The 144,179-nt window shown below is 36.7% G+C and overlaps 3 protein-coding genes across 3 annotated transcripts in view; all 3 read right to left on the bottom strand.

Moving 5' to 3' along the window:
• Nucleotides 1-25,322, bottom strand: part of HSPA4L (heat shock protein family A (Hsp70) member 4 like) — a 50,665-nt gene extending 25,343 nt beyond the window's left edge. Inside the window, exons 1-11 of the mRNA XM_029234928.1 lie at nt 25,201-25,322; nt 14,464-14,521; nt 12,361-12,501; nt 8,947-9,069; nt 6,058-6,157; nt 5,562-5,695; nt 3,541-3,785; nt 3,322-3,398; nt 2,535-2,686; nt 1,955-2,061; nt 602-735 (exon numbers count right to left, since the gene is read on the bottom strand). Of these exons, the coding sequence (XP_029090761.1) occupies nt 602-735; nt 1,955-2,061; nt 2,535-2,686; nt 3,322-3,398; nt 3,541-3,785; nt 5,562-5,695; nt 6,058-6,157; nt 8,947-9,069; nt 12,361-12,501; nt 14,464-14,521; nt 25,201-25,307 (1,378 nt within the window). The 5' untranslated portion in view covers nt 25,308-25,322. The remainder of the gene's footprint in view (nt 1-601; nt 736-1,954; nt 2,062-2,534; nt 2,687-3,321; nt 3,399-3,540; nt 3,786-5,561; nt 5,696-6,057; nt 6,158-8,946; nt 9,070-12,360; nt 12,502-14,463; nt 14,522-25,200) is intronic.
• A 7,253-nt stretch (nt 25,323-32,575) lies between these two features.
• On the bottom strand, nt 32,576-57,970 carry SLC25A31 (solute carrier family 25 member 31). Its single transcript, XM_029234927.1, is given in 6 exon segments — nt 32,576-32,776; nt 36,213-36,338; nt 38,011-38,165; nt 40,278-40,395; nt 49,105-49,232; nt 57,727-57,970. Coding segments are annotated over 6 exon segments (972 nt in total).
• A 3,867-nt stretch (nt 57,971-61,837) lies between these two features.
• INTU (inturned planar cell polarity protein) lies at nt 61,838-134,692 on the bottom strand. Its single transcript, XM_029235922.1, has 16 exons — nt 134,462-134,692; nt 120,977-121,515; nt 110,285-110,370; nt 101,349-101,552; nt 96,946-97,064; nt 93,682-93,771; nt 91,093-91,170; nt 87,231-87,420; nt 83,252-83,305; nt 76,770-76,832; nt 75,718-75,939; nt 74,645-75,100; nt 73,530-73,627; nt 69,572-69,761; nt 66,678-66,835; nt 61,838-64,186 (listed from the first exon to the last, which is right to left on the bottom strand). The coding sequence occupies exons 1-16, from the start codon at nt 134,605-134,607 to the stop codon at nt 64,075-64,077; spliced, it is 2,805 nt and encodes a 934-aa protein (XP_029091755.1). The 5' UTR covers nt 134,608-134,692; the 3' UTR covers nt 61,838-64,074.
• Between the last annotated feature and the right edge of the window lie 9,487 nt (nt 134,693-144,179).

Raw genomic sequence — 144,179 nt, 5'->3', positions numbered from 1 at the left:
ATTTTCAATAATGTACTTCTACTGCTTTAAATAATGTACATGAAAAATTAATATTGTCTCCTTTTTTAGTCTATCAATAAAAGTAGCACATACAGAAAATTTTTAAATTTAATATTCCTTCTCTTTTAAATGATGTAAATCATACTTTGTTTTATATCTTCTAAAAGATTACTCAGCTAAAATGGATATTACAGTCTCCTATTTCCACTTATGTATTAATCCAATGATTAACTGGCTTCTAGTTGTTGCCAGTGAACGTAAGTTTAAAATCAGAATATGTAGTCAGTCTGGCAGCACAATTTCAGTTTACCGATTAAAGAGTTCTTCCATTACAAAATAACCCTCACCCAAACTTTTCAGGTCCATTACAGAGCATTTTAAATATGCATTTCAAAATGAATTAAAAAGATTCAAACTTGCTGTTATTCCAGAAATAAACTCTGAGCACTAAAAAGAGCACATTTAGAAAAAAGTATGATTATTTTTCTTTAAAAATCCAGTGCTGGCTTAGCTGAAATGTTACTTTGTTTCCTTGATTCAAATATTAACATATTTGTAAGAGGCTAAAATTTATGAAAAAAAAGTTTTGGAGTTCTCTTACCAATTCTTGGATCTGGATAAGGCACTTCATGTAAATTAGTATAAAATGCTTCTAGTTCAAATGGTTCTTTCTTGTGGAAAGTAATGACTTTTGAGAATGGGGCAGGATGGTTCTTACAGAATACTTCACATTCCCTAAAATGGAGCGGGAAAACAGTTTAAAACAAATAGAAAGTTGCCTATGAACATAATTACAGAATCCATCTCATTTTTAATTCATGATAAGCAGCAATTTTAAAGACCTCTGTGCACAAATTTTAAGAAAAAGAATTACTGGTTTTGCTATAAATAAACATGCCTTTTGACAGGTTTAGGGCTCAAAGTTCTAGAACGTCTGACATAGTAACAGACAATTCTATCCTACTGAGAAAAATGATCTGAGAATAGGTATATTTTGTTTGTTTGTTTGTTTGTTTTGGCGGTACGTGGGCCTCTCACTGTTGTGGGCTCTCCCGTTGCGGAGCACAGGCTCCGGACGCGCAGGCTCATCGGCCATGGCTCACGGGCCCAGCCGCTCCGCGGTATGTGGGATCTTCCCGGACCAGGGCACGAACCCGTGTCCCCTGCATCGGCAGGCGGACTCTCAACCACTGCACCACCAGGGAAGCCCTGAGAATAGGTATATTTTAAGGCAATATATAAGGATGTTTTTGCTCACATCTGAGGACGAAATTCTATCGATATTTTTGAAATTTGTGCAAAAATTTCAATTTCTTGGGGGTGCAGATGTATAGAATACAGAACAAAATCTTAAAAGCAACTTCAAAACCTAAATACAGGTTTATTTTATTATACCAATTATACTTCTGAAAAGCAGTCAAATATAATATTTGAAATACAGATTTTTATTTTAGTAGGAAAGTAAACAATTTATATCCTGGGCAGTTCATGGAAAAGGAAATGTTAATGTCAAAGCATGAAAAGACTTGCAGCTCACAACAGTCAGAAATGCAAATTTAATAATAAAGTACGATTTAAAAGTGATGCTTTTATTTGGATATTCAAAGAAAATGACTGGATAGATATATACCCAGCTGTTAACAATAGTTAGTTACCTCAATAAAATGGGCTAAGGGAGTTGGGGTATGGCAAATGCAAATTTTTAAGTTTTTATATTTCTATACTGTGATTTTTATTTGAAAAGAGAATGTTTTAATTTTATAATAAAATACTAATTAAAAAATATGCCATAATGGTTTACAGATAATATATCATTTTCATATTCTCCTTGTTTCTAAGATAGTATTCTAAAGTGTTTGACAAGTTTAAGAAGTATAAATTCCTCTAATTTAGAATAGTAGGTTCAATTGATTATTTATGACAAGCTCTAACCAAGGCTTTAGAAGTAACTTACCCAGTCCCATCTTCAAAAGAGGTCTTCCATCTTAATGTGATTGAATAGGGAACAAGGTCTGTTATGGAAAATTCACGCACTTTAAATGCTGGTGAGAGAATCGCACACTGAAAATAAGATGTATACCATATTTAAATCAACAAACACCAAACATATCCTAGGTTACCATGATTGAACTGCTTAATAAAGTTCTTATAATAACATTGTTACATTTTAAAAATTTCTGGGTTTTTGGTAATAACTAGTTAAAATTTTAAAGTGTCAGAGCACTCTTTCTGTGACTTTACAAAAACTGATGTAAAATATGTTTAAATCTCAAAAAAAGAATTTTAAATTGGAATAATTATAAGAATTAATAAAATAAATGCTTTTTCGGTATAATTACAGACATACTGTCCTATGATAGTTTTAAAACAAATGGGACAGACACAACCCTTATATTTCAGGAATAATTTCAATTTAATTTTAGCTTATTGATAACTGGTTGGACAAGATAATATTAAAAAGTTCTTTGAGGCCTATCACCATATTTCTGGCAAAATATACATTCTAAAATTTAAAAAAAGACTAATAATCATACCTGTAATGCACACCCTCTTGCAACAGCTTCATCAGCATTTAATGTGGTACTTATGTCTTTAAGAAAGAATTTAGTGATTTGTTCCTTCACAGCAGGAATTCGTGTTGCTCCCCCTACAATTTCTATACTACTTATGTCTTCACATTGTAAGTCTGGAAAATGAAAGGTTTAATTGAGAAAAGTAAGACAGTCTTTATAAAAATGTGCACAGTAGACCCCAGAAAGTACTTTTTTTTAAAAATGTATTTTTTATTTGCTCAAAACAAGATAAAATGGAAAGAAGATAAAAATAAATTTTGGAAAAAAGCAAAATTTAATAGATATTAATTATCTACTTATCAGGCACTATACTTGGTCTAGATGATGAAGTGACCACAAGAACAGACATGCACCTCATGGACTTCAGAGTCCTTCAGTTTTAACTTCCACCTCACAAATTGCCACAGAAGGTAATTTTAATTGATTACAAAAAACTCTAACAAAAAGCAGTCATGTCCTCATTTCAACTTTCAATCAATCTTTAAAATCTTACATATAGACACCTTCAAATATAACTAGCATTAGTTTTATGATGTAAACAATATGAGTCAGAAGGAGTTCTCATAAACTTTGATTTCTAGTGGCCCTGCTCTTATGAACAAACAATGAGTTATAATCTCCTTCTCTAAAATAAGAAATATAAGTCTTCAAAAAGCACATGAAGTTTTTGTTGTTTTTACCATTTTCTACCCCATTCAAGTAACACCATGGTACAGTTTTGATGGTTAGTTCAGTAACTTCCACTTACTAGCTTGTTCCATTACTGCTTTTAATGGTGGGTCAACTCTGGCTAAGAGGGAAGCACATAATTGTTCAAACTGAGCCCTGTGGGAAAATGAAATAAAATTCATTATTTGGGGATATAAAAATTGAGCATATCTTCTAAAATAACAGAACGAAGAAAAATCAGACATGAACTAAACATAAAATAAGGAAACACTTTTCAAACTGAAAGCATGCGTGGTACCTGTTCATTTTACTAGAAACATCAAGGTCATTCATGAAACACTCAATGTTCAGTGGAAGGTCTGATGCATTTGCACTCATTAGCTTCTTTAGTTTTTCACATTCCTGATATAAGCGCAACAAGGCCCGAGAGTTTTCTTTTACATTTATCTTATATTTTGTCTTGAACTCATCACAGAAGTAGTCTACTAAAACCTCATCAAAGTTCCTGCCACCCAAATATGGATCAAAGGTAGTAGCCAAGACCTGTTTAATTGAAAAAACAGAACTGAATTTTCAGAAATATTAGATGTTTTCAGCACCCCCTCCAAAATACCTTTTAAAATTAAAATCAAAACCAAAGACCTTGACAAAAATCACAGGGGTACCAAATTTGGAACCAGTTATATTAATCATTACTTATATTTAGCCAACATATCTAACCACTCTGAATTATCTGCTTTAAGTTATAGATCTATATACCTACGTGAAAGAATAATTCTAGTTCTGAAATAACTGAGTTACAATGACTAAAACTTCATTATCTCACAACCCATGGTTCTATAACAACACTAAACAGGTGGGCCAAAAACCAAGTTTAAGAGAGCAAAGAAAGGGTCCTAAGTATGTAACCAAAAACAAAACAGCCAAGAAGAGCCAATCCAAAGATTAAATCTAAAATATTGTAATTGGTCAACTTACAAATCAGGAATTACTGCCCCCATCCCTCATAAATATATAGAAGGAAGAAAAAAGCACGCAAGGGAACAAAAAAGAAAACAAAAAAAATGAAGAGGAGAGACAAAAATTTAATAAGCTTGTTGAGCAATAGGCCCCAGTTAGCAGTCGAGTGGAAAAGGAATAGACGAGTCACAGCACTTCCAACAATATAGTTCTTGAAAACAGGACCAAGACATCTAGTCTCTCTCCCCGAGGTAGAGGGCAAAAATAACTACTTATAATAGTCATGACTAAAAAAGTAGAATCCCACTGTTGGTGTGGTTCATCAACTTCTTTTTCACAAGGATGGGTGGTGGAATAGTGGTAAACATCACAGTAGGATGTGAGCACAGACTGACTGGGATGTTATCCCAGATGAGCATGAAGAATCCATGGACAGACTTCTCATGAGGTCCAGTATTACCCAAAATTAGATGTAAAATTGTGTAGGTATGTGACTAGTGCAAATGTGCATCATTCTGAGAGAAGGGCCATAGCTTTTATCAAACTTCCAAAGGGGCCTGTGATCTAAAAAATTATAGCTCTATACTCTAGGGTATTCACTAAAAAGGAAGAAAGGAAAATGTTCTTTTTTAATTAAGTTAAAATTCAACACTAAATACCAAGGATTAAATCAATTTGCAAAAAACTATTCTATATTCACTATGAGTCATTTCCCTTTAATTTTCTGATTACAAGGATGTTAACATAGTACTATAAACGGCAAGACGAAAGGCTCTAAAAGGTGCTGGATAACCCAAAGCATTTACTCTTCTGAGCTAATCTATACATGTGTGTAATGGGGGGAGAGAGAGAGTGTGTGTTAAGTCTGGGTAAGATATCAATGTAGAAATGAATACAAAACCAAACAAAGGCTGTAAGAAGATAAGCATATAGAGGTAAATAATACCACACTGTAGAAAATTTTGATTAGGACTCCAGGATAGAAAGGTTTCTAAAGACAATGGGAATCATTTTAGAAATGTTTCCTATGTACATTTATAAATATGTAATTTATGCTCCCTGATAGGTGACTGAAAACCTCAACAATAGTAAAAATAGCTAACACATAATATCTGCTATATGGCATTCCAAGCATCTTATAATCATTAACTCATTTTATCCTCAAAAAGTCTATGAGGTACTTACTGATAATATCCTCAGGTGAGGAACCTGAGATTTGGGGAGGTTAAGTAACTTGCTCAAGGTCACAGTTTTTAAGTGGCAGAGCCAGGATTTAAACCCAAGCATTAGGGTTCTCTATATAGTCTCATATGCTCTTAGACATTAAAATTAAATATAGTAAATCATTTATTTACTTACTTTAAGTTTTCCTTTGTTAAAAGCACAAACTGAGATCTGGTAGGCAGAATGTCCCATATCAATAAATATTACATTTCTTGGTTTCTCATCTAACGGAGGAAGATCCTGTTTATAAATTCCATATGCCAGTGCAACTATGTAAGAACAAAGAATTAGGTTAATTCCAGCCTAGCAATCACTTGGAAAACAATAGGCAAGTCATGTTGATACTACATTTTAACACACAGTAGAGTAATACAAATTATTAGTTTCAAAGTAAATTCACTTTTCACAAATTGGTTAATGTTTTTTTCTCTACCCATCTATAACCCTATAATATTAATGACTCTTATAGCCAATGAAAGACATGTTTAAACTCTGCCATAATGTTGTGCTCCAAAATGACAAGCTTATATCAGTACATAATAGAGTTAAAAAATAAATGCTTTGTATTAATTAGAAAAATAACTATAATAATATTTTTCTGACAGTAATTTTCAAATTGCAAACTGCTCACCTGCAGTAGTTTCATTCATTAGCCTTAAACAATTTAAGCCTGCAACCTGGGCTGCAGCCATCACAGATCTTCTCTCAGCATCAGTGAAAAAGCTCGGAATCTGGTGTTGCAAAACAATAATTGTTATTAGTTCAATGTAACAGATTTTACTTAAACATTTCATCAATTGAAAAATGAACTTATGTACAGCTTAAGGCAAAGACTGGTGTTCTAATAAAATAAATGAGGAAAAAATACTAGTTTCTTTTTTAAGGTTGGCAATTTCTACATCATAAAGTTTTGACCTAAAGTATGAACACAAATTTAAAGCAATTAGTAAAACAGAATTAATATTGCAGGATTTCAAAAATATGTTAAATCCTTCTCATGTTGGTCTATAAAAATACTTATTTGTTAATCTTTAATAATGAAACATTAAAAACCCAAGAAGTCTATTAAAATGAGATTGGTTAAATATGTTATATCCACATAATGGAATCCTACATAGATGCTAGAATCAGATCGATCTGAATTGTCATGGAATAGTATCTTTATTACATTAAAAAAAGGGGGCATGTAGAGCATGATTTCATTTTTGTGTATGTATGTACTACTAGAAGAATATATTTCCAAATGTTTACAATGGTTGTATTTCAAAGGGAGGGGGAACTATATTGCAGGGGACTTATGATGAGCATGTGTTTCTTTATAAATCACGAAAAAACATTAAATATATTTCTATTAAAAAATAAACTCTTAATTTAAAACTAGTAATTAAGATTACATATACTTATTACTGTCAAACTAAGAAGCACTTTCATTTGGTCTACAGACAAATTTCTAAAAAGCTAATTAAGTATATCCATGTATAAAACTTGGGGCTCTTCCAATTTTAAGTAAGTAGTCTCCTCCAATCTTAGTGCTTTCTGAATTTAGAAATTTCATTTAATAGATAATAACACAAAAAGAACTTGAATTTTGATAAGTTTGTATATCCTGATTTTGGTATTACCCTTCAGACAAAAATCTAAATTATAAGGTATGGTTCACTTAATTTTCACTAAGCACTTATGTACCAGTACTTTTCTAGCCATTAGGGATATGACAGTGCATAGAGCAGAAAATACTTCCCTTTGTACAGCTCACATGGGTCTACTGCACTGATCACAAAGTTAATAATGCCCAAGAAGTTCACAATGCCATGTTCTGATACTAATTTCTGACATGAAAGTAAAATCAAGTATGGCTAAATAAATAGGGATGGATTTGAATTTAAGATACATTTTTAAAATGTGCACCATTCTGACATATACTTTCAAGTAGCAGTATAATGGAAGAGTTATGACCACAAGTTATTTAACTTCTCTGTGTCTCAGTTTTTTCATCTGTGAAATTGAGGTTAATAATATCCTACCTACAGAGTGGTTCTGAGGATTAAATGGGTTAATACATGTTAAATGCCTTTAATAGGGCCTGGACAATGGTAAACTCTATCATTTACTATAACAAAATGACTGGAAAACAAAATACTAAGCTAATATTTTTCTCTCATTTAAAAATTCTATATACACCTGACAGGGACTTCCCTGGTGGCACAGTGGTTAAGACTCCATGTTCCCAATGCAGGAGGCCCAGGTTCGATCCCTGGTCAAGGCTAGATCCCACATGCATGCCGGAACTAAGGAGCCCGCCTGTCGCAACTAAGACCCAGCACAACCAAATAAATAAATATTTAAAAAATAAATAAATACACCTGACAAATTTTAATTACTAAATTCATTGAAGAGTTCATAATACGATTCTATTTTTCTGATGACATGAGACTCCTGAACTTATGTAGTCAAGTTTAACAATACTAAGAATATATTCACATTTAGGTGACAACATATAACTTAAAAACTAGTTATCAATATATAATGGGATCTCAAGAGATAAAACAGGGGGTAAAAGATTAAACGCTTTGTTAAGAATCTTTAAAAGACAGATCTTTTCTTTCTGAAAAGTACTGCATGATCTCACCTATATGTGGAATCTAAAAAAGTCTAATTCATATGATAGAGTAGAATGGTGGTTAACAGGGGCAGGGAGTCGGGGAAATGGGGAGACAGTGGCCAAAGGGTACAAAATTTCAGTTACGTAGAATGAATAAGTTCTAGAGATCTAATGTACAGCATGGTGACTACACTTAACAATATTATATACTGGAAATGTGCTAAGAAAGTAGATCTCAGGTATTCTCACCACACAAACACAAAAAAAGTAACCACAGGAGATGGATATGTTAATTTGCTTGACTGTAGTGATCATTTCACTATGTATATCAAAGCATCATGTTGTTCGTCTTATATAAAAACAATTTTTATCTTAAAGGCTCAAGTGGATTTTGAGGGGTGATAAATGTGTTTATTATACTGATTGTGATGATGATGGTTTCACGGGTGTATGCGTATGTCAAAACTTCTGGAAGTATACACATTAAATACACCTAATTTATCATTTTAAAAAAAGGATCTTTTATTTCTGATACAGAATATACAGAATCTCAAATTCCCAACTGGGCATTTTCAACCTTTGACATAAATGTTACTAAGGTCAGTCCCTAGGGGTGGGATGTTAAGTGCTACCTGGAAAGATTCTTAGGGATAAGTGGCAGGTACAGCAGTCACCAACTAATCACATACATTAGTTTTTATTTTAAGATTCACTCATTATCACAGTTAACTTTATGGGAAACTCAATCCTGAACTTTATCAAATAAAATAATTTTTAACATAAAAGTAAAAATGGATTTAGGTTATTTACTGGATAAGGGCAGAAGGAATAAAGAGAAGGGAAGAAAAATATTTCAATACAACATTAATACACTGGAAAATATGATTCAAGAGTGTTCATTACTGAGGTAAAACTTACTGAAATCACACAGTCAGCCACTGGTTTCTTCAAAGCATTTTCTGAAGTCTCTTTAAGCTTAGCCAACAGCATTCCAGTAACTTGCTCGATTGCAAAAGGTCTCTCTTCTTCTAGGTATCGTGCCTAAAGCCAAAAGAGGAGATATTTATCAAGAGTCATTTATTCATCTAGTATTTTATGAGCACCTACCTTATACATGATCGATACACAACAGTGAAAGAGGCAAAGTCCTTGCTCAATGAAGTTATATACCAAAAGGATTGCTCTAGTATCATTATGTCTCATCTCTGAAGTTCCAGTGCCTTACACATAGTATTACAACCAAATAAATTATCAAGAGTGTCTTTACATGCTCCAGCTCCCCATCTCCCAGAAGAGCAAGTTTTATCATTCACTACTCTTATAAACAAATAAGGGGAAAAAGATCAAATAATCTTTCTTTTGGAAGTTAGAACTCTTCTTGGGTTTAAAATGAAAACTTTAGTAATACAGTTTTGTGAAAAGGAAATGAGAACACAGCCAAAAAAAAATTCCTTATTTAAAAAAAAGAAATTTAATATATATTACTGTATATAGATGTATACATGGAATTTTTAAATTATTTTTTAAAATAACTACTTCATCTCATACACAGGTTTAAGACTAGGTTGAATTTAAGCACCTAAAATGAAACTTTACAGTGCTTCTTGACCAAGGAATACTGTGCTTTATTCAAGTAATCAAACCCTTTCATAATGACAACCACAATATTTATAAGCAATACAAAGTTACCTTAGAACCCATATGATAACTACATCCAACTTACAGAAGAAAACGCTATGCCTTTTAACTTTGTACCCCAATGGAGTGAATACACTAAGCTTTGGAAGAGCTTTAAAGAACTTCTCAAGCAGCACAATGCATGTTTGTATATAAGTGTATACGTATGTATAAATAATTATATAAAATTTATTTTGAAACAGACTTAAAATTGATAGTCATTTGTTTCCATATCAATTTACAAGTAAGTTCAAAACCAAGGATTACATGAAATTACTGTCTTTAAACATGGGAAGAAATCAAGCACATTGAAACAAGGGAAAATGAATCAAGTACCCATGTGTCTTAGTCTGATTATAGGAGGCACAACAATACAGTATTTTTAAAAATAATATAAAAGTTAGATGAAATAAACATCAAAGTTTATTCAAACAAATGTCAGAAAAAATAAGTGGATAAAATGCTTGAGAAGTTGAATGCTAAAGATCTTCAGTCTTCAAAAGATGAAGAAACTTAGTTTGACACAGGACTGATTAACGTTTTCAAAGCCTCTTCAACTAGCTTACATGCACTCACTATGACTGTATAAAAATTGTATCACTTAAAAATTAGGTTTTGGCCTAGTGGTCCGGTAGTTAGGACTTGGCACTTTCACTGCTGTGGGCCTTGGTTCAATCCCTGATCGGGGAACTAAGATGCTGCAAGCTGCACAGCCTGGCCAAAAAAAAAAAAAAGACATACAAGGTGTTAAAACTTTACTCCGGACTTCTCTGGTGGCATAGTGGTTAAGAATCTGCCTGCCAATGCAGGGGACACGGGTTCGAGCCCTGGTCCGGGAAGATCCCACATGCCGTGGAGCAACTAAGCCCATGTGCCACAACTACTGAGGCTGCATGCCACAACTACTGAAGCCCACATGCCTAGAGTCTGTGCTCTGCAACAAGAGAAGACTTTACTTCTAGTGCATTCTTTCATAAGACATGGCCACCAAAACTAGAGGGCAAAAAAAGATAGAGAAAGTTATGGAGTAGATGGTAAAAGTTCTCATCACAGGGGAAAAAAATTGTGCAGTGATGGATGTTAACTAGACTTACTGTGATCATTCTGAATGTATACATATATTGAATCATTATGTTGTACACCTGAATTAATACAATGTTATATGTCAAAAAAAATTAGGTTTTGGCTTTCTGTAAAAATAATTTATTTTGTTTTTATCAAACTACTCACAAAGCATAATTTTTAATTTTCTTTTGAAAGAATAAAAGCAAAAGAATTTAAGTAGAACTGCTCCACAAAGAGTCATTAACCAGAAGTTATCATATCTAAAGGACATGTGAATATTATTCTTTATCTCATTTATTGCTATCATGACCCATCCAGCTTCCTAGTCAGAAACTCCTGATCCACAAATTTCACCTCCTGATCCACAAATTTCACCATTTTTCAACTTGTCTTTAATCTCTCATGGTGTCTTTTCTGAACTACTGTAAGTCTCATGTCTCCTTACTACAACTCATCATCCATCCTGTAGTCAGAACCCTCTTCTAAACATGGAAATATATATCAAGTTTAAAATCAGCTATTAAAATTTTTAACTTTGAGATATAATTCATATCACATAAAGTTTATCCTTCTGAAGTATATAATTCAGTGGTTTTTAGTCTATTCAAAGCTGTACACTGATTACCATTAACTGTAGTACATTTTCATCACCCTAAAAAGAGTGACCCATTAGCAGTAGTAGTAGTAGATTCACCCATTCCCCCTTACCCTTAACTCCTAGCAACCACACATCTGTTTTCCATGTCTATTGATTTGCCTGATTCTGGATAGCCATAAAAATGGAATCATACAATATGCGGCCTTTTATATCTGGCTTATTTCCAGTTAGCCTGTTTTCAAGGTTCATCCATGTTGTAGCACATATCAGTACTTCACTCCTTTTTATGGCCAAATAATATATTCCATTGAATAGCTATACCACATTTTGTTTATCCACTCATCAGCTGATGGACGCTTGGGTTGTTTCCACTTTCTGGCTATTATAAATAATGCTATTATGAACATTAGTGTACAAATTTTTGTGCGCACATATGGTTCAATTCTCTTGTGTATATACCTAAGAGTAGAATTGCTGAGCCATATAGTAACTCTGTGGTTTGGGGTATTCTGTTAGTTTTTGTTAACCAATCTATAACTTTCTGTCTCAGGATGTAGAAGTAAAAATCCAGAATCCATCTCTTACTTGGAAGAAGAGTTTGCTTTAATACTTCTGTAATATGTTATACGATTCTTCTAAATTAGAGAAAGCTCATTATAGAAATTAACATACTTTTGGGGTCTATTTTTCTAAATCACATCTGCCTTTATTCCTTAAAAGTGGTTCACCTCTGAAAGTTCTCCAAATAATAATCCTTTTTTCTTGACAATAAAAGTATTTGGATTAAAAAGATTATTATTCTAAATCAGATTCTTTTTTTGCATTCACTAAAGCATATTACGAAAACTGCCTGTATTTTTGGTATAAAGGTGCTGCATCCAGAAGAAAGGAGTTAAATTTAAAAATTTTTAAATATTTAAAAACAGGCAATATTATCATATTTGGTTTCTTTAATTTGAACATATGTTTGCATTCTGGGAATATAAGCTTACCTTAACTCCTGCACTTCCATTAGACATCTTCTGCAGCTCATAGGGAAGCCTGATCCTTTCAGTTTGCACAACAGGATCATCAAATGATCGCCCATGAAGCTTTTTGAAACCATGAATTGTATTTCTTACATTCGTGACTATCTGTTGGCAGTAAACACTTTTATTTATCAATTACTTAATTAATGCAAAATAAACACTATGCTAATACTTGAGAATCACCAAGTCTCCTTATCCTACATATCCAAGTTCAGAATCACACACAATCATTCATTCTTCCGGTTTCTAATTGATAGAAAAATTACACTATTGCCCCTCCAACTCTGCTCCTACCTCAGGAATGTTAGATTCAAAAAAGAAAACTTTAAAACTTTTCAAATAATACAATGAAAATCTATCTACAACTCATTTCTGGCTTTCTTCAACACTTTTGGGCTAATAAATTAGTATCCTTGATTTCTTTCTTTCCACTTTCATTTGTGTTTTTATTTAAACTATGTTTTTTATTGCCATGTTCTTCTTTTACTCTCAATATCTTATTCTTTGTGGTACTATGTTGCTTCCACTGCTGAAAACTGCTCCTAGGCTAGTAAATTAAAACTCCTTCCATGTAACATGATGCTAAGTTAAAGTGTCTTAATTTGTAAATAGCTTGTATTTTGGCAAAGTAATTTTTTTCTTTAACTAGAACATGTAGTTCAAACTATAGAATATTATTGAGATCCAGTTGTTGCCCTCTCAGTGATCTTTAAAGCCAAGTAGATCTTGATCTTCAATTATGAGATGAAAACTACTGGGATGCTGAATTACCATGTTGATCTCTTTAGCTTTTTTGGAGAAGTAACTCATAGTTTGCTTTCTTCAGAGAGTCTGAGGTCTACGATACACTTAGAACATCAGCCAGTGGACTTCCCTGGTGGTCCAGTGGTTAAAGAATCCGCCTTCCGATGCAGGGGACACGACTTCGATCCCTGGTCAGGAAACTAAGATCCCACATGCCGCGGGGCAGCTAAGCCTACACGCCACAACTGTTGAACTTGCGCGCCTCAACGAGAGAGCCCATGTGCTGCAAACTACAGAGCCCAGACGCTCTGGAGCCAGAGAGCCCATGCACCACAACTAGAGAGAGAAAGCTGGCATGCCACAACTAGAGAGAAGCCCGCAAGCTGCAACTAGAGAGAAGCCCGAGCACCGCAACGAAAAGATCCCGCATGCCTCATCGAAGATCCTGTGTGCCGCAACTAAGACCAAACGCAGCCCCCCAAAATAAGGAAAATTAGAAAGAAGAAGAAGAAGAAGATCAGCCAGAATATGAGATGTAAACTTTAGTGAAGGGGTCCTTTTGGCACAAACAACATTTGTTTATATGTAATATGAAAATGGAAAAGAAAGAAAAAAACACATTCATACACAGGCCAACTGTAAGACAATCTTGATAAAAAAAAGTCTTAAGCAAAAATTCGTGGATAAATGAGTCAATTGAATAATTGAGTACAAAAAGTCATGAGGAAAAATGCCCCATTAAACAGACTTATTTTGTAATAAAGACGACTCAGGTATATATTAAAATGTAAGAAATAATTGTTAAGGGTTTTGGTTCATGGTAATAAACAAAGTCCAAGGAAGATGAACCTATAGCATGGAATGTTAAAAGTGAATGTTTTATGCAAACGGATTTCAGAAGCCTAGAAATATAAATACTTTAACAGATTCCATGTAAAGTAGTAGTAAAATAGTAGCCACAGAGGATTACTCTGGATATTAGTTTCTCCATTTTTTCCCACCTTCTTTTACAAAGACATCATTCACTTGTTGTAGAAGTATATATTCTAAATAGGAGGATATCCTTCATAGAAAGTGACCATACAAGGAAAAACTGACGCCATTTGGTAGCATACTCTGACTTCACAACTAAGATTTTTTTAAAATAAAATTCAAGAAATATTTTACAACCCAAAGCAAAACATATCTAATAAGATACAAAGATATAAGGACCAGTCATCTTCTTTATTCTCTTTTTTCACTCTCAAGTACATAAAATGGGAGCTTAGTTACCAATATGAAGTTAACTGCCTGTAAGTCAAAACATCTACAGGAACAATTTACCTGGCTCTTAGCTGCATTTCCAATGGCTCGCGTTCTTGATCCCAAAGATATACAGGCTCTAAACAGGAAAAAAACAAAAAGTTTGTTCTCAAGGTATTTTTATACTAATGTGCTATTACTCTGCTTCTCTCTATATAAAAATGAATTAAAGGAATGAATATAATTATGTATTACTCAAAAAAATAGGTTACTGAAATCAGAATTTTACATATTTTTAAACTTTCTTAAGTAATAGAATAGTGGTCAGAATAAACGTTAGAATTTTTCTTAATGTGCTAATACTTGGCAACACTGTATTGGTCCCAAAATTGTTTTTCAAATTCTACTGGTCTATGACTTACTAAAAAGACGAACTGTATTTAGTAAGGCCAGGCTCCTTGGATCTAAATCCTGGCTCTGCCCATTAACAGCTGAGTAACCTTGTAGAAATTACCTAACCATTATTTGCCTCAGCTTCCCATCAAGAAGATAGTGTTGATAATAATACCTACTCACAGGGTTGTGTGAAGATTAAGTGAGTGAGTATAGGTAAATGCTTTGAACAATATGCAAATGTAATTCTGCTTATAAAAACAAGTGTAGAGTAACATTTTTATCAAAAAAACTTTCAAAAAAATTTCATGTTGTGATTCGAGAAAATGTTTCCATGGTTTCAGTTGTAATTACAGGTAATTATTCATTCAATCAAAAAATATTTACAGGCATTGTGTGTATACTAGCTACAATCACTGTGCTTGGAGACTATAGTCTATCAAAAGAAAATCAACATATAAAATAAAATTATGAATGATACTAGCAAAAAAAGAGAATAATCACTTCTAGATAATAAGGCTTAGGAAAAGCAGGTGGAAGATGTGATTTCTGAATTAAGACTTGAAAGAAAAGAAAGCATTTTAATATGTATCTGTTTCGTGGAAAAGGACATTCCCAGTATATGTCTATTCTCAATATGACAGCCTGAGTGATCCTCTTAAAGACAAACTCCTCTGCTAAAAACCCTTCAATGGTGTCCTATCTCCCCAACAGCCAATAAAGCCCTTCATGGTTTGGTTCTTAGCTGCTCAACTCTGGAACTTCAATCTAGGTACACAGGTCTCCTTGCTATTTCTGGAAGAGGGCAAGCACATTTCTGCATCAGGGGCTTTGTACACGCTGTTCTCTCTTTCTGGAACACATGCCATGAGCTCTCACTTCTTTCTTGTCTCTGGCTCAAATGTCAGCTTATCCAAGATACCTTCTCTATCTTATATAAATAACATTCTTGCTCCTCCCCAATACATACATCTCCTGTTTCCCCAATTTTATTCTTCTCCATAATGTATCACCATCTGATACAATTTATTTTTTTACTATCTCCACAGTAGGATGTGAACGCCATGTAGGTAGATAATGTATGTCCCATTGCCTTGATCTGCACTATCCAATATGATAGCCACTAGCCACATGTAGCTAGTAAAATTTAAATTGACTAAAATTAAAAATTCAGTTCCTCAGCATTAGTCACATTTCAAGGGCTCAAGAGCCAAGTGCTTAACAGCTACATATGGCTACTGGATATGCAGAGAACAGAAAATACATAGAACATACACTGTAGAATAGAAAGTTCTGGATAGCACTGGTCTAGACATCTGGTACATAACCAAGGTACTTGCTGAAAGAAAGGGAAGATGGCTCCTAAGGTTAATGCTCACTTGGAGACTAGGAAGAATACAACTTCACTAGTTTCATAGGACATTTTGGTAGATACATCAGAGAGCCAGATTATACAGTGTCTCAAATGATATATTATAAATTTGAAATATATTTCAGTAGGTTATGAGAGTTCATTAAAGGCTTTTGAATAATAGAATGAACACTCCATGCTTACATATAATACAAAGTGGAAAAAAAAAAAGATCCCAGAACAGTGCTTTTCAAGGGCTGAACAAGATATTGTTATACTGGGGACACAGGATTTTTCAGGGAAGGCAAGCAGTTAAGTTCATTCAGTCAATTTAACAGATGAATGCTGAGTAACTACTACATGCCTGGCACTCTGTTGGGTACTAAAGCTATAATAATAAGGGGAAAAGAGTCAGACATCGTTTTGGCTCCCTTGGAACTTATATTGCTATAGAGTCACAAGTGAAATTAAACTAGGTGGTACAAAAACGGGTACACATGGTGCAACAGCACGAATTGACCTAAAAGAGGATCAGGAATGGCTTATCGGAGAAAGTGATGAGATTTGAAGGAAGAGTAAATGATGATGGATTCAATTAGGGGAGTGTTTGGTGGAGATCATTTTTTTTTTTTTTGGGTTCGCAGGCCTCTCACTGTTGTGGCCTCTCCCGTTGCAGAGAACAGGCTCCGGACGCGCAGGCTCAGCGGCCATGGCTCACGGGCCCAGCCGCTCCGCGGCATGTGGGATCTTCCCAGACCAGGGCACGAACTCGTGTCCCCTGCATCGGCAGGCGGACTCTCAACCACTGTGCCACCAGGGAAGCCCTGGTGGAGATCATTTTGACTACAGGAATGGGAGGAGGGCTAGAAGTTATCAATAATCTCTATCAGTATAGTAGCAGCTGAGACAGAAGGAAAAGGAATTAAGAGATTTTAGGAGCTAAAACTCAAAGGACTTTGTGATGAACTAGGTCTTCGCGGTGCAATCCGGCAGCCACCAGACACACGTGGCTATCAGGCACATGAAACGCAGCTAGGCTGTATAAGTACCTCGCGCTAACCAACTGTGACACTGGAGCTCCAGCGCAGTTAATCTGAATTGGATGTATTTATTTTAAGTGTGAAATACACTCTGGATTTTGAAGATTTAAAATTTAAAAAGAAATGTTACAATATCTCATTAATTTTAAAACACTGATTACATGTTGAAATAAGATTTTGAATATAGTGATTTAATCAAGTATATTAAAACTTTGCCTGTTTCTTAGCTTTTTAATGTAACTACTAGAACATTTAAAATTATGTGTGTGGCTCACATACATTATATTTATTTTTATTGAACAGTGCTGGAATACATAATAGGAAGAGGTGTCAAGAATAATGTCTAGGTTTCCAGTTTGTGTAAGCGGGTAGATAGTGGTGCCATGCAATGGGGCAGAAAACACTGTAAGAGAGACACGTTTGGGGATGGACCGTCACAAGTTCTATTTTGGACATGTTGAGATTGAGGTACCTTTGAGACATCCAAGCAGATATATATGTAGGACTAAAATGTTAAATGTGATGAACAGATGAACGAAATGGAAGTTACTTTTAATTGTGATCTGGCCAAAACAGGATATAGTAAGAATCAGTGGTTCAGGTGACATCTTCATTTCTCTTGCAAATAACTCCTTGATTCAACACAGTCTTTGCCAGAGTAGATATCTGCATACCTGATATAGCAATCCACGCGGATGGTTGGCATTCCAACCTAAAACTCATCAGAGAAAACATGGATTTGCCATCTCTTAGCCTGTTTATAGTCCATCTTACTCTCAACTCCATTATTTGGATACACTTCTGAATACTTTTTTCAATACAAGGCTACCAACATTTCAATGCACAGAAAATCTTATTCTTAGGTTGATTCTCAAGAGTTTAACTTGTTAGAACACTTAGTTCCAAATAAGATTGATTCAACTATCATTTATTAAGTGCTGTATTCACTGAAATATGTTTTGCACCTGTATCACTTCACAAGGAAAGCTAAACAGTTATCATTATCAGATATTCTTTTAGGTTAAAAGCAGACAACTTTTAAAGTTTAAAAATTTAATGTTATAACTTGGAAATACCCAGTTTCAATAGAGAAAATTCTCCTCACATACTAAAGTTCTTCAAATTCCTTCCTTCAATTTTTTTTTTTCAAAAAGATTCTAGAACACAGCCATTAAATAAATACCTGCCAAGGATTCTCAGAAAAATCAAAATAAGTTAAATACCTATTCTCTTTCAACACTTTTACCTGACCTTTAGTAATACCAAGGAAATTACACACATATTAGGTTGATATAAAAGTTCTTATAGAAAAGGATATTCAACAGTTTATCCAACTATGTATCACATAATCCAATTATATTATACTTTTTATATATTATTTCAACTACTATTTAGAAATTCCATTTTATACCTAAAAGAAAAAAAAAAGGAGAGTTCACAATGCAGCTTAAATATATTATATCCAGTCTGATGTTGCCACCACAGTGGTAGTCCTAGATTCTCGAAGAATGCCACAAAACTCTAAACAAATAAGCAAAGCTTCTGAATGTCCTATATCACTTTTAGTAGAGGAGGGGCATAAAAATCAAATGACAGGATATTACTTTAAGAAAGATGTACTTGTATTTTCCCTTAAAATCTAAGATTAACTTTCTGTCTCTCTTATAAAGCCTATTTTTATAAAGCCAAGCATGGTTAGGTTGGAGAAAACACATACTGCCAACAGACTATGAAACTTCTCACCTAAGAGGGCAACACTGAATTTGTTTGCTTCTTTATAAAGCAAAGGATTCAAAACCTCTTGATCTTACCATTTACACTTTAAAAATAGCCCTATTTTTAGAAATCTCCACTTTCCCTTGCCAGTTCCATGAGACCATAATTACTATTTATAACCTCTTTGGCTATCATTGAGTAGATGCTAAGAAATACAATAGCTGAATTAATGATATGAGAGGACAATCAATTAGTTTAAATCAAAAGGTCTGCTCCTTGCATGGCCAATTTGGCTCTGAATCAAATTGTCAACCGCTGATATGGCTGCCAAGATGTCTATAGAGCAGGGTTTCTCAACCTTGGTACTGCTGACATTTTGGGCTAATTTTTTTTGAGGGAGTGGGGCTATTTTGTGCACTAGAGGATTTCAGGAGCATCTCTGGCCTCTACCTGCTGGAAGCCAGTAGCACTCCTCCTTTCCCCCTCCCCCTGTGACAACCAAAATATCTTCAGATATTGTCAGATACGCCCTAGGGGACAACATCTCCTCCAGCTGAGAACCACTGCATCATTTCCCAAACAGTGTTCTGTACAAAATGATTCCTTAGTGGTTCAAATAACTTGGAGACAACATTCTTAGAGTGTTTCAATGCCTATAAACAAATTAAGGGATCTGAGAGTTTGACAGTAAAGAAAACATCTAGTTATTATTTCTCAAAATTAACTATCTGGAAAAAAGTTGCCCTAGAAGGGGTGGGGGAGGAATGTTCTCAAAAGGACTGATTGTTGCCATTTCCTTTTTAGCTTGCTACTTAAAAGTATAAAACTTCTAGGCATATATGATTTAGTAATAATATAAACTTTCAAATCTTTCAATATGGACAATGCATAAAACATTTTAACAGATAAAAATAATAAAAATTCCTTTAATAGTTTCCAAACGCTTCTAGTAAGCATAATTCACAAATTAGTTTATAACTTGAACCCATTAACAGAAATCAGAGACATTTATATAGGTAGACACAATAATTAAAAAGCTGATTAGATACATTAAATGAGACATATTGTTTAAGTATTTAGATTAATTATTAGATTAGATACATTATTTTAAAAGATGACTATCTTACTTAAAATTCATCAGTTCAAAGACAAATATCCATGCACAGTAATTTTGAGTCTTTTGATTATGACTGCCTAGAACAGAGGTTTGCAAATTACCCCTTGCCACTTATTTTTGCAAATAAAGTTTTATTAGAATATGGCTATGGTCATTAATTTGTATTTTAGTGACCACATACTAAAAAGACTACCAATGACATGAAACACCTTCAACTCATAAGAGATATTATGTAATTTGTACCTATCATTCCTTGACTTCTAGAAACTTTTCAGAATTTTTCACCCACAAATTCAAGGCAATGACTGGAGATTCATTTTGTTTCGTGCATAATATTCATACTAAAAGATTTTATAGTTCTAGCTTTGGCCGTGCTTAAGTGTGAGATACCTGCCCACCCACTCCTTTAGGCACAATTTCATTTTTTAAAAAAAGAAGGGTGTGGGGAAGCTGTTCATTGAACTTTGTTTGTCAACAGCAAAATATTTTGAAATGTACACTAATGGTAGTGTATAGATAAACGGAATGCTGTACAACCATTAAAAAGATGAGATAAATTAGAGTCATATGAGCAAGTCTGAGATGTCCACAGTATATTTTGAAAAAAGCAATTGCAAAATATGTATAATGTAATTCTACGTTAAAAAAAAAATCCCAGTTATATACATATACTTGCAAATGTATAGAAACACACTAAAGTTTAGGAGGTGTCTGGGAAGAGAAAAAGGAGATTTACTTTATGTAATTCTTCAGTATTTAAAATATTTTAAATCAAAGTTAATGTAAGCTAATAGTAAAACATACAAACAAAACCATTTCATATAGTACAAAGAATATTTAATTAAAAAACTGTAAAAATATTCTCCTACTACAAACTGCTATTATCATAAAAAGTCCTCCTACCCAACTAGCCACTGTTAATGTCTGTAGTTTTGTCATTTTCTGTGTACAAAAATTTTTATTTTCAATACCCCAAGGTAAGTGATTTCTACTTTTGTGCACTGAAGAGGACATCTCACATATTTGAGGTGTAGTGTATAAATAATATTTTCGCATATTTTCAGATTATACATACACTGAAAAAGAAATAGGGAAAAAGTAATGAAGACAGAAAAACAGAGAATTGAACAGTAAGTCGGATCCTACAGAATGTTGATCACAAAACAAATACGTACACCTAACAAAAATGTCTTGAAATAATAGTTTGATTAAAAGATCCATTTTCCTTACTGTAAAATAAGTTCATAAAAATTCAAAACATTACAGACTATGTATTAAAAGCACACTCTATAATTCTACTGTCAAGAAATATCCATTGTTAATAGTTTATAGTCTTTCCACACTACTTTCCTCCATAGGTTTACACTAACTTATTTTGTGTACATATTTTTTAATGGATTTCTAAATTGAAACAAGATTTTTACATGTTCTTAAAATAACTTAAAAGCATATTAAAACATTTTAAAACAAGATAATACTTCTTAAAAAATAGCCAAAAATAGATGACTTGACTGATATTAAAGATCCTTCTCTCTACAGTAACTGCCCAATTTGTCCCATGACACCCCCATGAACCCAATATATAATAGATACCATCCATATGCCAATGGATAATGTAAGGACATTGGGGTTCAGGGGTCAAAGCAGCCTGAAACTGAATCCATTTCAATGCTTACTAGTTCTTGGCCAAGATACTTAACTTTGCTTAAGGCTTCTTATGGAAAAAGATAGCTAGTATTATCAAACTCATAGAACTGGTGTGATATGTGTGACAGCGCAAACACAATTTTTAGCCCCTAGACATCACTATTATCAATACAGGCAGGCAGCATGTTTTAGCTGACCACATGCTTTAATCTGATACTGAATGAGGATTTCTGGCTGCAGTTTTCTTTTCCCATGTGTGAAACTAATCACTTTGATATAACTGAGTCTAGCATGGAAATTCCAATCCCTACATCTATACTTAAGCAATACAAACATATCTAAGGCCTTAAGAATGTACACACTCAGTAATTCTACTTCTAGGAACTTATTTGAAGGAATTAAGGGTCAAAAATTTAGTCATAAAGATAGTTATTGCAACACTGCTTATAAAAAGAAAATATAAACAACCTGAATATCCAATAAGGGATGAATTAAATTAAGGAAACGATTATACAGACACTAAAACTAATAGTATAGAAATATATTTTATATATATAGAGGACACCAAACAGAATATAAAATATAATCTACCCTTGAAATACACACAGAGAAAACCATCTGGAAGTTTTATTTCTGGATGGAAAAATTTTCACTTTCATTTTCATCTTTTAACATGCCTATATTTCTACAATAAACATGTACTATTTGCATAATAATTTTAAATAAGAAAATATTCAGAAAAAATAAGTTAATATTTTATTCAATTTATGCATGTTAATTTCTTTCTTCCTCTTCAATTTATGCACAAGATAAGAGAGGCTAGTACAAGCACTCCCAACTTTACAGAAGGTGAATCTGAAAAACAGGTTTAACTACTTGCCCTTGGTCCCTTAATTGTACACCAAACTTAAGCAATTATCTTTTTCATTAAATTGTTCTTTGTTTATACGTGGGATTCTCCCATGAATCCATAATCAAGTTTGTTAAAGAATGAAACAAATGTGAAAAAGTATGGATGTTGAAACCAACTAAATCAAACATTTCCTACCTCTTTTCCACAGGACCTTTTTATCAATATTTTATCCTATTTTAATCTATTCTATTCGCCTCAGGTCACGTGGGATATTAGTTCCCTGACCAGGGATCGTACCCGTGCCCCCAGCAGTGGAAGCTCGGAGTCTTAAACACTGGCCTACCCAGGAAGTCCTCACAGGATCTTTTTATAATGTATTTGCATCTCAGAAATACCTGTGTCATATTACCTTGATGTCAGCAACTGGAATATGGAAAAAAAAATTTTTTTGAAATGCTAGTTTATGTGTATTATTAAACACTGTGGTGTATTAGAAAAGTTACAGGTCCTCTAATAGTTATGCTTTTTGCAAGACAGGCATTTAACGAATAAATGTCTAGGGATCAGAAAGGGCTATGTTTTCACTCAAAAATGTAAGCCCTGCAAAGCAAATATACAGTATAAGAACACTGGACTACAGTGAAGTATTAGTTCAGTAACAATAAAAGATATATTTCTGAGATAAATGACAGTACACAGCCACAGAAAGAAGGTAAGAGTTGCTGATACAAGCTAGGAATACAGTCCTTCCACCTTTAGAACTTTCTACTTTGGATTAGGCTCATTAAATCTAGATATTAGAAGTGACTCTCTTACAATCAGAAAGATCATTAACTCTCAGCCACACAGAATTTGCCAATGTGCTTAAGAATATTAACAAAGAGACTTTTAGAAGACTTAAATAAGCAGCCTAATATCTAAATAATTCTCTTTGAAAGTTTGGCCAGGCTCTTTAAATTTAAAGAGTCATGGGCCCACTACTAAGATTTCTGAGCCTGGAAATGCAGTATCTGTTTTACAATTCTGGTTTATGACCTTTTAGGATAAGGCTTTAAAGACAAGGGGAACATCCATCCTACCTCTCACTTTTTCTCCATAGGCTAAGTCCCTGAAGCCAAAGACTGCCCCCATTAACCTTTACTCTGCTGAAAGAGGAGAGTGGAATTTCCTAGTCCTTTTCTGGCAGAAGCCCATATCTGCTGTGGCTTAAAACAAAACGTTGTAGAGATGAAGTCATAAATAGTTCACAATTACTACTTCACCTTCTCATTGTGCATAAAAGCCAGAAAAAGATGTAAAAAGAAGAGTTCTAACAGTACTATGAAAATTAAATAACCTATGCTCACATTTGAGAATACAACGATCCAAAATTTCAGTAAAAGAAATGTAATGCATATAATCTAGAAAAACGTGGTATAAAACCTTATAGAATATTCTTGGAAAGAAACCAAAGTACAAAATGATTCAAGTAAGCTATCGTCAACATTTCCTTGACATAATTTAAATTACTCATAAAAGTGTAGTAATATAATTATTTAAAGGCTTACCTTAACACTGACAAGATTAGTCTTATATTTAAAGTACTGTATTTTGGACCATTCAGAAGGGTCAAACATGTTTAGTTGCCTCTCCATAGGAAATAAGATATGGACAGTTGGTTTCCTCATAAAATTACCGGTAACAGGAGTCTACAATAAGAAGCTAGTTTTTCATACCCTGTCTTACTTAATTCTATTCTTTGCTAACTTCCCAGATCAGAGAAACAATGGAACATATGGAAACATGTTTCCATGACATAATGCCACTCCTCCTAAGTGTTTCGTTAAGTGTTCGTAATGGAATCACTTCACAGTCATGCTTATACAGGGCAGCGGCCTCTGACTCTCCAACGGTTCATTCTGTAGAAATATGCTTTTGGTAGGTTCTAACTCCCCCACTTTCCTTTAATGGATGAACATTACCAATACTTGAGGCCAACGACTCCCATCCCTGATTCTCTCCCTATTAATGTACCATTAACCTACGCCCCTGGAAACCGATCCGATTACCTCGAATTCTCAAGGACACTGAGATAAAAACCTGAATATCTCAATCTCTTCTTTAAAAACAAACAAAAAAGGTTTTCTGGGTCAGATGAACTTGCAACTCATCTTCTGATATTTGCAGTCTAAGCTTTCATTTCCTACTTTTTTTGAGAGAAAGCTGTCACGCTGACAGATGGGGAAAGCAGGAAGGGAAAAAAGAATAAACAGTTTTTCTACTGAGCGAGCGGGGATGCCCGCCCGCGGCCAATAATCCCACACAAGCCCCACTAGAGGTAACCAAAGATCTTTCTCCAGTGTTCCGGACATCGTGGTGGTCCCACTCCGATCCCTTTCCCTAAAACTAAAGCAGGGCCGCCGGCGGACAGAGGCGTGGTGGGCGGCGTGGGGCGGGGGGAGAGAGGGGGCGTGGGTACAGAAAGGAGAGATGGGCCAGCTATCCGAGTTAAGTCCCTTGTCCTTGAAGGAAAAGCAGCTGTGCGGAGCGAGTACGTCCGACTCCCACCTGGGCGCGCCAACCCGCGGTCCCTAGAGATCGCAGTTGATACACTGCACCTGTCATCTCAGAGTTCCGCGCATCAGAAGAAACCAGCGGGCGGGACAAGCGTAAGGGTCGGGAGGAGACGTTTCCTAGGGTTATGACCAGACAAGGCACTTACGGGGTACACCTGTCGCTGTACTCATTGGCGATGGTTTCGATGCCGCCACTCCTCGCTACCGCGATGTAGCAGTTGAGAAAGCCGAGGTCAATGCCGACCACAGACATCCCGCCGCCTAATGGTCGGGGGGATGGTGCTGAAGCCCTCTGTGCGGGGACCGCGTCCTCTTCTAGGCTGCTGCTCCTGGAACTGCGACTCCTACGAGAAGCAAAGGAGAGATGACCCGAAGTCGCTGCGCATTAAAACGAGGGCAGCGCGTCGGCGAACCCTGGAGGAGGTGGAGGCCGCCCGCGCCGCAGCCTCCGCCAGCCAGGTCTCTCTCCACTGCGGCTCGGCCGCCTCCAACCGGCAGTTACTTGGGTCTGCGCCTGCGCGTTCGGTCGCTGGGGAGGCGCGCCGGCTCCCCCTCCGCGCCCGAGGCTGCTCCCAGCCTCGACTTCGGCCGCTTCCGTCAGCACTCGGGCAACGGCTGCCCGAGGAGCTGCGGGTTCGAGAAAGATCTGGAAAATGGAGGCGGCTGAGGCAGCCGGGAGTGGGAGGGAGGAGAAGGGGGAGCGGGGAGGATCGGGCAGGAGAGGAGGAGGGGAAGCAGAACTAGCTAGCTCGGTCGCCACCGCGCGGCAGCGGGGCGCACTGCGGCTGGTATAGGTGAGAGCGGCCGCCGGCGGTTTGCCCACGTGTTCGGAAGGACCCCTTCCGATTGTTTTGGCAACCGGGCGCGGCCGGTCGCAGGGGCAGGACACTGCCCAGGCCTGCCCGGTGTCGGGCGCGCAGCCTGGCGGTTGATGACCCGGCAACCACCTCCTCGCTCTTTCCCCCGAGGGCCCGCCCGCAGCTTTGGCTCCCCGCCCAACCCCCGCCGGCCTCGCCGCCCCGAGGTGCCCACGTGCCGCCTGCCGCGCCGCGCCCGCCCCTGTGAGGTGGCTCCCATTGTGCGGCCGACAGCGGCCTCGCCTCGCCCTACGGGGCACCGCCGATCCCGGGCGGGGGGGTGGGGGAAGGAGTCCTTTTCTCCTCACAAGTGACAGTGTCTGGTATGAAAGCCAATGGGACTTCTTTTTTCCCCCGCCTCACCAGGGCTTGAAATACCAAAAAAAACTTATGTCAAGAAACAACACACTGACAACTTTCCCTTCGTTTAACTTCCCTCATATCCTAAAAGGTGCAGTCTCATCCACTAACCCTTACCTCTGAAAACCAGTTTTACAGGAAAGCAACCTTACGCCTGTGTGTCGCCGTGACACCAAGCAAGCCTGTGCGTGGCCTCCAGCCTCTGCCCTTTCGTCCGCAGAAAAGGAGCCTCCGCTGCCCCAGCTGTCTGCTTTCTTCATTTGATCAGCATCTGTGTCTGCCTGAAGTTTGGCTGTCCTGTTCCTTCTCATTCGTTTCTTTGTGAGTTTCTTCTCCCTTCTTGTTCACTTCTTCCTGGGGTTCCTGTTCCTTGTCATTCGGTGCTTCGTGGTCCTGTCCCTTGTCGTTCAGTTCTTCCCAGGTTTCCTGTACACTTTCGTCCAATTCCTTGTGTGATTCCTGTTGCTTCTCGCCCGATTCCTCAGGTCTTTCCTGTTTCCCATTGGTTGGTCTCATGAAAGAGACTTTTTTACGAGGTTTTTCCGTACGCTCATTGTCCTTATTTGTCCACTTTCTAAAAGAACGTAGACTTCTTACCACTATCAATGCTGCAACAGCCGCAGCAGCAAGGGTGGCTATAGCTCCTGCTGCTGTTGCTATGAGGAATGTGAAATCCATTTTCAAGGGCGGTACTGTGGAAACCGCAATGTAATGTTTTGGCTCTGGTCTTTCTACGTTAAAGAATCACACCGCTCTTCCGTCTCACAAGCACACCGGAGAAGTTGGTGACACCCGTCGACGCCGTCCTCTGTCCTCTCCGACGCGGTGGGTGTCGTGGCCTCGCCTCCCAGCAGGCAGTGCGTGAGCAGCGAGGGGACTGGGTGCCGCTGCTCCCAACAGACCCCGGGCCCCAGCGCTGCTGGGCGGCTCCCGGCTTCTCCCCGCTCTCCTCAGTTGCCCCTGCGGCCACCATCCTTTTAGGCCCGCCACCGTCCGGATTTTGTCCAGAATATCCTGAAATTCTCCTAGGACCATTTATTTCAACATGTTGTGTGTACAACTTGAGGGTGTGAGAATAATTTTCCTATTAAAAAAACAAAATATCAGAGTAAAAAGAAAGAGTTGGGGTCAGGCGCAAGGGATTATTATCATTACATTCTCTACATTTACTGGGAGGAAATGAGAGTACCTCCTGGCTAGGTTTGGGGTCACATAGACTTGGGTTGTAGTCCCAGCCTCATCTAAGTTACTAGCGGTAGGACCTTCGGCAAGTTACTTAACTATCCAAGTCCCATGTTCAAAACCTGTTAAAAGGAAGACGACAAATACACCTATGAGGCTGTTTTTATTATTAAATAATGTGAGCATAGCCACAATGCCTGGAACCAAAAAAGCCAATGCATGGTAGGTATGCCCAGCTGCTGCTACAACATAGGGATTACGTTGATTTATGTATATTGATCAATGTATCCATCAATCCTGCTGTATTCTCAAAAATTCTAATATTTGTAGTTTTTCTTGGATTTTCTGTATATAGAACCATATGGCCTGGGAAATAACCAACTTTTTTCTTCATTTTTAATCCTACTTCTTTTTTCTTAATTATGTTGCCTAAGCTCTTCAGTACAGTGGTGAATATAAGCTATAGCGGTGAGCATCCTTGTCTTGTGCTTAACGTTAAAGAAAATATTTCTGCATTGATATAAAAAAGCTAAAATTATCCTCTTTTCCTTGCTAAGAGTTTTTTCTCGTAAATGGATACTGAAACTTAACAAACGCTATTCATCATCTATTGAAATGATCTTTTTTTCTCCCTAAATCAGTTAATGCAGTGAGTAATACTAATAGATTTTTTAACATCCCTGTATTCCTCGGATAAACCTGTTAGGCCACCCATGATGGTTCTGTTTTTAGATATATTGGATTTAGCTTGTGATTATTTTATTTAGAATGTTTGTATCTATAAGGTTTAATTTTCCTTTCTTTACTCTTCTTGCTAATATCAAGATTATACTAGCTTCATAGAAGAAGTTGAGGAGGTTTCCCCTTTTTCTTTTCTCTGGCAAAGTTTTGGTAAAACAAGCCTGAAAACCATCTTGGCCTGGAGCTTACAAGTAGATTTATGACCATGGGTTAAGTTTCTTTAGGGGATACAGTCTTTGTTTTCTATTATTTCTTGTATCAATATTGATTTATATTTTTATTGAAAATTGACCATTTCATGTAAGCCTTCACGTTTGTTGGCATAAAGCTGATTATTCATTTATTTAAAAAATCTTTTCTATATGTCCAATATTCTCATTCTTAATATTATTTGAATCTCTTTTCTTGGCTCCTATCACTAGTGGTTTCTTAAAGTGCTTCTGGGTTTCTTGCCTGTTTATTATGTCTTTGTTTTCTATTTCATCTGCTCTTTATTATCTCCTTCTATATTTGTTTACTTTGTCCTTTTTCTAACACCCAGCTCATTAATTTTGTCTTTGTTTTCTAATACATATATTTGCAGCCATAAATTTCCTTCTAGATACCATTTCAGCTGAATCTCTACCTGAATTTTCAAACAGTTGAGCTAGAAGAGTGGGCAGTGGAGATAGAAAAAAAATCAGCTTTACTGATATTACAGAAATGTGTCTATGGGCTTATAATTATTGCACTCCAGAATTAAGCAGACTTACCTGCTTAGTTATAGTAATATACCTAGTTTTACATTGGGGCCTGCCCCTGAAAAAATGCAAGAAGAGACCAAAATGTGTGTAGGCTCTCAAGAAAACTGAGAGTCTAAATTATCCCCCAATTCACCAAGTTACTTCTCCCACCAAAAAGTCTTTTACAGCCAGTGTTTATCTTGGTTTACCAATATGTTTACCAATTTGTTTACTTCATTGCTTCTTGCATACCTCTTTCCTTCTGGGTTTTCTTTCAGTAAAGGTCTCTGAATGGTGAATTTTTTGTTTCTGTCTAAAAATCTTTACCTTTTGAATAATAATTTGGTTGACAATTCTTGATTGACAGTAACTGTCCCTTATCTTTTGGCATCCATTATTATTGATGAGTCTAAATAGTGTTCCTTTGCAAGTCATGAGTTTTATTTCTCTGATATTTTGTAGTTTCATTAGGATGTGTCTAATATGGATTTTAAAAAATATATGTATAGCTGATTCACGTTGCTGTACAGCAGAAACTAACACAACACTGTAAAGCAACTATACTCCAATAAAAATGAAAAAAAAATGATTTCCCAAAGTTATACAGCCAATAAGAGCTGAGTAGGGATTTGATTCCAGAGTAGGTGTACCCAACCTTTACCTGACCCTGTTTCCTGAAAAGAGGACTACTGCAAGAACCAGATGCTGACCCGATTCCAATGATGGAATCAACAACAACTACCTGTGGCTCTCTGGGCAAGCCACACAATCTCTGGGGTGTAGTTCCTTCTTCTGTAAAATGAAGATGGTGGATTTTGCATTCTACAAGGCCAACTGTGAGCTCTCAGGTTATATTATCCTAAAATATACTAGTTGTATAGTATTAGTAAAACGAATTTAAATTAGATATAGGGAGTCCAAGATTTGCCACTAACTTTTGTGATTCATTTAACCTCCCCAGTTATCATCTACCTTTATTATCTACCTCACTTCAAGGGTTATTTCTAATATGTATGTCAGTGCTTTAGAAATGTGTTTGTGTAATACAGCACAAATATAAAGTATTATCCCAACATCTTCAATAAAATTTATAGCATTATAAATTTTTTAAATTTACTGGGAATTTTTTATTAACCTGAGGATGGATGGATTTTTTAGGTTCTGGAGAAGTCTCAGACATTGTCCTTTGATTACTGCCTCTCACCCCTTCTTTTCAGTTTCTTCTAGATCTCCTATTAGAATGTGTAGGGTCCCTTTATTCTAACTTCTATGACTCTTAGCCTCTTTTCGTCATGTTTTTAATTTCAAGCACTCTACCATTTCTAGATGTTCTTTCAAACTTGTCTGTTCTTTCATACTGTACTATTTGTATTATTTTGCTTCCTTTAAAAAATCTATTAATCATTTTAAACATTCTAACTTTATAGCCTTTTAGAGTATTTTATCACATTTTTAGTTCTTAGAATTAGGGTGCTAATTGCTAATTCTGATTGTATCTACCAACTCTGCTACACAGTGCTTGTTTCCTCATATGATTTATGTTTTCACCATGAATTCATCCTCAGTAAGGCTGCTTTTTCTGTGGGATTTTTGTGTGCCCTGGGTCATAGAAGTGTCCCAGAGAGGTTTTGTATTTGTTTCTTTCAGAGCCCTTAGGAAGTCTCACTGGTCCTAGAACAGTTTTACTTATTCAGTTTGGAGTTCCTGTATCACAGATAGTACTTATGTATATATTCTATACTTTGTTGTGACACAAGCCTGGGGGTTATGATTTCTCACAGATGACTTTCCTTTTTCCTACTCACTGCTTTGAGATGGTTGGCAATCCTCCTTGTCTATTATGGTTTGGTGCCTATCTTCCTAGTTTTTCCTCTTAAATAAAACTCCTTCCAACCTTTCAACTTTATTGGACAGTTTGTGTGGTTGGTAGGCACAGCATGTTCAGTTTCAGTCCCCTAGGTTAACATTTTATTTTCTTTTGTCCTAACTATATACATGTTGCAGGATTCAAAGAACAGGCTTTTGGTCTAGCAATTTAGTAATTAAATTGTTTGCTCTCTATGGATGCCATTTTTAAAGACTTTTTGCCTCTAAGCATGTCCCTAAACAAATTAAAAACTTTTATCTTTTCTTAGTTTATCTTTTTACGGGACACTATTCCTAATTTTTATTACTTTAACTGATTTTCTTTGGGCCATCTTAAATCTTCCTTTTGTTGTGGTAAACAGAACTAATGATAGTATAGAAGCATCTTCTATCTTGTTACATAACTTTTTGCATTATGTTGACCACTGCAAGAAATCATGTTAAGAGTTTTCAAAAGAGTTAACTTTTTTCCTCAAGTGATAACACCAAGTATATTAAAAAGTACAGTTTGTATTATTTTCCATGAAATATACTTTGCCCTGTGCACCAGTAAGTTCACTCACCCTATTTTGGTTTTGCCCACTCACAGCCTCACAAAATCCTTCTATAGTTTATCCCCACTAGCTTAACATTCCTTTACCCACTAAAACTTTAAAGTCTTGGGGATTTCAAATGTACTATCTTCTACAACATTTCTGAAAAACAAGACAGACTCCTGTACAAAACCTTGAAAACCCTGCTTTCTGTCTTTAAGCCAGTTCCCAATTCTAACAAAAATTTGGTTACTCTCTGCTTATTAATAAGTTAGAATCAAGGAAAATAAAGCTCAGGAATAAGTTTTAAACTTCCTTTATTATCATCAATACAAAGTACACAAAGTAATTTTCAAGGGGATATTTTTTGTTCAAAGATATATTCACATTAGCAAGAGTTTATTTATTTTATAGATAAAAGTTAGCAGATATGCCATTTTTATATCTTTTACTTTCCAACGACAGTTTGCAGTGTCATTAAAGTCATTATCAATTTTTTTATGATCAGATCTAGAATCTGTGCTTATCAAAAGCTATATGATACCATAAACACAATACATAGTAATAACCTGAGCTGCTTTAGTAGAGATGTTGTAGAATAAAGCTTACTTATGCCCACAGATATCATGATGACATCTCCTAATAAGCTTTGAAGAAATATTTGTCATATCATATGATTTTAAAAGATGGGGAGACAGTTACATTAAAAGAATATCATTTTAAAAGAAGATACTTTCATTTCTTAGATTTTAGCATTATAAAATTTACTTTTTTAATCACAAAAGAAAAAGATTTTAAACTAATAAAAATAACATGTACCACTTAAGTAAAATTCTTCATTAAAGTGAGTTTGAGTCTAAGTAGGAAAGAAACCACATTTATTTGACCTTTTAGTATTTAAATCCTTGAAAAAAGCCTATGCTTTGGGCTTCCCTGGTGGCGCAGTGGTTGAGAGTCCACCTGCCCATGCAGGGGACATGGGTTCGTGCCTTGGTCTGGGAAGATCCCACATGCTGCGGAGCGGCTGGGCCCGTGAGTCATGGCCGCTGAGCCTGCGCGTCTGGAGCCTGTGCTCCACAACGGGAGAGGCCACAACAGTGAGAGGCCCGCGTACCGCAAAAAAAAAAAAAAAGCCTATGCTTCACTGCAGAATTAGCACTTTAAGAAAATACTGACAGTAATAACACACTATCAAAATGTATACAAATGGCAGCTATGTAATTTGTACGTTTAATAAGTTAACTATATCCATTTTTCAATTTAATCTCTCGATGAACTACCTCCAATATCAATATTAAGGAGGTCTTTAATTTTATCATATAATACCAACACCAAAGCACCCCCTGTACCACGAAGGATATTGGAGAAGGCACCACGAAAAAATGCGCCAATTCCCTCATGTTGGTATATCTTCACAAAGCAGTCTAAAGTTCCTTTATATTGCCGTTCAGCCTCACCACTCTATACAAAGAAAGACAAAGAGTTTGCCATTATCTTAACATCTTTTATCATAAGACAGATTTAATTTAGCAACAGGGATAGATTAAAATTAACACTGTGTTGAGTAAGTATGTTGAGTTAATGGTCATATATTGAGTATTGTTCCCACTGACTGCAAAATACTCATGCTTTTCAGGCACACTTGAAAAATGGCCACATATTACACTTAACAAATTTTAAAAGATTGGCATCACATACCATGATTTATCCTCTCACCACATTGCAATTAAGAGAGAAATCAAGAACAAAAAAGATAACTAGAAAAATATCACGTTTGGGTATTAATAAAAACACATCTTAGAAAATATTTAAAACCTAACTAACAACCACAAAACTCCTCAACTAAATTTGTAAGATGCAGCTTGAGTGGTAACTTTAACCACCAGAAATAAAGGAAATAATAAACGCAAGAGAAAGCATAAAAAGTCAAAAGTTAGTTATCTGAAATACTTTGACAAATTTCTAGAAACACTGTTTCAGGAAAAACAAGAAAAGGCGCCCAAATTATTAGAAGTGGCAAAGGTAACACCATTGCAGATGACCCAGAGATTAAGAAAGAGCAAGATGATATTATGAACAACTTTATGACAATTATTTTGAAAACACAGAGGAAATAAATTCCTAAAAAGTATAATTTACCAACAGAATATCAAAAAACTTTAGAATATACTAAATTTGTTAAAGAAATTCAATCAGTTGTTATAAATCTTCTCATAAATTAGAAAACCACGTGTCCAGATGGCTTTATATGTGAGTTCTATTAAAAATTCAATGGAAATTTAATTCCAATCTCACAGAAATTATTCCAAAGAAGAGAAAAAGTGGGGAGACTCCCTAACATATTTTATGAGGCTTGCATAGATAGGCCTGATACCAAAATTAGACTAGGATAACGCAAGAAGGAAAAACATGACAAGCTTATGTCACAGAAACCACGGATACAAAAATCCTGAACAAAACCCAGCAAATCAAACCCAGCAAGGGGTACAAAATACAATACATCATGACCAAGCTGGATTGACCCCAGGCATATAAGAAAAATATGATCATCTCGATATAGAAAAAAACATGACCACCATTCATGATTAAGAATTACTGGAATCCATGGGCTTCCCTGGTGGCACAGTGGTTGAGAGTCTGCCTGCCGATGCAGGGGACACGGGTTCGTGCCCCGGTCCGGGAAGATCCCACATGCCATGGAGCGGCTGGGCCCGTGAGCCATGGCCGCTGAGCCTGCGCGTCCGGAGCCTGTGCTCCATAGCGGGAGAGGCCATAGCAGTGAGAGGCCTGCGTACCACACACACACAAAAAAAATTACTGGAAGCCAAAACAGAAAGGACCAGTCATAATATAATAAAGGATAACTACGAAAAACCCACAGCGAACATTAAACTTTGTAATCTGTAACACTGAAGGCATTCCTGGTAAGGCTAGGACCAAAACAAGGTTGCCAGTTATTACTTCTTTAATGTAACACTGAATCAGAGGTCTCAACCAGTGCAGAAAGGCAAGAAAAGGAATAAAAGGCATAAGAACTGATAAGGAAGGGAAAAAAGCCTGCTATTATTTGCAGATTATATCACTCTGTGTGTAAAAACAAAAAAAAAACTTCAAAGGGTGTACATATAGATTAGTGTTTGTAATATGGCTTAATAAAGTTGTGGGATATAAAATCAAAATGCAAAAATTAAAGAATACTGTTATGAATTGTGTCCCCACAAAATTCATATATTGAAGACCTAACCCCAGAACCTCAGACTGTGACTAAATTTGGAGACTGGGTCTTTACAAAAATAATTATGGTTAAATGAGCTCATTAGAGCGGGCCCTAATCCATTATGATAAGCCTTACAAGAAAAGAAACAGAAAAAGGACCATGAGAAGACATAGGGAGAAGAAGGCCATCTACAAGCCAAGGAGAGAGGCCCTCAGAAGACACCAACCCTGCTGGACACCTTGACTGACTTTTAAACTCCCAAAGTGTTACAAAATAAATTTCTGTTGTTTAAGCCACCCAGTCTTTGGTACTATGTTATGGCAGTGGTACGGTTTTATACATATAGCAATGCACACATATATATAAAAATCCACACCCACAATTTTTTTTCTGAATTATTTTGACAGTAAGTTACAGGTATCATTGCCCCTTATTTTTAAACATTTCAGTGTGCATTTTCTAAGAATATTTTCTTACATACCCGAAGTACAGTTATCAAAATCAGACAATTTAACATTGATACAGTACCATTTACTTAATCCACAGTCTATTCGCAAATTAATTTTCAAAAGTGTTTCAGTTTATTAAACTAGAGCTAGACATAGATCAAGAGGAAACACAGATATAAAAGGAACAACTTTAAGGATAGATGAAGCAATAGGTTAGATATGCTTTACCCTTTCAGGTGGCCCACTGGGTTCTTCCAGGACCATTTTGTAGAGGATAATGAGGATAACTACACCTCACAGCATTGTTTTGAGAATTAAATGAGTTAAAGTGTAAAATGCTTAGGACAGTTCTGACACATAATAAACACAGCTTTCTGGCCTCATTATTTTCACTTGCCCTCATGAAACCTATCATATGGGTATACTGAAATTCTTCTCAAGCCATACCTCTAGGTATGTTTTTTACCCCTATGCTGAGAATGTATTCTTCACTGTCTGGAGAAAAAGCCTATTTACTGAGATTTAGCTCTCTAAGAGGCCATATCTGATCACTTTAAGCACTTGGGTACCCCTCCCCTATTGCATTCCTGGAACCTATGCACATTTCTACTTAAACCATTAACAGTATGCCTTCAATACTATGCTATGAATTTGGGTGCAGATTCTGCCTTATTTTATTTGTGTCATCAGAGCTTGGTGAATAGGCACTCAATTATTTGTTGAATGAATGAATGTAACAAGTAACAGCAATGGAGATTGACTTTATCAAAATTTTGGTTTGGGTATTTACATTTAGAACATACATCATTATAAACAAGTCTTCATCCTTGGAGTTAAAAATTATTTACTTTTATTAAAATATACTACAACAAATGATTACATATGTCAGTGGCCTATGACTGGGCTTATTCTACTTAATCTAATAATATTCAGTTAGGATAGACACATGCTCATCTAATCCTTGCCATGCCCCTCCACTATCCAAACAACAATACATGCTATAGGAGTAAAAGACATTTCTGTTCTGATAGGAGACATGGAAGAAACTTTGCTGGATGATGGCTGCTTTGGGATAGGAAAGAATACAAGACAGAACACATTATGTATTTATTTTAGTAAGTAAAAAAAAAGCCTATGCCTTTCAGCCAAAATGTCTCTAAAATTTTAATAAATTACATCTGAATATCAAATACTGGAAAACTCAATTAAGCTTACAAATAATATAAAATACCTGCATCATCATACGTCTTCTAACTGTGTCAAAGGGATAGGAGAGTATTCCAGAGCATGTAGTCACAACTTGAGCAATGAAAAAGGAGACAAGAAAAGAAGTTTCCTTTGGTTTTGGTAATAAGCCCTAGAAAAGAAAAATTATCAAGTAACCATCGAAATTTCCAAAATATCTTAAATCATTAAGTCAAAGGATAATTCTTATAAATATATGAAAGAGGGCTCAGTTATACTTAAAATGCAGTAAAAAAAAACAGTTGGATTTAATGTGGTAAGATTAAAATAATAGTGGGAGATCAATAAGAAATGAGAATCCCACACATGGCTATATTTTAAAAGCGTATTTGAAAAAGAATAGCATAACTGCTATTACAGGAGATTTGTTATTAATAGCACTGAAAACTAGAGATGGCAGCCAGTGACCAAAAAAGTTCCTTCCTGGTTCTTCCTCATAGAGTTGGAAAAGATGAAAGAATGCCTGTTATTATTAACAGATGATGTTTGATAAGCAGCTTTAAAGCTCTAAGCTAGTGAAGAAACATTCCTAAATTTTACAACTACTACAGGTGATAACAGAGGAAAGCAGAGGGCGATTAAACATAAATTTTTCTGTGATTAAATAAACATATATAAGATCCTGTAATTTCAATTAATCTATTTATCTGTCTAAAAAAATACACTACAAACTAAAAGTATTATGTCCAGACCACAATAAAAATAACATTCAACTATTGATACATTTATACTAATGAGGGAGGGCAGAGATAATATATAAAACTATTATAAAATTTCCCTCAAGTTTTAATCTTATTTAGTAAATAATACTGGGATTAATTTCATTGCTTCTTCTTAGAAGCATTATGATGTAGTGATTAAGAGCATGGGACCTGTGCTTGCCACATAAATAAATGACTTAGCCATTCCTAGGTTATTTATCTTTAAAATGGGATATATTAAAAGCTATCCTAGAACACTGTGAGGATATAAAGTCCTTAATAAGGTTCTCAAAACTACGTAATAGCTCAAAAAATGGTGGCCATTATTACAATCTTTCTCTTTCCTACCTTATGAAGTGCTATTTACATCTGAACTGAAAAGGCAAATTGCAGAACAACCTGGAAAACACAATACAAAATCTAACAGTACCCAATAGATCACTGAGCTATAGTAGCATTTATCATATTTAACTAATTAATTATGCCTTGCCTGCTTTCCATTGATGATAGTAAACTGATAATATGCATGTAAAAAAGTGATAATAAGGGCTTCCCTGGTGGCGCAGTTGAGAGTCCGCCTGCCGATGAGAGGGATGCGGGTTCGTGCTGTGGAGCGGCTGGGCCCGTGAGCCATGGCCACTGAGCCTGCGCTCCACAACGGGAGAGGCCACAACAGTGAGAGGCCCGCGTACCCCAAAAAAAAAAAAAAAAAAAAAAAACGGATAATAAAATGAATGTAAAATCAGAAAAACTCTGTTAGAAGATGCCTTCCTATATACCAAAGATCTAATTATGATATAACCTAATCAGCATGTTTTCTATTTGAGTCTTTCGGTGCAAACAGCACAAAAACCTAATGTTTATATTTATGCTTTATATCCAAAGTCAGATCCATAATACAATTGTAATTTAATTAGGTTATGGCAAAGTCATGATTAAACAGAATGCTATAATATCTCTTATGTCATCATTTATTTTGATTTCTATAATTAAAAGTAAATGTACCTGCTGAACATATTACTAATTAGAATAAAAAGAAACAAACAATTTATTTAATATATACTAGTTAAAGTACCAAATTACCTTAACTGTGTCGTAAGTTCCAAAATAAGAGGCTCGGTACACCATGATGCCCTGAACTGAAACACCAAACCCTTGGTATAAACCAACAATTCCATCTGATTTTGCTATTTTCATAATACAGTCACCTAAACCCTTGGATTGTCTCTCTTCAGGACCTAAAATAAAGCCATTTAAAATTTATTAGCAACATTATATCAGATAAACACTTTAATCAAAGTAAATTAAACACTTTACAGATTTAAATTATCTGGAACTAACATTTAGAAATCTTTATAACAAAAAAAAAGGCACAAGTCAAAATCTTTCCATTCATTTAAAGATAATTAAGATGTCAAGTAGTATCTTAAGATATTTTAACTGAAAATATTAATCTCTTATAAAAGCAATCTAATTCAAGCAATCTGACTGGCTTAAAACATTTCAATAAAATTATGAGAAGTTACTAGTCAGCATTCAGAAAATACTTAGGCATGCAACACTCTACAACTTGCTTCAGCTGAAGAGCAAAAGGACGGATGAAGCAAAAAGACAAAGCTAAAAACTAGTAACTTTAAGGATCACTGGCATTTTAGATGAGGTGTCATATTTTTCTAGTGTTTGCTGGTTTTGTTTTTATTTTCCCTTGACCTAGAACTCCTTGATATTTTACAAATATTATATATAGAATACAATCTTTCAAAATAAACTAAGTTCTCCCAATTTTGAGAGAAAACAAAACTACAGAATTGAAATTAAACCAAGGTACGTATGTTATTTTCAGTTTCTTAACAATAACAAAAAAATTTGGAATGCCAGTTAAACATCATAGATGAAACTCCTATTCCCATCTTTGTTCAAACTGCCACCCCTTCTGAGGCATTTTCTCTAATCACTTATCTAAATTGATGTCACTCTCTTCTCCTAAATTTTTTTCATGGCACTTTTTTGCTGACAGTATATTTTAGCTATTTATTCTTTTTTTTTTTTACTACTCGTGATCTCCACTAGACTGTAAGGTACATGAACCAGGAGCTCCATGTTTAATATAGTGTGTGTGTACGTGTTTGTCTATTACACATACACAACCTGTATATCAAGCAGGGCCTGGTTCACCTCATGCACTCAATAATACTCATTGAAAGAATCTCTGCTCCCTTAAGAAATTCTATTAAAATAATAATAAAGAAAAAACAGGTTTAAAGCCAAATAAGCAAAAAAGAGTACATGACGAGAATAAAATCCACAAATTTTAGCAAGATGGAAAGGAGGTGGAGGATGGTAACTCACTAAGTGGAGCAGAGAAAGTTGAAACCTAATTTCTTGCAGAGGGAGATATTGTTGAGAAGCGAGCCATTTGATTCCAATAACCACAGAAAGACTTAAAATTAGAGGAATTAAGTACTATTGTGGTGAGAACAAATTAGCATCCGGATGCTCAAAATCCACAACCTCACCCTGAGTAGCCAAGTGACTTACTCCTCTGTCATCCTCAGAACTGAACACAAGGCTCCAACTTGTGTTGCAGTCACATGGGGCCAACTGAGTGACCTCCACAATTACTGAAAATGACTCACACAAAGATACATCATTGTGAATGTCAGATCATCAGAGATATAAGGTAATTAAAAAGAAAAAAAGTCACATAAAAAGGATCAACAGTAAGAGAATGATTTCTTAGGAGCAGTATTAGAAACTAGAATCCAGATTAATGCTTTCAAAATTGTGAAAGAAAATAATTTTAAATCCAGAATTTTACATATGGCAAAATATTCAAAGGATGAAACATAGACATTTTCAGATATGCAAGATCTCAATTTATCTCCTATTCACCCTTCTCAGAAAGCTATCAAAGAACATATCTGCCAAAACAAGGGTGTAACAAAAACACAGAAAGATGTGATAAATAAGGACAGAGGGAAAGGGAATCTCTAGGATGAGAGTTATACACCTAATGTAGAGAGGAGCCACAGTCAAGACAGGAAAGTAAGTGCATGAAGGGATCTAGGGATCTCTCTAAACAAACAAACAAACAAACAAACAAACAAACTGGAAATAAGTTATAAGCAGTCTCTGTGCTTACTCTTTTTGTTACTACAGTATTGGCCTTCCCCTTCCCTCTTTTAAGAGAAAAGAAAAAAGTAGTAATCTTTAGGCTCTATAACTTTATCATTTGGTTGAGAATAAAATTTTTAGATGGAACACAACACTGTTGTTATAAGCATAACTAAAATAGATAATACAGTGTTCAAAAACACAAAGAAGAAAGAGTATTTCTAAAAATCCCATACCTTTTCCAATATCAACACCTAATTGGGTTCGGGCAAAATCTAGCGGATATACTACACATAAGGATGTTGCCCCAGCAGCCCCACCAGAAGCCAGGTTTGCCAAAAACCACCTTCAGAACTGAAACATATTAATTAAAACATGGTTATTAAACTATAGGATCTGATTTTTAAATACCCTTGTTTTTATAAGGTTAAAAAGCCAGATTTACAAACTGCTTTTATAAAGTGAACACCTATAATAACGCATATATTATCATGCAAAATACTTCCCTTCATGTCCATGCAGCCTTTATTTCTTACCAGGCGGTCTGGGAGATACAGCTTAGATGATGACATACTAAAATTCCAAGATATTTTAATGTCCTCCAGCAAAAGTAGTCCAAGTTAGCAAAAGAGGCCACATAAGATATTCTGCTCTTTAGACTGTATAAAGTTTTTTGCTAATAATATATTTTAGTTATGACTAAAATGTTAGGCATCTGTGGAGGCTTTAGTGGTTCCCCTTCTTGGCGGCAGTGGAGAGGGACAGTAATACATCATAATGCCACAATTTCACTTTGTATTTTAGTAGAAATAAATGTAAGTAGCTCAAAAATATAATTATGTTCAAATGCCAACATGTAAATTGGCAGAAATCAATTATAATGTGGTTGAGTGGCATGTAAGACCTTATTGATCTACTAGTTCACGTGGGCTGTTGAAGTTCTTTTTGATAAACCTTTGAAATGTGCCCTGCTTAAGTCCAATAAACTGCTTTTCAACATCTAGAGCTCAATGGAGAAGAAAGGAATATTTGAATTGGAACTGTCATAGAAAATCTAGGGTACAAGTCCACAGTAACCATTCTAGCTAGTCAAGCTCAGTTTCTTGCTTCTCTAGCTCTTATTTCTAACAATTTTAATTCTCAGATGCTTTGGAACTCTCAATTTTCTCTTGGCCTGGAATGCCCTTATTTTAATATTTTTTCCTATCTTTTTAAAACAAAAAGTTATCAAGTTATGCTCTAACTCAAATTCTATTTCTTCCACGAATTCTCTGATCCCCAACCCACCCAAAACTGTATGTAATCATACCCTCTCCCCATAAACACTTCATGTCTCAGAGAATTAAAGGTGAATCATGTGATCAATATGTAAAATGTGTCAACATGTTCCAGATTCTCATTTTTTTAAAATAGTATTTACAATAACTTTCTACTTTCAATTTATAATTATTTGTGTACCTGTCTTGTCTTCTACGGACTATAAATTTCTTCAGGCCAGAATTATTGTTTTTATTTTTACTTGTTGAGATATATTTACACACCATACAGCTCACCCACGTCAAGAATTCAGTTCAATGGACTGTTGGCATATTCACAGAGCCGTGCAACCATTACCAGTTGCAGAACATTTTCTTCACCCCGAAAGGAACCCTGTACCCACCAGCAGTCACTTCCCATCTTCCCAATTCCCCTGAGCCCTACATAACCATTAAGCTACTTTCTGTCTCTACAGATTTGCCTATTCTGGACATTTCCTATACATGAAATAACACAATATGCAGTCTTTTGTGACTGCCTTCTTTCATATAACATGTTTACAAGGTTCATCCGTGTTGTAGCACGTGTCAGCACTTCATTCCGTTTCACTGGCAAATAATATTTCACAACCACATTTTATTTATCTATTCATCAGTTCATGGACATTTAGGTTGTCTACATTTTTATGAGGCCTAGATTCTTAATTCATTTGCTTATTTCAGAAAGCAAGTCATGGGGCCTTGCCCAGAGTAAGAGTAATGCATTCAATAAATATTTGTTTAATGAAGGGTACTCAGACTCCCATCATGCCTTTTAAGTGAAACTCGTAAGTTCTACTGTATAGGTAGCCACGGTTCCTAATCACACAGAGATTAGACCAGAAGGTTGAATCTCACCCCAGGGTAGCTAATCCATAGTCTAGAATAACCTGGTAGAAAAAGTAGAACTGGGCCATAGTTTAAGTCTTAGGAATTTGACTCCAGAAGTTCTATGCCAGTTATCAGTAAGGACAGAAATGGAAAAGATATTAAATAATTATTTTTTAGGTTTCAGTCTACTTTGAGACGGTTGAAACCTATAGATACTCTTCCAATAAAAATCACATATGTATAAACATATACTTTTAGTGTAAGTTATTCCTCAAGCATGCATGGATCTCTGGTAAAGAACCTCTCACCATCTGAAAGGTTAGAAGGAATCACTATGATAATAACACTGAACTTAAAAGAAACAAAGAAAATATAGGTAAGTAAAAAAGGGCAATAATGAGAAAACACAGAGCAAACACACACAAAAAGCAGATCATTAGAGACAGAGATAGACTAAGTGACCTGGGAGACAAAGATAAAGAATACAGTTTGATCCCTAGAGCTGTCTTTGGTTCAAATTCCAATGCCAGTGTATCATTGCAAGAAATACCCATTTTTCTTGAAGTAATTTAAGTCTCTGTTTCTTACAAGCAAATAAGCCAAACCAAATATGATATGCAGCACAAAGATTTATAAAGTACATCTTAAATTCTATTTAACCTTTTTTTTTTCCTTCCTAGATAAAACAGATCCATGACTTTCTGGGTGAATGATCATATAATTTATCATTCAAATGAGGACCCCTCTGATAGTGAAAGTGGGGCCTATGAAAAAGCAGGCAGGCACAACATGTATAAACAGTATGGCCAAACTACTAATGGAAGGAAGGAAGGGAGGAAGGGGGAGGGTGGAAGGGAGGAAGGAGAGGGAGATAAGAAAGAAGAATCTATGCTGAATGATAATCCTGCAAGTGTTTGTGTAACAAGTCTGTCCCTCCACAATTAAGCCTAAAAATGAAACAGACCCAGGAGAGGTGGTATATCAGCATAAATGAGTTTTTAATTATAAGTTAGTAATTTCAGATATTACTATACTATAAAAGGAGAGGGCATGAAAAAGAATCAGGCAAGGAGAGGAGAACAAAAGAGTCTAGGGGGTTTGGAGGTAAATAATCCTGTTTATTTGCAACTGCTGACAAATAGATGATAAACAGACTTGATGCCTCCAAGAACAAATACCCTGAGACCAAAGTTCTTTCTAACAGTTTGTCTGGGCATGGAAGAGTGCTGGAAGTTCTAGTCTTCTCTGCTGAGGGTTGTGCTGGTAGCTGCTAAGGAGTGGCAGAGGCATATTTTATGCCCAGTTCAGCTAAGACTCATCTAGTCTAGTCACCTCAGCTGAGAGAGGAATAGAGTACACTAGAAAGAACGAAATTTGGGAGTTAGAAAGACATGAACACATGACTAGGGTAAGTGCTTTAAGCTCTGTCTTGCTTTCCTTATCTGTACATTTGGGATAAAAATAAGGATGAGGTAAAAATTCAGTGAAACAGTATATAGTAGGCACACACCTCCCTACCATGGTTATTTTTTTTAAACTTTTTACTTTGAGATAATTGCAGATTCACATGCATCCTAATACATATGGAGTTTATAAACTTTTCAACCAATTTCCCCCAATGGTAATATCTAGCATAACTATAGCAGAGGAAATTAACACTGATAAAAATCTACCTTATTCATATTTCACCAGTTACACACACTTATTTGTGTGTATATTTAGTTCTACGCCATTTTATCATGTGTGCAGATTCATGTAACCACCAATCACCACAGTGAACAGTTCCATGATAAAGACCCCTCATTGCTACCCTTTTATGGCCACCTCCCTCTCTCCTAGCAACCACTATTATAATTTCCATCTCTATAATCTTCTCACCTTAATAATGCTATATACATGAAATCAGAAAACAAATATAATTGTTGAGATTGGCTTTTCATTTAGCATTCAAAGTTGCTGTAGGTATCAAAAGTCTGTTCTTTTTTAAAACTGTGGTAAAATATACGTAAAATTTACTGTTTTAGCCATGTTTAAGTATATAATTCAGCAGCACTAAGTACAATACTGTATAAGCATCATTACTATCTATTTCCAGAACTTTTCATCATGCTAAATATAAACTGTGTACCTATTAAATAATCTCCCTCCCCCCCAGCTCCTGGTAACCTCTATTCTACTTTCTGTCTCTATGAATTTGCCTTTTCTAGGTCCCTAAGGGGATTATACAGTATTTGTTTTATCAAAGGGTTGTTCCTCTTTATTGCTGAGTAATCTTCCATGGTGTGATGTACCATAGTTTGTTTAAGCGTTCACCTGTTGAAGGAAATCTGGGTTATTCCCAAATTTTTGTCTATAATGAAACAATCTTCTATGAACATTGTATACATTGCTTTTTTTGTGAACAGAAGTTTTTATTCTCTGGGATAAATGCCCTAGAGTTGGACTGTATGATAAGCATATGTTCAGTTTGTAAGAAGCTGTCATACTCTTTTCTAGAGTGGCAATATCATTTTACATTCCCACCAGCAATGTAAGAATGATTCAGCTCCTCTGCGTCCGTGCCAACATCTGGTGGTGTCACCATTTTAGCCATTCTGGTAAGTGTGCAGAGATACCTCACTGTGGTAGATCAACCACTTTTAAATCACATACACTGTACTTGTTTTTTCTACCTTCTCTGCTTCTTTTAAGACCAGGTAAGAAACCAAAAATATTGACTTTTCTTTTTCAGTTCTTTTTTTTTTTCCCCACTTTTCTTGGTAGGGGGATGGGAGCAGAGATAGGATACAATTTTGATGTCCAAGGGGAGAAATAAAATGGTCATTAGTATCCAGATTTAGTAAATAATATATATTTAAACATTACACTATTACTTGTGACTGAATACCTTTACATTCTAAATAAGATAGCATGCTCTTTATAGGTATACTAAAAATGTTTTTACCTCAGGCTCTACTAATTTGAAATTTATTACAGAATTTTAGCACAGATCAAAGTTAACTTCAAAACTTTTAGAGCCATGTTATTTACACTGTTAGGGATAGATGTTAGTAACATAAATTTTCTGGTTAATTCTGGAGTTAATTGCTCCATTTGGCTTAGTCTTATAGGAATTATCTTTTGGGGGAGATGGTGTGGAAAATGTTCAATAAAGAGTTAACTCAGCTGGCCTGTGTTGCCCAAACCCTATACACACTGAAAAGATCTTCAGGACCACCCTTGCTCAAACTCAAAGGCTCCTTTGAGATAACTGTCTGAGCCCTTGGAATATCCTACCTAATTACAGTGTCTTTATATACCTGAAGCTTTGGGTAACACCAGATAGTTTATACTAACCTTGATTTATGGTGAACACCCCTTTGTATGCTTTGGGCTAAACTATATCAGTTTGACCTCTTGAGTGGGTGGGGGCAGCGGCTGGAGACTGAGTAGCTAAGGTCAGTCACATTACACATGCCTATGAAACTGACTCCCCAAAAAGCCTGGCCACCATGGCTCAAATGAGCAACCTATTTAGCAGCACATTATATGTGTTGTCATACATTATTGCTGGGAGAATTAAGTGCTGTCCAGGTGGCTCTACAAGGAGAGGACAGCTAGAAGCTTGCACCTAGTTTCTCCTGGATTTTGTCCTATGTGCCTTTTCCCTTTGTTGATTTTAATCTATATCCTTTTGTTGTAATAAACCATTAGTATAACAGCTTTTCTGAGTTCTCTGAGGCCTAGTGAATCGCTGAACATGAAGATGGTCTTGAGGACCCTCTGACATAGGTTCTTAGTCAAGAGAAGTTCCAACTATTAGAGTTGTTACCTAAAGATGACAAACATTTTTCTGAGTGCCTACCATAAAAGCACAGCACTGGGACTTCCCTGGTGGTGCAGTGGTTAAGAATCCGCCTGCCAATGCAGGGGACACAGATTCGAGCCCTGGTCCGGGAAGATCCCACATGCCATGGAGCAACTAAGCCTGTGCACCACAACTACTGAGCCTGCGCTCTAGAGCCCGTGTGCCACAACTACTGAAGCCCACGCACCTAGAGCCCATGCTCCGCAACGAGAAGTCACCGCAATGAGAAGCCTGCGCACCGCAATGAAGAGTAGCCCCACTCACCGCAACTAGAGAAAGCCCACATGCAGCAACAAAGATCCAACACATCCAAAAATAAATAAATAATATTTTTTAAAAAATACCAATTACTTAAAAAAAAAAGCACAGCACTACTGTAAGCACTTTATGTGTCTTTACATGTTTAGTCTCATCTAAACCTCATGAGGTAGGTATTCTTATGTCCAATTTTCAGATGAGGAAACTAAAGATCAGAGAGGCGATATTCAAAAATTCACACAGCTAAATAAGCTGAGTGCCAGGACCTAAATCCAGATCTTCTGAATCTAAGCGTAAAGAATTTTCTTTGTTACCTTTATACCTCCAACTACATAATAGCACAAAGCACTCAATAAAGGAAATAAAGGGTCTAAAAGGAAATTAATGGAAATAGCAACAAAGAAATGTTCCATAAATTGTTGCTTTTAAAGAATCTGCTAGGACAGCTTGGTTGGTTGGCTGGGGGAAGAGAAAAAGACAAAGGATGAGGGGGTAGAGAGACTTTATAAGGGCGGGTGAGGGGAAGATCTTGACAGTAATGTAGGTGGTCTAGTGTATACGGAGGTAACAAAACAAATGGAGACCAGGACAAATGACACATAGTTCATACAAGTAGGAAATTTTGAAAATGAGATTTTATAACCAAGGGAGTGATTACCCTGAAAAGTAAAAGCACCTTTGTGATAAAAAAAAAAGAGAATTCTCTAACTTTTTTGAAATTAATTTTTATTGGAATATAGTTGCTTTACAAGAGAATTCTCTAAGTTAAATTTATCATTTTCCTGTATTTGACTTGACCCTCCTACACACTTTAATCTCAGCCAAACAGAGCCTCAGTCATAAAATAGAAACAATTTGCTTCTTTAGGAAATAAATTACTTCAGTTTAGGAAATACACATTCGTTGACTGCTTTTTCTGCTTATCAAAACCAGATTAAATGCTGAATTTTTCTAGTGCAGAATAGGGATTATAAAATGTAAATTATATTAAAATTAACATTTATTCAGAGAAATATTGTGTTGAGACAAAACATCTCTTAGTTATTAAAACTGTGTTAAGAGGTTTAGAGAAACTGGTAAAAGTTAATACAATTCTATGTTTTCCATATGTCATTTCTATAACTTAATACATATTATAATATGCTAACAGTTACTATGTTTTTTCTCAGGTATTATTAATCTTTTTTTTTAAGGTATTTATTTATTTATTATTTTTATTTATTTATTTTGGTGTGCTGGGTCTTCGTTGCAGTGCATGGGCTCTCTGTTGCAGCATGCGGGCTTCTCTAGTTGTGGTACATGGGCTCTAGAGCACATGAGCTCAGTAGTTGCAGCTCGTGGGCTTCTCTAGTTTTGATGCACGGGCTCCAGAGTGCGCGGGTTCCGCAGCTGCAGTGCGTGGTCTCTTTAGTTGTGGTGTGTGGGCTCCAGAGCAGGTAGGCTCAGTAGTTGTGGTGTACAGGCTTCTCTCTAGTTGTGTTGCATGGGCTCAGTTGCCCTGCGGCATGTGGGATCTTAGTTCTCCAACCAGGGATTGAACCCATGTCTCCCACATTGGAAGGCAGATTCTTAACCACTGCCACCACCAGGGAAGTCCCTAACAGTTACTATGTTTTAACTATTATTTTTTTCCACCATTTGAGCACCTCCTCTCCAAATAAAACCCCACAGGTAATGAATGGATAAAGAAGATGTGGTACATATATACAGTGGAATACTATTCAGTCATAAAAAAGAATGAAATAATGCCATTTGCAGAAAGATGGACTAGAGATCATCATTCTAAGTGAAGTAACTCAGAAAGAGAAAGACAAATACCATATGATATCACTTATATGTGGAATCTAAAATATGACAGAAATGGACCTATCTATGAAACAGAAACAGGCTCACAAACATAGAGAACAGACTTGTGGTTGCCAAGGGGGATGGGCGTGGGGGAGGAAGGAGGGAGAGGCTGGGGTTAGCAGATGTAAGCTGTTTTATAGAAAACAGATAAACAACAAGGTCCTACTGTATAGCACAGGGAACCACATTCAAGATCCTGGAATAACCATAATGGAAAAGTATATAAAAAGAGAATATATATACATACATATATGTATAACTGAATTGCTTTGTTGTACAGCAGAAACTAACGAACACTGTATTGATAAATCAACTATACTTCAACTGAAAAAAAACCCTCAAGTAAGACAAATCCAACTACTTCTTAAAAAATTTTAGAGATATTAAAATATAATTACCTGTTTTTCCTAAAAATAAAACTACCATATGACCCAGCAATTCTACTCCTGGGTGTATATCCAAAAAAATACAAAAACACTAACTCGAAAAGATACATGCGCCCCAATGTTCAAAGCAGCATTATTTACAATTGCCAAGGTATGGAAGCAATCTAAGTGTCCATCAACAGATGAATGGATAAACAAGATGTGGTACACATAAACAATTGAATACTATTGTGCTATAAAAAAGAATGAAATTTTGCCATTTGCAGTAACATGGATGGACTTTGAGGGCATTATGCTAAGTGAAGTAAGTCAGAGAAAGACAAATACTGTATGATATCACTTATATGTGGAATCTATAAAATACAACAAACTAATGAATAAAACAAAAGAGAAGCAACTCACAGATATAGAGAACAAACTAGTGGTTACCAGTGGGAAGAGGGAAGGGGGAGGGGCAGACAGGGATGGCGGAAAAAAGGGGTTACTATGAGACAATATGAAATCGTGTGTAAAACTTTTGAAAATTGCAAAGTATTATATAATTTAAAGAATCTTTCATTCAATTAAAAAATAACAAAATAAAATAAACAATAATTACCTGTTTTTCTTTATTAACTCCAGACATGAACAGTTGTTTGTATTTGTCTTTGAAAGCAAAGTTTAGAGCTTGTGCTGGAAAATACCGGATAACATTTGCCAAAATGCCACGCCAATAACTGAAGAAACCTACAAAAGAAAATATACTAAATATAAACTTATATTGTATTATTATTAAATAATTTGCACAGTTTTAACAAACTTAGCTGTTCGAACTATCTAAAACATCTTTTCTCATGAGAAAAAAAATAAAGTTTACATGTGTCTCCAACTGAAGAAAAAAGGCAGTGTTAACTCCACGTACCCCATTTCAATTTTGTTAATTTCCAATAGGAAGCCTTGAATGCCTAACAACCTATGGAAAGCATTACCGGTTGAATATAGGGCTCTTTAGTAGTAGAAAAACAGAGCTTACTAGTATTTGTCAGAGAAGCTAGTAATCCTTAGCCTCATTTCCAAATCATAAAATAAAATTCCTATGGTGACAAGGCTGTTGGAACAAAACTGTTTTGTATCTACACTCCTGAGAATGAGAAGGGGATAAAAGAGTCTTATCTTTATATTTTAAAACCTAGCCAAAAAAGAATCAATTTACAATTCAAGGCAGTCTCCAGAGGCTAGATGGAGAGATAGTAGGAAACCTTCAAGGTCAATAATCTTCCCACTTCAAATCTCCATGGAACGACCAAACTTTATAATTCAGTCACTGTGTTACCCTGATAATTCAAAACTGCCTTTATAATCCATAGCTGCCCTGGAATACAACAGGCTAGCCCTTCAGGACCCATAGTTGTTTTTACAGATGGTTTGACTCTGCTACTCTGAATAGGATACCTCTAGTCCCAGCTGGGAGAATAGGATACCCAGAATCAGTCTTCTAAAGATAAAAATACAAATGAAGATAATCTCAGTTGACTGGGCCCGGTGCTCAGAAACTGAAAGTTAGATTAGATAAACACACAAAGGGAAAGATATTTATTTGTTAAATAACTATACTTTGTGGGAAAAAACACTGAATATTGGTGATCCCAAGCTAAATATAAAGCAGTTGCACAAAGACAATTAAGAAGTATATTAATAGCAAGAAATCTTCTCAGTCCTCACAGGTGATTCAGTTACAAGGCATTCAGTTGTAGGCATAAATTACTAGGGCATTTAACACATAATCGTAATAGCTACAACTTCTTGAGCAATTAATATGTGCCAGGCACTGGCAAACGCTTTATATATTTCATTTCATCACCACACTATGCTTATGACATACGTTCTCTTATAATACCCATTTTATACATGTATAAATTGAAACTTTTCTAAGTTTAGAAACTATAACCAGGATTTTGAATCAAGGCTTCTGTCTGTCTCCAAAGCTCTACTTCAGCTTTGGGTTTCTGGAGAAACAAATCTTAGAGAACTCCTAAAATTATTAAAGTATGGTAAATAAAGCTCTATTTTTTAAAAAATGGAAAATGATTACTGTAAAAATTTTTGAGGCAATATTAACAAAGCAATAATACTAATTTCTAGGAACTGCTTTTTATTCATTTAATTCTCATAATCACTCATGATGTAGGTACTATTAGTCTCTCCATTTTAAATATGAAGAACTGAGTTAAAAACAACTTCTACGGCAGAGAGAAGTTAGTTAAGTAACTTGCCCAGTGTCACTTAGTCAGAAAACTGTAGACCTGGATTCAAACTCAAGCAATTTGGCTCAATAATTCAGTCTCTTAACTATAATACTTTTCCATAAATAATTTAATCATACAAATATTTTCTGTACTAAGAAAGGTTAACAATTTTTCTTTAATGGAAGCAAAATAAAAATCTTAAAACATGAGAAATATAAGCAAATTATAAAGGAATATTTCTTGCTAGTTATGGCCACATTGAATTACTGAGGGAAGTTGGTGAATCTAACTTTTGGAGGTATTTTTAGAGATTTTTAAGTTCTTCATAATTAATAAAAAACATTTAATAACATAGTTAAGCATTTTTATTTTCTGAGGTCAGACCTGTGGAAGAGAAATGTTGAAAGTAAAATGTGACGGTGTAAATGATACTGAAGAATAAGGTTTGATTTTCTAGACCATGTTTTATAGTAACACAACAACAGACTACTTGCAGAGGATCTTAAAAGGATAAAGAAGAACATACTGGCTGAAGAACTACAACCTGATCAAATGGGATTTAAGTTGAAATCATCATTTGTTTAAAAAAAAAACGAAGTAATAAACTGAGTTTAAAAAAGTGCCATGGGGCTTCCACGGTGGAGCAGTGGTTGAGAGTCTGCCTGCCGATGCAGGGGACACGGGTTTCTGCCCCGGTCCGGGAGGATCCCACATGCCACGGAGCGGCTAGGCCCATGAGCCACGGCCGCTTGGCCTGTGAGTCCGGAGCCTGTGCTCCGCAACGGGAGAGGCCACAACAGTGAGAGGCCCGCGTACCGCAAAAAAAAAAAAAAAAAAAAAAAATGTCATGTATCAAAAATGTATTAGAATTCCCATTTTATACACGGCTCTTATTTATTAATAGTCATTCTGGAAATGGTTGATTCAGCTAGATGGTATTGAGATATTATAGGTTTCAGATTATGAGTTATTAGTTATAATTAATTATGATTATAGTACTGAATTAATATTTATTTCACAAAAAGTATCATATAAGAATAGTATAAAGGTTTGTAACTTTGGCTAATGTACTGAATATAAATGGAAGATTCTGATGACAAAGACATCTGCAAATTAACGAGACCATGACAGAGTGACAGATTTATGACTAAAGGGGTTTGCTAGCATTGACAGAAGAACGTATTCCTTTTAGCAAAATTGTATTTGCATGAAAAAACCTAGAGGATTCATCAAAACAACTGTCAATGTCTCAATGAAAAATCTAGAAATAAAAAAATCCCTAGAAGTATAATAGCGGCAGCTCTTAATGATTTATATATGAAAAAGTATCTCACACACATAAAATACTTTTGCATGTATTTCTCAGGATTCATGGATTCCCTGGAGCTACAGATATCAGGTTAAAAACCCCTGCTTTAAACTCTTTTTCCACAGATCATACTTAAAAAACTTATTCCCTTCTTTGCATCTCACTGCTGTACCATGCTTTTAGGAGCTCCAACGTCCTTAGTAGGAGTGCAAAGAGGAGGAACCTCAAAGTGGAACTCTGAATGCATCTTCTATAGAAATATTATTTCTGGGGACCAGGTTTCAAGGTTTAATTCACATGTACTCTAAGTACACTGTGTACTATGTAGGTTCTTTAGATAGATTACAAAAATCTACTCTACATGTAATGCAAATTTATTCCAAATACATTCATTTACAAATGAACATGAGGAATACATGTTTCTAAATTTAGGAATGTATTCAAAATGATTAAAGAGTTAAAATTTATTGAGCACTAACTATGCAATAGATACGTGGCTGAGTATTTTACAGGCATTATCTTGTTTAACCGTCGCAACTACCATATGAGGTAGGTAATATTTTTACACCTTGTATATAACTGAGAAAATTGAGGTTGAGAGAGGTTAAATAAAAATTGTTCAAGGGGCTTCCCTGGTGGCGCAGTGGTTGAGAGTCCACCTGCCGATGCAGGGGACACGGGTTCGTGCCCCGGTCCGGGAAGATCCCACATGCCGCGGAGCGGCTGGGCCCGTGAGCTATGGCCACTGAGCCTGCGCGTCCGGAGCCTGTGCTCCGCAACGGGAGAGGCCACAACAGTGAGAGGCCCACGTAACGGAAAAAAAAAAAAAAAAATTGTTCAAGGTTACAAGGTAAGGGAAAGGTTGGGACTTAACTCCAGAATTTTCTAGATCTATCTGACTCCAGACCTAGAGCTATTAAATCTCTATTGCCTCTAGATAAAAATCCATTTTGGATAAAAACAGTAGTGCTTTGTGGTCAGAATAAAACAAGGGAAAAGCAAGTGTGATGCAAATGTAGCAGTATTTGACTCTCTAGTTACACAGAACAAAAGGACAGTTTCCTAATATATAATCACAAAACTGATAGAGACAAACATAGGGGTTGTGGTATATTTCTCTGCTAATAACAGAACATCTAAGTTTTTTTTTTACTTAATTGCTAAGTAAAAATAATCTCTTCAAAATTTAAGGGTGAGAAAAACCTACTCTGAACTTAATTCTGAGAAAATAATTAAGAATACAGAACTGATGGGAAAATGGGAAAAAGTTACTGGGCCATTTACTTGTCCACTTACTAGCCAAGAATGGAAATGCTAGGCATGTTTGGGTATACAGTTGACCCTTGAACAACGTTAAGGGTTAGGGTGCTGATTATCCATGCAGTCAAAAATACAAGTAATAACTTGTAGTCAGCCCTCCCTATATGTGGTTCTTCCATAACCACGGTTCTGCAACCATGGATTCAACCAACCAGGGATCAAGTACTGTAGTATTTGCTACTGGAGAAAAAAAAAAATCCATGTGTAAGTGGACCCACACAGTTCAAACCCGTGTTGTTCAAGGGTCAACTGTATATTCTAGACTAGCAGGCTCCAACATGCTTTGACAGTCTGCCTATCAGTTAAAAAAATGTAATCATGACTCTCAAATATGTACATACTTAAAAAAGTAAATAATATACCTTTGCTACTATACTACCGTTATGTACATTTGTAAAACTATTCCAAAAGAGAAATGAAAGAATGAGTTAAAGATTCTTCATATACACAGCACTGTAAATCAACTATACTCCAATAAAAATTTAAAAAAAAAAAGATTCTTCATTTAAAAACATTTATTTGGTACCAAGTGCATAGGAACAAAGTTCTTGGTCTTATGGAGCTTACATTTTGAGAAAGACAGACAATGAACAAATAAATATGTTCAAGAAAAAAATAGTATATGTAGTTGGAGAATGAGGAAGGGCTATTTAGATAGGATGGTCGGGAAAAACTTTTAGATATTAGGGCACAACTGAGCATTTGTTTTAATAGTTAAAAAATAGTATTTTCAGATATCTTGTTAATCATGATGTTTTCATTCTATCATCTGCTATTATCTCAAGGCACCCTTAGGATGAGGTCCATTCTTAAAAATAGTGTATGTGAATCTATATTTCAAATAGTATTCTTGACAATTTCAAATATTCAAATAGTCTTCTTATCTCTATACATCCATTTAATTGAGCAAACATAAACTATAATATGTTCATTATACAATAATTGAGTAAGGGTACCTGTTATCCCCTTTACCCTGTGTAACTCCTACTCTTTTTTTCAGGATACCTTAGCATCCTGTGATATATAACTGACATTTGGCCAACCATAGGTGCCAGTGCCAATTCATTTACTAAGTATCAGTAAAGTTGATGTTCCCATTTTATTTAGATAACACATATACCTAACATTTTCTTTCCATACCCCAAAATATCATCTTCAAGATATAAAAACCTCCCTGCTTTAGCCTTCAGGAAAATATGTTTGGAAAAGTTCAGATTAAAGACAGCTGATGAATTCATGGCCAGGAATACCTAAAAGAGAAAAGAGTTCTGGTAGGCTCTTAAACATGAGATTTAGAGATAACATCTTTAAAAGCCTATGTTACAATATATTAAATAAAACAATTATATTAATTAAAATATATTTACCGATGCATAGCTTGCTCAGTGAAAAAAATCACAGCACAGACACCAAAATGTTAACTGTGGTGATGTTAGCAGTGCTTTTTAAAAACTTTTTGTTTCTCTATATTTTTCAATTTTCTATAGTAAACATGCATTATTTGTGTAATACAGGTTTAAAAAGTACTAAATAAAAGTACACATACAAAGTTGGAAGGTCATAATACCAACTAAAGAATAGAATAAATTTTTTAAAAAGCATTAGGATAAATCCAGAAGCTTTCATAAGCCAAGGAAAGCTTATAAAAAGTATCAAAGACACCCAAGGAGGTGTTTAAAGCTATGTTCAGAGGAAGAATGAAGAGCTCTCTCCTTGAGGTGTAAAGAAAGAGATAAGGTAAGAAGATAGTGAGAGAGCATCTAGTTGTGCCTTCTGAATTCATTGTCTCTTATGCTTATTCCATATTGCCTAAAGAAAGGAAAAGTTATCAGTAAAACTCGAGCAAACAGGAAAAACAAGAGAAACTTCAGAACACTGAGAATGTAATGTATCTTGACTTTCACAAAAGAGACAGAAGGTAAATTCCAGAAAATAACAGCCTCAGAATATGATTGCCTAGTAAAGTTCCATAATGATTTAGCACAGTGATTCTCAGCGCTACCAGGTTCAAGTCTTCTATACATAATAAATATTTTACAATGTTTCCTTCACTATCTAGAAGTAGAATTCAAAGACAATGACCTCTTCACTAGTTCAAAAAAATCAATATAATGCCCTTTCTGCTATATACAAAGAGAAAATAAGAGTTTATAATAAAATATATATATTACTTAGTAAAATGGTGAGGCATGATCACATCATAGACATAACAATCCAATGCTTGCTTCTGTTTATAATGAATCAGTTGTGCTTAAGACACACGTTGACATTTGGAAAAAAGGGCTTAATAAGTATATCTATACAATCATCATGAATTCAATAGTTAAAAATGCAGATGATATAAGTAGTGACTAAATATCACAGACAGAACTGCTAACATGAGTTTTCACAGTGATGAACAACTCTCAGTAAAATTCTGAATAAAACAAAGTATAATCTTTCCTCTACTTACAAGATAGCTGCATTACTAGCATCACTGTGTGATTCTGCCCCAGACAGTTTGTGTTTATAGGTAAATAGGAGTTCGTTTCTAGGCTCAGATAATCATAAACAGGTTTTACTGCTAGGTGAATGTCCAGTGGGAGATCTGAGTCATGAGGTTGCAGGGCAACTCTTTGTTGTGTAGGACTGGCCATGTACAGCAGCAGCAGGATGTTTAGCAGCCCTGGATTTTGCCTTTCATATCTATTGCAATTAAGGATTACTCCCCTCTATCTTTGTGTTAAACAAAAAATTCCTCACAAGTTTCCAGAAATGCCCCTAGATGGCAATATTATCCCTGTTTTGAATGACTAATCTTTTAGCATCCATATACCATGGTGTACTCATAACAAGGCCTTGTATATACTAGAAAACATTTTCTTAAAATTCTGCTTAAAGAAAGCTGGAACCAGAATACTATTCATAATAGTCTCAATTTACAAGAGCCATACGGAATAAATTTAGGTTTAAATACTACAAAAAACATTTAAAATATCAAACGATTTAGCACTGGTCAGCACAATCTATCCAGAATATTTAACTTTACCTGACTGTATATTTAAAGCAGATTAGCAAATAATAAAGAGGCTCCTACTTCTCCGAAGAGGAATGGGAAGCTTGCTCTGATAAAATGGTAGTGAGAAGATGTGAACCACTCACTTACCACTCAGCTCCCAGATGGGCACTTTAAATCCACAGTTTAGATGATGCCTTAACAGTCTACCCTCAACCTGAAATACTCTGCTTGCGCGCTCCTAGCTCCCTGACCAGGGACTGAACCCGTGCCCCCTGCAGTGGAAGTGAGGAATCTTAACCAATGGACCACCAGGGAGTTCCCAGGAACCCTTTTTTATGGGAGGAAGAGTAACCTGCCCTAGACTTAGGAGTGAAAGAAAGGACTGCACTGGAGTTGAAGCCACTACACTTCTTGTTCAGAATACACAATAAATAGACCTCTTTCCTTTTTAGAGTTCATATAGAGGTTTCAAATGAATCCAACTATATCAGAAAATTTCTGATCAATTTATCCACTTAGCTAACTTAAGGAGCCGTTCAGTAAGAAGAGGGCATTGAATGATTAATAAAGCATTTTCATTATCTGTTCCTTGAAATCATTTCAATATTAATGGAAGAAAACTCCAAAAAGAACCAAAATATCAAAACTTTAAGTAAAAACAGAGCCTGACGCAAAAAAATTAATACTGATCCCGCCTTTACTTAAAATTTTTGTATCTTGCTCATCATGGGTTTTCCGCATTAATTTCGATTTTTAAAAATACTGCATTAAAATATTATTTGTTTCTACTACTGAGTTTTTTTTTTTTGGCGTCCCCCTAAAATTTGGGCATACGTGAGTGCCTCCTTGGTCTCAGCCCTGGTCTTTAGTAGTTCTTGACAATAAACAGATCCTCTTTTCACTGAATACGTACTAGATACTGAGAGGCCCCAATGCTTCCATATTTGGAATACTTCTCTTAAACGTATTATTTCAACAAATATTTAAGCAACTTAAAGCACCTATTAACATACAGCCAAGGGCCTGATGGCATCTACCCCAATACGGGGAGGTCAACCATTTTCCTCCTGAGCCAGACAAAGGTGCACGGAGGTGCAGAGCCTCCTGCGAAGGAGAAATTTAGAGAAAGAGAAGGTGGTGGCCTCCCCTGTCCCAGGACTGGTCACGTGTAGGCCTTCTTGGCCCTGGGAAACCAGAGCCTCTTAGACCGGTTAAGAAATTGAATTATCGAAGTCAAAGAAAACAAACTCATCACCGACACACACGGCCGTGGCGCCCGCAAGCGTCCCTGCCCGGCCCACCCACCCGCTTTTCTGGAAAGCTGACCCGGCGCGGGGAGAGGCTGGCGCGGCGGCCTCGCGTACACACCCTGTTCACAGGGAATCCGCACCAGGCAGTCCACGAGGCCTTTGTACTGGGCCTCGGGGCTGATCTGCTTGGACGACGCCTGCACCTGCAGCAGCAGCTTTACCCGCTCGATGGGCGCCACCGTCGTCTTGGACACGGCCGCCGCCACCCCGCCCGCCAGCAGGTCCTTCCCAAAGGACGCGGCGTCAAAGAGCTGCTTCTCTGCTTTCTTCTCCAGCTTCTTCTTCGGAGGTACACGCTGCATGGTGGGACGATGGACGTAAAATCGGGCAGCAGAAGCTCAAAACGAGAGCGGGAGAGACGGACGAAGGGAAGCCAAACACCGCTTCAGCGTCGTCCCGGCTGGAAAGCAGCGCTCAGCACGCCGGGAAAGCAGCGCGCCGGGGGCGCGGAGCTACGCAGGCGCCTCCAACCGCCTTCTGCCACCCGGCGCCGGCCACGTGACTCCCGAGACGTGGCTACCCCGCGTGGTGCAAGTCTCTTAAAGTGTCTTGGCAAGTGTTGGTGCGGGGCTGTCCTTGCGGCAGGCAGGGCTAGGAGGCCAGTTGGGTTCTGACCCAGGAAGGTGCGGGAACGGTCGCGGGAAAACCAGTTCTGTGTAAGGAAATTTAGTAGCCCAAACCAGGACAGAGCAATAAACCAACTGTGTGGGATTAACCGAGTTTAGTTTTAGTTCCCAGGGTAACCCTTAGGCCAGGTACTGGGACGCCGCCTGTTAAGAACCCTGCGGCAGAGCAGGGGGTGAGCAGCGGGCTATCCAGCGGAGCTTCATCTGCCGCTCCCCATCGCTGGAAGTACCGCCTGAACCATCGCTGGCCTTACTGCCTGAACCATCCCCAGCTTCCCTGTCCTCGGAAAAATTGTCTTGCATGAAACTGGGCCTTGGTGCCAAAAAGGTTGAGGACCACTGCCTTACACCTTCTGTTAGAAATTGCTTTAATTTCTGCTCATCTAATTTAGCAGGGGTCGTTTGTCTAGTCACTGTCTGGTTTTACTGACTGCACCCCATAACACAAGATGTTCCTCTTTCTCCTGTATTTTATTTAAATTGGTAATTCTGTATAGAGCAGTGGTGCTCAAGCCAGACTGCACACTCAAAGGTGGGGAGTGGGGGAGTGTTTAGTCTAACTGATGATTGGCTTAGGTCCTGACTGTTAAATCGGGATATCTAGAAGTGAGCCCTGGTGTCTGTATTTGAATTTGAATTCCCCAGGTAATTCTTTTGTTTTTAGATTTTTTTTTTTAAGCCTTGTATTTTCTTTTCTTCCTTTTTTAGAAATAATTAAATTTTGGCTGCATTGGGTCTTCGTTGCTGCCAATGGGCTTCCTATTGTTGCGGAGCATGGGCTCTAGGCACCTGGGCTTCAGTAGTTGTGGCACTCGGGCTCAGTAGTTGTGGCTCACGGGCTCTCGAGCACAGGCTCAGTAGTTGTGGTACACAGGGTTAGTTGCTCCACAGCACGTGGGATCTTCCCAGACCAAGGCTTGAACCTGTGTCCCCTGCATTGGCAGGCGGATTCTTAACCGTTGCGCCACCAGGGAAGTCCTCCTCAGGTAATTCTAATGTGCAGGGCTGAGAATCAATGACCTGTTCGAGGACAGTGGTCCACAAACTTTGATTTTAGGATATCTTTTCACTCTTAACATTGAAGACCACAAAGAAGCTTCTGTTTTGGTGATACGTGTTGACATTAACCATTTCAGAAATTGAAACAGAAAAGTTTAAAAATCAACTCATTTAAAGTAACAATAGTAAACCCCTACATAAGAAACATTTTAAAATAAAAAATAACTATTTTCAAACAAAAAAATGTAGTGGGAACAGCCTTGTTTTATATTTTTGAAAGTCTTTTTAAATGTCTGGCTTAATAAAAGACAGCTGGATTTACATAGCTGCTTTTGCATTCCATTTGCTGCAATATCACACAACATGTAGCTGGTGGAGAACTCCACTGTACGCTAATGAGTGAAAGAGGCAAATAATGTCTTAGTATTATTAATAAAATATATTTCTGATTCATCTTTACAGCTTGTTTGATGGTTTCTAATAAAGGAAGATTCCATCTTATCATCTCTTACTCTGTAGGACTTGCAGTCTTGAAACACATCTATAAAATGTGAGATGAGTTACTGGCTTTTTTGAACTTGAGATTACATTTCTTTATTATCTTAAGTGTGTCCGAACTCTTTTAATAGTACTTGTCACTAATAAAAAAACAAATATTTAGGCCAGAAGGATTCCAGAGCAGGAATTCTGTTAATATTTTGATTACCTCACGTAAAGCTAGTTGGCAAGTCCTACTGGTACCATGTTTGGTGCTACCTTCCTTTCCATAGTGGCTTATTTGACTCAATTGGTTTTTCAGCCTGAGTCTCTCTACATTTTACATGCTGCTGCCAGATTAATCTTTCTGAAGCAATTGCATTAATTATTCCTAGCTTGAAAAATTTAAAGTCTTCTCATTGTGTTGACTTCAAAATCCTTTGTGAAACCCATTGCAAATTCAAGAAATGATGGGCATTTTATCTGCAAAAATCTGAAAAATGAAATGTTTCATTCTCTTTTAAGGTAATTCGGAGGACTTAGGGAGAAATTTAAAGGGTGAATTGCCTGAACCACACTCCAAGCCAGACCGTCTTTTTAAGGTGCCAAGAGAGGTCAACGGAACCATCTCCGGTCACGGGGAACGTAGTATCTCGGAGGCTGCAAAAGCAAGTCTTCTGCTGCTTCCCAGGGCAATTTTCTGTCCCTTCCTTTCTTGCCTCCCTTGCCCCTCTCCCCTGACATTTGACCCCGTAGTTGACATGTTCATAGCATATTCCTTTATGATATCCTCTAGCTTACTTTTGACATGTATTCTGTTAGGAGACAGCAAAAGTGAAAGTACTTAGAAGTGTAGCTTTTTTTTTTTAACCCTATTAAGAGCTCTGAATCAGCTCTTTTCAATAGATATAACTGAAAATGTTTATTTTAATTTGCTGCATTGTATTTTATTTACTGATTTAGGGAATGAAAAAAGTTCTGGTGATTTATATGTTGATATTAAAAGTATAGAGTCTCAGGGCCTTTGCACTGTTCACTCTTCTTTCCTTGGCAATCAGCTTGGTTAGTTTCCTCACTTACTTGAGATGTGGGATCACCTCAGCACCACTTTCCCTGGCCACCCTGTCTCCCACACTTCATATCTTATTTTCTTGCTTCACTTTTTTTTTTCTCTTAGCTTTTGTCAACATAGTTACTTATTTGTGTTACTTGTAGCCTACCTCCCCCACGGGAACATAAACTCTATGGGGGTAGGGATTTTTAGCTGTTTTGTTCACTGCTGTATCTCTGGCATCCAGAACAGTGCTTGGTACAGAGCAGAAATGTAATAAATGTTTGTAGGGTAGGATGAACGGACAAAAAGGCAACACAACTGCAAACAAACCTCTAAACCATCTTTATTAAAAACTATCAATATAGTATAAAAATATCTTCAATTATATAGAATATAGAAGTATAACTCTACAAAATTAAATTATTTCCACACAGTTTAGTATACAGATTAAAGTTTTAGTAACATTCAATAATATATTTAAAAATATCCAAAGTATAAGTGATCATTTTAGAAGTGTTTAGTGCAGAATACATTTTCTTAGCTTTCCAAAATTATGTACAGTAGAAGGTATGATTTAGCTGACTCCATGGTTTTCAACCAATGGATATTTAATAATAATAATAATAAATGGTGGTGGTAGTAGTAGTAGTAGTAGCAGCTAACACTTTTATAGCACATAGCATATGCCAGGCACTATTTAGAGGGAAATCACACAGACAACACATGATTATTCACAATATTATTTTCAAGAATGTTCAAAGTGGACAAACCTAGTAAATTGATTTCATAGCCTTTCCCATTTGTATTAGAAATATAAAAAAGCAGGCACTGCAAATTTACTATCTTGCCAGCATGCATCACCATCAAGGGTCCCTTGGCACAAATAAGAAACATTCTCTTCTCTAACCTGACCAAAAGAAACAAAGAGTGATAAAGAAAGAGAAAGGGGTTAGAAGCGAAAATGTAATTTTTGTGGGGCTAAAAAATATGATAGTGGTAAGACAGCACTTGACTTTTTTTTTTTTTTAATGCTGGTTATATAGGCTTTTGCATTACAGTCTTTGGTAAAAAAGAACTTTTGCAGGATGCTAATAAACTCCAACTTAAGAATGCTTCTATATCTGCTAAAGTATTCTTTGTCCAAATGGCAGATAGGCACTTCTTGTCTAATAATCAGACTGATCTGATTATGTGTGTTCAGATGTGAATCTGAACATATATGGAAAAATGGGCAGCTAAGTTTACTTATAATGCTTATTTTGATATCCATTTAGAGATAAAAGCCAAGATAACGTTTAGTTTTATTTCTTAAAAATGTAATGTCTCTGCAACATGGTCATTACAGAGCACATCTACAATGTTGCAAATGACTTCGCCCTTATTACCATCAGTAGTCTGCTTTGTCTTTTTATTTCAGTTATTAAATGGTGGTCTCATGATTCTTTGACACCAGGAAAGCAGTTCAACAAACCAAAATTTCATTAAATGAAACAAAAAGTTCCTGATGGTAAAATCCCAAGTCTTAGTTCAGTCTGTTTGGAAATCTGAGGTGATCAATAGCTGCATTTATAAATAATTCCCAGTATTAAAAATAGCTCATGCTGTTTTGGAGGACATATCAAGAAATTTAAGACATTTACTAAATACTTTTAAGTAATACCTCAATACCTATATATGGACACAAGCAGTCCTAAGACAGTAGTAAAGAGTCTATCTACCATTTGACCAATATTATAATCTTAAGGGGGAGGATATTGCAAGCCATTTTCTACATTTCAAGAACCAAAGTTTCTTTCCCTGTTTTGAATGCCAAAATTAAGGCCCACAAGTCACTAATGGGACAAGTATAGTGGTTTGCATCTTAAACGATTGGGTGAAAATCTCTTAAACTCATGACAGAGGAATAATAGTGTTTCTTCTAAGACCAAATGTTTCAAATGGTGCATTCACTACATTTTGCAGTTAATTCAGAGTAAGCTGGAGGTCTCACGTTTGAGGTAGGGGAAAGGCAAGGGACTGGCTTTAGATGTGCCGACATAATTTGACTTCCAAAGTTAAGTCCTGAAGGAGAAAGAACCCAGTATTTTAAAGTCTTGGGGGCATCTGAGACTTCAATAGAATCCATTGGGTAAATGTCAATTAAGAATTGTCATGTTCTTCCTTTCTTTCAATCCACCAAATTCTGACAGCCAATGAAAATTCTCATCTTAGTACTTTTCTTTCTCTACTCAAAGTCAAGTAAACTATTGTTCATTAAAATGTCCCCCTTTGGGAAAACCCAATACATAATGATCCAAACTTGTAAGGCAAAAATTTGTATTGAACAAAAAAAGTCGCCATAGAATTTCTTTAGTCAGCTTTTTCAGTGTTTTCAACATGATTAGGTTTTTAAAAAAGGTTTACATACAACTTTCCCAAAATTCATGAACTTGCATAAAATGTGTGTGTATACCTGAATATATTTCAACAAAGAGAAAAACAATGAAAGTTTATGGACAAATAGTTTAAAAAAATATTTCCTAGTCAAAATAGAATTGACCTGGAAGAGTAAAGAAAATCAAATAAATAAAAAAAGAAGTTTAATTTTCACTCCTCTCTTCCCCCACTGTGAGGTATCTACTAAAACACCTAAACTAAAGAAAAGTATCTGATCTAAGAAGGAATCAGTACTTGGACATTACAAATTTAGGTACCAAACAATAGGCAAGAGGGAAAAAATTGCACATTTTATACTTAAGAGGGTCTTTAGACACCTCAAAGCAATCATTTCATTTGTACATGAAAACTCTGAGCTCACAGAGGTACAACTTGCTCATGGTCACAGCACTAATCAGTTACAGAACCTGGTCACCTCCTCCCAATTTCATGATTGTTTCGCCAGGTATCAATATTAGTCTTAAGAAAAATATACAACGAATTGGGTATTTTTCCCAGATAAACATTCCTATATTAATTTTACATAAAACACATCACAGTATTTCAAACTAGTAAATAAATTAATGGTATATACCAAAATGGAAATAAGTTAACAATCCCTTCTTCATATTTTGATCAAGTATCTTCTTCAAAAGTCTCACAAAAAGATTTAGTGCATCAAATCCAGCAGTATATCATCTCAGTCTTTAACAATCTTATGTTCAGTATTGAACAGAGGAAAGAAGTTAAACCTTATCTCTTTGTGAATGGATTTCGGCAGTTCTAACACTACTTTATGGTCTGTGCAGTGCTGCTGTACAACAAGAAAACACAGCTACAAGGTTAATCCAAAGAACAATTTAAAAGCCATTTCAATGGCAATTTCTGTGACTGAGTCATGAAAACAGACGTAAAGTTCTTGAAGTCTGGGATGAAGAAAGAGCCTCCTGTAGAGGAAAAGAACACATTCATTTCAGAAATTCCAAAAACAAAAAACAAAGGAAAAAGACTCCAACTCTTCAATTTATTTTACTTAATTTTTTTGTTTCTGAAAGAATAAGTAGTAAATTCAAAACCACTAATCTAAATCTACAGTAGGGAGAAATGCAGCTAGATTTATTATAAAATAAATAATATATGCCTTAGGTCAATTACGTTTATTTTTCCAGAGTGTAAAGCCTATTTTATCAATATGTATAATCATGTCCCTCAGTTTTAAAGTATTAAATGTAGTCATTATTATTACAATACAGCCAGTGGTGTACCATCATTCTAAGTACAATAGTTATTAGACATTGAATTGGGATTAACATTGAAACTTTGATTGTCTTAAAGAGTTAAAATTTTAGTCTATTTAATCAATACTAATGTATACAAATCAAGCCATTTAAATCAGGTGTAGTTCTGCGTGACTGCCTTAAATTTCTCTATTCTACATAGATCAGCAACGTCATAATTCAACACCTATTGATTTTTTTCAATTCCAATTGTGAATGTAGTTAAGGCTCCACTGTACACCTGCATGTGTGCCTAACTGGTCTTCTTATCTCTGTTCTCTCCTGTGTCCACACTGTTTTCATATGCTGTTCCCAGCTTGATCTTCCAATAGCACAGCTCTCATCACACTACACTGAGTTTTGATCATGCTGATGCTCCCAAGCTTGGCTGGTTACACATCAGAATCTCAAGTGAGCTTACTAAACATACAGAGTCCCACTCCCATAGATTATGGTTCAGTAGGTCTGGGGTGGGGTGCAGGCATCTCTGATTTTAATAAGTGACTCAGGTGATTATAAATCCCGTGGACCAGCACATGGGAATTACTGCTTTGGATAACCTTTGTAAAGCGTTTGTCATACAGCTTAGTACTATATGATAGGTGTCCAGTAACATTAGTCCCACCTTACTCTGTGCTCATTCCTCCACCAATTCTCTACCGCAACTCAAAGAACTGTCAGTGGCTCAATATCTCCCTCAAAATTCAATTCCTTAGTCAGGAATTGAAAGCTCTCTGCAGTGGTCCTAACTTAGCTTTCCAGCTTGATCTTTCACTTCATCTTTGCATATGCTATTCCCCTACCATTCTAGCAAACCAGTCTACTCACTGCCATGCCTTATGATTTCCCTTGTTTGGACCTTTATTCATCCCATCCTTTTCCTAGGATGCTCTATCCAAATCCAATTCATTTTCTAAAGCAGATCAATGGAAGCTCTAAGCCTTTCTTTATAATCTCAGCTTAGATTTGCCCCCCTTCCTCGGAATTCCCAGAGTGTTTGGTTGTATTACCTAATTTATTATATATAGCCAGTATCTTTCTCTCTATCTCCATAGAATATGCATCCATATATACATAGGTATTTAAGCATGTTTCATATTTCTTCTGCTAGATGTAAGACCATCAGATGCAATGACTGTGTTTAGCTTTGCGTTTGCCAGTCCACCTACCCACCACCACATTTTGCCAAGCACAGCTCCATTTACCAAATCCTTACATATTTATCAAGTGACTGTGTGCCAGGTGCTGTTGCAGGTGCCAGTGGTGGACAAGACAGATCAATTCCTGACCGCATAAAGCTGACATTCTAGTGAGGGGAAGAAAGATCATAAACAAACAAGAAAATTAAGAATAAAGCGGTGATAGAGAATAACCAAGTAGCCACTTTAATGTGGGCAAGAGATCATGGCTTGTCTCTTTAACAGGGGATGGCATGCTAGCACTGGTCTGAATATCCAGGAGCCAGATATGCAAAGGTGAAGAAGTAGACCATCCCCCATCCAATGTAACTGTGCACAGTGGACGGAGGAAGAGAGTGACAGGAGGTGGAAACAGACAGGTGGGCAGGGGCCAGGGAGGGCAGAGTCTTGTAGTTAGTTGGGGGTAGGAGAAGGAGAGGGGAAGAGAAGAGGGAAAGAAAGGAGGAGAGAGGGAAGAAAGGAAGTAGGGACAGGGGCTTCTCTGGTGGCGCAGTGGTTGGGAGTCCGCCTGCCGATGCAGGGGACACGGGTTCATGCCCCGGTCCGGGAAGATCCCACATGCCGTGGAGCGGCTGGGCCCATGAGCCATGGCCGCTGAGCCCGTGAGTCCAGAGCCTGTGCTCCGCAACGGGAGAGGCCACAACAGTGAGAGGCCCGCGTACCGCAAAAAAAAAAAAAAAGAAGTAGGGACGGAGAGAAGGAAATAGCAGTGAAAGTGTGGGCTCATTACCTTTTAGTGTATGACTAATACAATTTTGTAAGATAACTGAATAAGTTTTCTTCTTTTTTTTGGTAACAGAAAAAGAGTTGGGAGCAATTTAAAGGAGATACTTAGGAAATAAAGTAAAATTCTAAAATACATTAAAATATTATAGTTAGATTAATAATTCCATGCCTATATCTGAACAAGTTTATCTCCATTACCACTTTTCTGTCACTTTTTAATATTTTTTTCCACTTACCCTACTACCCAGTAAGCCATAACTGGTGGTGTTTTTCTCTGATCAGTCCAGTTTTCAGGTGAGCATTCAAACAATACACCATGTTCCTTCACAGGGTTAAGAGAAGACACTGAATTTGTAGAACCTGAATGATCTCCACCATTTAGTGCTTTCTTCTTCTGTAAATTAATAGGTATTATTAATATTAACTGGTATTAATAATGTTACTTTAAAACGTTTTATATATAGATTTGAATTGGCTGATCGTAATACTTTAAGTGCCTGCAATGACATTCTTCTCTTTACCTGCAGGAAAATTTCTATTCTTCCTCATACTTACTTTATTATTATTTTTTATACATTTATTTATTTGTTTATTTATTTATTTTTGGCTGCGTTGGGTCTTCGTTGCTGCACGCGGCGAGCGGGGGCTACTCTTTGTTGCGGTGCACGGGTTTCTCATTGCTGTGGCTTCTCTTGTTGCAGAGCACGGGCTCCAGGCGCACGGGCTTCAGTAGCTGTGGTGCACAGGCTCAGTAGTTATGGCTCGCAGGCTCCAGAGCACAGGCTCAGTAGTTGTGGCGCACGGGCTTAGCTGCTCTGCGGCATATGGGATCTTCTGGGACCAGGGCTCGAACCTGTGTTCCCTGCACTGGCAGACCAATTCTTAACCACTGCGCCACCAGGGAAGTCCCCTCATATTTACTTGAAACACCACCTCCTAAAAGAGACTTCACGGATAAAGTCTCTCTTGACTCTCCAAGGGAACGTTTTGTTCACAGCCCTACCTTATTAGTAGTTACACTATATTATATCAGCAGTTTATAGGTTTGTTTTTCCCAGTACATTAAAATCTCTTTTCCAGGGCAGACACAATATGCTATTCATCTTTGTATTCTTTGAAAGCAGCTGTGCTTGGTACACAGTAGGTGCTTAATGAACAGATTACTAATGAGTTACTAAATGAATAGATGATTTTGTAATATACTTAAAACACATATACTTAAAGCAGTATTGTCTCTTCCTCTAAAGCATACTCTAAATTTCCCACTGATCAAATCATTAGCAAACCAGTGACTCATTTGGAATATAAAGACTTTTTGTAAAGCTCAGGCCAAAACAGTGGAGTGATCCTTGATTCTGCTCTTTCTCTCAAAATACTTATTTAAGACATCAGCAAATCCTTTTGGCTCATCCTCCAAAATATATTCAAGATCCAGAGGCCACTGACTTCTTGATTTGAGAGTTTCCACAGCTCCTAACTGGTCCCTGCCTCCACCCTCTCTACTCTACAAGCTCGTTCACAGTAGCATGAGTGATCCTTTCAAAACTAAGGATCATGTCCCTGCTCTGCTCAGAACTGCCCAAGAACCTCCCATCTTCTTCCAAACAAAGCCCAGACTCCCTAATCTATTGGGCCATGCATGACCTGGCCCTGCTACCTTTGCCATCTCAACTCCTACCAGTCTTTTCCCTACTCAGCCCATTACAGGGCTCTCTCAGCCACCCTACCTCTGTGGCTTTGTACTTGCTGTTCCTTCTGCCTGGAAGCTGTGCCTCCACATCTGCCACATGGCTTGGTCCCTCACTTTATTCAGGTCTCTGTTCAAATATTACTTAACATGATCAGAGGCATCTTTCAAAATAGTTACCCCCACCTCTCAACCTTACTCTGTTTTATTACTCCTCTTGAAACTTACCCTACCTGATATATTACACTGCTTGCTAATTCATTAGCCTCCCCTGTTAGAATACAGGCTTCATGAGGAAAGAGACTTTGTTTTGTTCACTGCTGTATCCCCAGCATCTTGAGTAGTATCTGGTGTGTAGTAGGTACCTCAATATTTAAATAATATGGGGAAGCCTAATTTATATTACCAAATATTACTAAATAAGTTAATGAAATAAACCTTATAGAATCTATCAATATGTTAAACAGGAAAGGAGGAGCCTAAGAATGCAAAGCACATAGAGATATATAGTCAAACATAACATTTTGTTGAATACCAATTTCTGATAGCTCGAAGAAGAAATCCTGTAAGACAAAGAATTTTACTGCTGAATGAGTCCTAAGAGATGATATAATTCAGCTCACTCACTTTATAGCTGAGAAAATAGGAAGAGTTAATAAGGCTCAGTCCAGGATTCCTTACTCCCAGCCCAATGTTCTTCTACCTTTAAGCCTAAATTCTTCACAAATTTAGCATCCTTAGTACACGTATTGCTATGTGCATTACAATCATTCTTCAGGGAGGTTTTTTTTTGTTTTGTTTTTTGGCAGTATGATGTTTGACCAGTCACAAATAAACTTCTGCATGTTTATCCTTTTCAAGAAATCAATACTTATCTTTCCCTGCTATTAAAACTATCTAATTGATATTTTAATTGTATACAACATTACTACTTATCCAGAGGTACAATATTAAATGAAACTTCATCCTGGATTGAAAAGCAAGCAAGCAAGCAAGCAACCAACCAAGTGGCTGAATCATAACAGTATTGCCCCTACTGCTATACTTTATTCCATTTTGTTCCAAAATACCTTATCCTGCTGGTTGAATACTTAAAGAATTATCAGTTACCAAGTGGTAGAGATAACTGTCCGAGAAATGGTTGGGTCAAATATGGGAGGCAAGTTTACATTACAAACTATGTTCTACTTTGCTACAGAAGACACACAGGTCCACCGTTTCCTGAAATAGTAATCTGGGACATCAAACTCAGAATTATGAAACAAAGTTTTAAAGTTAAGTACAGTGAATATAATCCTTTGGCATTCAAGGTAGATGGAATGACTTAAAAAAAAATAAATGAAAATAGTCATTGCTGGACATACTGATTGAAGAGTTTTAGAGAGAATATTTAGAGGTCTGGAAATAAACTGGCAGAAAATTATATTTATAGCAGTGCCCTACCTCTTCAACCAGTGTCTGTTGGAAAACTGCACGAATGGAGAGACAACACTGATGGAAATTTTTTATCAGCTGAGGATGGATAGAGCCACTTAGCTGTGCCACCTCTTCGTGGGTAGGAGTAATAAAGATCCCTTGCACTGTTTCTAAAGCGACATAGTGGAAAAGTGTGTTCTCAGGACCAGATGTCAATCTTGAAAAGAAAAAAAAAAGATATTAGAAGTAAACTTAAAAATGTTGCTTCATTTTGAATGCTGTAGACATCTAATAAGCTTTTAATTACAATAGAATATTAGGAGTGTAATTAGGGAAGGGAAACTAGGCCAAACATTGAATTCCTTCTTCCTCCTTATCTGAAATACCGGCTAGGGTTATTATCAATTCCCTTAATGGAGGCAAACACTACATGTTATGCAAGGATAAATAAACACCAATTCGTTTGCAAGTAACTTAATCATCCCTTTGCTAAACAACCCAAACTGGCTAAACTCCTCTTTTTCCATGGTTGGTAATGAATAACTCAGCCCATGTCTGGGCCAGATATCTACAAGCCATAAACAAGGTATGTCTAGCGTGGACCACAAATAAAAACACCTTCCAATAAACTAAGCTTTTCAGTTAGTAGCATTAAAGTCTCTTACCACGATAGTCAAACTGATGATCCTGAAGAAAAATAAAATTATTATTACCAACTGCAAAGCTGAGTTAATATTCTAGAATACCATGGCAATTGCTAGAAGTATTCTACTACTTCTTATCATTACAGTCTTCCTTCTCTTCTATGTTCTCTTACTATTTTCACTTCTCCATTCTTCTTCTCCATCCTTTCTTCCCCTACTGAGATCTCAGACAGGCCAGCAGAACCTATAAATACTGCTTAGTTCTACCAGCAGTAAGAAGAGCTAAAGGGCAACAATAACGGCAACAGTGAAATAATGGCAATAGTTATCATATACTGAATGTCTTCTATGTTCCAGGGTAGATGCTTTAAAATACCTTAGATTTAATTCTCATAATGACCCTGTAAGATATTAAACATTACTATCCTCATTTCAACCGTGAGGAAATCAATGTTCAGAGGACTTGGATAAACTTGTTTGAAGTCACATAGCTAAGTGTCAGAGCTTAACTGACTCTGCTCCACTATACCTTGCTTTTTCCTGATTGGCAATCTTTAAATATATGGACAGCAATTCCCCAGCTGCATCTCACTCAGGCTGCTCTATTCTCATTCTAATGTCTATTAAAAAAATTCATTTAGTTGATTTTTCTTCCAGCCATAGCACAGAGGCAAAGCAAAGGCATATTTCAGCTCTTAGCCTAAATACTGCCTCAATCATCCATGATAACCAAATTCCTGTTAAGCTGTTAATTAGGCAGCAAGATCAGAATAACTTTTGATCACTAACTAATGCTCTTGGTTCTCTTTAGAGACCAGGGATAGGCAGGGAAGGAGGTCATCTACAAATTTTTCTCATACTTTTCCATAGGGTGTTTGGCTCATTAATACTGGTGGCGGATATTTTTTCAATCAAGTAAAAAATAATCAAAATGAAAAGAATTATAATTATTCAAAAAGGAAAATAATTTAAAACATACATTTTAATCCTGAGGTCACCAAATTCAAGAAAAGGTATAGAACAGAAATGATTCTTAATAAGAATCATTAATTCTTAATAGGAATCATTAATTAATAAGATTCCTATTTAGGGAAGTTTAGAATTAACATTTGTGTTAACTTCTTTAATTTTCTCTGAAAACAACCCCATGACAAAATGAGTAGGTCTAGTGCTTGAAAACCGTAAATCAACTCAGTGTATATTAACTCACTCAGTGTATAAACCAAAAGTTTAAAAATCATCAAACAAGCAATTACTCACTGGGAAGACAAATATTTGTTCAAAAAAATGTAGATTAAATCAGATTAGTTCTTCAGAAAGGTCACTCCTACAGCAGAGAATGGATTCAGGGTAGGCTGGGAGTTGGGAGCCCATTGCAATACAACCAGGTGACAGAATAGGAGCTTGATCTAGGGTAGGATCATTAGGGGTTGAATCCATGCAGAATGGATAGGATTTGGTTACTGAATGAAATGTTTTCTGTATATTATTGTTTTTAGTATGTTATATATTTTTATTTTACAAAAACAAGTACAAATTAGGATAATATATTACACACTGGTTTATATCACACTTTTAAAATTAACTACATAGTTTGAAGATCTTTCCATGTTAATAGAGAGAATAAATATGCATCTGTAGCATCCTTTTAAATAGGAGAGCCTATGATTTACATCACATATTACTTTATGCTTAATTTAACATAATTATACATTTATGTTAAGTTATAATATAAACTTAAGTTATAAAGTTGGAAAAAGAGTTTCTTTTTACTAGAGATAAAGCCCAAATAACACACATATATATTTAAAAAATAAGATATGGAGGTAATAAAAATTCAGAGCAGTGGTTTTTGTTAAATGGAAGACTAGGGTTTGTGGAAGGTATTTCAGGCTTCCAACAAAGGTTTGATTTAGATTTCCTTGATTAAAAAACATTTTTAACTATTAAAAAATTAAACATCATATTGGAAGGCATTAAATTCCAAACACATTATATCAATATTTCCAGTGTATTATTTTATGTAGACAAATTACCTTGATTTTGCCCTGACTTCAGGAAAAAGGCTTTTCCTGACAACTCTGTGAGATATGTATTTGAACTTATTATAAAATGTTTCAACGATCAAGAAGGCGGTAGCTCTGAACTTCTTTTTTTTAATGGGAATTCTATTTGTATATGTCTACTTGTTCAAATAAAAGTGTGCAATTGAGGGAATGCCCTGGTGGTCCAGTGGTTAGGACTCTGCGCTTCACTGCTGAGGGCACGGGTTCAATCCCTGGTTAAGGAACTAAGATCCCACAAGCTGCGTGGTACGGCCAAAAAAAAAAAAAAAGTGTGCAATTGACTTTTCTACACAAGTTGATACCATGCATGACATCGTAATTAAATAGCAGATGAAGCTCAGGAAGACCAGCCTGTCACCACATAACAGTGCTCTTGTTCTTGCCCAACAAGAAGTAAATATGTAACATTTCATATTTTAATAGTTAAGCTGTTAAACATGCTCCTCTCACTTAGTTCCTTTTACACCAGAATTCCCTACTTACTGTAAATTTGAGGTTTTACCTATTTTCTAAAGAGGGTGTCACAGGCTCAGTTCTCTGGCCCCAGACTCTGATCAGGAGATATGCATGGAGGAAGTTTATCAGGGAGGATGCTTGGAAACAACACCTGTGGGGGTAAGACTGAAGGACTGAGCAATGGGAGAAGTTGAACCGTGCCGCAGTTGAGACAGACGTCTCAACAGATACCACTGGGAACGCTGAAGCTTGGATGGCCTTTTAGAGTTGTCCTGAATTTAAGTAGGGGCCAAGCCTTTGTACTTACTTATCTATTAGTCATTAGATGTAGGCTACTCCTAGAGAAAGGTTGTAACCTTGGCGGAGTCAGTAAACTTCCAAATAGGACAAGGCCAGGGGAGGGACTCAGCCATGCATGAGCCATTAGCAGCCATCACTCTCAAGCACTGGGAATGAGTACCCGGGGCTAAGGACTATCTGCAAAAACACAGCATCCACCAGAGTCTAAAAATAGTAAACTCTAATGTAAAAACTAGACACACAAAAGGGAGGTTACCTGTGGAAGAGACATAAGTGGGAACTTGCATATTTTGAAGTATTACTTTGTATGCTTTTTATTTCTTATGAGTATGTTTCCTATATGTATAATGAAAGATATTAAAGAAATAGCATAGCTATTACCTTTCATATGTAAGAGATATCATAATTACATTTGTTGAATAAAATCTCTATATACTATGGAATAGCACTTTTTCATTGCAACATTTCCTCGAAGACATAGAGTTAAGTGAAAAAGAATAAAACAAGGAAGTTACTTACTTCATTGTGTTATATATATCCAATTCTTTTTCTGAAAGGTCCTTTTTCAGGTTCCCCGAATGAAATGGATTTGGAAGAGTAGACTTCTTTTTAGTGACCTAAAAAGTATTATTAAGTAGATCTGTTTATATCTGAGAATGGAATCAAACAGGAGAAATGACGTAAAACTAAAAATCCTTCTAAGAGAACTACTTACTATTTTGCAATGTTTCTTTTAAATATTTTTGGTGCCAACTTGTACTTCTTGGGTTATCCTATGCTAACAGTGACCCGAGAGCCATGTCATGGGAAGACATGACAGTTCTCCCTGTAAACCTTCTACTGGAGCCATAATGGAGCTATCACCAAATTTTGTTACAATTTATATGTATGCACACTTGTCCCCCTCTCTAGACTCTGCACTCCTCAAAGGCAAGAGCTGCGTCTTACTCATCTTTTTATCTCCTTTGTGTAGCATAGCCCTTGGCACATAGTAGATGCTCCATCAATATTTGTTAAATGGCTGAATCTTAGAGATTAATTCAGTTTCTTTTAGGAGTTGTTCAGGGCTCTTTAAGTCTATCCAAATCCTATCTTATCCTCCTCCTGTATTTCCTACCAATTTCACAGACTTGGATAATGAGTACCACCAATGTGAGTACTTCCTAAATACACCCACTTAGGGCTCCAAGAGTGCTCTATTGTTTGGAATTAGGAGATCGAATCTCTCTATCTATCTACCTATCTATCTAATTTTTTAAAGTTTCTGATTCTTTTGTTTCTACTGAACACTTTCTAGCTATTTAATAAGATCAGCCACCAAATGCCCCACAAGTAGGATGTTTTCTGTTACCACTGTGAATAGAAAAGAAAGAGCTGAACATGGAAAGCAGGATTAAAGAGTTTCCCTACTTGTAATTACTGTCAAGTAGATGTCCTAGCTGTCAAGGGGTTAATGTTTTATTACTTGACATTTTCTTCTTTCTTTGGTCCTAAATCGTTGGTTTGCCAACAGTGACTAAAACCACTAGTACAAATGAAGAAGTATCTGCCATTAAAAATTCTCTTGCAATTATAAGTAAGGACTGGAGAGACAGCTTAGCTCCCAGAACGTACACACTTGAATGAACACACACCTTAAGCAAGGCCCCACTTTCTTCTGAACCATCAGAACCCTGAGATGCTGTAGTGTGGGGACTCAGGCCAACACCTTCTCCACCTTCACAACCACTGTCAGATCCTCCACTTCTGGATGGACTGGGCTTACGTGTCTTTAGGGAATAGTCACCAAAAAGAGCTCTTCTGCATGTTGGAGAGGTTGCTACTTTGGAAGTACCTTGTAGCCTACTGAGGATAGGTGAGGTTGTTAAATTATCTAATTTTTCATGTGATCCAGCAAGAAACCAGTCAGCACAAGACAAACAGGGGGTTGCAGAAGAGGCCAGCCGTTCATTTATGCGGGAATCTATCCCTTCCAGCTGGAGAAGAGTTGTTTTGACCTGATCCACATATATACAGTCCGGTCCAGGATTCCCAACAGCTTTGGAGGCACAGCCTCCGGCTTCTAATAGTACGCACAACATATAATGTCTCTATAAGAAAACAAATTAATACAGGTTTAGCTACATGAAAATATTTGTATGTAACATGCGTATATATATTTATGAATACTAAACAGATATGGGCATGTGGCATAATCGTTGTGATGATTATTGAAAAATCCTCCCTCCCCTTCTTAGTTATCCTCAATGCTTCTTGATCAGCCGTGAAAACAAATCTCACATTGCCTTATCCTGATATACCATCAACTGCCACTTTTGGCACATGGAATTCCCTAAGGTAGCTTTCAGAGAGCCTCAATAATTAGTAGTCCTTTCATTTACAATCACATATTTATTCTGTTCTGGTTTTATATTCTTTTCATGTCTCTCTCTATTTCCCAAAACAAACTAGAAGATAAAACCTCTGTTTTTATAGAAATGGGAACAGAAGATCTTAAGAACCTGCTAAAATCTTGAGTTTCATTAATATTTCTCTATGAGTATTAAATGGATACAAAAGAGAAGAAATAAGGGCACATAACATTTTGTTTGAATACTACTATTTGACATGCTTATAATTTTAAACTATCATTTTTGTTTGTGTATTTATTTAGTCTGTAAATGGCAAAAAAAAAAAAAAATCCCAAGAAAAACTAAGGTAAACTTACCAAGCCAACAATTAGCAAAAAATACCTCCCTTCAGGTTCCTGAAAGACTTCAGTGTTTGAGTCTGCAGAAGGTTGGAGGTGATGTCGAGGAAATACTTCTCTCCATATAACCAACTGACCAATTCTTTGTTTTGCTGCTAAAGGCAGTAGGCAATAGTGGCGACAGTATACAGCAATATCAATAAGATCATCCTTAGGCAAATGACTGCATATCAAATAACCCTTGAATTTAACCACAGAGAATAAAAGTCAACTAGTGACATAAAGCAAAAATCCTATAATATAGTTCTAAGAGTTTTATAGGTATTTCTTCAGTTGGCTTAAAATATTCCAGTTTCAAATGGAATAAATGAAGACATAGTAAAAATAGATGTTTTTTTCAACTAGACATCAAGTATTTGGGATAACTTAAGTCTATAATAGGTACACTTTAGCATAAAGCAAGATCACCTCTAAGTAGCACTAGCCTGAGAATTTGGCAAAATTACCAAAGCACTGAATTCCGAAGATGAAAAGTGGAGAAGCAGGAGTCAAGGTGGGGAGAGACTTACTTTTCACTGCTTACAGTTCTGTATTGTTTGATTCTTCTTTAGATATGTTTTATATTGTGCTTAAAAATCTTTTTTAAAAATTAAAATACTTAAATTCATTTGATGTTTAACTTGCTTTACATGCAAGTCAACTACTTAATGTTAGAAAATTTACCAGAAAGATGCATAGTTACTTTCTGAAGATAAGGGAAAAAAACACATGATTGCAAAAGGAAATCAACAAAGCAGTATTGCTCTTCTCTCATATACACTTGGTTCTTTGAGTACTGTTTCTCTCTTACACATTTGTAAATGCTTTAAAATATAATGAAACCAGAAATATTTATTGTATTTGTAAATATGTAGGTACAAGTCTTGTTTTAAGATCTAATTTTATGGTATCTACATGCACAGAAAAAGAGATAACTGTATTTTTCATGTTTGTAACAATTTGAGAAAATTTACTTTAGGTCTGTTCATATAGCAGTATGACATATATAAAAATTTCAAGCTTCAACTTACCTTGTAAAATAGAGAAGAGCCCAAAATTGTATATAGCCGTCTCATGTCATAGTAATCCTCAGACTGGGGGAAAAGCCACAGTGGATTTATATATATATAAAATTTTATATATATGTAAATATATGTATTTATATATTTTCTATGATTTTTAAAAATCCTAGTTAAGCTACAACAGTTAAAATGGAAATTACATTCTTAAGTAACTTATCTCTTCTTTTGGTATTTATTTATTTATTATGGAAGTATAGTTGATTTACAGTGTTTCAGTTGTACAGCAAGGTGATTCAGTTACAAACACACACACACACACACACACCTTCTTTTTCAGATTCTTTTCCTTTATAGGTTATTACAAGATATTGAATATAGTTCCCTGAACAGCAGGTCCTTGTAGTAACTGAAGTTTTCATAGTGCCTTCTTTAGAAATCAATATACTAGTCTATTGGGGTGAGACATAAGGTACCTATATATTTATTTTTGACTGAGAACAATCTTATTTTTGATTCTTGTAAGATAATGTTGATTAGAGACATCTAAGAGTAGAACATAAGATTTGTTACCCCAAGAGGGACTGAAAGAAATCTACCAAGACAAAATGCTTCTACTGGACATCACCTAAAATATCCAATACTACCATATACTATTTTTGAAAGTACAAATTGGTACAACCTATTTGGGAGCAACTGAGCAGTATGTAAAGAAAAAAACTTAAATACACATACTCTTTGAGTAATTCCTCTTTTAGAAATCTACAGAAATACTTGAATAAGAGATTCAAGATGTTTGTATAAAAAGTTAAGAGTAGAATTTGTAATATGCAAAAACTGGAGAGAAAGTTCAACAATGGAAAATGGTTAAGGAAATAAGGTTATGTTCACATCACAGAATATCATATATCTGTTTAAAAAATAAGGTTGATCTATATGAGCAAGCACAAAAGGTTTTAGAATACATTGTTCAGCAAATAATGCAAGCTGTGGAACAAAGTATTCATTATGATCTAAGTCTTGTTAAAAACAGCACCCTCAATTATATACATGTATGTATATACATATGTGTTGGTTTGTATGGGGGTATGTATGTGTATAGAGAAGGGTCTGGAAGAATATATTCCAGACTGTAAGAACAGTTGTAACTGGGGATGGAACTGGGGGAGAGGGATGAGGAGGGAGGACATTTGTTTTTAATAGCCATGCTTGCATTTATTTTTAACCAATATGCATGCATTACTTTTGTAAGTTGAAAAAAACCCCAAAACACAACGAAACCTAAGGAAAACTGAAAACTGGAAAAAAATCTAAATATCCCTCAGTTGGGGAATGGATAAACACTGTGATATCATCATACAATGGAATACTATCAGCAATAAAAAGGACTGAACTGCTGATATAGACAACATGAATGAATCTCAAATGCATTATGCTAAGTGAAAGAAATCAGGCCCACCGTTTTTCATTTGTTTTGACTGCCTTTTTGTCAAAGATATTTCTTGTGATGCTTTACTGTCCTCATATTTAAGAACAAGGTATTAAGTTCACTGGAAGCTTTTTGAGGGTCTGGAAGCTCTGATTGGCTTCACCATAGGTAAGCTTTTAAAAACTTTTATTTTATGCATGCAGTCCAAGAGGATTTCAGGTGAGATACATTCCCTTAAGTAATCAACTGGATGTTCTTGGGTCATGGTAGTAAATGTGATTGGGGAAATAGCTGTGAATACCATTCTTTCTGTGCCCCAGAAATGTCACCCTTCTCTGGAATGCGATTAACTGGGTGTTCAGTAATATTAAAAAAGCATGAAATAGAAATTAATTAAAAATTGTTTTATTTTAATTAAAATTTTGATCATGGTAAAATACACATAATATAAAATTTACCATCTTAATCTTTTTTTTTTTTTTTTTTCCGGTACGCGGCCCTCTCACTGTTGTGGCCTCTCCCGTTGCAGAGCACAGGCTCCGGACGCGCAGGCTCAGCGGCCATGGCTCACGGGCCCAGCCGCTCCGCAGCATGTGGGATCTTCCCGGACCGGGGCACGAACCCGTGTCCCCTCCATCGGCAGGCGGACTCTCAACCAACGCACCACCAGGGAAGCCCATCTTAATCATTTTTAAGTGTACAGCTCAGTAGTGTTATGTACATTCACACTGTTGGGCAGCCAAATCTCCAGAACTCTTCCTCTTGCAAAACTGAAACACCGTATCCATTAAACAACTGTCCATCCACCCCCTTCCCACCCTCCCAACCCGCCCCCCCACCCCCGCCCCACCGCCTTCCTGCAGCCCCTGGCATCCACTCTTTTACTTTCTGTCTTTATGAGTTTGACTACTTTAGGCATCTCCTGTGGGTGGAATTGTGCACTACTTTGTCTTTTTTTTTTTAAGATTTATTATTTATTTTTGGCTGCGTTGGGTCTTACTTGTGGCACACGGAATCTTTCTTGAGGTATGCGGGATCTTTCATTGCAGCGCGCGGGCTCTTCATTGTGGTGTGCGGGCTTCTCTCTAGTTGTGGCTCTTCTCTAGCTGTGGTGCACAGGCTCCAGGACACGTGGGCTCTATAGTTTGAGGCACACAGGCTCTCTAGTTGAGGCGCATGAGCTCAGTAGTTGTGGCATGTGGGATCTTAGTTCCCTGCCCAGGGATCGAACCTGTGTCTCCTGAATTGCAAGGCGGATTCTTTACCACTGGACCACCAAGGAAGTCCCTACTTTGTCTTTTCATGATGGGCTTGGTTCACCTAGTGTGGTATCTGTCCTCTGGGTTCATCCACGTTGAGGCCTATGTCAGAATTTACTTCCTTTTTGGGGCTGAGTCATGTTCCATTGTGTGTATTTTCCATGGATTTGTCTATTTGTTTGTTCATTCATCTGTTGGTGGGCACAGGTTGCTTTCTCCTTTTGGCTGCTGCGAATGATGCTGCTGTGAATGTGGGTGTGCAAATATCTCTTCAAGATTGTGCTTTTAATTCTTTTGAGTATATGAAATTGCTGGGTCATGTGGCAGTTCTGGTTTTGATTTTTTGGGGGGCCACCATGCTGTTTTCTATAGCATTTGCACTGTTTTGCGTTCCCACCAACAGTGCATGGGGGTTCCAATTTTTCTACATCCTCGCCAACACTTGGTGTTTCTGGGGTGTTCGTTTGCTTGTTTTTAATGGTAGCCATCCCAATGGGTGTGGGCAAGCTGTTTTATGTGTATAGTTTTGGACCCTGCTTTTTCCTTAGAAAATGATCTTGAACATTTTTTCATGTCAATAGACAGTTTTCTAAACATGATTTTAATGGATGTATTATTTAACAGATTCCATAATGTGGTATTTTGTTTCCAGTAATTTTTCAGGGTATAAATAGTGTTGTGCAGATAATTCCTATAAAGAAATTTTGTGTATATCCCTGATATCTTCCTTAGTTGATAAGGTCCTGGAGGTTGAATTCCGAGATCAGAGGATATATATTTTTAACGTATTTTGCCCGATTGCCTTCCTGAAAGGTTGCATCAGTTTATATGCCTACTAGCAGTGTGAAAGCATCATCTATACTGAACATTATCAGACAAAATTACTTCAGTGTATGATCATAAATACAAGGTTACCAAGAATATGTATCAACTGATAACAATGGTTAACTCTAAGAATCGGGCTGGTTTTGATATATGAGTGGCCAAGCAAAATGCTAGATTTATGTTTGTTGTTTGTACTTTTCCCTAAAAATGTACTCATGTAATATTTGTATAAAAATACATATTTTAACTTCCTACTTAAAAAAAAGTCAGACCCAAAATATTATCTACCATATGATTCAACTTATATGACATTCCAGAAAAGGTAAAACCATGTGGACAGAAAACAGATCAGTGGTTGCTAGAGGCTGGGGGTAGGGAGAGGGACTGACTATAAACGGGCACAGAAGAATGTACTGAATACAAATTATACCTTAATAATAATTTAAAACAACTAAAGAAAAGAACACAGAATTAAAATATAAGATTAAATCTTAAATCTAATTTCACAAAAAGTTTAGAATAATCCTTCTTTTTCTTTAAATTAAGGTAAAACTCACTGTGAATTATTCTGCAAGTTCTGACAAATGTGTACATCTGTGTGCCACCAAAATCAAGGTATAGAACAGTTCCATCAATACCCCCTGCCAATTTTCTTGCTGAATATTATTCCATTGCATGAATATACCACAATTTGTTTTGTCTATTCACCTGTTGATGGACACCTGAGTTATTTGAATAGTCTCTGGCTATTAAAAATGAAGCTGTTATGAACATTTGTTTACAGGTCTTTGTACTGACATAGCTTTCATTTCTCTTGGGTAATCAGATAGGAATAGAAAGGCAGAATTATATGGTAGGTGTATGTTTAGGTTATTAAGAAACTGCCAAACTGTTTTCCAAAGTAAATGTATCATTTTACATTCTCAATTTATCAACTTTTTTCTTTTATGTACTGTGTCTTGACGTTGTATGCAAGGAATCCCAATAGGTCGTTTTCTAGCCATAGTTAGTTCCACTGCTCATTAAAATGATGTTCCATAAAGGCAGGAATTAGAGTTTTAATTAAATCTATTGGATATAGGTTCCTAAAAACCCAGATATTTGAATATTTTAGATCTAAACTGCTCCTAATGATTAGTATTTAGCTAATTTTTTTCCATTAATGAAAAAATTTATGACCTATGAAGAGTTCACCTTGCTTAAATTTCCACTATTTTTACAAACAGAATACCCTTCCATTTGCTCAGGATCTTAGCTAAGACTAAACCACCCCTTAAGCTAATATTCTCTCCCTGCATTTACCAGCAATCTGCTAAAGAATGATCCAGCCTCACTGCTTCTACTTCCTAACTTCCCATTTACTTTTTGAAGACTTTTATTACTGAAAATTTTAGCATATACAAAAAAAGAATAGTATAATTAGTTCCTATGTGCCCATCATCACCCAGCTTAAACAATGACCAGTACATAGCTAATCTTGTTTCATCTCTATCCCTCTCTCCTTCTTCCCTCTCCCTGGTGAATTATTTCAAAATCAATCCCAGATGCTATATCATTTCATCTGTAAATACTTTAGAATGCATCTCTAAAACAGAAGGACTTAAAAAAAAATACATAACCATAATATCATTACCACATCTAGAGAATTATTCCCACCTAATATCTACTTAACAGTGTTTTCATTTCCTTGATTGTCTCATAGATGTTTTAAAAATTTTTGCTTGCTTGAATCAGGATCCAAGTAAGGTCCATATACTGAAATTGGTTGATGTTTCTTGAGTCTCTTATGACTGATAGGTCTCTCTCAGCTTCTCCTAACCCCACGCCCACCCCCTCACCTTCTTCAACAAATTTATTTGTTGAAGAAACCGTCCTGTTGTGTCTAGTCTGAATTTTGCTGACTGCAATCCCCCTCCCCCAAATGGGGTCATTTAACATGCCCCTCTGCCCCTGTATTTCCTGTAAACTGGTAGTTAGACCTGGAGGCGTGATCAGGTATATTTCATAGGTGGTTTGTGTGCTTCCATCAGGAACCACATACTATCTGGCTGACTTTCTTTTTGTGATAACAGCTACTGATGATCATTGCTTAGATCCTTTAACTTACTGAGGGGAATTGAAAAATGATGGTATTCCAATTCTGTCATTCTTTCTTGAGATGTTAGGTAGACCACTTCCATAAAGAGAAACTCCCCCCCCCATCTCTATTTGGTAACCTTGAGGTATGGTTCAGATAGGAAAGGCAGATAAATGTTTGATTCTTTCTCCTTAATTACCAGTTTTCACAATAATGAATTAGTCCCTTAGCATCCTCCAAAGTTGACCAAGAACTTTCTTTTTTTCTTTAGTACCATTATGAACTCATGGACTTAGACGTATCTGATGTGCTTCAATCCAATGCAGTTATTGTCCTTATAGATGCTCAAGAGGGAGCCTCTTCAAGGTCTCTCCTGATTACTTGAACCCTAAATTAACCCTAGTACTTTTTGAAAGCTTCCTGGATGTCTGATATAACAAGATGTTGCCAGGCTTATCTTGTACACTGTCAGCCCTAAATCTGGAATCAGTCATTTCTCAAAGGAGTCTTGGTTCCCTTTAGCAAGAAATATTATTTATACACCATGGCCTGGGTGATAGTGGTGCTCTAGTGGACAGAGCTAGGAAATATATAAATAGTTTTTTAAAAAGATTAAAAACCATACTGCCAGCCAATATTACATGTGTATCCTTTCTCTCAAAGCCCGGTTCCAAACGGTAGTAATGTAATTAATCATTACGTATACATTACGTAACAAATATTTTTAACTGAACAGAAAATCTTAAGGCAAGCAAAATAGATTTTGCACATTTCAATATAGAAACCTAATGTTATGTATTCCAAGATTATTACATGCCCCCTTGGAAAATACTTAGAATAATGATTGATTCACAAAACAAGAAATCAACAATGAACCTTTCCTAAAATCCACTGCTTCTCTTACCAGTTCTGCAAAATCTGCAGCCTCCAAGTCACTCAATGCTGTGTCTAATTCCACCTATGTGAGAAAAGAAAAAGAGTAACACAAACATTTAACTCATATTACTTACTTTTTAGTAATGACCATATAAAATTGCTTAATAATTACTTGAAGAATTGAATAAATATATCTCTCTCCTTTGTGTTATTTAAGAAATGTCCCCAAATGGAACATCTTGCTTTTAAGCTTTGCGATTACAAAAAAAAAAAATTAATGTATTTTAACCTATAGGCATTTTTCAGTTAAATCTCAATTATTGCAAAATGGGCTTCGCTCTGTACTCAATGCAAACTAATTTATGATGTTAAAAAGCTGCTTTACAGTTCTGTTAGAAAAATTTTTAACATTTTAAAAATCTTAAGAGGAAAAACAATCAATCTGAATGTAGCCAGTCTATTACGAATTGTTTTAATTTTTCTATTTCCTATGTATTTTTCAACAGTTGGATTCTTGGAAAATCCAAGAATCCAACATTCTTCCCTGTCTCCCTCCTATGTTCTGTATAAAAAGGCTGTTCATCTTTATTCACGGATTAAATCATGAAGGCAAGTGTTCCCCTGGAATCTGGCACAGTTTAACCACCCTACAGAGTTATTAGAAAAATCTCTTACTTAGGATTTAGCTTTCCTTTCTATGGAATTTGCCTGAACTCTTTCATGTATTTGTCCCTCCCTGAAGCATTCAAAATTTAAAAACAGAATAAATTTAATTTGCAGTTTAATCTGTAATGCATATATATAAATTGGAAACTATTGACAGTTGAAGCTTGTAGCATATACGGTATTTGTGAAAAATAATCCTTGTTTTGTTTTTTAAGGCCAAGGCACTTTCTGCAGGACTGTTTCACAAATGTGTCTTACTGAGACGACAAAAGCTGTGGAAACATTAGTCATGCCTTTCAATGCTTTTCATATGGTATGACTTATTACTCATTTGTGACCTACTTTTTTCTGCATCTAGCAAATACTTCATGTTCTCCTTTTTGTGGCTATAGTTTCCCTTGTGAAAGACTACAGGACAAAAAGAAAATTACCTACTTGTGATTTTCGATCTCAGAGACATTAATGTTTAACAGGTTGCTATTCCTGCTACTGAACTCTACAGGCTAATATACAAGGTTACTATAATTGCTTCTTCATATTCCTTAAGAGAAAAAGTAAAATATCTTTTCTCTTTATTATTCCAGTGTATCTTAGGAAAAATTATTTTTTTAAAAACCTGACAAACAAACAAAATAAGGAAGTTCTCTGGGAAAGAAAACAGAAGTGTGACTTCATCATATACTAAACTCAGAACAAGTACATTTTTTTCCAAGTTAAAAACAACTATTTCCACCTAAAATTTACCAGGCACAAATTACCTTACACACACATATGTTTTTAACTAGATTTCTCAAGGCATAAAATTCCTTAATATTTTCCATTAGAATATATATAGTCAATAAACCCTACTATTTTTCACACAGTAAGAAATCTCAAAGGCAAAAGGAAAGTGTATGAGTTCTTTGAGTTTGCTGGTAAAACAAAAACAAAAACTTTAAGGGTTATTATGTATTTTAAACTTTACATTCATCAGAGACTTTTAGATCACTTTATCAGAAGATATCTATCTCTTTGCAAAAATATTGTTCTTAATTCTCTTAACCAGAACACAAAATATAGAAAATGTCTAAGCTATATCCTCATTTTTTCCCGTGTATTAATTCCACCTACCCAACTAAACTGTGAGCATCCAGAGGACTTTTCTGGATTCCCAAAGCACAGCACAAATCTGAGTACCTGGCACAATGAAGGCTGATCTGCATACAGTAGTGTCCAACTCAACAAGGACAAAGACAACCAGAGCTTTGGTGAGATAAGCAACAGGTATGGTTTAAGTCAAAAGATTAAAAAATATATATAGTAGAATTCACACAGTGATTTCTCAGATTGATATTCTTTTAGGTTGAACTAAAAGCATACAGTCCTTTTAATCAAATATATGTCAAATTAAGGGAAAAAAAAGCCAATAAAAAAGAAATCTGAATACAGAAGGTAGCCTTCATATGGAATTTATAAGACCAAAATAGGCTATATTTTAAATGTCTTAAACAAGAACTCTTAGAAGGAAAATAATATTTAATCTTAATATATCCAAAGTCTAAAGACTTTGCCCCTAAAAACATTAAGTACCTCTAATCTCACAGAAGAGACTATATATTTTGAGGGAAGAGATTTCTTTAGTGAAGAGATTCTGAGACAGGAGAAAGAACTTGGGCAAGATCAGACCGACAGGCCTCATGAGATGGCAACTCTGACTCACAAAAAGCGGCCTTGTGTCTTTCAGAAGAAAAAGACCCCAGAATGGGCATGAGACAGACTGTGGAAACAGTGTCTTTCTATCTTAAATGTAAGGTTATCTAGTTAAATTCTGTCTATTTTGAACACTTATGATTTCTTATGAAAACACTGATGGGAGTAGAATTATATATCTCATACTTTTAGTTTTATCTCATACTTTTTAGTTTTTATATGATTTAGGAAAATGATAATCATTGGCCTGAGATACAAAATGCAGCAGGGGGCAGTTGACAAAGGCAAGGACAAAAAAAGAATATAAGAAGGTAAAGTTTCCTTTAAATATGCTTTAACCCCTCAACTCCCTCCAAAGAATCATTATATAATAGTACTCTCACAGCTATAATTAAACTACAAAGTGCCAGGCATGATTCTAAGCATTTTTTTTTTTTTGCGTTACGCGGGCCTCTCACTGTTGTGGCCTCTCCCATTGCGGACGCGCAGGCTCAGCGGCCATGGCTCACGGGCCCAGCCGCTCCGCGGCATGTGGGATCTTCCCGGACCGGGGCACAAACCCGTGTCCCCTGCATCGGCAGGCGGACTCTCAACCACTGTGCCACCAGGGAAACCCCGATTCTAAGCATTTTATGTGTGATAACTCATAACTTCTTTATGAAGTAGGTAGTATTATTGTTCCCATTTTACAGATGAGGAAACTGAGCAAAGGGACTGATATATCTGTTTAAATTATTATTAAACTTCAAAAGGCATTTGTTTGATCATATATTGTAGAATTCCATGAAGAGCAGAATCTTGAATTGGGATATTACTACAACATAACCTGGGTTACTTCACGGGCAGGGAACTGCTATGGCATAGTGCCTCATTAATACTATTACAAATGCTGTGGCTAAATACATTATTGTTGATGAAAATGTCTGAAATGAGCTTTTCAGTCATTCAACAGTAAAGTTATTTTGGATGTACAGAAATGACTGAAGTCACATTGATAATGTTCAACCACCATGAATCGTACCTTTAGTGATCTATCTCTGGCACAGGGCAAAAGCTAATTACAAATGTTCATGTAAACAAAGATTTTGCTATTATTAATTTGTTAGCCAGTCATTTCATCTACCTAACTCGATGACCCTGCATTATAAAATCTAAATCACAAAATTCAAAAGTAAGACACACCATATAATTACGATTTCTGAAAAGTATTCCAAGTTTGAACAAAGCTTAAATGTTAAAGTAAGATGAGAGAGCTAATTTCTATTTAGAAAGAAAAAGTTCACTGCACTGAACCTCCTACCTTATCAACCAATTGCCCCTTTAACTCTTACCCATAACCCTGAAAATAACAAAAAGCCTAAGAAAAAAAACAGAGAGAGAAGATAAAGAATATAAGGCGGCCTTCCCTGGTGGCGCAGTGGTTGAGAGTCCACCTGCCAATGCAGGGGACACGGGTTAGTGCCCCGGTCCGGGAGGATCCCACATGCCGCGGAGCAGCTGGGTCCGTGAGCCATGGCCACTGAGCCTGCACGTCCGGAGCCTGTGCTCCGCAACGGGAGAGGCCACAGCAGTGAGAGGCCCGCGTACCGCAAAAAAAAAAAAAGAATATAAGGCAACTGGCTCTGATTCTTATTTATGACACCTAAGATTACCTTAATATCCTGTGGAAGTGTGAGCCACCGAACTCCAGGGAGACTGTCTAAAAGTACTGCACTGGAAGCATCATATTGTTGTGTACTGGGACTGGCACTGGAATGTAGTTTAGCAGGCTGAAGTGCTCTTTGAAAGAACAAGCTGAAAAAATGATCCAAACGAGGAACATTCTCAACCTGGCAAAAGGCACTGAAAAAACAAGAGCTGTAAAGTTAGAACAACACACAGAAATGGTAGTCATTGCTTGTACGCTCCTAAGGGGACTGGATCTTTCCTAAGTACATAGGTTCTCTTCCTTACTTCTCCTCCCTTAAAAAGAATTACTGCTATGTTACTGATGGAGTGTGTTAAGAAATTCACCCTGTCAATATTTTTTACCCTAAAGCCTATTCTCAAATACATAGGGCAGATGGTACTACGGGAAAACCAAAGGGCTAACACAAGTGGTACATCTATAACAGAATGGGCTGAAGTTCCCTTTTTGCAAAAAATGTAACTCGCTTTTACCTCTATCTCTCAACCATTTACAACTCCCAGTATCTTTCCGGCAACACAGGATAACAAAGAGATTTTGAGCTTTGTAATAGAACAGATCTGACTTTGAATCTTATCACTGCTTTTACTAGGTAGATCTCGCAGGGAAATCATTTAACCTTTCTCTGAACTTTGGTCCCAACTCTGTAAAAATGGGGGTAATACAATCTAACTCTCATGCAAAGTACCACTACATAGTAAGTACTTATTATGATTATTACTTACTGGTATACAGTAAATATATAATTAGCCTATTTCCTCCCCTCTTCAGTAATGAAGGCATAACTGTTTAAAAACTCTTGAAAAGGGGCTTCCCTGGTGGCACAGTGGTGGAGAGTCCGCCTGCTGATGCAGGGGACACGCGTTCGTGCCCCGGTCTGGGAAGATCCCACATGCCGCGGAGAGGCTGGGCCTATGAGCCATGGCCGCTGAGCCTGCGCATCCGGAGCCTGTGCTCCGCAACGGGAGAGGCCACAACAGTGAGAGGCCCGCGTACCGCAAAAAAAAAAAAAACAAAAAAAACTCTTGAAAATAAAAAAAGACAACTTGGTTTTAGCCATGTAAAAGTAGCATATAGTATTACCTACAACCATTCACTGGTATAAAGTACTGGATAACACAATAACTGGTATATATACCATTAATATATCAGAATAATATTCACCGATTCATTCAACTAATTACTTGAGTGCCTACTATGTTTCAGGAACTATTCTCATCGATGGAAGTACAGCAGTAAAAATATCAAGACAAAAGACAAGGTCTCTGCTCCCATGGAGCTCACAATCTACTGGAGAATGACAACAAATGAACACAAAGTAAAAACATGAACTTGTACAAAGGCCTAAGCAGAGAACAGGACTATCTGAATGGGTGAGGTGACTGGTTGGCTATTTTGGATCAAATGGTTAGGGAAGGGTCTCTTGAGAACGGGGCATTTAAGCTGAGATCCCGATGTCAAGAAGGTCTAATGAGAGGGAAGAGTGCAAAAGCCCAGGGTGGGAACAAGTTTGGCCAGGGTGCCTGCAGAACAATACAGAGGGGCGGCGTGGATTGAGATCTGAAATCAGAAAGGTATGTGGGAGCCAGATAATAATGTAGAAAGATCACTGTAACTTTGGAAATTAAAGAGGCAAGAATGGAGGCAAGGAGATCAGGAAGTTACTGTAGTAGTGAGAGATGGCAGTAGACAGGGTAATAGTGAGGATGGGGAGAAATGGATGGATTTGAGATGTGTTTTGGAGACAGACTGGTTAGGATTTGCTGGTGGATTGGCTGGGAATGATGAAGGATACTTATATCTTTAATTTGATCACAACACTAAACTTTATTAATGTATAATCAGTTTTCTGTGGCTCACAGGGAACTAACCAGCTCACAACTTGAAAAAGATAATTTAAGTTTTTGAACATTTTAGTCTTTTCATAATTTTTCCACAATGGCCTTTAATATCTTTCATAATCAGAAAAAAACCTTATAATTAAAAAAAATATTGTAAAATGACTATTAACAATATCTTGGATCCATACTGCTTCTTGGTGTTAAGAACTCAGTGGATCTTTACATTTATTATCTTAGTTTGCCTTTCAAATTCCCACCTAGGCAAGAAGAAACTACTTAAATTTGCTGTCAACTTGGAGATACTTCCAAATCAATGGATAAATTTCAAAATGAAATTCAGAGAAATTAAGAGTCCCTCTGCCCCCAACCTACTCCATTGGAATTTGCAGAACAACTCCAATTGCTTTATCTTCATATACAGAATTCATTACAGGAATTTCATCTTTGATTATCTCTAGTTTTATGAAAATAGAAAGCTTCAATTAGGGCAAAACATAGTAAGGTTTGCTCATCTATTATAAATTTAAGGAGGTAGTTTATAACCACCTTAAGAGTTTATACTCTTCATTGGTTAAAATTTTTCTTATTAGTAAAAGGTAAAGCACTGTATATGGCTGCCCAGTCTTTTGTAGTTCACACATTTGGAAAATGCTAATAAGTAATTGGGTTTGAGAGGGAGGTGCCTGTATTTTCCTGGAGGAAAATACTGCAAATTAGACACTTTTCCCAGATGGCATCATCATAAAAAATTCCTTTAGGCGGCTTTGAGAACAGTGACAATAAAGATCCACTCTAGATAAACAGAGATGGGATACTACTATGGTTTGGAAAAACGTATAAACTTTCTTTGAATCTTTATATTGATATACTCTTAAAGCTTTGAAAGCAAAGGCATCATTTTAGCCCTCTGAAGTACTGGGACTTACAAACATCGATTTTCCATCCATAATTTTACATGTTCAAATACTAAACGGTTACCCCAAATTTCCTCTTTCAGATCAAGAAAGATACATCACATACTGTAAGGTTAAAAAAGTAAGAAGCAGGGCTTCCCTGGTGGTGCAGTGATTAAGAATCCACCTGCCAATGCAGGGGACACGGGTTCGAGCCCTGGTCCGGGAAGATCTCACATACTGTGGAGCAACTAAGCCCATGAAACACAACTACTGAGCCTGCGCTCTAGAGCCCGCAAGCCACAACTACTGAGCCCGCGAGCCACAGCTACTGAAGCCGGTGCGCCTAGAGCCCATGATCTGCAACAAACAGAAGCCACCACAGTGAGAAGCTTGCACACCACAACGAACAGGAGTCCCCGCTCGCCGCAACTAGAGAAAGCCCACGTGCAGCAACGAAGACCCAAGGCAGCCAAAAATAAAAATAAAATAAATAAATTTATATTAAAAAAGTTTATAAAAACAAAGCAAGCAGAAAAATATGCATAATATGAGCCCACATGTGTAAAAAAAGAGAGTATGTATATTCATATTATATAGAAAATATATGGAAGAATATACATGAAACTAAATAGACAATTACTTTCTCTACCATGTCTTTTATTTATTTTAATAGCACATACATTTTTTTTACTAAAAATTTTTTTAAGGAAAAAGTATCACATTTTAGGATAGTGAATTTGACAATGTTATAATCAGAGGAAAACACAGAAAACTTCTTACTCTTTTCTGTATCTGTTCTGAAGAAATGCTCTTACATTTGCCCCTACAAAAATACATCAGATCAGAATATAATTGTGGTTACATCACTATTTCACAAAAGTAACATATGAGACCAAAAAAGAAAAAGCAATGGATCCAATGAAAAACTGCCTGGAGCTGTAAAATAAACGCCAGTCATGAAGGATGAGAAAATAATAATAAGAAAAAACCCAAACAACTAACTTGACAACCAAGGAACACTATTAAGTGCCAAAAAGTGATTTAGAATCATATACTTAAAACTTGAGGTTCAATTCAAGGAAGTACTTACCTATCTAAAGAACCATACATAAATTTTAAGGTTTGGGCAACATCTTCAATCATATTCCTTAGCTGAGGAAGAGGAACTCTAGAAAGAAGCAAAAATACATCTGTTCATTTATAACATAATCAATTGATTCATAATATAAAAGAAGCAGATCATCTTTACGTTTTATATGTAAAGAATATGAAAAGCATGTGTGTTAACTGTGAGTATAGCTGTGTATAATGGTTGTTTCCTGCATTAGCAATTAAAGAGTCTGATGTCTAGATCTGGGGTTCTAACATGGGTCAAGGAGGCACTTTTATATCACCATCTATATGGAGATTAGTTAACCCCCTTAGGGTTCAATTTCCTTTATGTGTAAAATGGGATCATAATCACTAAGCCTTCTCAGGTTCATTCTGAGGATTAAACAAAATTAATGCATATAAAGCAGCTGGTTCAGTATCTGGGCCTATAGAAAGAAATGTTAAAATTCTTGACACTTTCCAGTAATACCCAGATCTCCACTTAACCTCTAATTCTTGTGACAAAAAGACACCCCTAAATGAAAGAGGAAGGAAAGAAAGTAGGAGAAAGGAAAGAAATGAACTTAACATTTTCTCATTGAAGCCTTGTAAGAATTTTACAAAGCAGGTCTTCTATTCCCATTATACCAGTGGGTATAACTGAGGTTTAAGAAGTTAAGCAACTTCTACAGGCACACCCAGGGAATAGAACCTGCTGGTGGGCATTCATTTCCTTAGCTCCAAGGTTACTCTCTCCACTACCTCACACTGTCTTCCTGGTTAGGTCCCCGCTATTGACTGCAGCTGTCACAGGAAGATGATCTCCCCCCGTGAAAACACATGTTCCTGGAGTATCTGCTCCACCGTATCCTGGGTGGGGCAACACTTTTCTCATCCTGCTTGTAAAAGGCACAGTGGTGAAGAAAGAAAAGGACAGACTGTGGCATTAAGACAGACAAGGGAAAAACAATCCCAGGGCTGCCAGAGTTCAACTGCAAACCATCTGTACAATGCTGGAGATACAGAGAACATATAAATTGACACTGAGGAGGTGCCTGTGCATGACCTCTCAATACTCTGTTTCCCAGTCTAAACAAAGGAGAATAATAATAAGTACCTTTCATGCAATAAGGAAAAGAGTTTGGTACGGGGTGGTGGCTATGAGCAGTAAGAGAACTGGGTAAAGAGGTGGCTAGGGCTACTTCTGACCTGAAGCCCAGGATAGAGAAGGAGGAGGACCTTGGAATTCATTCCAACTTAACAAGCCAAGTTCTCTAGGATAGGGATGACATAAGTATTTAGGGAAGACCCTGCCTCCCCACTCCCACCCCGGGAAACAAAGGTTAGAAATTGGCTAGAGCATCCCCTAACCAGCACAACCTGGATCCAGAGCTCAGCAGTGACAGTCATTTTTTGGCTTCAGGGTAAAACGTCTCCTGGAAACTGTCTCTGTCTGCCTAACTAATCTGGCTGGTGGCATCAGAAAGTGGGGAAGCAGCCTCTGCTCAGTTCCTTAGCTGGGCCTTCCTCTCTGCTGTCTAACTGCCCACACTACCTTGTCTCACCACTGTATTATCTGTGTCTTGTCTTTTGCGTTTTGGGCTACTATGAAAGTCCAAAGGCAGATGTTTCACCCTGCCACCACACCCTAAGGTATCTTATTCTGGATGTTCTCTGATTCTTGTTCTTTCAAAACAACTCAGTTTTTCACGATCCAACCCATTGGCATAGGGCAGTCTCCGAGCAGGGTTTTTAGATAGAAAAATGCACATTAGCTGGTAAAAGAGAGCCATCATTTAACATATATAATGGCACCACTATCCCCTCATGTTAAAAGTTTTGAATCCCACATTTATGATAGATCATATCTCTTTCTGTCCAAAATTAAAGACCACTTTAAAACATAATAATTTTGATATTTTTCACTGCAGCCTCCTTTGGAATTCCTCTTTGTGGTGTTAAAACAAGTCCACAATTGTTTGATACTCTTCCCCTTGAGTGTGGGCTGGATTTAGTAACTCACTTCTACCAAATGTATAAATGGTCAGCCCTGCTCTTACCTCCAACTATTAAAATAAGACATTTTTCAAAATACTTGCAAAAAAGTTAAGAAGGAGACCATGATAATATAAGACATACCATTAGAGAAGTCACTTTAAAGATAAATATTCATTATTTGGTCAAAGGTGCTCAATGTCGAGGCAAAACACCTTTCTGCTGACCCTTAATTCTCTAAAATCACCAACAGTAAAAAACTGTAAACATGCAAAATCCAAACCACGATACTGTCAAAAGTTTGAGCAGAGGACAAGCTCATCTCTCAGCCACCTCTGTACTGGCCATATCTCAGAGGAAAGTGTATTGGCGGCCTCTACCCTTACTAATTGGTCTAGCTGGGCCTTCCGGGTACCTTTCTGTACTATTCATACCAAATGAACACAGGTAGCCATTATACTAGTGCAGCAAACCTTTTAACTGTAAAATTTCTTGAATTTACCTTTGACAAAAATGTCATCATTTTAATGAAACAGACTTTGTTAGCAGTGTTTTAGAAATGATTTTAAAGTAAACCAAAATCTCAACTTACTCCTCAGCAGGCAGGCCAATTAACAACAGCTTGTCAGATTCTTTCCAATAAGCTACATGAATTTGTTTCCCATTTAAAAGAAGGGATGAGCTAAGAAGAAATAGAGTCAAAATGAAATTAGAACATCTTTAAATGTCATAAAATTATAAACAGTCATTCATAAAAGATTACATACGGTATGATTTAAAAACTGCACGCTTAATCAGCAAATTTCTTGGCATATACCTGCCACACAGAAAACGCAAGGAATTGTACAACAAAAACATATTCTGAAATATAAAAACTCACAAAAAACTCTAGGTCAAACAAAAGTAGACCCATTACGGCAAAAATATGTTGAAATTCTTTTGCTAACATTAACTGACTATATGCAATTTTTTTTTCAAAAGAAAGCTTCCATCCCAGTGTGTTAATTTAACAAATCTTTTCTGATTGTCTATTTATGAACATGATTTACTAAAAGAGATTACAAAGAAACAAAGATGTGGTCCCAGCTCAAAAGATGATCATTCAGTATGGGACACAGATACGTAAACAAGTAACCAAAATATAAGTCAGATTAAAACATATTCTCAAGGAAATGTTTGGAATGATGGCTATATGATGGTGATAGTTTCAGGGTCTATACCAATGTCAAAAATGATCAAATTATACATTTTACATGTGTGCAATTTACTGTATTTCAATTATATTTCAATGAAGTTGGAAAACAAATTAAATGTTTTCTAAAAGAGAGATACAACAATAAACTATGGAAATACAGAGAACATGATTCCTTCTTATAGTGTGGGTAGGTGGTGGGAAGAAGATAAAATAAAAATATAATGTAAAATAACATTTATTGATTTGGGAAAATGTTAAATGATATACTGCCACACAAAAAAAGTTACAATACAGTAGGTAGAGTATGATTCCATTTGTATAAAATAGATGGAAAAAATTAAGTGAAAGGTTATCATTTAATTTAGCAATATTTACTGAGCACTTACTACATGCCTGGGCCCTGGAGTTACAGAAATGAACAAGATCAGCCAAGTTCTTTGCCTCATGGAATCTGTGGTGGTTATCTTTGAGTGGTAGACTTTGGGGTAATTTTAATTTTTTCCATTTGTTTTTATATTTTCCATGTTTTCTTAACTGATCAGATACTTCTTTTTAAAACTACTTTAAAATTAAACATAATTTTAAAAAATTAAAAAATATATATATATTTAGTGTTTTCTTTGAAATTAAAATACACCCATCAGTCTTTATCTATTGAGTCCTAGGATATAGTGTACCCTCTATACTACAGTAGATAAGTGTGTGGGATTTTAAATATGAATTGCTAAATACATTTTTTTAAAAGGGATATTACTTCTGCCTTAATAAAGTTTTAAAAATGCATATACTTTTAGACAAATATTAGACTCCTTTATAGTCATAATTCATTTCACTATAGCTTCAAAACAGTGTATGCAACAAAAGATATGTTGCTAAGGAATCCCTGAAATAATAATTATTTTCATATTCTTTCACAAAAATGTTTTTCTCTCTATATTTACTGGTTTCCACATGTCTAACCCATATTTTAGCTAACAAGGTCTAAATGTGAAGTAAAATATCTATACTTTGGAGAAAAATAAAATAAAATCCACATGGGGAAACTTAAACACATTTTCTTACTAATAAGATTAAAAATGAGTCCTGCACCTTAGAAACATTATGCTAAGTGAAAGAAGCTAGTCACAAATAATGACATATTTCAATTCCATTCTTAGGAAATGTCCAGAATAGGGAAATCTATAGAGACAGAAAGTAGATTAGGGGTTGCTTAGGACTTGGGGTGGGGTAGGTGCATTGATAGCTAAAAGATACAGGGTTCCTCTTTGAGATAAAAAAATGTTCTAAAACTGACTCTGGTGATGGTTTCACATATCTTCAAATATATAAAAACCATTGAATTGTACACTTTAAGTGGGTGAATTGTATGATATATGAACTATATTTCAATAAAGCAATTTAAAAAATTTTTTAAAGGCCTATCACATGCTTTTATAAATGTGAATTTATAGACTAAATGGAGCCTCGGTTACTAGTATTCTGAAATGAACTAATCTTTTCTATATACACTATACTAAAACTCCCAGAGTTAAACATCGCTTTCATTTAGAAAAACAAGGAAAATTTTCCCGTTATCTTGAAGATCCCATCTATTAAAATCCTAGACAAGGACCTACTGTATAGCACAGGGAACTACACTCAATATTTTTTAATTACCTATTATAGAGGGAAAAGAATCTGAAAAAGAATATATATATATATGTGTGTGTGTATAACTGAATCACTGTGCTGTACACCTGAAAATGACACGACATTGTAAGCCAACTATATACTTCAAAAAAATAATAATAAAATCCTAGAGGTGTCATTTCAATCAGAAGATGGGAAAAGAAAAATTAAAGCCTAGAAAATCCAATTTGGTATTCTATCAATATTAAGGAGCTCTTAAAGTTTGAGATAAACTTTTTTGGTAAAGTCTAAAATTGTTGAAATATTAAGGAAGAAAGATGGTTTATAATCTATAGATCTATTTTATGAAATAAAGCAAAAACAAAACTCAATAAGCTTTGAGCCCCCTTTTTCCATAAGTTAACTATAATATTTCAAAGTCAAGACTTGATAAATCAACATGGAATGGGATGTGTGGCTCTATAATCGGCTTTCACAAAGTTATTTAACACCAGTTTGCTTATCCATCACTGAGGGAACTTGCACAGATGATACTGCCTTCTGAATACTCTTCCTAAAGTGTATGTGTATTGTGTGTTTTCTACCATTGTTCTAAGAACAGAACAAAATATTTTGAACTACCTGAAAAATTCAGTATTCAGTCATCCTTATCAACCACAAAGCTATTGTCAAGCAAGTTAATAATCAAGATAAAGTCATAAAAAAGCCCAAACTCATCATAATGCTGTGCTTAAGAGAGACTGCCTTCATGAAGAAATTCTAAAGTAGAGTCATTAATCCAAGTTTGTTAAAGTCCAGAACATCCAGATCTACAGCTGTTCTCAGAACTTACATTTTAAATAGATGATTAGTAGAAATAACCTAGGTGAGAAACAAAATATCTGCAGATATCATATCTGCCATATAAATATTTACATTATAGATACAAATATATTTGTATAATAGATACCTGTATTAGTATTTTATTTGTCAGAATTAAGGTAAAGAACTTGGGAGAAAGAGAATTAAAGCTAAATAAAAATCAATTATTACCTAGTAACTTGCGTCCCAGTTACATTTTCCAACATGTCACAGAGTGTGAGAAATATCCCTCTCACACTTTTAAGTTTCTGAGATGCATCAGATACTGGATAATGATATAGGATTTCCTGCTGTTAAATAAAAAGAAATAGAAATGTCAATTCCCCCCAAATTTTCCAACCGTTATATTTTTCATGGCAAGTTCAGACTTCAAATTAAGGAAAAAATAAAAAGATTCCTTTCAGCTTCAGTGGGAGGTTTATTCAAACATAAGGAGAGGAGTATGCCTGGAATTTTAACACATTACCTAGTATTTAAAATACCACATTTGAAAATAAGTTAGAGACTGTCAAAATTAGTCATGATACATGTGCTGAGTAGGATAGTGATTAGTTGGAATAATTACAACTAATTGCAAACAATGTTTCAAACATTAATCTCCCTTTACAATAAATTAAAATATTTATATTTCGTTATATAGATATTCTTATCTCCTGTGGTTGCATATGCACATGTAAATTTTAGGAGTCTTTAAGATAAGCTTCATCTTTGGTGAAACCATTTTAAATCTTTATTTAAACACAAGAAAAGACTGCAATTAAACTTACAGAGTGAGAATACAAAATTAAATTAAAGTCATGCAGATAGGAAGAAAGAAGTATTATGATATTATAAAATCTTCTGTTTAAATTTGAAATCGTTTGCCCACCACAAATTAATCTGTATTCAAACTTTAAAAGAGAGACATTTTAAATTATGGAAAATACTAAATCCATAAGATTATTCACAAAATGCTTAATAGTTTTCTATTTTCAAGAAGAGCATATTCCCAGGAAACACACAGTTTTTAAAAATTTTCATTTTTATAAATTGCAAAATCAAGATGTGCATTGCTAGTACTTTTACATGACGGATTGAATCATTCTCTGACTCACTTTTTTGCTATTACTTAAAGCAACATGCTATTTTTCTCACAAGACAAATTAAAAGCAGGCAAAATTAAAATTTCTAGATAGAAACCATAGAGAATTCAGAGTAATTTCCAGTTATGCTACTTAATAACAATATTCATAACTATTAACATAGCCATTATTGAAAGCCCAAACTCTTAAAATACTGTACCTTTTCTTTGGTTCTCTCTCTAAAGAGCATTCTACACTTTGCTTTGGTCTCTCTTTACACGAAATAATTATGTGACTTGGAGTCCATGCCTTCGCAACTTTTACATTAGGATAAAATATAAATAATAACAAACTGGACACATCTGTTTTTATACTTATTAAGCACATTCAGTATATGAAAATTGCTATGGAATTATGTGGCCAAATACAGTCTGCCTAACAACTCAAAATTTCTGTAATAATGTAAAAATATTATAAACCATTTTATCTCTAGAAATTAACTCAAACACCAGTGAAGATCTTCTGTTATGTCTACTTAATAAATTTAAACCTTAACTGGTAAATAAACTTACTGTATTTAGCCAAATACCAAATACCACTTTAAACAAATAACTATATAGTCTTTGATTCATTTTTTAAAAAATGTCCAAATCTTGTAACTTGAAGAAAACAAGCTGTTATTAAATATGTAACTCACATGAAAACAAAATGACCCTATGACATTTAATTGTAAAATAAGTAATACTGGAATACAAAGGTCATTTGAGAAAGTCTCTATTCCAACCTCTGCTGTGACCAGCCCAGAAAGCCTCACAATGCAAGACCTGGCAAGCTCTACAGTTCCTAACCAATTTAATTAGCTGTATTTTAAAGCACTCGTTAGTAGCATGCATTTGCAGCAGTTTCCACTCTATTCAGTAAGAATAAAAAGCCTCTCCTAATTACAGTGTTGATACAGGGCTGTCGACAGACAGAAACCTGTTCATTAAAGAAATATCTACACACTTTCCCATGGAAAGAAAGGCAAGGATGACAAAAGGCCTCAGCACTATCCTACTCCAAGATGACCTTAAAAGATTCAGGATGCTACCATCCCAGAAATATGTTGTGTGTTCTATTTAATACATGGTTAAATTTCTAATTGTTCTAAAGATACAAAGGACTAGTAAAACGTGCAAGAAATTAGAATTATCAACTCTAGGTCTCCATGTATTTTTCAGAACACAGAAAATTATAAAAATATGTAGAAGTAAATCCCTTCCTTTCCAGTTCAATTATTGGCTAAATTTTGACATATGAAGAAACAACACAAGGAAATACACCCTTTGGATAAAATGGGTTTGGCATTGAGAGTATAGGCTGCAAGGATTTCAAAAGGAAAGAAATGTAAGCTAGGTAAAAACTTTTTAGATCTCGCTTCTGCTCAAAGCATTATGGTAAACTAGATGCTCTGAGACCCTTGTGCTGTAAAACAACTGGATTCATGGCCAAAACATACTTGTTAAACTGCCGGATATAAAACAAGTAGAGAGGTTGCCAATGACATCGTCTCCATACCTTTCCAACCCCCTTCCCCAGCATAGCAAAGCAAGCTGGGGCCTCAGCTGGGAGTGGTGAGTAGTGGGCAGAAGGACAGAGGCAGGTTGTCTTGAGGGCTGATACCTACAGTGTCTTCAGTCAGGATACTGAGCATTGGGCCAGTGGCTAGGTAGGTGGGCTGGGCCTAGGACCACTGCATTAAACCTAGACCCTTTAGTGAGGCTTAAGTGCTCTATGTCAGTGATAGAAGCAGAAGAAGCAAATTCTCTTTGAAGGAAGGCATTTCCCATTTAGAACCACAGCACTCCCAAAGATAAAATCAAGCAGTAAGTTTAGTCAATGATACCCAAGGAAATAACAAGGTAAGCCACAACAAGTCAGAGTCCCCACTAGGACTTAGAGATATTGGAATGGGAAGATATAGAATGAAGAGCTACGTATGAGATGCTTAGAGAAATAAAGTATAGAATCACTAAGACAAGGAAACAACAAAAGACTACTAGGAATAGCATAGCAGATTTGCATGTAGATTAGTTAAAAACTTTTCAGGAACTTCTAAAAATAAAAATAGGAATATTTAAGCAAACAAACAAAAAAACACTATGGAGAGGTTAAAAAACAGTTTGAACATACCAGAAGCAAGAAACTGAACAAAGAAAATAAAAGACAGATTCATTAAAAGAAATGACCAACAGTAGACTTATTAACAGCAATTATAAGTCAGAAGACAAAGAAATACTATCTTCGAACAGATTAGAGAAAATAAGTTTCTACCTAGTTGGCATAAGTAATGCTATGTGTTGACTTCATCTTCTTCCTGGCCACACAGGAAGACTATATTTCTCACCTTCTTGCATTGGGAGAGACCATATAACTAGTTCTAGGCATTGGAACATGAGCAGAAGTGATGTTCCTACTTTTAAGCTAGGCCTCTGAAATGTCCCATGTGATATTGCATGCTTTCTGTCTTCTCTCATCGGCCAACTAGATGGAAAAGATCCAAGAAAGGACTCTGAAGTCCTTGGGAATAATGGAACCACTGGATGAAGGGCTCAAATCATTGAGCCATTTGACCAGGAACATGTACATTGAAATGAGAAATAAATTTTTACTATGTTAAGCTACTGAGACATTAGGATTGTTTGTTATAGCAACTGGCCTATTCTCACAATGTATAATTATAAAGCTACCTTTCAAGAAGGGGTGAAAAAGACATCAAATAAATAACAACAAAAAGAATTTATCACCAACAGATTTTCATTAAAAAGAGATGCCTAAAGTATATGTTTTAGGAAGAAGAAAAATGATCAAATAAGGTCAGCCTGAGATTTAAGAATAGTGAATAAAGAAAATGGCAAGCATATATGTAAATTTAAAGATGACTCATCTGTATGAAATACGATGTACAAAATATGCATTTTATGATATATAATTTATACAGTTTATAATGTATAAAATATGATAATAAAAAGTAGTAGTACTATAATTATGCCCAACTTGTGGAATTTTAAAAAATGATACCACTGAAATACTGATGACAATACCATGTAGGTGAAGAGGGGAAAATTGGAGTTAAGGTGTACTAAGGGCCTTGAATTATTTTGAAAAGGGGTTAAGATAGTATTTAACTTTAGAATCTGTTAAGAGAAATATCATGATAAAATTTTTAGAGTAATCACAAGAAAATAGAAATAAGAATATACAGTATGAATAATAATGATACAAGCAATCAAGTATAGTTTAAAAAATATCATGGAAAAAGCAATTCAAATAGAAATTTTTAAAGAAGGTAGAAGAAACAAATTCAAATATTTCAGTAATCTCTATAAATGGACTCATTGAGCTTGTCAATTTGAAGACTGCTGTGTGTAAGAGACATACCAAAAACATAAGACACAGAATGACTGAGAATCATTTGGAAGACTATAAAAAGGTCCTTACTTTTTTCCTCTGCACTTTTGAGCAGACACTCACCTCTTCCTTTGATGTTTCCGAGTCGAGCTGTAGTGTGAGATACATAACGATGTGAGGAGTGTTTAGAATATTCTGCTGGGTATCTTTGTCCTCTTCTCCCCATGGAAGTTTGATTAAATCACTTGTGTTTGACTGTGCCTTTTTCTGTCTTGGTTGAGTTGTTTGCTTTTTCACAGCATATGCATTTTCGAATGTCAGTTTCACCTTTAAAAAATTAAAACGTGTTGATTTTTCAACACGGGAAAATCAGCTGTGGTTTTCACAAAGGATCTGTACATGCACATTCACTCAGGTACGCACAGTATGCATAAAAATCATCCTAGAGTATGGGCTCCTTGATGGCAGGGACTGTGTATTCTATTTATATCTCCAGGTCCTAAGACAGTATCTGGCACATATTTGTACAAATATTTATTAAGAATATATAGGGCTTCCCTGGTGGCGCAGTGGTTGAGAGTCCGCCTGCCGATGCAGGGGACAAGGGTTCGTGCCCCGGTCCGGGAAGATCCCACATGCCGTGGAGCGGCTAGGCCTGTGAGCCATGGCCGCTGGGCCTGCGCGTCCGGAGCCTGTGCTCCGCAACGGGAGAGGCCACAACAGTGAGAGGCCCGAGTACCGCAAAAAAAAAAAAAAAAAAAAAAAAGAATATATAATTCTCTGTATATAAGTTCATTAGTTTAAACTTAATCATTTTATTCCAAGTACTGACAACAAATACAAGAAATGCCATGGAAAAACAAAAATTAGTATGATCTGATAGCATAATAGAGAGTAACATTACATTAAGAACAGTAATAGCACTGACTCATCTGGGGAAGGTAAAAGGAAGAGATTCAGGATTAAAAGCAACCTCATACAACCAGAATTAGCTCTCCTTTCAAGTGAGGTGATATTCAAATATTCTTCTCTTAGACATTCTTTGTGGTCCTTTGAAATAAAGGCTAAGGACAGTAAAAACCATCAACATGCCAGATCTTGAACCATGACCCTAAGAAGACTATCAGTTTTGTCAAGATAGTTTTAATTTCATGGCCTGATATCAAACAAGATTGGTAAGAGTCCAGAATGTGGCCATTTTCCAGTTGTTGAAAGGTAGCTTCCACTTCTCAATTAACTTTCCTTGAAAAAGGAGATATGTGTCTAGATGCCAGCTGGCCAAAGATAACTTGCTTACTTCAAAGAAGCACCAGTGTGTATCTTGACTAAAAGAAGTTTTCACTAAATATAGTTAATTTTGTGTAGCAAGGACATCATCACAAGCTATATAGGCACAAAATGTTCCTAATGTTTAAAGTCTTATCAGAATACAGATAAGTAAGACAGGACATTCTAACTGTAACAACCTATAAAATTTTAAATTTAGACATTAAAGTGCAATGACTCCTTTAATTAGATTAAATTTTAAAAGTCAAAAAATAAATTCATGCTTGATCAAGAATAAATAAGTCTGGTCAATATAGGATATTAAATCATCACACTGTACAACCTAAACATATATGATTTTTATTTGTCAATCAAACCTCAAAAAACTGGGGGAAAAAGGAAATGTCAATATTTAAAAGAAGATAAAATTGTTTGTATGCAGTAAGTTGCATTTTGAGAGGAAACATTTAAAAATTATTATCAAGACAATAATAAACAATACCTATTTTTAATAATTTATTAAAAGAGGTACTATTTTCAAGGCCAACTTTAACTATATGATAAATATGAATATATTACTATCACGCCTTTAAAAAATGAGTCTTACATATTTATACATTTTTATCAAAAATGTTAAGCATATTATTTTAAAAAATTCATTCATAATCCCATCAGCCCATCTAACTATTGTTAGTATTATACTGTAAAATAAATCTATCCTGATGAATAAAAGCTTTCAAATGAAGAAATATCTAGATTACTTTTTTTGATTGGCAAAGAGTGACTATTTATGGTTGTATTCAATTTTGCTTATCTGTAGCTGTCTGGTGCTTCAGAGGCACTAAGTTATCTTTGTCTACCTAAAGTGAATTTAGTTAAATAAACATATTTTCTAAAATAAGTTTCTGGGACTTCCCTGGTGGTCCAGCGGTTAAGACTTCATGCTCCCAATGCAGGGGGCCCAGGTTCAATCCCTGGTCGGGGAACTAGATCCCACATGCAGTAACTAAGAGCCTGCATGCTGAAACTAGAAGATCCCGCATATCAACTAAAGATTCCGCATATCAACTAAAGATACCGCATGCCGCAACTAAAGATCCTGTGTGCTGTAACTAAGACCTGGCACAGCCAGATAAATAAATAATTAATTTAAAAAAATAAGTTTCAGATTTTATTTTATTAACAAGTAGAAAAGAGACATGAGGTCTAAATTCATCTATCTATCTATCTATCTATATATATATATATACATATATATATATATATATATTTTCAGAGTTAAGATGAACCAGATCATGACTAGAGAGTAGGAAGGGAGAAGTTCCTCATGAAATTTTTCTGAGGCCAAATGATCATGCTTCTTTACAAAACATTTAATATTCCAAGCGGAAAATATCAACCTTTACTAATTTTTAATGTTTTCTGTAAACTTGATGTTGAAAAATGGGCCCTTGGCATTATTAGAACACTGTATCTAAAAAGGCTAATAGAACACTAGTATATTTGGGGGGGAAATATTAAGTAAGCTAAACAAAAACATAAAAAGTTAGAGATCCTATATGAGAACAATCAAGAGTTATCTGAGGAAAATTAATATAAGGATAAGGTGAGGAGAGATGAAGAGACACTGTTTCCAACATAATCTTAGAAATATGTGAAAAAGAATATTTGGTGTGAGGTTTTGACCCAAACAAGCAACATGGAAGCATTATATGGCCTGAAAGACTATGTTCTGAGGATGGCATCTGTTATAGTGGGTAATGCTCAATATATGTATACATAAGTAAAAATATAAGCATAAGCATAAATATATTAAATCCTTGAACAAGGATCCAATGAAGTAAAAATGGCTTGGAGCTCAGGGGGTTCTTTCATTTGAGAAGGAGGATTTAGGAGTGTCCAGAAGAAAATATATGGGAGTCTTTGACGGTGTTCCTTGGGAATGTGAGAAATCTTTCGAATTGGGGGAAATCCCGAGTGCAGATTTTGTACCAATATAGAGGGGAGCTTTGAAGATTGTCCCCAGCACTGGGCTTTGGGGAGGAACTAGGTATATGAATAGAGTGGAGGGTGAGAAATCTGACTGTAGGAAGCAGGAGATGAGTGACATCCTAGGGGAGCAGGTGTCACAGAGGCAGGCTGCGTCAGCTGGAACGTCTGTGAGAGCTGTGCACCCCAGTGGTCCTCAGAGAAAGAAATATGTGTCCAAAGAGACAGAAGGGAGGGCATCTTCTCCAGCTGAGATTCCTGTGGGTGGAGAGGTGAAAAGATAGGGTATAACTCACCAAGAATGACAAAAGGAAATGAGTTGGTAGACTTAAAATAAAAATTTACCAATTTTACTTTAGGCAGCAATGGCAACCTAAAATTTAAGACTGGTTTGCTATGCTTGGTGAAGAGCGACACACTTGAAAACTAACTTTAATGCTACACTTGGCAAACGTCAGAACTTCTTTTCTGTGGGGCAAGAGCCTTTTCCCCTCAGCATGACAAAAACTCAAACAAATACACAAACTACAGAACCATCCATTAACATTCTTTAAGGAACTATCTTAGCCACCATTCTTCTGATTTAAGTAAAGTTGGCTCCATAATGCAAAGATAACTACACTTTAACAAGACATTCTGAAATGCTTACATGTTAAGTAGCAATAAATGTCAGGAAATCTGGTTGTCTTGATAAAATGATAAATGGGTAAGACAGACAACCAAATTAAGAGTTAAGTGCCATTTTTAAAAAGGGGTTGATATATGTAAATATTAAGGATATTATGCGTTTTATAGGAAAAAACTTTTATTAAGAAGCATCTGATATAAGATAGTTTATAGCTTCTTATAAAAAAAGGTTTTTATAAGAGTTCATATGAAGGTTCTTATAAAGAGGGTTTTTCTGTTGGGTTTATATGAGGCTTCTTATAAAAAGTGTTTTCTGTTGTTCCTCCATGGACATTAACTGGTGACAAGTTTCATCATCTCCTGTCTCCCTCAAAAGGTTTTCTTATTTGTGCAATTTTCCCATCCTTTCTTTCCTCGGTCCCCCCACCCCCGACCCCGGCCCCTCAGTTCAGGAGCTGATATGTCTTACCTCAGGTCCAAGGATATGCTCTCTATAATTCACCACTTCCAAAATCTTGTTGCTTTAATTATATCCTCTCTCTACTCCCACCTCCAACCCACCCCACATGACAAGCAATGTCTCTTCAGCCTCTGCCAAACCAACCAACCGACCCTTTTTCCCCATTAGCTACCATGCCATCCTCTTCACACATGGGACCTGGGGAGGCTGTCAGAATCTGAAGCAGCTCCAGAGCCAGACCACACTCTCACTTCTGCCCCATGGTCTGCACTCTCTCTCACAACATCTTCGTTGCTCTCCATGTGTCTGATCTTTTCTCCTTTCTGGCAGATGCTCTGAATATTCCTTAGTGAAAACTCTGAAGGAATTGAGTCTACGTGGCTCAGCAAATTCTCTCTCCTCCATCCTCCTCTTTCGGGTGATCTCACAAGATTACTCAAGACAAAACTTGGAAGGCATCTTGGACTCCGCTCTCTCCTGCAGGAAGTACTGTCCTCTTTACTTCCCACATACTTTAAATCTAATCTACTCCTTTTCCTCCATATCCACAGCCAAGGCCTTTGCTCAGGCCTTCACCACTTCTCTTCTGAACTACTGGAAAGCTGACCACCTGGTTTCCCAACCTCCAGTCCCATCCAGAGGGATATATTCCTAAATGCAAACCTGATCACATCAGTCTTCTTCTTTAAACCATTGACATAGCTGGTTACTTCTGGGCTCTGAGAATAAAAAACTTACAAATACTTTTTAAAAAAATTTGCCTATTTCCTAATCTTTCCACAATATATATGAGCACCACTTTTTGTGGAACAAAGAAATAATAAAAGTTAAAATATTCTACTCAAGTGTCATCTCCTTTAAGAAGCTTTTTCTCCTCTCTCTTAGGCCTAAGAAGTACTTGAAAGCTGAGAGTCTAAGATGAATGTTCTGCAGGCTGATCTCCCAGAAAAGGAGTTGGCTTCCTCCAAAGTTCCAGGAAACACGGTGATGGCCCAGGGCTTAATGCAATCAATCCCAGTCAACTGCAATGTTTGGACCCAAGTTTCCTGATCATGCCAGGGGAGGGGATGGCATAACTGCATCATTATGTGCTTGTTGAATAAATGAGTGAACAGAGCTGTGACAACAGGTCAAGGTCACAAAGGTCAGTAATTAGAAAAGTACTTGCACCTTTGTTCTTGTCATTTTGAATTTTTAAAACATTTTTTTAAACCCACAACATTTTATTCAAAAAATGATAAACCTATGGAAAGTTGCAAGAAGTGTACAATTATGCATATATTTCTCACACAGTTTCAGCAATTTTTAACATTTTGCCACATTTGCTTCCTCCCGCTCTTCTCACTTGTGTGACTCCCCTCTCCTTCCATCCTCACCCTCTCTCTCTATTTAAAAAAAATTTTTGCCTGAACTACCTGAGAATTATTTGCAGCTATTTTAATGCTTCATTGCTAAGTACTTTAGTCCATGTCTCCTAAGGATACAAAACCAAATACAATTATGATACTTAAGAATTTTAATATTAAACACAATACTATTCTCTAGTAAAGGCTGTATTCAAATTTCCCCAAATATCCCAATACAGCTGTTCCTAACTGCACTACAGGATCAATAAAGGATTAGTCACTGCATTTGGTTGTATGTTAGTTCAGTCTGTCTTAGTCTAAAACAGTTGTCCAGCCTTTTTTCTTTCATGACATTAACATTTTTGAAGAATCTAAGATAATTGTTTTGCAGAATCTTAAAACCTGGCTTCAAAAGAAATGATTTGGGCTCTTTGTGCCTCATGTAGTATATAGGCTTTGCCTCTGGGTTTCATCCTGGTGTTCTGAAACTATTTATAACAAAACTTATTTAAAATTCAAACACAGAACTGTAGAGTTGGAATGGGGCTCAGAGATTTATTCTCTCAAATCCCCTCTGATTATAAATGAGGAAACTGAAACCCAGAAGAGTTTGGAAACTTGCTCAGAGCGAGGTTTAAAATAGAGATCTGCCCTCCTTCTCCTCAGTGACCTTTCTACCACATTATACTCTCCTCCAGGGCATCTTCTGTTGGATGACAAGAAGGCTTTCAGGCTATTTTTATACTCTAAGTTTAAAATGTTACTGTTGGCTATTTCCAAATTTAAATGTTAAGTCTGCTAAGGTATTCTTTATAAACCAGCATTCCTCTCCCCTTATTGCTTGCATAAGGGTTTCAAATGCCATAGATACAAACCAGGTAGAACAGCTTTTTCTGAGACAAGTCCACTGCAGTTAGTTCTGGCCCAACAAGAACAAGGGGATGCAGACACAAAGATCCACCCAGGTTGTATGTGAAATGGGAGTATCATGCTCTGGAGTCAGTTTCAGTTCTAGCTCTGAGTTATTAATTCTGCACCCTTGGACAAATCATTAACTCTCTCTCAGATTTTTTTTTCTCATGTATAAAATAGGAATACAAATTATCAGATTCTTACAGATTGTTATGGGGAACAAATGAAATTATCAAAGGGAATGCTATTAGCAAAGCACTGACACACTTGATGGCACATACAAACACTAGTTCCCTTCCCAATTCTCAGGTTGTATACAGTCAAAATCCCCTTGAAATTGCAGTAGGAAGGCAAGGCTGTGCTGGGGTACAACATACTCTCTCAATAGGCTAATTCCAACTCACAACAGTTTTTCTTCCGTCTTTAAAACAAATTGCTGTTTCCTCATTTCTGCACAAGATGTAAGAATTGGCACTTAAGAGCCATGTTGTTAAAAAATATATATAAAATAAATATACATATACAAATACATATATTTGTGTGTGTGTGTGTGTGTGTGTGTGTGTGTGTGTATGTTTAAGCACAGAACCACATTTAATGCAGTTGTAAGGCAAACCAGGCAGACAGCAGATACACTGCTATTTCATGCTTAATGAAGACATGGAAATGGTGGATGAAATTGGTCCAAAAATATTTAAATCATTATTTCTTTTTCTTCTTTTTCTGCCAAGGGTGCATAGCTGAATTTACAAATGTTAATTAAATATAAGTATAATGTGACTCCACTGGAAACATAATTCTTTTTTTGAAGACAGAACAGATGTGGTTGAACTTTGGTAGTACTGACAGGACACCTGCCACTGACATAGGCAAGAAAGGAGGAGCCCTCATTTGGGGCTGATACGCAGCCAGTTTACTTGGGTGACACTGTTTCAGTCATTAAAATACTGTGATTCTTCATTACTGACTGGCAAGCAGCTGCTGTCTGGACCCCTTAAGGTGCCCTAGTACCTTGGCCCACCCCTGTTCCTCCCCTCATCTAGCAACTAAAGGGGATACCAGCACACCCTACTGAAGCACTATGTCTGCCTGATTGCTATTATTTCACACAGCACCCCACCTCCATCCCCATCTCTCTATCCACTCCTAGACATTGCTAGTCACTGGCTACCATAGTTATTCTAGCACTTTCATTTTGCATTTCTGAAGATAGCTAAATTTACAGAGCATCTGTGTGTGTGTGTGTTTGTGTGTGTGTTTGTGTGTGTGTGTGTGTGTGTGTGTGTTAAGAGAAGGAAGTAAACATAACAGCAGTCTTTTTTCTTAGAAAACAAGAAATTTCATAATGGGTCCTATTATTTCAGAATCTCAAATCAGATGCAGATATGATTCTGATTTATCAGGCATTCTGTTCTTCATCCTGATCAATCTGAAACTTGCTTCATCCTCTCACTGCCTGATGGAGTCTCTAACCTGTCTAAAACATATCACCGTCCCTACCCCTCGAAAGAGGGAAAGCCAATTCCTGATGATAACAAGAGCAGAACATTCTTAAACAGGAGGTATAGCATTTTAAAAATACATCTAATCGAGGATGGATCTAGAGACTGTCATACAGAGTGAAGTAAGTCAGAAAGAGAAAAACAAATATCGTATACTAACGCATGTATGTGAAACCTAGAAAAATGGTATAGATGAACCGGTTTGCAGGGCAGAAGTTGAGACACAGATGTAGAGAACAAACGTATGGAAACTGAGGGGGGAAAGCGGCAGGGGGTGGTGGTGGTGGTGTGATGAATTGGGAGATTGGGATTGACATGTATACACTGATGTGTATAAAACTGATGACTAATAAGAACCTGCTGTATAAAAAAATCCAATAAAATTAAATTTAAAAAAACAAAACGAAAAAAGAAAAAATACATCTAATGACATAAAAATGTCATCTGTAATACAAAATGTCAATGCTTAGAGAATCAAAATAACTTATTATGAAAGAGATTTATTTTTACCTACAAGGAATGAAAAATAATTCATTAAGCTAAAAGCTCAGGAGTAAGGCTAAACTAGATAACAAAAAAGAAAAAAAATCAAGAAAATAGTATAGCTTTTAAAATAAACAAAACCACAATAAAAAACTTTATAGCAATTATGATTTTACTAAGTCAGAACACAGAAAATTCCATGACTATTTTAAATGGCTTTTCTAGGAATTGGATTTTCATCAGCAGGTATGGTACTTATAATGGCAAGTTGGTCATTATGTATGTTATTATTGTTCTTGTAGATATTTCTCTCTTTTTGGAACAATCTCTAAGAGCTAAAATTTTAGAAATATCCTAGCATGTTAAGTATAACTCGCCCATTATACATGACTATTTTCAGAATTTCATGAAAAGATAGCACAAACACTTATTTCATGTAATTCATCATAAAACACAGAAAAAGAATGTCCACACCTGCATAGGTCCAGGAATGCAAGATAGAACTCTCTCTATGTTCTCAGAGGTCACATCTACATCGTTCACGGCAACAAGGACATCACCTGAAAACAGAATCACAATAAAAGACAGTTGTGTGAGTATCCAAAATGGAAAAAGATCTAGAATTGGAACATTATAAAGCATCTATTCTGATCTTCAAAGTACAATGGAAAATGTGGTACAGACATTCAGGGACTTGTTCAAGGTTATAAAGCTCATTAGTGGCAGAACTAATCTCCCACCCCACTCTTTCTTAAACTATAACACAGCCCAACATTGCACCATAACTTAATACAACCTATGAATATTTAAAGAGATGAATATTCTCATTTTTGATACAATTGGGAGAATTACATAAACCCAAGGGACAAATGGAAAATTTGTAGCCAAATATTGCACTTAACAAAATTGAATCTAACCACTTAGACTCACAGTAAAAAAAATGCAGCTGACATTTTAATTAAATCCATGTGGTATATCGTAACTCAATATGCTGTGCATTCACTGTTATTACTGATATGTGCCTACACACATCTTTGTTTCAAAAGCCCCCAACTGCAATAAAACCTATAGCATGTTTCGGTAAAAAATCTCCTTTTCCATGGCTTTTCTTTAAATGTGTATATTATCAAATCAGGTGGCTTTAATAAAGATCAGTGTTACAATGGAAATTTACTTTCACAACATAAACGTAATATCTAAACACCAGTCAGTATATTAATAGAAATACACATACCAAGGTTATTTTTTTCTCCTCATTCCCATCATTAGGAAATTGATTAAATAATTCATACTCATCCATTCATTAGTTTATCCAACAAATACTTATTGAATATCTGCTGTATGCCAGGCACTGTTCTAGGCACTGCAGATAGAGAACTGAACAAAACAGACAAAAAACTCTACTCCCATGGAGCTTAATACTCTTTGGGGAAGACAGATAATAAATATATATTGATATATATAGACAAAATAGTGTTGGTAGACAATTCTCCATTGGTCTCTCATATTTTCGTATATCTTAAAAGCCAAGGCACTGAAAGTCTGTGTTCTGGATTATCTTTTCAAGATTGTCTGTACAGCGAACAGCTTTGGATGAGATAGTGTCTCCCTCCAGAGCAAACGTACAGTATAATAACAGCAAAAAAAAAAAAAAAAGTACTGTATAAGATATATTAACAATATCTTATTGTTAATAATTGTTCTTTATAAAAGATTTATGTTCCCTAAGCTCCAAGTTCCTGTCCTTTAATGCAACCCACTATGTGTGTAGGGGTCACCTGGCCCTTTTCATGATGCCCTGTGGGAATGAGGGTTGGGGAACAGGTGAAACTGCCATTACTTTAGCTACTGCTATTCCTCACCAATCCCCGTCCCTTCATTCCTTGCTCTCCCTGATGTGTATCATATGGGAAAGGGGTTAAGTGCAGAGTGAGCATGAGTTTCTTAGGTCAGCCCTCTGAAAGCCTGCAATGACCTACACTAGGTTCAAATGCTCAAGAGATGCTATTCAGTTGAGAGTTCCTCAGGTTTGGGCACCAAGCCTTATATGATGGTCCGCTGTTGCAGCACTTTGAGCAACCTGGTAACTTTTCTTAAAAGAATTTTGAAATGTATAGAAATATCAAATCACTATGTTGTGTAACAGGAACTAACATAGGGTGGTAGGTCAATTATACTTCCAAAATAAACAAGCAAACTCACAGAAAAGAAATTGGATTTGTGGTTACCAGAGGCGGGGGAGGAGAGAAGAGGGGAATTGGATGAAGGTGGTCAAAAGGTACAAACTTCCAGTTATAAGGTAAGTAAGTACTAGGAATGTAATGTACAACATGATCAATATAATTAACACTGTTGTCTGTTATATAACAAAGGTGTTAAGAGAGTAAATCTTGAGTTCTCATCACAAGGAAAAACATTTTTTTTCTATTTCTCTAATTTTGTATCTATATGAGATGATGGAGGTTCACTAAACTTACTGTGGTCACCATTTCATGATGTATGTAAGTCAAATCATTACGCTGTATGCCTTAAACTTAGTGCTGTATGTCAATTATATCTCAATCAAACTGGAAGAAAAGAGTAAGAACTTGCAAACTAAAATAAGCTTCCAACTTCAATTCAACTTGGAAAAATGTAAAAGCAACATACTCCCCTAATTATTTTTAAATAAGAGATTAAACAAGTGTACTATATCAAATTATTTATAGTTATCTTGATTTTAAAAAGGAAGGAAGGGGACTTCCCTGGTGGCACAGTGGTTAAGACTCTGCACTCCCAATGCAGGGGGCCGGGGTTCAATCCCTGGTCAGGAAACTAGATCCCACATGCATGCTGCAACTAAGAGCTCATATGCTACAACTAAGGAGCCCACCTGCTGCAACTAAGACCTGGTGCAACCAAATAAATAGATAAATAAATAAACTTTTTTTAAAAAAGGGAGGGAGGGAAAGAGAGAGAGAGAGATTGGGAGGAAGGGAGGTGAACACAATACAGAAGTACTGATGTATTGATAAAACAAAATCCCTTCTGGACCGTACCAACCATGAGTTCTACTGTCTATAGATTATTCTATCCTCAGGACACCCAAATGGTGAAAAGATTTAAACCTTTCTCCTTTAAACTAAAACTCCATTGGATAAGTCCCAAATGACTCTGTTTTTTTCCCCTCCAAACCCTAATGAATACAGTTCCGTAGTTGAGTGTTGTAGGAAGTATCATCTAAAAGCATCATGTCCAACAAACTTCTAAAAATAGGAGACATGTATCATCACAAAAGATATGAAAATAAATTTTAGAACAAGTGTAGTATATACACAATATTTCTAAATGTTTAGTAGAAAATTGTCTCTTTCTATAAAAGAAATGGTACATCCACTTCTCATTTTCCAGATACTTGCTTTCCTCACATTTTTCTGAGCCCCTCTGTGAGGTGACTCAGAGATGGCAGGCTTCCTGGACATCACATCACTGCAGTGGGCAGCCTGCACTCCAGGAAAGTTCTTTCTCAACAAGTGCATGGGAGTCATTAGTATGCAGGGTCCCATTTCAAAGGCTGAAAGGAAATGAACTGCATGAATTGATTTGAATTGTTAAATAAGAAATAGTCTGAGAATTATTGATGGGTAGAAGTAAGAGGGAAAATTTATCAAGTTTATCAAGAGATTTCATTCAAGAATCAAATAAAACATAAAGGGGGAGATCAGTTTATCAAAATGCTTAAGTAAATCCCTTTGGGTGATTGGGCTTTTTCTTTGTTTTGTTTAATTACATTTTCTAAATGGTCTACCATAAGCATATATTATTACTACTGCAAAGAGAAAAAAATTAAAACTCACACACACTGTGGTAGGCAGAATAACTGTCCTCCAAAAATGTCCACATCCTAATCTCTGAAATCTGTGAATATGTTACTTTACATAGCTAAAGAGACTTTTCAGATGTAATTAAGTTAAGGATCTTGAGATTGGGAGATTATCCAAAAGAGCCCAATGTAATTACAGGGCCTTTATAGGAGGGAGGCAGGAAAACCACAGAGTCAGAGAAAGAGAGACATGGAGATACTACGCTGTTGGCTTTGAAGATGAAGGGACCACAAGGCAAGGAATGCAGGTGGCCTCCCGCAGCTGGCCAAGGAAAGGGGTTCTCCCCTGCAGCCTCCAGAAGGAATGCAGCCTTGTGGATACATTGATTTTAGTGCAGGAAGACGCATTTTAGACTTCTGACCTCCAGAACTGCAAGATGATAAATTTGTGCTGCTTTAAATCACTAAGTCTGTGGTACTTTGTCACAGCAGCAATAGAAAATTAATATACCCGCTTAACAGAACAAAGCAACTTTGGCTAAGCACCAAGTGAGAGTCAGGGACCATGAATGCTAAAGAATAGAAGGATATACAAGGTACACTTGGCAGTCATTGGAAAAAGAATAAATCAGTCTTGTTAGAATCTGGTATTTACATACAAGAGGACTGGGAAATAGGTATGAGACAGTGGGGTGGGATCAGATTGTGCATTTAAATTGATCATTTAGGGACTTCCCTGGTGGTGCAGTGGTTAAGAATCCGCCTGCCAATGCAGTGGACACAGGTTTGAGCCCTGGTCTGGGAAGATCCCACATGCCATGGAGCAACTAAGTCCGTGAGCCACAGCTACTGAGCCTGCGCTCTAGAGCCCACGAGGCACAACTACTGAAGCCTGCATGCCACAACTACTGAAGCCCGTATGCCACAACTACTGAAGCCCGTGCGCCTAGAGCCTGTGCTCCGCAACAAGAGAAGCCACTGCAATGAGAAGCCCACGCGCCGCAATGAAGAGTAGGCCCCGCTCGCGGCAACTAGAGAAAGTCTGCGCGCAGCAACTAGAGAAAGCCCGCGCACAGCAACGAAGAACCAACACAGCCAAAAATAAATAAATAAATTTACATAAATAAATAAATAGATCATTTAAATTAAGCTGAATTTGACTTCAGAGGGGAAAGCATATGGTTTTTGAAACATAGTTACATACTGCCATTTTATACATTCAGGTTAATGCATTTACTGACAAATTCTTAAGTTTTGAGAGAATAAAAATTATTGTATTTTTTTAACTTCAATATCAATCCCTCAACTATAACATGTAAGCACTAAACCAGAGAAATTTAAGGTCCCTCCCAACCTACCATTTTAGAATTCCTTGAATAAGGATAGCTCATCTACTGTAACTACCATTCAGAATATTAAGTAAAACATCACATTCTCTGAAGATGATGGATAAGAAACTAGTGCCAGGTTTTTATTTCTCATTAAAATAGAAAATAATATTGCAGAAATGTTGTAAAAATTATTGATAGCTATAAATTATTGATGGCATTATAGCCATGATTGTTTCTGCAAATTATTTTTAGTCTTTACATTTGTTCACACAAATGAGGCATCAAGGATTTTTTTCCTTTTAAACTTCTCAAGTAATAAGAATTTTTATGCTGGTATACAGTTTTTAGAATTACAATTTTAATAGTCAAATAACATACAAATTTATTAAATTATAATTTAAATAATCAGACCTTTGGTTTGACATTTTCATGCTTTTTATTATTATTAAAGAATGCTCAAATAAATGTTTTCGTGCACATAGCTTTTCCTGTTTTTACATCTAGGGTCAGCAAACTTTTTCTGTAAAGGGTCAGATCAGTAAATATTTTAGGCTCTGCAGGCCATATGGCCTTTGTCGCAACTCCTCAACTCTGATATTGTAGCTTGAAAGCAGCAATAAACAAATGAATGTGGCTATGTTCCAATAACATTTTACTTATGAACACTGATATCTGAATTTCATATAATTTTCATATGTCATAAAATACCACTCTTTTGACTTTTTTTTAAAAACCATTGAAAAAGTTAAAACCATTCTTGGTTTGCTGACTGTACAAAAATGGGTGGTGGGCCTGATTTGATCTGCAGGCTGCGGTTTGCAGATGTGTTTTAGATTACTTCTTTAGGACAAATGTCTCAGAATGAATTAACTGGGTTAAACAGTACATTGTGGTAGTTTAACACTTATTTCCCAATTACATTTTGAAAGGATTAAATCATTTCTTTTCATTTTTGTTTCAAAGAGAAATCTTTTGGCACTTCCCCCACCCATTCAAGTGAGCAACCTGGCAAGTGAAAGAGCTCTGTGAATGGAATTCACAACCCATGGGTCTCAGCTGTATCACTGACTGGCTGTCTGCTCTCGGGTAAGTCATGCGATTCCTTTGGTGCTCATCCGTAGGGGGAAGTAACAACCAGACGCTCTCAACAAAGGCCTAAAAACTCTAAAATTCTGTCTTTCCTGTGAACACACTGCTTCAGTGTCTTTCCTTTACTAGTGGTTCAAGTACCATGGGGAGAAGTATGGGGAAAAAACGACGTGCGAGAGGAGAGACAAACAAGTAGAGTTATTTTCATTAAGAATATCAAAATGTTACACCTATGAGAGGAGAAAATAAAAATGTATACCAAGTAATAGTCTGCAAAATATTAGAGAATAAAACCATACGTTATGTGTTCATAAAAACCAAATCTGTCTTTTCAAAAGAGCACTTCAGATATTTTAATTGGAAATAACCAAAATGTCGACCAACAGTGGAATGGAAAAATAAAATAGTATGTATTCATACAACGGAATACTACATAGTGAGAACATGGATATTTCTCATAGATTATAAGCTAAAGAAAATATAATAGAAACAAGAGAATACACACCATATACTTTCATATACATGAAGTTCAAGAAGAGGCAAAATCAACTCTGTTGATAGAAAAGTTCTGACTTTTAAAAGATTACCTTTGGGAGGGGGTACTGACTAGGAGGATGTACCATGGAGCCTTCTGGGTACCAAAAACATTCTATATCTTGACCTGGGTGGTAGTTACACAGGGACAAACATATGTCAAAATTTACTGAGTATACATTTAAGATTTGTGCATATTATGGGTCATACCTCAATTAAAATGATTTTTTTCAAAGTAAATCCAAAAATACTTCCAAAATTTTTTTAAATTTAAAAGAGAAACTTAGCACAAGTATTATACAAAACAAATCTCTTTAGTGATCACAGGTGAGAACATTAGAAGTTGACACAAAAAGAGCTTGAAACAAAAACTTTATTCTTCATCAGAAAAAGTTTCCAGGGGTATGTGTGTCTAGAATATTAATGTGGGGACTTCCCTGGTGGTTCAGTGGGTACAACTCCATGCTCCCAATGCAGGGGGGGTCTGAAATCGATCCCTGGTTGGGGAACTAGATGTCACATGCATGCTGCAACTAAGAGTTCACATGGCGCAACAAAGATCCCGCATGCCGCAACTAAGACCCAGCACAGCCAAAATAAATAATTAATTAAAAAAAAAGAATATCAATGTGTAATTTCTCTAACCCTATCCTTCCCAATCCTCAAAAAAACATCTAGTTTAAAATGACCAAAAAAAGGGTAATCTTGAAGACAAAAATAAATCACTCAGATGATATGCAGTTTCTAGGATGTAGATAAAAGGGGAACTTCTTTTTGTTCTGGACTGAGTCAGAGGCTGGCTACAGGTAGTCCAGGAGCTATCAACTGTCAAACTTTAACAGAAACGCAAAAATAGAAATATAAAAAATAAACATGCAAGCCCTTGGCAGCAGGAACAGCAAAAATGGCACCAAAAAAGGTAGCAAGACCCCCAAGAATCCAGCAAAGAAGAATGAGAATAGAACAGAGTTCTGCTGTCATAAAAGGAAAGAAGAGTCACCCGTCTCACTGTGCTGGTCAAGGGACTTTAGTCAACAGTGGGTCACCCTCCAGCCGGAGAACAGGGGAAGTCACCCTGAGCAAACTGCATTGACCTGGACAAAGCATTCATGATCTTCCTGCCTGTGGGGTGACTGCAGTGTGAAATGTCGCTATGAAAGAAGCAAGTGAGAAATTACCACCACAGAAGCACCTTGTACGATTAGCAAACCCACCATGACATTAAAATCGTCCATTCTTGCGAATGGGTATGAACACATACCCAACTTGGAATAGGATTTCTGATCTTGATAAACAAGAGCATCTGCTCGATGAAGTATTGAAGGACGAAGTCTCTTTCCTAACAGCAATTTATATCTCTGTTCTAAGGGGCATAAGATAATATTCATTATTTATAAGCTTAACACCTGTGACTGCTCAGAGAATTTTTTAAAAATGCTGAAAGAAAATCATCCATTCTTTAGTCCCAAAATTATATAATTAAAAAATATGGAACATAATCATAAAACTAAAAACTTAGAAAAGAAGAGATAACAATTACCCATAATGCCCCCACCCTAATCCAACACTATTAGCATTTTGCTGTATTGATATTAACTTCTAATTGTTTTCCCTGCATGTATTCTTTTTTACATGGTTTATTCATTCATTCAGTAAATGTTTTTGAGGGCTTATTATGAGCCAACCATTTTGCTACGCATCAAAGATGAAATAATCATTTTATTCTGACAAATTTCCTTTCTACTTATTAGTAAATCATAATCTTTTCTATTACAAAATTGAACTCATGAGCCTCATTTTTCTAACTTTTTATTGCTATTTAATACACATGCAGGAAAGTGCATAAATTGTAGTACAATACAATGAATTATCACAAAGTGAACGCATCCATGTTACCTCACTCAGGTTAAAAGGTAGACAACTAGCATCTTGTGTATCTTTAAATTACTTTAATGATAAACAGTGGGACCACCCTGGTAGTCTTCCTGTCTCTGGTTCATTCTCTTTCCTCCCATACAGATGGTGCAAAGATCACGGCCAGAGGTAACTGCCATGCCTAGAAGGTTCAGCAGACTGGAGTATCAGGGGAAAGGAAATATGGAATAGGAGGCTCATTGGTCATAACCACCACTCTGTTAGGTTTCAAGAGAAAAGGGTAAAAAGAATTTTACAGATCTGTCTATAACTCGGTCCAAATAGGCATTCCAAGCAGAAGCCCCAGGTGAGTATAAGGAGAATGTGTAGCCGAGGTTTCCCAGCATGTGGGATCATACAGTTATGGTGGTGGGCAACAACCAGGCAGGATTTCATAAGCAGGAATTCTGGTCTCCTTTGACAGAACTAAAAGAACAAACCTTAGAGATATTTTAGTCCAATTCTGTAAGTTGACAAAAAAGGAAGGTGAGGACCTGAGAGAATGTAAGTATGCATTAGCCCCTGTTCCAGTTACCTATTACTGCATAAGCAATCACCCAAAAAACTCAGTAGCTTCAAACAACAACCATCCTTTGCAACTATGTGTGGAGATGGATGTTAACTAGACTTACTGCAGTGATCATTTCGGAGGATAAACAAATATAAAATCATTACGTTGTATGCCTGAAACTAATGTAATGTAATACGTCAATTATATCTCAATTAAAAAAAAAAACAAAAACGAAAGAAACAACCACCACCATTTATTGTCTCTCCCGGTTCTGGGGTTGGTTGATGGGGCTCGGCTGAGGTTATCACTCAGGGTTCCTTGTGTAGCTGCAGCCAGACGGTTGGGGCAGGGGTTACCCGGACGGCTTCTTCACTCACGTCTGATAGCTGTTCCTGAGCGTGGCTGGGGCCTCAGCTGGGGCTATCAGCCAGAATGCTACGACTCAGGGCCTCTTCAAGTGGCCTGGTCTTCCTCACAGAATGGGGACAGGCAGAAGGTGCATTCCCTTTTATAAGCCCGCTCCTTAAGTCTGTGTGTACAGTGCCAATTAAGCTGTGGTCACAGACCCACCCAGATTCAAGGCCAGGGCAGTGGGGCACAGAGATACACACACATACCACAACTCTCCATGGGAGGAGTATCAACATCACGCTGTAAGAAGAGAATGTGGAGATCTTGTTGCAACCATGTGGAATACATGCTTTGCACAGATGCCCTTCCTAGAGAGTTCCTCCCTGCAAACCCTTATCATGGCACTTATCACACTGTGGGAAACTGTCTGCTTATTTCTGACCCTACGTGAGCTCCACTACAGCATGAGCTCCTTAGGAGGAGTAACTGGATCATTAGAGTAATCTTCGTGCTCCTGGCATTTAGCAGGTGCTCAAAAAATTATCTAATGAATCAATGAACAAACAAGAAATTTGGACTTAAAGAAATATTTTGAAATGTTTCTAAAGAATCTATAAAAGTTCCTTTATCAAAATCTCTCAGGCTGGGTCAGCTTAAGACCATCAGCCTGGAGAACTGTTACTACCTGTAAGTTTTGTTAACAACATATTCTCATCTTTAACTAATCTATCTTTAGGTAAATAATCTATCTCTAGGTAACTAGTCTATCTCTAGGTAACTAACCTATCTCTGGGTAACTAATCTATCTGTGGGTAACTAGTCTATCTCTAGGTAACTAGTCTATCTCTGGGTAATCTATCTCTGGGTACCGAATCTATCTCTGGGTAACTAACCTATCTCTGGGTAACGAATCTATCTCTGGGTAACTAACCTATCTCTGGGTAACTAACCTATCTCTGGGTAACTAATCTATCTCTAGGTAACTAATCTATCTCTGCTACTAACTCATACATACCCAACAGCTTAAAATGTATCAGCAACACAAAATGCTCATCTTAACATATATTCAGAATAACTTGTAGACTTCTTATTTTCCCCTCAAAATTGGTGGGATATTTTATGACAAGTGCCCTTAAAAGGAAATTTACGTATAACACCAATGTTGCTACATATGCCATAGGAAACAGTTTAAAACTACTCCAAGAACTTGGGGCACTTAAGTGCAAACATACAATTTTAAAGTATTTTTATTCATAAATTATATATTTTTGTATCATGTTATTGGATATAGGTCATTCAAACCTAAATTATCACTGTACAGTCAACTTTTCTTTTTCTTGTCAGCAAAGAAAACCAAGATGAAATAAAATTATATAAAAACTTGAAAATTAGTTAAGCTGTTCCCTGGCCTAACAAGGCACCCATGTGTATTCAATGCACTAAAGTGCTTGTCTTAAGAATGCTGTGCATTGCAGTACACAATCCTTCCAATTTCACTACTGTCCCAAATATCGTCAGGCAGTCCTTTATTTGTTGAGACACTGGGTATAATTCTGTTTTGATCACTTTCCTCACAAAGGATCATCAACCATTAACCCTGCAAACAAGGACTGATGCTCACGAGCAGGACTTACCAATTAATATCTGACCACTCTTCATAGCAGATCCTCCTGGCAGCAGGCCATGGACCACAAGCTTCTCTCCACTGCCCTGTTTTCCATTTCTTCTCCAGCTCCACTTGGTCTGATGGATAATCCCAATCAGTACTTCCAGAAGCTTGAGCTGCTCTTTGGCTTTGGTGACGGTTAGCTTTTTGGGGTTCACGTAAACGTTCACGTCTTTGTACCGCTGCTGAACAACAACTCCTGTTTTCTGATTGGACTGATGCTTTAGAATGGATACTGGCCCACTGGCATTGCTATTTTTTTTATTATAGCGCTTGGGTAAAAGTTTTTTACTTTTTAAAATCTTGGTAAACCGCTTGAGTTTGGGTTCATACTTTTTTCCTTCTTTGTAATCATCCTCTTCAATAATAATCTCGTTTTCGCTGAACCTGACATGGTTCACAGTAGGTGTCTCAGGAAGAAGGCTTTCTTCTTCATCCTCACTCAACTCCAAATAAAATAGCTCTCCATTCTTCTGCACACTGTCCAGCCATTCAGGCTCCAGGTCACTGTGAAAAAGAGAAAAGATAATCTAAATCGCAGCCAAACATGGGAAAAACAGTTATGCCTTTCCGGCAGGCGGGTGAGGGTAGGGGTTGGGGTGCGGGGAGACGGGAGGGGTGAAATTTCTTTGATTATTTCAGAGTCTCCTCACTGATTCTAATTTATTGTGAGCATCAACATTATTCCCTGTAGAATGGTTTTTGTAGAGCCTTGAAGAACTGGGGTTGGAGGAGATGGAATCAAAATGGCATAGTGATAGAAAAGAAAACAAATTAAAAAAGAGATGGCCCCCTTCTAGAATCTAAGGTTCTATTTTGTTTTTTAAATTTAATTCAGTCCCTGTGTGGTTACTGTTCACTTTAGACAATTTCACTGGACAATGATTTACATTAGTAGTTGATTATACAATTATATCCACAGATGTGAGACATTCAGAAATTGCACATAAAAACATCCTATTTGCAAAGAAATTATTCAGCATGGCTGACACGTTAAAACAAAAGTGAAAGCCTACCAGTATTAAAAGACTTTGTTTATATAATAAGTTTTCAAAAAAGGAACATTCACCCACCACGAACTAAAATCTTTGCTGAAAACAACTAGTTTGTAATCACAGTTAATAATAATCACTTCTGTAGCCTATAATTTCATAAAATTCCTTTTAATGAATAATTGTAGTAAGAAGAGTAAACCACACATGACATGATTCATCATGTGATTTTTAACTGGGAAATAGGCCATTGAAAAAAACAAAATTATTATTATTAAAATGATTCAAAGAGCATTAAAAAACAAAAATACCCATCTTAGGGTAACAGACCTAACCACAAACTCTACCCTGTTCAATGTTACGAACAGTTTACCTTTCAAACTGCTATCTTTAAAGCAAAACTGGTTACAGTGGAAGAACTAACATGTGGAGAGACTTTTCAGAAACATAGCTGTAATATCCTGGCACGATATAATTTGTGTTCTAATCATTCAATCAGTTAGAAGACATCTGTTTTCTGCAGTGTTTATTAGCAATCTTGGTTCTTTTAACTTAAAAGTCAAGTGTCTCTTTCTAAATACTGTGAAAATTCATCCAAAAAATGCACTATTCTATTAATCCAAAAAATGCACTACTCTATTAATCAGAAACTAACCACTACGCTGGTCTGTAGTTGGTAATTAACATAGAATTTTCAACTATATATGAATGGTTAAAAAAAAAAGGCATAACTATCCCCAGATATCAAAACTAACATTTCTTTGGCACTTGCTGGTTCCCAGTGTGTGGCATCATTTTAGGCACTTAGCACCGCTTACTGTGGATTATTCACCATTATCAGTTGTTTTGACTATATCTGTCTGTACCTGCAGAAATCAGTATTTAATATCTCTGTAGTTTTACTCTGATGAGTCTAAATAACTGTGTTCCCACCATAAAAAATTTAGATAACAATGTACCGTAATTTAAAATGGCACAGGGACTTCCCTGGTGGTCCAGTGGTTAAGAGTCCGTCTTGTAATGCAGGGGACGCTGGTTCGATCCCTGGTCAAGGAACTAAGAGCCCACATGCCACAGGGCAACTAAGCCCGCACACCACAACTAGAGAGACCGTGTACCACAACTACAGAGCCCACATGCTCTGGAGCCCGCATGCTACAACTAGAGAGAAGCCCACATAGTGCAAGGAAGAGCCTGCGCATTGCAACAAAAAATCCCGCCTGTCACAACTAAGACCCGACGCAGCCAAAAGATAAATTAATTAATTATTTTTAAAATAAAATAAAATAAAATGGCACAATGAAAATATCATAATTAAACACAATTACTTATGAAGATATACATTAATTAGAAAAATGAATGAAATTTACTTGCTTTATAATCTCACCCTTTTAATCTGGTCTGTTGTTCGTATGAGAGATACGTGACGCCAAAGAAACATTTTTCCCTCTCTGCTAAACATGAAGATGGTTCACCTAATTCTCTAAAATCTGGAATTTATACTTTTCTTTTTTTTTTTTTGGGTAGTGTGGTGTGGCACGCAGGATCTTAGCTCCCCACCAGGGATCAAACCCGGGCCCCCTGCAGTGGAAGTGCAGAGTCTTAACCACTGGACCACCAGGGAAGTCACTTATTCTCTAAAATATGAATGCGAAACCACTTTTTGGTTATGATTTAAAGATCCCTGCAGGTGGAGGTGCCACGGGGGTGGCATTCAGTTGTAGAACAAATAAACAGTGCCAGGCATGGTGGACAGTACTGGAATTACAAAGATGAATACCTCAGTTCCTTCTCTTGTCTAGTGGGGAAGAGAAACTGAGAAGGAATTCATGACAATACACATGGTAGGTGCAAAAGAGAGGTCATCCAGCTTAGCCTGGGGTTGAGGATGAGGTCAAGGGAGACTTTCTGGTAGAGGAGACCCCAGAGGTGAGTTTTAAAGCAACAAGTGTCTGGGGAGGAGGGCTTGGGGAGCTGAGGGGGAAGACAAGAAGAGAATCCCAAGCAGAAGTACCAGCACAAGCAAAGGCCTTGAGGGGTAGTCCCCATGGCCTATGTGGATAACTAAAGCTAGTCTGCGGTTGCCAGAGTGGAGGTGGTGAGGTGGGGAATGACAGGAGAAGTCTAATTTTGCAAGTTGTAATTTTGCAAGCCCTTTTGGACCCTGGCAAAGGGTTTGGGTTTTGTTGTGTAGGTAAGAGAGTATCAATGAAGAGTTTTAGGTAGAGGGGTTTACATGTTAGAAATCCCTGAATAGATCTACTTTGACAGGACAATAGAAGAAGGAATTGAGGTGGACAAGATTCAAGATAAGAGGCCAGGGGCTGCCCTGGTGGCGCAGTGGTTGAGAATCCGCCTGCCAATTCCGGGGACACGGGTTTGTGCCCTGGTCAGGGAAGGTCCCACACGTCGTGGAGCAACTAAGCCCGTGAGCCACAACTACTGAAGCCCACGCGCCTAGAGCCCATGCTTCACAACAAGAGAAGCCAACACAGTGAGAAGCCTGCGCACAACTAAGAGTAGCTCCCACTGGCCGCGACTAGAGAAAGCCCATGCAACAACGAAGACCCAACTCAGCCAAAAATAAATAAATTAATTAATTAAAAAAAAAAGATAAGAGGCCATTTAGGGGGCTGTTTCCGTAGTCCAAGCAAAGATGATAACTAAGGCAATTGTAGAGGAAATGGAAAGTAGGAAAAACATTTGAGAAATGCTTGAAAATCACCAGGATGTTGAGACTGATTAGATGCGATGATGAGGGAGACGAAAGAACTGGTGTTGACTAGATTTCTAGTTGGTGACCGTACTTTCATGTACACATAAGCACAGACTCATTTTATATAAATGGGCACGTAATTATCATACATGTTATTCTCCCTTCCTACCTTTCACTGACATGTTAAAAATCTGTGTTCTAAACAACAAGGTCCTACTGTATAGCGCAGGGAACTACTGATATATTCAATATCCTGTGATAAAGCATAATGGAAAAGAATATGAAAAACAATATATATATGTATAACTGAATCACTTTACTGTATACCAAAAACAAACATCGTAAATCAACTATACTTCAATAAAAAAAATTTTTTAATCTGTGTTCTTATAATCATATAAAACATATATAGGGTTATTTGTTACTGTTTGTTTTGAAAAAGTAAGTGGAATCTATACATACACACACACACACCCCTTCATCATTTATCACTAAAAAAACAATTTAAAAACCTCTAATGGCTACATTAAGGGATGTAGCATGAGGGATGTAGCACATTTGGTCACTCACCTAATGATAAGCTTTGTGTTCATTTTTTTTTTTTTTTTTTTTGCCCCTATGGACAACAATACAGTAACCATTCTTTTTTTTTTTTTTTTTGGGTACGCGGGCCTCTCACTGCTGTGGCCTCTCCCGTTGCGGAGCACAGGCTCCAGACGCGCAGGCTCAGTGGCCATGGCTCACGGGCCTAGCCGCTCCGCGGCATGTGGGATCTTCCCGGACCGGGGCACGAACCCTTGTCCCCTGCATCGGCAAGCGGACTCTCAACCACTGCGCCACCAGGGAAGCCCAGTAACCATTCTTTTATGTAGGGGGATAGAGAGATAGATAGATAGATAAGGTAGGTGTCTTTACCCTAAAACTATACCAATTCACGTTTCCACCAGCAATGAATGAGATCCACTTTCTTAAGCTCTATGTTTAAAAAATATTTCACTTTAAGCAGAAGAAATTTTTTTAAAAAGGGAGAAATTAAAAGAAGGGAGAAAAGAGACAGGAATAAAGACAAGGAAATGAACATAGGAAACTGTAAAAGAAGACAAAACATATAGTAAAAAGAAAATGACCTGAGAGGTCACAGACCTTGGTTCAAACACTGTTCTATTGAGATTTTCACTTTTCTAAGCTTTAGGTTTCCTTTTCCAGAAAACAGATTATAGCTACCTCACAGGGCTGTTATCAACAGCAAATAAAATAATGTGCCTGGCATGGTAAAGGCCAAATAAATGACAGTTCCCATCCTCTTGCACCACAGTCAGAACTGGAGAGAAATTTACACCTTTATTAGATATAGCTCCTGTACTTCTGCACTTTTCCAACCCCTAGCAATAAATGAAGATGCCTCCAATGATCTCTACTAGATTCCAGGCTAAGTGCTGGTAACATATGAACCAAAACTAGATACTGCCTTTAAGGCCACAGTTCAGGATTCCCAAAAGGTTCCTTATTCCTACTACAGGTGATTACTTCCTCTTTAGAAAAACATCAAAGAGCATAACTGATTAACGTTATCAGAAAGTTTAACAGAGGTGGAAAGACTGTACTCTCAAACTAGTTCTATTAGAATGGAGGGGGTGTATTAAAAACAACAATAAAACAAAACTGCCAACTTTTCATTGTAACTATTTATTAATAATGAAATTAATATATATAGACACTCTTCACTCCAGGAGATGGAGATTAATCTTTCCTCCTCTTTAGTGTAGACTGGACTCAGTGACATGCTTTCAAAGAACAGAGTATGGAAAATGAAAAACAGCGACTTCACAGTGAAGAAACCTGGCAGACATCACCTTAACCAAGTGATCAAGGTTATGAAAAACAAGGAAGGACTGAGAAACTACTGCAGACCAGAGGAGACTTAAGGAGACGTGATGACTAAATGCCATATAATACCCTAGATTGGATCCGGGAACAGAAAAAGTTCAAAAGTAGGGGAATGGTGAAATCTGAATAAAGTCTAGAGTTTAGTTAACAGTACTATACTAATGTTAATTTCTTAGTTTTAAAAAATGTACCCTATTTGTGTAAAAGGTTAACATCAGAGAAAAACTGGGTGAAGAATTTACAGGAATTCTCTGTACTATCTTTTCAACTTTTCTGTAAATCTAAATTTATTCCAAAATAAAGTATTTTTTAAAGTTTTTTTTTTAATTAATTTATATATTTTTGGCTGCGTTGGGTCTTCATTGCTTCTCGTGGGCTTTCTCTAGTTGCGGCGAGCAGGGGTTACTCTTCGTTGCAGTGCGCAGGCTTCTCCTTGTGGTGGCTTCTCCTGTTGTGGAGCATGGGCTCTAGGCATGTGAGCTTCAGTAGTTGTGGCATGTGGGCTCAGTAGTTGTGCACGGGCTTAGTTGCTCTGCCACATGTGGGATCTTCCCGGACCGGGGCTCAAACCCTTGTCCCCTGCATTGGCAGGCTGATTCTTAACCACTGCACCACCAGGGAAGTCTAAAATATTTATTTTTAAAAAGGAATTAAATCTAGCAGTTTTAATTAAGATTTTTATAATACACGGGTTTCATTAATCAATATAAATATTCTTTCATTTTTTTCTGAGAGCCTATGGTGCAAGCTGCAAAGCTGTCATTGTGCAAATGTCTTTCAATGAGATTTTTATTTTGTTCATTCTACTTTGCTCTAAACAGAAATAACTGTATATTTATAGTCTGCCTGCAAAGTTTGACGGCACTTTAATTGGCCTCAAGGCCCTAAATGATGTGGTAAATGTGAGCAGAGTCCTTCTTACCAAAGAAAAACTTGCTAATTTGCAAATAAACAAGCTCACTTACATAAGCTCTAACAGTATTAAAGAAAATGAACTTCAGATAATGCTTTTAAGTTTCTCAATTTCTCGGGTGTTTCAAAATTCTATGTTGATACTAAATCTTTTCTTCTTCTTCTAAGTTATTGAATCTCTCAGGTCCTTAGATGCATTAATGTCAGCATTTTTCACCAAATGTAGTATCACAATTTCCTTGGCCACCACAAGGAAAAACATTAACAAAATAGCCAGCCCTCATGGCACATTTCCTTAAGGAAAACAGACTTTTGCTACTACTTCAAACCTGTTATAATACTTTTTTTTCTTTTTTTTCGTTTTAGTGGGGAAAGCACAATGTGCTTTACCAAAGTGGCCAACACATGTAGTTACATAGTTATATAGTGCTAATAGGTACAGCAGGACAATCCTAGGTACAGAGACAAACCACACAAAATAAAAACACCATGACAAATTATCATGGATTCTATCTGGGGCTTGTTCAGTAAGTACGGGTCTGCCTAATGCTTTTCTGTGTTTTCATTTCTGTGTTCTGTCTACCAGCAATATCTAATTTTCATCCCCGAAGCCTTTTGATTGTTTTCTAAAAGGAAACCATGATTTTAAGAGTTAAAATCTATGCTAGCTGTTATAGCAGCTTGAGGAGGTGGGGAACCTGGTGGGAGCTGATGATGCTGCTTCTAGCCCAGCAAGTTACCACTGGAACAAATGTGGAGCATGTCAGAGAAGAAGGGATCAGCCAGTGAATTACTAACTGTGTAGTCAATGCATGAAATAAATTTTTACATCAGGAACACATCTCCACTAGAACTATGCTAATAATGACCCCATTCCCTACCCCAGCCCTTCTGCTAAACAGGGCATGTCTACACATCACTAAGTTAAGGATACGATCTAACGCTGGTAGAACTGAAATCAAAGACCAGCAAATCATTTTTTGATAGGGCTTTATTGTGCTTTTAAAGATGTCAGATGGACAGAGGGCATCACCTAGCTGAAATGCAAGTGACAAAAGTGAGGAATGAAAACTGCTATAGGAGAAAAACTGTTATTGGAGAAATTAAGTCTAAGAGGGATCAAATAAGGTCCTACGAGAAGGTGGCACTTAAATGAAAACTTGAATGATTGTGACAGGAATCAGAGATAGGAAGAAAAGGTGTTTCAAACAGAGAACAAAGTATCAATAGGTATAAGTGTAGGTATGAAAGAAAATGTTAGGAATGAGAATGGGTGAATATTTCAGTGTAGTAATACTATGAACTGAATGTTTATGTTCCCCCAGAATTTATATGTTGAAACATTTCCATCCAATGGGATGGTGTTAGGAGGTGGGGCCCTTGGGAAGTAATTAGAATTGGATGAGATCATAAGGGTGCAGCCCTCACAAATGGGATTAGTGCCCTTATGAGACACAGGGAACTTGCTTCTCCTCACTGCTATGTGAAAACACAATGAGAACTTGCAGTCTGCAACCTGGAAGAGGGCCCTTACCAGAACCTGACCATGCTGATATCCTGATCTTGGACTTCCAGCCTCCAGAACTGTGAGAAATACATTTCTATGGTTTATAAGCCACTCAGTCTAGGATTTTTTTTTTTTTTTTTTTGGCCACACCACACGTCTCATGGGATCTTAGTTCCCTAACCACAGATCGAACCCATGCCCCCTGCAGTGGAAGTGCAGAGTCCTAACCACTGGACAGCCAGGGAATTAATTCCTTTGGATGTTTTTTAAATAGTGCCCAGAGCTAAGACAAACAGGAATACTGGTGACTTAAAGGAAGATCATCAAAGATGAGATCAGATAGGCTAGGGACAGATCTAAAAGAGCTTTAAAAAGCATCCTAAGGAATCTGGAGTTTATTTGGGAGGCCATCAAGCTTTTGAGTAGAAAAATGATTTAAAAGACTTTTCTTTTTTTTAGAGCAGTTTCAGGTTCACAGCATAACTGAGCAGAAGGTAGAGTGACTTCCCATATACTCCTTGTCCCCCCAGTTGCATGGCCTCCTCCATTATCAACATCCCTCACAAGAGTGGTACATTTGTTACAATCGATGAACCTACATTGACACAACATAATCACCTCAAATCCACAACTTACAATATGGTTTACTCTCATGGTGTACAATCTATGGGTTTGGACAAATGTATAATGACATGTATCATCCACCATTATAGTATAATTATAGTATCATACAGATACATACAGTATCTGTATAGTATTATACAGATACTATATGATATTATAGTATCATATAGTATCATACAGTTCCACTGCCTTAACACAATTGTCCTAATATTTTAAATTTTGAAATAAAAGTCAAAATACATGAAGGCCCATCAAGTTTCCCAGTACCAGGAAGATAGTTTTTGTGTTAAAGAAAAGCATGTCTTTTCTAGGTCATCTACACAAAGACTTCATTTCCAAAGAAGTAGAAATGCTTACACATTCAGCCTTTCTCTTTAAGTACTTGCCCCTTAGTATATAGGAGTCTTGAGACATCTTGTAAAACAGTAAATTATAACCAAGAATTCTCCTAATTCTAAATCCCTCAAGACCAGAGAAAACTTGATGAAACGAAAATGTTAACACTTTCAGGTTTTCTGACTCCTACTCTTAATCTAGTACTTATTACTCTGTACCAGGATGCCTCTCATAATAATCCGTTGAAAAAATTATTCCAACACTGCAAATGTGCTATGAATACTAACAGAATTAGTCTCATTTTCAAAAGTCTCAGTTATTTCAGGCTACATTATAAAGACATTCCATTGTAACTGAAGTGGTTGAATTCTCTGAATAATACAGTCATCAGCAAACAAACCTAAAGTATTACTGTTAGTTTTTAAATCTTGGTCTTCTCCTCCTGATCACAGGGATGACCTGGTTAAGCACATGGATATCTACTTCATTTTAGTTAGCTTCGCTGGTAGTATTCATGCATGTGTTTAACTCTACTTTTGATCCAAACTGCCACATTATACCTTTTTGTAGTAGGTTCTCTAAGAGAAAAATTATTTTAGAAAGCAAACTCTGGCAGCTGTATGGGAGAAAGACTGAAAACAGGAGAAATTAGAGGCACCCAGACCAGTTAGACAACTGGTGTATGGGAGATGCAAGGCAGTGCCTGTGAGAAGCAGGAGGAGGTGGTGGGGTGGATATCAGAAAAGCAAGTCAACAGGACTGGAGACTTACTAGATCTGAGGACCTGAGTAAGAAGAGAGTGAGGTCAGCAAATGAGATGGGCAACACTAGAGGAGAAACAAGGCAGACAATAAATTCTCTTCAAACATGCTGAGCTGGAAGCATACAGAGATGCTGGCAGAGAATTACCATGTCTCATCATAAACCTAGTTACATACTATTTGACTTTTTAATCTATATAATTTGATAAAAGAAAAATTAAATTAAAAGGAAAAAGTCAAGGTTCAGAGCAGGAGAGAAAAAGGAAAATATTATACTAAATTGATATTAATATATTGCATCACAACTTTGAATGAAATATTTTTATTCTTCGAGTAGCACATTCCCAAGTTAAAACCCAAGAAAAAGATAAATTTTGATATATCCATGGAATCCAATTCAGAAATAAAAAGGTAAGAACTACATCTAGGCAACAACATGAAGGAGTCTCAAAATAATTATGCTGAATAATCACAAAGAAAAAAAATAATTATGCTGAATCCTATTTAGAAATAAAAAGGAAATCCTATTCAGAAATAAATGGAATCCTATTCAGAAATAAATCCTACTCAGAAATAAAAAGGAACGAACAACATATAGGCAACAAAATGAATGGTCTCAAAAGAATTATGCTGATTAAAAGAAGCCAGACAAAAAAGGGAGTCCATACTACATAACTCCATTTTTATAAGACTCTAGAAAACACAAACTCAGCTATCATTACAGAAAGTAGATTAGTGGTTATAAAGAGTGAGGCAGGCATGAGTAGTATGAGGGAGGCACACGGGGAAACTTTTGGACGAGATGGATATGTTATCTTGACAGATATATACATGTCAAAACTTATCAAAGCTTAACCGTACACTTCAAATATGTACAGTTTATTGTATGTCAATTATACTTCAGTAAAGTTGTTAAAAAAACCCAGAAAAAAAAACTTAAAGGACATATTTTCCTTCTTCTCCAGTCATTCTTCTTATTGTCAGTGGAAGCTCCTTAGCATTTTATAGCTAAATTCTCTTTTTAAAGTATCCTTTTTTTCTCTCCATCAGTCAAGGCTTTAAAACTCGCAACAATAAACAATTCACTCTGAAAAATCAAAAATTTAAGTCATAAAATGGATGACTTTGGCCAACATGAACCAATGTGGCTTCAATGAGTTGGGTAATTGTAAACCAAAGCAAAGAAAGCATGGCATTATTGCAAGTAAATGTATGATTTCTGTTATTTCAACATTGAAACTAGTCAGGACTTCCCTAGTGGTGCCATGGATAAGACTCCATGCTCCCAATGCAGGGGGCCCAGGTTCAATCCCTGGTTAAGGAACTAGATCCCTCATGCATGCCACAACAAGAGTTTGCACGCCACAACTAAAGAGCCCACACACTGCAACTAAGGAGCCCGAGAGCCGCAACTAAGGAGCCCACCTGCCTCAACTACGACCCAGTGCAACCAAATAAGGAAATAAATAATTTTTTTTTTTAATACTGAAACTAGCCAACGGTTTCCTCAACCCAACCCACCCTCCAGTATTACCTCTGAAGCTTCCACAGGAACTTGCCAATATGCCAGGTTAAGATGTACTGCACCAATCTAAAAATGTTCTCTTATAAGTCTTAAACAACCCTATTAAAAGTATTATACCAGAATTACCCTAAAGACATTTTATCTAAAAAATGATAAACTTATTAATTCTATATTGACAATCACTTGCAGCTCAAACTGGTTTTCAGTTTCAAAGCATACAAGAAACAATGATAATTTCCAGAAAGAATATGCAGAAATTAACTAGAACCCTGAAAGTTCAGGATACTTTATGTGAATCAATAAGTAGCATAACTTCTTTAATAACCTCCATGTAGGCAATGAAAGACAATAGGCAATTCATATCTCTTAGTTTTGATGAGAAAGCTTAGGTTCGCCTCCCTATACCTTGGATCCACATGTTCCAGTGTCCTGTCCATGCTGGGAAGCCCACCTTTTGCATTGGTGACACTGCAGCTCAGGGAAGTAAATACCATAAGGAAGAAACAGAACAGAAGCCTACCTGGTCAGTGTATATCAACTCTCATGTCCTAAACACCAAGAAGCGACAGCCATAAAATCTGAATCTTGGTAGGACTTGAAATATAGACCAGCCAAACAGTTTACAATCGAGATTTCCTGTACTTTTATTATTAGGATGATAAAGACACTGGAATATGTGGAGTGATCAGTGAATGACTGATATAGAAAGTTTAATGCCCATTTTTTTAAAAACTAAAATATTATATATATGTGTGTGTGTGTGTATATATATATATATGCACACATGTATTCCAAATCACAAAATGGTTTGAAATAAGTTTTCTAACTCGAGTTCTCAGCTTGCTTATTTCCTAGAAAAAAGGACTAGCTCATTTATTCACTCATCAAAATCAATGCACCCCATTTGAAATCAGGTCTCTTAAATTTCTCCACTGACAACATTCGGCTGTGTGACCATGGGAATATTATAGATTCTCTCTGGGTTAAAAATGTGTGATTCTAAGATGTAGAGAAAGCAAGAATTTGAATCTCACACTGTCTATGGCTCCCATAGCAAGACCAAATAAGGTTCTACATAATCCATACTTCCTTCCAGCAGCCTTGCTCGATAACCATGAATTTTGTAATTATTTTTTAAACGACCACAGTAGAAGATTGGACAAAGTATTTGATCCTTAAATTTGTTCAAGTCTTCCAGAATATAATCTGTCCTCATTAAGCCTCTAGAATATAATTAAGCAGCCATTAGTGATGGTTTTCTCCCTTGTGCTTTTAAAGATAATGATAAAAATGTTTTACATACCTATGGGTGAAAATAATTGCCAAGTAACTGATACTCCTAAATACACATTAAATACCTGTAACTGTTATTTCTAAATACACATAAAATGTCATCCTAAAAATGACTATATATGGCAGTCACTGATTGATGTTTTGGCACCAGAACCTTTTCAATGCTAGTCATTTCAAGCTACAGCTAATTACTTTGACTTTTCTAGTCCATAGCAGTAAGGGATAAATTCCTTCAAAACTGAAGTAGCATTGGGTACTGTGAATAAAAATAACTTTTTCATTATTTTTAGGGATAAGAAAGTAGAAAATAACACTTAGATATTCTGTATTTAAAAATTACATTATAACATAAAATAGAAAACAAGAAAACCATGGGAATGTATAGGAAAATACAGCAGAAATACCCCCCAAAATGCTGAGAGGTTGTTCTCGATGGTGAGGCTAGGGTGGATTTTCTTTCTTTTATATATATATTCATTTTTATAACCAGAAAAATCTACATAACTTAAATAGTTGACATAAAACGTGGAGGGTGTCACTTCACTCTAAACACTGAGGTTAAAGTCACAAAGATCATGACACCAAAGAAGACACTGCGACAGAACAGAATTTTATGAACACTCTAACAGATAGATACACTCTCATATATTACAGAACCCACCACAAAGAAGAGAACCTCCTCCTCTGAAAATCACAAAAGCCTAAAGTAACAAAGAATGGCACAGTCATTTCGTCTCACATTATCACACAATTGAAACGTGGTGCAAATAAACCCCACTTATTATAGAACCTCAAACACTCAGTCTCTACCACGCCAACACTCTCGAATTCCCCCCAGCCCACGTGTACACTCTCGAGGCAGAAGGAATGAATTTAATTGTCCCTCTTCGAGAACCTTACTCGTAATCGGTACTTGTAGAGGAGTATGAACCCGAGTCGCTGACCGGATCTTCAGGATCACAATCCTCATCTTCTTCTTGTGAGGAAGGGTCTCCAGGGAGTCCCTCTGGGCTCTGACGTGAACCGCACAACGCCGGAGACGCCATCAGCAGGGACGCAGCAGCTACAAGTAGGGTAATTCAAATCTCGCAGCTACTGCTTACCGGGGCCGCCATGTTGCCTCCGCTCGGGAAGGGGTAGGGGACACGTGACCACCAATCCTCAGCTTCAATTGGTGGCAGCTCAGGTTGCCAGGGAGACGAGGAAGCTTCCCTGAGAGAACCGAGACGACTGAAAGGAGCCAATGAACTCGAACTTCCAGGAGGGTATCCTGGAGGAATGGAAGAAGCTGAAACTTAACCATTTCCGCTCTCCTAAACACTCCTTTGGAGCAGCGTAACTTATTAAAAGTGGCGGAGGCCCACTGTTTTGTTTTCTTGCGGTTTGCACTTTGTTTCTACGCTGAACAGCTCTCCAAAACCTTAGAGGCGCTCCGCCTGAGTTTCCCTTGAGGTAAAGAAAGCTACCCTTTACTTCTCCATACGCGCAAGGAATGGACGCCTTTAAGCAATGCCTTCTAGGTGTTGATGTAAATACGCGCCATTGTTTCTTTGGTTTTCTTATTGTTTCGCAGTGGCAAACATTTTAACAGTTCTCCCAAGCAGATGTTGTAGAGGTGCTTCAAACTGGTGCCCATATTGTGAAATCTACTGCGTGTTCATTTTCTAACTGAAAATTTTATAATTTTATGAAGTGTTATCACTGAAGTTGGAAGTGTAAACAGATAAAATTTACCTGTCATTTGCGAATACCTACATCAAATATTTTTTGTAAGTACAAAATAATAGCTAGCATTTATTGAGATTCAGCCATTGTTCTAATTACTTGTTCTATTCATATGTATATAAATATATAAACTAAATATCCCTATACTAAAATAAGGAAACTGAAACTTAGAGAGTTTATTCATCTTGTTAATGGTCACATGGCTAGCGGGCATCAAAGCCAACAGAGAACTGAACTTAAGTCGTTAACCACTAGATTATATTTACTCCTCAGGACCCAGTAATTCAACTATTAGAGATCTATTTTAAGAAAATAAGGGATATATGGGGCTTCCCTGGTGGCGCAGTGGTTGGGAGTACGCCTGCCGATGCAGGGGACGCGGGTTCGTGCCCCGGTCCGGGAAGATCCCACGTGCCGCGGAGCAGCTGGGCCTGTGAGCCATAGCCGCTGGGCCTGCGCGTCTAAAGGATATAAATAAAATTTATAAAATTTGTAAAAGTGATAAGCAATCTAAATATTCAACAATAGGGGAAAAGTTAAATACACCTTTATGTATAAAGTATGATGAATATTATGATATGAATATAAATGTTTTCAAAGAGTAATGCATGGGGAAATGTTCCTATTGTAGCAGGTAAGAGAAGGATGTAATGTTATTTTATGATCTCAAAGGATGGGTGCTGGGGATTCAACTTAAACTACATGGGTAGATGGTAGAGACTGGAAGGTGAATGGGCAGCTTATAACATATAGTGTCCTATGATAAATACAGAGTTCTACTGGAATACCCAAAGGGAAACAAACTAGGGCATGTGGGGCCACAGCAGATTTCTTAGAGGAAGGCTTAACTTACGGGATATTATGTTCCAAACAGAGAAGAGTAGTGAAGATGAGGAAGATGAGTCACCCCATGGCCCAGAGAGATATATGCATGAAGAACTCAAAAGAACCTGGGCAGTAGCCATCAAATATTTAAACTTTCAAGCTGCAATTTAGTTTCATTTGTCACATTAAACTACGTATTTGAATATCCTAAGTTTTACGGTTTTATTTGTATTAATTTCTAAATTTGCTTTTTTATAACTGTAAACTAGCTATTGAATTTTATTTTGTAGTTTATTTGTATTAATTTATAAAATTGTTTTTATCTTATATAAGAGCTATAAAGCACAGAGCTTATGCCTGTTTATTTAAAATTATAATAAAGTTTGTCATCCCTGGAAATCTGCAAGAGTCTTTCCTGAAAAGAGAGGTCCATATACCACTCAAATTAGAGAACAGGGGACTAGTTCATAAATGGTAAAGGAGGTTCTTGAGATGGCAGGAGGATATGGCTCCCTAGGAACAGATGGAGGGCTATGACCTTGCTTAACACCTCTTCCCTGAAGCTGATACCCAAAGGAGGGTGCCGGTGTGGATGCTGACTTGCCAGTTTCACTCAGGAAGCTGAGGCAGGCTCCATGTGATGGTGTTTATTTTCTCTGGTAAGTAGAAGGCAACCTTGCCAGCTAAAAGTGATGGAGAAAGTAATGGGGTCAGAAGCCTGAAGACAGTGGAACCAGGAAGGAAGAGAAACAAATATTTCCATCCGTATTGAGGTCCCCCCAAAAACTATGTATTACTTTTAAAATCAGAGATACTATTATTTTAAAAGGTGGAATCACTAATAGTTATGTTTCATGTTAAAACATACATACTTATTCTCACCACAATCCCTAAGATTCCATTCTAAAATTAAAATGCTTTAGGCACCTCTTTAATACTTAAGCCTTTCATCATTTTAAAAGCAACTTATTGGAAGTAAAAAAAGAAAAAAGACATTTTAAATTTTAACAAAACTCCACATTTTCTTACTATAAATAACACTTCATTTTTTTCTATAAGTATCTAATAATTTCATACCCTGCCCATAAGTCTCAATGCCACCCCATTAAACAGAGAATAAAATCCAAACTGTGTAGTCTCTTAAAAAAACTTTCCAATTCTACAAATAATTGAGCACCAACTAGGAATCAGAGGCCTTATTTCCTGCTATGCATTAATTAAGTTCATCAAGCGTGTCCAACTTGCTAATCAAAATATCTTACCTGAGGTGCTTGTTAAACATACAGACTTTAGGGTCCTGCCCCACTTCAACAGGATCAGAACCTCCAGGGGAGGGGCCTGGAAATCCCTATTTTAAAAAGTAACCCCAGTGATCCTCAAAGGCAAACTTGGGAAACACTGCCCTTAGCCTTACCTCAGTTCTATGCTTCATACCTATAAGTCCCACTGACCATTTCGCAAACAGGCTGGAACCCACTCCCACCTCCTGGTTTTAAGCCTGGCAGGCAGACCTCTCCCTGCCTCAGCACCCATCTCTGCAAGCTTCACTTTTCCTACCTGCGACTTATGATATTGGTGCCTCTTTCACGGGACTGTTTGGAATGCAGTGAGTTGATGCACGTAAAATACCTAGCATACAAAGTGTCAAAAAACATTAGCTATTCTGTGGATCATTTACTCACACAGTTCCCTGTCTGTGGAGCACTGCTTATCCGAAACACTACATTTTCCTTCAAGTCCCAATTTAAGCTGTACCTTTTCCAAGAAGTCTTCCCAGACTTTTCCTACCTTATAGTAAGAATTCCTCTTTCCATCTTCCCCTCATAACATATCCCATAAAGTTCTGGTATAATTAACTGCCAGTCTGCCTAGTATCTAAACTATTTAGGAATGTGTCTATCTTTGCTACCAAATGACAACTCCTAGAAGACATGACCGTTGGTTTTTTTTTTTTTTCAGTCTTTGATCTTACACAAAGTTGAACCAGAGCAAGAAGTGCCACATAAAAGTATATCTTTTAAGAAATGTCCTTGGGACTTCCCTGGTGGTCCAGGGGTTAAGAATCTGCTCTTCTACTGCAGGGAGCTCCAGTTTGATCCCTGATCGGAGAACTAAGATCCCGCATGCCGCGCAGTACGGCCAAAAAAAAAAAAATGTCCTTTCACACTAGATAAACCTCTGAGTTATGTCAACTTTATTTCCATATGTTTAATGAACAAAATTCCTCCCCTGCCCCCAGAAAAAGTTACACCTTTGCTTGATCTTTCACAAAAGAAGAAATAATAGCAATCATTTTAAATTCGTAATTAATTTTTCAGGGTATGGTAATCTGATTTCCAGATTTCTAACTTTATATATCATATTTATACTAACTAAACTAATATTTGATACTGTTAGATATACTGGAGAGGATGAAGAAAGGAAAAGAATAAAATGCCATTTTCAGGAGCTTTATAAGAATACTGACTTTGTCTGTCTGTTTCATAATTATCAATTGCAGGAAAATTTAAAAGATTGAGACCAGGGTATATTCTTTTTTTAGGGGGGGGGGCTGCACAGCATGGCTTGTAGGATCTCAGTTCCCCGACCAGGGATTGAACTCTGGGCCATAGCAGTGAAAGCCCAGAATCCTAACCATTAGGCCACCAGGGAACTTCCAGGCCAGGGTATATTCTTATTTTCTATTTTCTACTGCACAAATGGCCAGTCATCTTCTGAGGCCCACATATGTTTAGTTTAATATATATGAGACATAAGGTCCTTATTTCCATTGATTACCATCTCAATTAGGCAAACAATACAATTCTGACATTAAATACACCAGATAAGAGCATAATTAAATATTTAGTATCTTTAGCAGGTTCAAGAGCTCTTTCCTAAATAGTAATATAAGCTAGCAATGAGAACTAAATGAAAACAGGGCCACAGGAGGTCATGTCCATTAAGAAAAATTTAATTGCAAGGTAAGAAATTCATGTCACAGAGTTTTGTTAGGAACTAATTCATAGTGCCTTAATTGTGCACATGGAAATAATAATTCATGAACTATGTAGTAATACTGACAACTGCAGTCATTTAAAAATCATGAATAATTAATTTGGTAGACTCAGCAAAATAGCATTTTAAAAACAGACTTCATAATGTGGAATTTTTCAAATTTGGGATAGAGTCATAATATATAAGAATAACATTTTGGCAATCTTATGTTTATAGAACTGCATTATGATTGAAAACTCTCATTTTCCTATATAAAAATTGAATTACCCGTAAAAATGTATGGAACTTGTTCTAAGATCATGCATGCTGCATTTGAACAATAACGGAATATAGATGAGAATCCAGAAGCAAACATAAAAGTAACTAAAGTAAATGGCACAGAGCTTAAGCCCCAAACCCAATTCATTTACTCTTACTTATCCTCATTTTATATTTTCATTTACAAGTTCTAACAAATTTGGTAAACTGTTCTACTGCCATAGATCAGTAGCTGCCAACCAAAAGGAAGGAAAGGCTCCTTAAAACAGGAATACACAGCAGCAAAAATCGTTGATGCCTGACAATCTGCTGATGAAGAAAAAAGTAGGACACACATGAGATTTACAAAAACCATAGTTTATAAATTAGTGTCAAGCGGCCTCAGAAGCACCTAAAAAAAACCCCACTATGTTTGTCAAACTCTACAGTAATTTGATAACCACTATGAAAATGCTTGATAATCTGTAAGTGCCAGGCATTCCCCAGTCAGAGGAGCCAGGTTCTCATCCTGATTCTGTCACTAATAACCAAGTGACCGGGAACAAGATCAGTGTCTTCATCTGAAGACAGCAATAATAGTCCCTGCCTACTCTACAGACTTGCTAAGAACCAACTGAGATAACCTTTGTTTTTTGTTTGTTTGTTTGTTTTTGTGGCACGCGGGCCTGCTCACTGTTGTGGCCTCTCCCTTTGCGAAGCACAGGCTCCGGACGCGCAGGCTCACCGGCCATGGCTCACGGGCCCAGCCGCTTCGTGGCATGTGGGATCTTCCCGCACCGGGGCACGAACCCGTGTCCCCTGCATCGGCAGGTGGACTCTCAACCACTGCGCCACCAGGGAAGCCCTGAGATATCCTTTGAAATCTGATGTCTTACACGTTAGGAAACAGAGCAGTGTGTGATATATACCATATTTTCAAAGAGCTTTGATTTTATTATTTTAGATCTTACTTTTTGAGTTTAAAAGGATATTTTATTCATCAGGAATTTTATCTAATAGGGCACACCTTTACCCCTGAGAGTTTTGGATATTTGAGGTATTTAAAATATGCTTATTTTGCTGTTGCCAAAAGCATGAAGTTTAGGTCATCAAACATTTTAAGAGACTTGCCTTTAGCTCACTTTCTCTGCTGGCTTAGGTGTCAAAATGTCGGCACTCTAGCCTGGACCAGAAGCATACATTAGCCTTTAGGCTCTGGGCAAATGTCACTTAGCTGAATCTTCTCAGAGCCTTTAGGAACAGCTGTCTTTTTGGGTTTTGTTTTAATTTTTTTTAGGACAGTTGTAAATATAATCCCTTCTGTTTCAGAGAACTTTACTTTTATAGAGCACTTAAATAACACCTGAAATTCACATCGCCATCCTGTGAGGTGGGTATTATCCCTTTTTATTATAGAATGAACAGGAAAATATAGAAAAGTTAAACCTTGCCAAATCCCACAACTATGCAGTATGCAACAGAATAGGATGCCAAGGGAATGATTAAATTGCAGTAACCCAGTGCATAAATTTTTGAAAACTCTTTGCAAAATTCTAATGAGTGCTAATATGATTATTTGAGTACTTCCTATAATCAAGAGTGACACAAATATTTGTTGATTTACTTAAGTAAAAATAACTGAGAAATGCAATACTGAAGTTTTCCCTGACTCAGACAACCTATATGTAACTTTTTTATCAAAAAGTAGGATAGGGCTTCCCTGGTGGCGCAGTGGTTGAGAATCTGCCTGCCAATGCAGCGGACACGGGTACGAGGCCTGCTCTGGGAAGACCCCACATCCCACATCCCACATCCCACATCCCACATCCCACATGCCGCGGAGCAGCTAGGCCCGTGAGCCACAATTACTGAGCCTGAGCATCTGGAGCCTGTGCCCCGCAACAGGAGGCCGCGATAGTGAGAGGCCTGCGCACCGCGATGAAGAGTGACCCCCGCTTTCCGCAACTAGAGAAAGCCCTCGCACAGAAACGAAGACCCAACACAGCCATAAATAAATAAATAAAATATCTAAAAATAAAAGAAGTAGGACAGCTGAATGTTTTTAGCTGAGCTATTGTTATATTAATATTGACATATTTTGAAGCTAACACCTCATGCAGAGAAAAATGTGCAACTTTGCTTCAGTTTTGGTTTGGCTGAAGTATCTTTTTCAAGAGCACAGCAATTTAATGCTTTACATTTTGAAAACCATATTTACAATGGAAAATATACAAGTAATTAAAAAATAAACACTCATAAGGGTTATCCATTAAAGTAAGATGTAAAAATAGAATAGTCTGCTATTCTTTCTTGTCTATAAATGTTCTGTGGCTCAAGGCTACCAGTCTCTTTAATGTAATTGCCAAAATTTTGTGGATATCTTACAAGGGATGTTTTAAAGGAAAAACATGAAAATGTTGTAAAACTGGCATTAAAAAAATAGGCCATGCACTGGTCTAGAGCCTGAGAACAATGATGAGTAGGTGAGTGCAGTTTAAAGGTTATCTGTTTTCTCTAATTTCTATTACATTATGTCTCAACAAATCTTTACATATATGAGCAAAAGGCATTTGATTAAATATGAACTTGTGTGAAAATCTATCTTAATGAAATGAAACAGAAAACTCTATAGATGTTTCCAATTTTTTAGTGTGTTTGAAAACATTGAACAGTAAATAACCACTGATAAAAATAATGCATTGCAAAAGCAAAAAGATTTTCACATACTGTTAAAAATAGAGAATTGTAGCTATCATACTGACAAAGACACTGAAGTTTCAGATTCCATTGGTTCCCATAGCATGTGGGTGCAGTTATTTGTAATTCAGATAAAGTAGCTTTTCATATACTGAGCAGGTTTATTCCAGAAACACTCCACTACTTACTTCTGAAATAATCATCTCAGTTTTGATGGCTGTAGTTTAAACATATTCTTTTGTCCTGGTTCATTCAGACAGGTTTGTGCTTTGGAGGTGAAACCCTGCAGGGTTAGTCAGTTTGGAATTTTTTGGCACCTGACATTTAAAACATGAAGAAATTCTGTTGCATCAGGGTTTTAAGCATTTAAAACAAACACCTCTCCCAGCTTTATCAAAGTCATGCTGTGAATGAGTTTCTAGTTAATAAATTGGGGGATTATTCATGGACTGTAATTTTTTCAAATGCAGGGAGAACTGTCTTTGGGAATTTAGCAGAATCCCCTTTTAGCTGCTCATTTGATAATATTTTATCGTATATGGCAGGGGCTCTCTTGGGGAGAGAGGTGAAGGAAACCAACTGTGGAAAATTGCAGGTTTCAGAAGACAGTTTTTAAACTGAAGAGACCGGATTTCTTCCTTGCACACTTCCAACAGAACAGGATTGTATAAACCTTTAAATGTCATTCTTTACTAAGTTCATTTTTTCTATTTACGTACTAAGCCATTTTTTCCATTTATGCCTTTATTTCCTCAGAATCGAATACCATTGTCTAATACTTTTAAATCCATAAGCATTATCCAATTTTCTCATTTCCAACCTTATCTTTGGCTAACAGAATAAGTAAAACAGGATACTATTTATTTATAGGCTAAAAATGTTGAATATTGTTTTTTTCCTTCAAAATATTGCTTTTTCTTCAAATACAGAAATGCCTTTCTTCTCTATTCACACTTCCAACAGAACAGGATTTCTACAGCTCATATGGTTTTGTACAAAGACTTAAAAGAGTCACTTGAAACGTTTACAGATGACAGAACTCACATAAGCCTCCCCCTGACAGATATTTACCAAGCGCCACTTACTCTTTCAAGAGATACTTTTGACATATTTCTAAGCGAGTTTTTCCCAGATCACGTATTATGAAGGCCAGGCTCTCTTAGAGTCAAAGCAGCATTAAGCTGCCTGGCGTTTCAACCATCCTCTCTTAATCTTAAAATGGAAATAGAATTTGCTCTCCATGTGGATTCTTAGTTCTTTTTCTTCCATAAACCTCTAACCGTTACCATGGGGGTTTAATATTTGTTAGTCTATTTTCCATAAAGTATAAGGTTCGACAGAGTAAATTAATACAGTAGCAGTTTACGGCAAGTTGGGATTCTCATCCTTCTGAGAGGCACTCCTAAATCTCTTTTGTGTAGTTACGTGTGTGGATGCGCACGCGTGACTGTACGTGAGTGTGTGCTTGGGGAGGGGGATAGAATTTAGATTTGTTAAAAAGTGCCTCCTCCTAATTCCAATCACAGCCCCAATCCAAACAAACCTCTCAGTTCGTTTTCCTGGAGAAAGTCTAGAGATGTTTAAAACACAGCTTTGCTTAATTGTTCTATCTCTTCTAGAGAAGGTGGTTCTCTGCAGTGGGATGGGTAACCCCGTCCCGCGCGGGGCCAGCCTCGGAGCGACCAGAGCGGGTGAATCCCGAGCGTCCGGTTCTGGAAAGGGCGGAGGGCAGGTCCCGACTACCCTGCCGCGGCGAGCACCGCCCCAAGGAGAATCCCAAACGAGGCTTTCGCCGCAAGATGCCCGAAAGAAAGGTCGCCCCTCCCCTCGCCCTCATCCCCGGGAACTGAGGGCTGTCTTTTCCCGGATCCCCCGGCCCAGCACTGACCTGTGGAAGAGGACGCGCTGCACAGAGTCCAGGTCCTCCAGGTTCCGGGCGGCAGGTTTGGGGATGCTGGACCTGCCCACCTGAAACATGCCCACTTGAGACTCGGCGGCAGGGGCGCGGAACAGGTAACAGGCGCAGAGGACTGCGAGGTCTCACCCCCGGCGCCCGTGGCGCCGCCTGCTTCCGGCACGGCTCCGGCCGCCGCCGGGAAACCGAGAGCTGAAGGAAAAGCCTGCCAGCTTCGGTCGC

This window comes from Monodon monoceros, unplaced genomic scaffold (assembly GCF_005190385.1).
Source record: "Monodon monoceros isolate NGI ecotype Baffin Bay Population unplaced genomic scaffold, NGI_Narwhal_1 Super_Scaffold_20, whole genome shotgun sequence".
NCBI lineage: Eukaryota > Metazoa > Chordata > Mammalia > Artiodactyla > Monodontidae > Monodon > Monodon monoceros.
The sequence above is the reverse complement of the archived record's forward strand: the minus strand, read 5'-3'. Positions and strand labels throughout refer to the sequence as shown.

Excerpts from the sequence above, each read along its gene's own strand:
- INTU (XM_029235922.1), bottom strand. The coding sequence starts at position 134,607 with ATGGCGTCTCCGGCGTTGTGCGGTTCACGTCAGAGCCCAGAGGGACTC. Across the intron at positions 97,065-101,348 it reads CGGAAACATCAAAGGAAGAG|CAGGAAATCCTATATCATTA; the intron begins GTGAGTGTCTGC and ends TTTATTTAACAG. Across the intron at positions 76,833-83,251 it reads CTGCAGATTTTGCAGAACTG|TCTGAGGATTACTATGACAT; the intron begins GTAAGAGAAGCA and ends CTTTTCCCCCAG.